Source organism: Lissotriton helveticus, chromosome 3_1 (genome assembly GCF_964261635.1).
Source record: "Lissotriton helveticus chromosome 3_1, aLisHel1.1, whole genome shotgun sequence".
Taxonomy (NCBI): Eukaryota; Metazoa; Chordata; class Amphibia; order Caudata; family Salamandridae; genus Lissotriton; species Lissotriton helveticus.
The window spans coordinates 1,205,896,489-1,206,040,667 of record NC_136061.1 but is presented as its reverse complement, the minus strand read 5'-3'; the positions used below and the strand labels follow the sequence as shown (position 1 = coordinate 1,206,040,667).

The following is a 144,179-nucleotide window of genomic DNA, read 5'->3' as shown; positions in this document are numbered from 1 at the left end:
CAGTATGCGCCAGGGAGCTGCGTTGCAGACAGATGTTCAGAAGCCGCGCCCCTTTTTACACCTCTCTGCAATGCAGGTCTGTGGCGCTTATTGGAGGTAATTAGTGGGCTAGTTTGACCCTAGGGACTCTTAGGATTCAAGGGGACTTAATCTCTCAACATAGAACGGCCACAGGGCGCGTTTACACAGTGGTGAAGGGAGGGGACAGGGCGTGAGGTGACGTGTGTAAACACGCCCTGTGGCGCGTTTTAAGTTGGGAAAAAAATTCCCCTTCAATTCTGAGGGACCCTGGGGGCCAAGTAGCCCACCAGGTGCTTCCAGGAAGCGCCACTGCGCTGCGTTGCAGAGAGGTGGTCCAGGCCGTGGCCCTTTTTACACCTCTTTGCAATGGCACTTACTGAACGTACATAGTGGGCTAATTTGCCCCTAAGGACCCTCCGGATTCAAGGGGACTTAATCTCCCAACTTAAAACGTCCACAGGGCGTGTGGGGAAGGGGCCTGAGGTGACGTGTGCAAACATGCCCTATGGTGCGTTTTAAGTTGGGGAAATCATTCCCCTTCAATCCTGAGGGCCCCTGGGGGCTAACTAGCCCACCAGGTGCTTCCAGTAAGCGCTACTGTGCTGCGTTGCAGAGAGGAGTTCCAGGCCGTGCCACTTTTTACAAGTCTCTGCAACGCAGCTATGTGGCCCTTACTGGAGGTACCTAGTGGCTAGTTGGACCCTAGGGACCCTCAGGATTCATGGGGATGTAATCAGATAACTTAAAATGGCCACAGGGAGCGTTTACACAGTGGTGAAGGGAGAGGACGGGGCCTGAGGTGATGTGCGCAAACACGCCCTATGGCGCGTTTTAAGTTGGGGAAATAATTCCCCTTCAATCCTGAGGAACCCTGGGGGCCAACTAGCCCACCAGGTACTCCCAGTAAGCGCCACATAGGTGCGTTGCAGAGAGGTGGTCTAGGCAGTGCCCTTTTTTACATCTCTCTGCTACGCAGCTCTGTGGCGCTTACTGGATGTACCTACTGGGCTAGTTGGACCCAAGGGACCCTCAGGATTGAAGGGGAATTATTTCCCCAACTTAAAACGCGCCACAGGGTATGTTTGCACAGTGGCGAATGGAGGGGATGGTGTAGGAAAGTGGCTCTACATATACTGGACCGAAGTAAAATCAGAAGAACTACGAATTCCCATTTACTCACCTGTTATCAGGAGAGACCTCAGTGCTGCATCTTTGAGTCCAGTACTGATCCTGAAGAGTAATTCTAACCGTACTTACCAGTTACTTGAATTTCCTTCCATAGGCTAACATTGACTGGTTTCACATGGAAATTCTTCTAAGTGTGGAGTTTTGGAACTTTAAAATATTCCTCTAAAATCAGCCGAAGTATGAATTCCGATTTACTCACCTGTTATCAGGAGAGACCTCAGTGCTGCATCTTTGAGCCCAGTACTGATCCTGAAAAGTAATTCTAACCGTACTTACCAGTAACTTGAATCTCCTTCCATAGGATATCATTGCCTGCTATATAAAATATATATAAATATATTTAAAAAATATAAAATGGAAAAAAACAATATTAGAATTTCAATATATATTTTTTTAATTCGATTTATATTAGAAATATGTAATGTACTTTAAAAATAAAATATCTAAAAATAAATTGTTTAAAAAAATGTAGTAAATCAGTATAAAAAAATAAATATAACAATTAATACATTTAAAAATTGTCATTTACAAACCATTGAAATTCACTGAAAAACCATAGGTTTCAGACATGTTATAGTTAGGAATTAGCATTTAAAAAACGTTTGTAATTCACTGAAAAAACCATAGGTTTCAGACATGTTATATTTAGGAATTAGCATTTAAAAAACCTTAAAAATTCACTGAAAAAACATAGGTTTTAGGGGTGTTATAGTTAGCTGGACATTTCACTCATACAAAAACATTGAAATTCCTCCGTTATAGTTAGTTGTACTAACTATAACTGGTGCGCCCGCAATCCACTGCTGATGATGTCACATATTACATCATTCATGACATGGTCAGTGACATCACTGATTACATCACTGATGAGATCTCAAATGACATCACTGATGACATCATCCACGTGACAATCTGATACATCTCATCATACACTAGTATAACCTTTCAACACTCATTATAAAATATGGAGTACCATATTTGAAACCATTGACACACCAATACAAGTTTCTAAAAACCCACTCAGCGAGGCCATAGATCGATTGAGCTGGTCTGGTCTGTTCGAGCGAGCGACGTGGAGCAGGCGAGGCGAGCAGGAGCAAGCAAGCCGGCAGGCACGGCACAGAGGCAGATTGCGTGGGGACTATTTGGGGCTGCAGGTCGCGGTAACGATTGCGGTAGCGGGAGTGAGTCGCGTATGAGCCAGGAGCCAGCGGCGGCCTCCCATGACCCCCGCGAACACATCCGCGAGTTCAGGCGCTCAAGCGGCGACAGAGGCGGCTGGTGTGCGCGGTCCCTGGCTGCTGGTGGACAGAACTGCAGGATCATTGTGGGACAACCGATCTCCAACAGACTTCCGTGAGTACCTGCGAGACCTGCGAGGCCGCTGGGGCAGGTCTGTGACTCACGCTGGTCTTCACCGGGGGTGGTCATGGTGCCTGCCCACCTTGCGCGTATTTGTTTGTCCCACTGCCTTTGAACCCGTGCTGAGCCTCCGTGCTGCCTCAAAAGCTTCCTAAGAATTTTAAAGGTTTTAAAGGACTCTAAGGAACTCCAAAGGACTCTAAAGGACTCCAAATGTGCCCAATGAGAAACTGCGGAGCATCACAGTTGTAAATCCCACCCCACTGCGTTATTGAGTTACTAAGCCTCCTAAGGCTCCTAAGGCCCCCTCCTAAGGCCCCTTGGGAGCAGCGAATTTGGATTGCGCAGATTCAATTGTAGGGGATTCCTCCAGGCTTTACTGCTCTCTTAGGTCACTCCAGCCCGGGTCTTTCGGACTGTCCATTTGCTCCAGTGGCTGGAAAGGAGAGGACGCAGAGGCAAGCAGGGAGCAGGGAGCCAAAGACAAGTGGGTAAATACTGGGCTCACTGCACTTACTGCATTTATTGCATTTGCTAAAATCTCACTGCCCACTGCTCACTGCACCCTAAAACACCACAAGCGCAGCAAACAGCAGACCAAATCTGCAACAAGCACAGCAAATTAGTCGACGATCCGCCATCACCTCCATCACAACCAGTCGGCAGATTGGAAAACGGCTGCCTGGGCAGCAGCCAGAGGAATACATCGGCAGGACACAAAGAGAATAAAAAAGTCATTTCAACACTACAACTAGATGACAAACCGGGAACCTGGACCACCGAAAGGAACAATGCCAAGCAGGAGCCCGGGGTCGAACCAAGGATAAAAGAAGAGGAGCAAATTAGGGAAATAAAGTTCAGCCCCTCAACAAGCATGCTGACCAGAGCTACAGTACGCTGATCAAGACAACAGATCTAACGACCAAAAGTCTACCATCAATCATAGACCTGCACGGATATGCCCATGGTAGCGGGCCTATCAAAATGGGAGGATCAGGGGTAGGCTCTCAGGACCCAAGCCAGAAAGAAGATGGTAGGGCAATGGTGTCTTATCTAAATACACTTGAATGGAAGACATGCTTGCTACTTACAATCCAGACCAGGAGAAGCACCCTCATCAAACCTCCCTACAGGAGTCTCCCAGGGCCATTAACCAGGCAGTTCACAACGCCAATAAAAGTAAAAATGAGAAAGAACTCAGGAAAGAACAAAATTCTGGCACCTGGATTTTTCTCTTAAACACAATCCAATTAGCCGTCGAAGCTTTACAATACCAATCAGAAAAGATGGAGTTACAACTAACAATTCTGAACACATTGCCAGTTTTTACAGCCGGTATTGACAAAAAGCTGGGCAACCTGAATAGCTTGATAATGAGAGCACAAACAAACACCTATCTCAGTTACAACTGCAACCAGGCAGTTGACAAACTAGCAACTCTGCCCTCAAAGCTAAATGGTCTTATAAGCGATATAAAAAATTAAACAGCAGAAAATGCACCAAAAGATCCGGTCACCACCAAAAGCGAAGATGGTATATCCAGCAGGAAAAAACCCAGCAAAGGCTCAAAGGGCAACTTGGAGGACCATAATGACAAGATGGCACAGATTGGAAACGGGAATCTGCAAAAACGTAATGCTAAACAACGTCGCCAACAAACAAGCATTGAAAATGCAATAGGTCTCGCAATAGAAGAGTTTGACCTTTTTTGTTTTGCAAATGGATGAGTGGCGTTGCGTGGATGAGTGGCGTTGCGTGGATGAGTGGCGTTGCGTGGATGAGTGGCGTTGCGTGGATGAGTGGCGTTGCGTGGATGAGTGGCGTTGCGTGGATGAGTGGCGTGTGTGAGTGGCGTTGCGTGTGTGAGTGGCGTTGCGTGTGTGTGCGCCGTTGCGTGTGTGAGTGGCGTTGCGTGTGTGAGTGGCGTTGCGTGTGTGAGTGGCGTTGCGTGTGTGAGTGGCGTTGCGTCGATGAGTGGCGTTGCGTCGATGAGTGGCGTTGCGTGGATGAGTGGCGTTGCGTGGATGAGTGGCATGTGTGAGTGGCATTGCGTGTGTGAGTGGCGTTGCGTGTGTGAGTGCCGTTGCGTGTGTGAGTGGCGTTGCGTGCGTGAGTGGCGTTGCGTGTGTGAGTGGCGTTGCGTGTGTGAGTGGCGTTGCGTCGATGAGTGGCGTTGCGTGTGTGAGTGGCGTTGCGTGTGTGAGTGGCGTTGCGTGTGTGAGTGGCGTTGCGTGTGTGAGTGGCGTTGCATGTGTGAGTGGCGTTGCGTGTGTGAGTGGCGTTGCATGTGTGAGTGGGGTTGCGTGGATGAGTTTCGTGTGTGAGTGGCGTTGCGTGTGTGAGTGGCGTTGCGTGTGTGAGTGGCATTGGGTGTGTGACTGTGCTGCCTGTGGCGAGTGCAAACTACAATCAATTGGCACAGATTAAAATAATATTTTTAAAACATGAGTTTATTATGCCAGTTTCAAAACAACTAGTAGTTTCACTTAACCTGCATTAACAGTAGCACTTGGAATATAGGTATTTAAACTCTTTGATGTCGCACATACGGCATTGAGTTGGGAGATCAACAGCTGAGCTGTACATTTTCAGTTTTGCGTGTAATTGTGTTATATCTAGGGAGACGGACGGACGTGAAAGTGATCGGGGGAGGAGGGGGGTGGGGAGCACGTGAGTGGTGTATGTATGTGCCTAAGCGAGGTGCTTGGGAGAGCGAGGCTGTCCAGGAGGGAGGGGGAAAAGGGAGGGGTTATGGCAAGCAGGGGGCCTGATTATGGCCACAGCTTGAAGTCTTTGAAGTCTCTGCATGCTGGCAAATGGTGATGAGGCAGAGAGTCTTTGATTCAGAGTTGTACTTCTGGATTGCTTTACTTAGGGAGGATCCAGACAAGCATGAGGGCCTTTGAAAGTCGGTAGTATAGACGGTATGTGAATGGCGACTTTGGGTGATGTTATCATACATGGTTCATGGCCCTGCACTGCAGAGCCGGCATAGCGGAAACGCTTTATTATTTACTGTCAACGAGAACTGAAGGCGAGGGTGCTAGGCAAAATGCAAATCTGGCGGGCGAGACAGTGCAGTGGCCCGAAGATGGGGGGTTGGGTAGTGTGGGGTAAACAAGAGCCACCCAGCAGCACGTGAGCGGGAGGCACCACTTGTAGGGGGTGGATGTGAAGAGGACTCGTCCCTGTGCACGCGAAAGTGAAAGCAGCGGCCGCATCAAAAGTGTGCAAATTTAAAATACAAACTGCAACGAAGTAGAGCATCAAAAAGAACCCGCTGTAGACTTACTGCAATTTGAGAGATGCTGTCGCGTGAAGGGACAAACTGAGTGTGTTACTGCAGTAGAAAGTGAAGAAAGGCAAACCAAGATGAAAAAAAAGTTAAAACAAGAATAAGACCAAAAGAGACAAGACGGAGGGAAGGCAGAGAAGGGGAGGGGGGAGGAGAAATGCGACACGGCGGGCAGGGGAGGGGGCGGAGTGGGGAGAGGGTGTGAAAGCAGCAGGGGCCTGGAGTGCGGCTGAGGGAACTGAAGAAATGCGACACGGCAGGCAGGGGAGGGGGCGGAGCGGGGGTGTGGGAGGAGTGCGCCTGAGGGAAAATACATGCAAGGCAGGCGGCTGGGGGCATGTGCACGCGCTTTTAAGCTCAATGCGCATGCGCATTGAGCTTGAATTTCACGGGCACTGCAAGGAATCGCCACGATTCCTTGCAAGTTGGTTAAAGACTGTTTAAGCCCCCATAGTCTCGCAAGCTCGATGCGCATGCGCATCGACAGGCGAGACCTAAAAAGGAAAGGGCGCAATCAAAAACTACAAACAAACGCAATAAAATATTTTTCCATTTTCTCAGGCACTCAGAAATAACACGTAACAAACGCTAGTGATGCAGAGTCAACACATCAGGTAAACCTGGTACTAAACACTCCCGAACAACAGCAAAAACCAAACAGAAGAAGCACGGACCATGGTGAAATAAAGGTACAAACTTTGTCAATAAGAGACAAAACTAAACAAAATGAAGAACAAAATCTACAAACACCGAAAATCCGTCCGTCTTCAAAAGCTGACAGTGGAAAGATCAGCCAGGGGAAACATAGTCAAGTTTTAAGGAGAGAACCAAGATCCCCAACTAACGAATTTGTACCTCTAGGGCAAGCATGCGCTCAGACGTGCAACTTAGAGGCAACAAGCCCACTTGAAACCAAGCAAACAACCCCTACTTCAAATCCCTACATAAGGGACAGAAGAAGAAGCAATGGACCAACAATAAGGCCAAATCATGAAGTATCGGTAAGGGACATCGAAACAAGGAGCAAACACACTACGACCAGACCAACGGGGAACCCACTGGTTAAATGGTCACACGACAAGGGGATAGAACTAAAGCAAACTCCTCTAAAACACACAATAACAATATCAAATACAAAGACCCCCTTAGCATCTGGAGCAAGTAAGCGCCTGGAAATCCAGGAAGAAAAATCATACAATGATCCAACGGCTACAATACACTCATTACCAATAAAACAACAAATACCAGAAAACAGTTCTCAGTCAACAGAGGTCCTGGTTTTTCACCCCGAATACACAAATCAAAGGGACAACAGGACCTGCTAAATCGCGGCAATATCCTTAGACTAATGAAATCCATCCCAAAGCTGGAGGGATTAAGTTCAAAGGATTTAGTCTCCGTGGAATTCTTATCTGCAGTTAATCCCCAAAGCTCGGAGGCAACTAAGACACCTTGGACTTCAAGCAACAGAGCAGACTCAATCTTAGCTGAACAGGAGCTTTTCAATATCTGGGGCATCAAGATTGCCCCCTTTCAAAAACCAGCCTACCCTCTACCATTCCTGAGCATGACGAGCTCAGCATCAAAGACACATCAGGCACACTCTATCAGTGTACTTAGAGGCGCCCGGGGAAGCTCACCAAAAAGGAGCATAAGCAGCCCATGGGATCGACCAGACTTACGGTCGGTGGCAGCAGCTGAGTCATATCAAGGCCCAATACGGGAAGCACTGTCCCGAACAATCACCATACACTCCGAAGAGGACTGACGCTACCTTCAAGATACAGTTTGTAGTGGGGGAAGGGAACCAACCCTAGGCTTATGCTCTTGGAACATTAATGGGTTAACTACAAAAATAGACGACCCAGATTTTCTGTACTACGTCTCCCTCCTCGATATAATAACGCTCCAAGAAACTTGGCTCAAGGACCCACAGGACATCAAGGGCTACACATGTTTTACCACACCAGCCTCAAGGACCAGCAGATTTGGCCATCACTCAGGTGGATTGGCTACCTATGTCTCCACCACAACAATAGCGTCAGCAACCCTTATGGACTCAACTTCAAACACAACACTAGCAGTCAAAATAAGAATTGTCCTTGAGGAAAAAGAAGAGGAGGTATGCATAATCAACTCATATGTACATCCAAAAAATAAAGCAAAAGATTCAATTAAAATCCTTAATCAACTGGCTGAGTATGTCACCCAGATGAAAAATCCACTCTTCCTTCTGACAGGGGACCTAAATCAAGATCTAATTGGCTCGGCAGAAGGGGAGGAGGTACTGGCTCTAAACAGAATTAATAAATATACCATCGCAAAGCGTCTTTATGGACAGGAAAAAATTTCGCAATAGCCGCTTTCTTAACAACTTAGAACACCAAAATCTTCGGGCACTGAATGGGAGATTTTCGGCAGACTCTCCTCCAGTCAATTCCTTTTACTCGACCACAACAAGCTCCATTCTGGACTACACCTTCGCAAACCTTGCGCTGTTCCCTTACATCTCGGGGTCCAGAATGGGCAACAAGGGTGACAGCGACCATCGCCCCCAGGAATGTCACATAATATCAAACACGCCTACCTTAATTAGGCCAGACACAACTACGGAGCCAATTCACTCCTTGAATCAAAAAAGGATTAAAGGCACGATTGACAATACGAACCTTCAAGCCGAAGCTGCACTTCAACTCTTATATATCCAAGCATGGACTACAGCCGGGCACATCACTTATTGGGTTCACTTTACTGCAATTCTGCTAAAAAAGCTTGCAGCTACTTTCCTCTCAAAAGCCAACCTTCGTAAAGAGGGTAGCAAAAACAATCTACAGAAAGAACAGAGAGTACAACTAAGGAAACTCAAAAGATAATTAAACTCGACTCTACGCAAGCTGAGAAAAGCTCCTAAAAACATCAGTTTACGAGCAGTGTTGAAACATCAAAGGGCAGTGCTTAAACAACTAAAATGGAGCATCAAGAGAGATGGTGAAAATGAAGCATGGGCCAAACTCCTATACAACATTAACAGTAACAACAGTGCCTGGTTCTGGGAAACAGTAAATGGGTTCATGCATCCGCAGCATAAAGAAATAGGATCTCATATCACTGAAGAGACCTAGATAAAATACCTCTCCAGGAACTTCAACGACCACACAGAGCATCTAGGAGCCCAAATGGGAACTAGCAAGATTCCAGGGAGAAATTGGAAAACGTGTACGCTAGAGACACGGGGACAGGCCTTCTCAGGCATAAACATCAACCTCTCAGAGATATCGAGGTGCCAGCAGTCAGACTTAATTAAAAAGCAGATAGCAAAAGGCAGGAAAGAAGACGCCCCGGGCCCAAATGGCATTCCACCTGCCCTCTATAAAACAAAGAATAAAGAGTGGTCTGACATCATGCAACTTCTATTCTTGGAAATCAGGTTACTAAACAGAATTCCAGAATCCTGGAAGGGTTCGACGATTGTCCCAATCTACAAAAAAGGAGACAAGACTGACCCAAACATCTACTCCTTAGTAGCCCTTATTGATAATGAGGCGAAATATTTTGCCGGAACTATATCAGAGGAGCTTACACTTTGGGCTGAGTCAAACCTGATAATACCGCTGAATCAGACAGGCTTTCGAAAAATGACTGGAACATCAACAAACATCCTTGCCATGTCATTAATAATCGATGCAGCAAAATCATCTAAGATTCCCTTACATTTGTGTTATATTGATTTCAGCGCCGCATTCGATAACATCGAGAGAGGCAGACTATAGGGGAAACTAGCGCAATGGGGCCTACCACAGTCGACCCTCAATATGCTGATGCCTGATGCTACTCCACATGGACACCTGGGTGCAGGTGAAACTAGGAAGTGGCACCCACCTGTCCTGAGAAGTACCAACTACTAAAGGTTTGAAACAAGGGTGCGTGCTTGCGCCAACCTTGTTCAATCTTTTTATGGCGGACCTACCGAAAGCGTTCGATGCCTGCAATTCTCACTCACCGAGGATAGGAGGGAAAACCTTGAGCAACCTTTTGTATGCAGACAACGTAGTGCTACTCAGTCACACTTACATTGGCCTTCAACGACTTCTGACTGAAATGCAGAAATACGCCATGGAAAACAACTTAAAAATAAATCTCAGCAAGTCACGTACAATGTCAATTAACACCAACAAAAAACAAAAGAAGAGCTGGTCTCTTGGTGGCATGAAAATTGAGCCAGCTTGTGAGTACAAATACCTGGGAGTCACATTTGACAAGGAAGGCACTTTCGCGCACCAGAAGCAGGAAATAAGAAGGAGAGGCTTATTGATTGCCCTCACGATGAAAAATCTGGCAACCCAACTGATGGGTCCGACTATGACCCCGTTTCTGAAGGTAATCCAGGCGAAACTGCTTCCCTCGATCACCTACGGTAGCGAGGCAATGCGGGGAAGAGATTCTAAAGACCTGGATACCATACAGGTCAAAGCCTATAGAACAATGTTCTCGCTCCCGCCTTACACATCTCCGGCTCAAATAAGACTGGAGTCCGGCCTGCAAAAACAAGATCTAGCCAGGCACGGAGCATACATCATCTGTTGGCATAAACTAAGAAGTGCTACCACAAATACACTAAACTCTCTGCTATGGAGTGATATACAAAGCAGGGACGCTTTTGAGGCAAGAAATTACCTTCAGTTAGCCTTGGAAGTCACTAAACTCTCAGAGCTCTGGGACAAACAACTTGGGCATAGCAATTTCAAAAAGATAGTCTGGAAAGATGTTAAATCACTCTCCTTATTAGAGGACAAGGCACTATTCTCAAAAAGATCGCATGCATGGATGACCTTAAATTTCTACAAATCATTAACTCCACAAACATATTTCAAAAAGGGTTACCCTAAAGCCACAAAAATGAACTTTCTAAAGTACAGACTAGGGATTCTACCATGCACAGGGCACCTACCAAGATGGTTGAGGAAAGACGGTAATGAGACCTGCAGGCTATGTAACTCCAACAATGGTGACATCCTTCACGTATCTGTCTATGTGAAGAACTGCAACAAGCATGCCAACTGCTTCTTAAAGACCAATTTAAGCAAAAAGGGATTGGCTCCAGACGGCAAGCGGTCCTCGCCTGCCTGAATCCGTCAAACACCAAATTAAACTGCAGATTTGTGAAATTTCTGACAGTGGCCGAACAGAGAATGCCAAAACTGGAGGAAAATGCTAAAGACTCAGGCCAATCAGCAGATGGACAATAGGATCTAACGACATCTTATTGAACATGTCCGCCTAGCACCAGTGAGACATCGTTGTGCAAGCAGAGTCCATGTGGCAAACACAGTATATGGCACGAGAGCTATTTAACACAGAGATCAGCATTGTTCAGCAGTTAGTGTAAAAAAGTGAGCTTCACCCAGTTTTACTGAGTTATCTTTTTAATTCTAAGGAATTTCCTATTTCATGACCTATTTTAAGAGTTTTAAATAATTATGTTTTAAGAATTTTGTAATATGCGTTGCAATGGTTTTAATTAACTATGCAAATAAAATAATCTTCAAACTTCACTCAGTGATTCCTACATCAACACACACATCTAAACACTTACCTATAGATTCACTCATACATGCTAACAAAGATCAATAGAACCCCATTAAATATACTTATACACCTACATCGACATTACACACCAGCACACATCCTATTCACTTATCGAGTCATCTTACTCACATATGCAAACAATTGATCATACTTACATTTAGTAAGCTACACAATTATACAAACACCACTTTATTTGTTCATATAGATAGTAACTCACACTAAGGGGTCGATTATGATGGCGGACGGAAGGGCGACAGCCAGCCTGGAGTAGGCGGAAAATACCTTTTTTCTGTCCGCCTGCCGCGGTCAATCCGTCCGCCATATTAGGATGGGAAACACTGCCAAAAGCCTGTGCGCGACGGAAGAGCACGCACCGCCGTGGAACTACACCTGACCCCGCGGCAGATGTAACCAATCGAGAGACACCGCCGTACGGAATGACGTCTCCGACCGTCCCCTAAATCACGATGGCGGAAAACACACATCAAATCGCTGCTGAAAAACAACCTGCCTGAACACGGCGGATTCCCCACAGCGAAGATACAACACATTGCAGAGATACCCACCACAAGCAGATCGCCGTCATGGACCCAGCGCTACACGCATTTCCGATACTCTTCGTGCTCCACCACCAGCAAGTCATGGACCATCATCGACGACGACGCAGGTACGCCAACCCACCAATTGCTGTCGGAAGGGGAGTACCTACCAGGGCAGTGACGTCGGAAGGGGGAGTGTCATGTTTGAGAAACTACATTGACGATCGCACCAACATATCCACTATTGAAGTACACAACCAGGAATGACAACGACAAACCACTACACATGATTGACTTACTTTATTAAAGATAATAGGGGTATAATCTCAGAGTATTCAAGAACATGGGCACTGGGTACAACAGAGCAGGTACATCATTGGCAGCACATGAGAGGGCAGAATGCAGTATCAGAACAGCAACAGGGCATTGTGGCCAACAGAGCAGGTACATCACTGGCAGCACATGAGAGGGGCTAGGTGGATCAACAGTCCATTGCACAGAACAGGTACATCACTAGCAGCACATGAGAGGGGCTAAGTGCATCAACAGTCCATTGCACAGAACAGGTACATCAGAGGCAGCACATGAGTGGGGCTAAGTGCATCAACATTCCATTGCACAGAACAGGTACATCACTGGCAGCACATGAGAGGGGCTAAGTGCATCAACAGTCCATTGCACAGAACAGGTACATCATTGGCAGCACATGAGAGGGCAGAATGCAGTATCAGAACAGCAACAGGGCATTGTGGCCAACAGAGCAGGTACATCAGAGGCAGCACATGAGAGGGGCTAAGTGCATCAACAGTCCATTGCACAGAACAGGTACATCACTGGCAGCACAGGAGAGGGGCTAAGTGCACCAACAGTCCATTGCACAGAACAGGTACATCACTGGCAGCACATGAGAGGGGCTAAGTGCATCAACAGTCCATTGCACAGACCAGGTACATCAGAGGCAGCACATGAGAGGGGCTAAGTGCATCAACAGTCCATTGCACAGAACAGGTACATCACTGGCAGCACATGGGAGGGGCTAAGTGCATCAACAGTCCATTGCACAGAACAGGTACATCACTGGCAGCACACGAGAGGGGCTAAGTGCACCAACATTCCATTGCACAGAACAGGTACATCACTGGCAGCACATGAGAGGTGCTAAGTGCATCAACAGTCCATTGCACAGAACAGGTACATCACTGGCAGCACATGAGAGGGCAGAATGCAGTATCAGAACAGCAACAGGGCATTGTGGCCAACAGAGAAGGTACATCCGAGGCAGCACATGAGAGGGGCTAAGTGCATCAGCAGTCCATTGCACAGAACAGGTACATCAGAGGCAGCACATGAGAGGGGCTAAGTGCATCAACAGTCCATTGCACAGAACAGGTACATCACTGGCAGCACATGAGAGGGGCTAAGTGCATCAACAGTCCATTGCACAGAACAGGTACATCAGAGGCAGCACATGAGAGGGCAGAATGCAGTATCAGAACAGCAACAGGGAATTGTGGCCAACAGAACAGGTACATCAGAGGCAGCACATGAGAGGGCAGAATGCAGTATCAGAACAGCAACAGGGCATTGTGGCCAACAGAGCAGGTACATCAGAGGCAGCACGTGAGAGGGCAGAATGCAATATCAGAACAGCAACAGGGCATTGTGGCCAACAGAGCAGGTACATCAGAGGCAGCACATGAGAGGGGATAAGTGCATCAGCAGTCCATTGCACAGAACAGGTACATCACTGGTAGCACATGAGAGGGGCTAAGTGCATCAACAGTCCATTGCACAGAACAGGTACATCACTGGCAGCACATGAGGGGGGCTAACTGCATCAACAGTCCATTGCACAGAACAGGTACATCAGAGGCAGCACATGAGAGGGCAGAATGCAGTATCAGAACAGCAGCAGGGCATTGTGGCCAACAGAGCAGGTACATCAGAGGCAGCACATGAGAGGGCAGAATGCAGTATCAGAACAGCAACAGGGCATTGTGGCCAACAGAGCAGGTACATCAGAGGCAGCACATGAGAGGGGCTAACTGCATCAACAGTCCATTGCACAGAACAGGTACATCACTGGCAGCACATGAGAGGGGCTAAGTGCATCAACAGTCCATTGCACAGCACAGGTACATCACTGGCAGCACATGAGAGGGGCTAAGTGCATCAACAGTCCATTGCACAGAATAGGTACATCATTGGCAGTACAAGTACGTGGGTCAAGCGACCCGTCCCAAGGACATTAATAATGCAAGGGTGGTTACATTCGTCAATCTATACAAAAAGTAAAATGTCTTGTGAGTGATGGTAACTAAACCTCACAGCACAGAATCTTGTGGACTGCTTGAAATACTCGCCTCGGACACACTCCCAGCACCAGAACCAGGAGTGTGAGACACAGCCACAGATCTACTGACTGACACATGAGCCATAGACCCAGACACACTGCCAGCACCAGAAACAGGAGTGTGCGACACAGCCACAGATCTACTGACTGACACATGAGCCATAGACCCAGACACACTGCCAGCACCAGAACCAGGAGTGTGAGACACAGCCACAGATCTACTGACTGACACATGAGCCATAGACCCAGACACACTGCCAGCACCAGAAACAGGAGTGTGAGACACAGCCACAGCTGTAGTGACTGACACATGAGCCATAGACCCAGACACACTGCCAGCACCAGAACCAGGAGTGTGAGACACAGCCACAGATCTACTGACTGACACATGAGCCATTGACCCAGACACACTGCCAGGATATGTCCCTCTACAGTGACCAACAAATACCATGCCTGCATCTGACACATGAGAGTGGCCGACACACACAGTGCCAGTACCTGAAACAGGAGAGGGCACAACTGACACAGTGCTACTACATGATGCACGACAGCGAACAATAGACACAGTGCCACTATCTGACACATGAGAGTGAACTGCAGCTTACCCACGAGGACCACTGAAATGATGAGCCACAGGGCTGTATGGGCCAGGAGGCAGGGTGGCTCTGGGAGCTGGGGAAAGCTGTACTGGAGCGACATTGGGGTGGTCAGGTCTCACTGGTGTATGTCTCAGTTTCTTTGTGAAATGTAGGGGCACCCCGGACATGACTGGACTGGTAAGTGGAGTGGCATCATCAGACATCAAAGGTGGATCATGTGCTTGTGGTGGTCTGCTCTCTGGGGACGTGCTGGACCCTGCCTGTCGTTTGCTGTGGGCCTGCCTTCTGCCCTCTGCATCATGTGTAATGGGGGATGCAACAACAGTGTACTCCTTCCTCTGCTTCTGCGGGGCGTGGATAGGAGTAGAGGTATGGGGGGACTCCACCGATGACACATGTGTTTTACGTTCCTTCAACAACATCAGCCTCAGTGCAGCCAGGGGTGATGTATGCCTGTCCTTGATGGAGCTTGTGTCTATGGGAGAACCCGTGGACCTGGGATGTGCCTTGGCCGTAAGAGGTGTCCTGTCTCTGGAATGTCCCTGATCCCTGTGCGGTGCCCTGTCCCTGGGTGCAGACTTGTCCATTGTAGTGTCCCTCTCCTTTGAAGCGACCTTGCCCTTGGGAGTGTCCCTGCTCTTGGGAGGTGCCCTTTCCTTTGTAGTGTCCTTGTCATTGGGAGTGTCCCTGCTCTTGGGAGGTGCCCTTTCCTTTGTAGTGTCCTTGGGAGTGTCCCTGCTCTTGGGAGGTGCCCTTTCCTTTGTAGTGTCCTTGTCCTTGGGAGTGTCCCTGCTCCTGGGATGTGCCCTTTCCTGTGTAGTGTCCTTGTCCTTGGGAGTGTCCCTGCTCCTGGGATGTGCCCTTTCCTGTGTAGTGTCCTTGTCCTTGGGAGTGTCCCTGCTCTTGGGAGGTACCCTTTCCTTTCTAGTGTCTTTGTCCTTGGGAGTGTCCCTGGTCTTGGGAGGTGCCCTTTCCTTTGTAGTGTCTTTGTCCTTGGGAGTGTCCCTGGACTTGGGAGGTGCCCTTGCCTTTGGAGTACCTTTTGTGGGGGATGCCTGTGTAGCATATGAAGCCATTTCCCCCAACACCCCTTGAGGATCCTGTGTGTCAACTCCAGTGCAGCTCACGTTGTCTGCGGTGAAAGATTTCCCAGTCCTAGGGGATGGTGTCTGTGCCCTCCGTGCCCTGCCTTGCTGCCTGTGGCTGCTTCTAGTGAAATAACCTGAAAATGAGGCCTGGTCTGAAAATTCACTCTCCCCTGAGACATCAAGTGGTGTGGATGGTGGAACAGAAGTAGCACCCTGTCTATGCGACTGTACAATGGCTGAAGACACAGTGTTTGCTAATGACTGAACTGTTCTGTGGAGACCAGCAACATCGCCATGCATCACCTCCATGAATGCCACCACCTGCCCCAACTTCCTATCGTGGTCCTGGAATGCATTGATCATGTTGGTCTGCCCTACACACAGCTGTCGCAGCAGATCTACTGCCTCAGCACAAAGTGCACTTTGTGTCACAGGGGCAGGCTCTGCGGTTCCTGCACTGAAGGCAACTCTGCTCCCCCTACTCTGGCGAGCACGAGCAGTACATGTTGCAGTGGGTGGCAGTGTGGGCCCTGTGTGCTGTGTCCCGACTGAAGGTGTCGATTGCCCACTCCCTGTCTGTGACAACAGTGCTGACTCACCAACACTGTCTGAAGATGAGGACGATGGCGTTTCCACTTGTGAGTCCTCTGGTACGGTTCTGTCCCCCTCTCTGTGGCTGCCCTCTTCAGTGCCAGTCTGCGTGTGTGTGATTTCGGATCCCGATGCATTGCCACCACTCATCTCTGTAGGCTGTGGGTCCGTGCCCTCTGCCAAAGCTGAAAGAGAGAGAAAAGAGTTTTACCTCATTGCCACACTCACGTATTGAAGGTTACAAAATTACAACTTTCCTTACAGTAGATTAACATGTATCACCCATCCTGCCCACGACCCACCCCTAACAGACATCCTCATATCAAAGAACCGGTGTTAGCTGTGAAACATGTACATAATACAAACAGGGCAACTGCATGCAGACCAGCACGTCATGCCATGGGACGACAGACCTCAAGGGCATGTCCTGGAACCCTCAAATACAAATCAAGTGGTATGTCCACCTGGCGGACATGGAGGCTACCGGTCACTCCGCTAATGGCACCTACATGCAATTGCAGCAAAACATACGCACCACGGTTGTCACTACTGTGTATGAGCACCAATACATGCATGCACTCACAAGTCTCACACACATACAGTCTGCTTACCGCTAGTTTGCTGTTGATCCCCTCCCAGCCAGGCAGACAGGTCAGGATGCGTCACAGCAATGATACGGTGCATTATAGGAGTCATGGTGCGTCGGGCCAGACGGGTTGATCTTGGAATCATCCCCAGTGTCATCTCGGCAACATTCTTGCTCAGCCTGGATATGTCGTCCCAGCGCTTGTGGCAGTGTGTGTGTCGTCTCTTGCAAACCCCACTGCCCGTACATCACGTGCTATGGTCCTCCACACAGCCTTGCGAAGGTGCAGCTTGACCTACCATGATGGGAGACAAGAGGGAAACATCAGTGGACCGTTTGACAATCACAAACATCATAGAAACACGTATCTACATGCAGCCATGCTCAGTACAACACATGTGAAGGTCCCTTAGCACACTGCCAAGCTTGCAGAGTCAGTGACCACCTCATGCCCACCGACATGTTCCCCACTGCACTTACCACCTGTCCGGGTGCACCGTAGAGCCGGTCATAGTGGCTGAGCACACCGTCCACAAGGACTTCCAGCTCCGCGGCGGTGAAGGGACGAGACCGGGTCTCTCGCACTCCCTGCATGGCAATGTTCACGACTGTGGCAGTACAGAAGCAGTTTTGGATATCTCAGCAGCAGCAGGTCGAGGTGATGGTCGCAGGCAGCAGTTGTTGGATATCTCAGCAGGAGCAGGTCGAGGTGATGGTCGCAGGCAGCAGTTGTTGGATATCTCAGCAGCAGCAGGTCGAGGTGATGGTTGCAGGCAGCAGTTCTTGGATAGCTCAGCAGCAGCAGGTCGAGGTGATGGTAGCAGGCAGCAGTTGTTGGATAGCTCAGCAGCAGCAGGTCGAGGTGATGGTCCCAGGCAGCAGTGGCTGAAAGCTGTGAATGTGTGCTCCCGAAATTCACACATATATAGGGCCCAGAGCACATATCAGTGGCACACGTCTGCAGCTATTGGTTTTCCCGGGATGCCTCATTCAAAAAGAGCCAATGAGTGGCCCTGGTGTGGCGGTGCACGGCTTCCGCTATATTTGAATGCGCATAAGCGCCCCGCGTTACCTATTTCAATTGGCTACATGTGCACGGACCGTCACGGTCACAGATCTGCAACCGCATGTGCGCGCTTCCGCCGCGGTGCATCATTTGAACATAATCAAAGCCTGGCGTCGCCATGGCGGTGCACGCATTCCGCGTGGGCGGTGCAGGCTAACACATACTTTTGAATATGCAATTTGAAATGTCAGTTGATACCCCCCCTTACAGTCACCTTGCAGCACCCACCGCAGACCGCCGGTCCAGGCCAGTCACCCACCACCGGGTGGTGGCCGGTCACCCACCGCCGGTCCAGGCCGGTCACCCACCACCGGTCCAGGCCGGTCACCCACCACCGGTCCAGGCCGATCACCCACCGCCGGGTGGTGGCCGGTCTCCCACCGCCGGTCCAGGCCGGTTACACACCGCCGGTCCAGTCCGGTCACCCACCGCCGGTCCAGGCCGATCACCCACCGTCGGGTGGTGGTGGTCGCCCACCACCGGTCCAGGCCGGTCACACACCGCCAGTCCAGGCCGATCACCCACCGCCGGGTGGTGGCTGGTCACCCACCACCGGTCCAGGCCGGTCACACACCGCCGGTCCAGGCCGGTCACACACCGCCAGTCCAGGCCGTTTACCCACCGCCGTTCCAGGCCAGTCACCCACCGCCGGGCCAGGCCGGTCACCCACCGCCAGTCCAGGCCGGTCACACACCGCCGGGTGGTGGCCGGTCACCCACCGCCGGTCCAGGCCAGTCACCCACCGCCTGGTGGTGGCCGGTCACCCACTGCCGGTCCAGGCCGGTCACACACTGCCGGTCCAGGCCAGTCACCCACCGCCGGGTGGTGGCCGGTCACCCACCACCGGTCCAGGCCGGTCACACACCGCCGGTCCAGGCCGGTCACACACCGCCGGTCCAGGCCGTTCACCCACCGCCGGTCCAGGCCAGTCACCCACCGCCGGGTGGTGGCCGGTCACCCACCGCCGGTCCAGGCCGGTCACACACCGCCGGTCCAGGCTGGTCACACACCACCGGTCCAGGCCGATCACCCACCGCCGGTCCAGGCCGGTCACACACCGCCGGTCCAGGCCGATCACCCACCACCGGGTGGTGGCCGGTCACCCACCACGGTCCAGGCCGGTCACACACCGCCGGTCCAGGCCGGTCACACACCGCCGGTCCAGGCCGTTCACCCACCGCCGGTCCAGGCCAGTCACCCACCGCCGGGTGGTGGCCGGTCACCCATCGCCGGTCCAGGCTGGTCACACACCGCCGGTCCAGGCCGTTCACACACCGCCGGTCCAGGCCGGTCACACACTGCCGGTCCACCAATAAGCTTTGAGGTTTTCCGGCAGTCGCGTCACATGGCATTAAGCCGTATGTGCAGCGGAATCTATAATTGTTCTGGTCCGGCTCACACATGAAATAAGTTTCATGGAAATTTATCCTGTAATGACTCATTAGGCGATCATAATAATATGAGTTTGAATATATACACATTATATAATGGTATACCAGACGCTATATGATTGCACACTGGGAAACTATGGCACACGTGTTAATAAGCTGACAACATTTGCCCACAATGTGTTAATGAAATCACTGCTTGTATGAGGTACAGTTTGTTATACTGTGGCATTACGACATGAAATCTTTGTTGTGTAACAGTACAATTTACTGTGTTAAGATGGCCTATTGCTTTTCGACATTTTTGACTGTTCCCTTACCGTCATTGAGTTTGGTGCTCCGGTGGCGGCAAAATAAGGTTAAATGGCGTCCTCGCAGTGCAGACTACTGACACTGATGAAGGAAACGAAACGCGTCTGTCTTGAAGTGTTGCTGGCGAATTAAAAAACCTGCTACGCTACCAGATTGGAGTGCTTTTTGACTTCTTTTGAGCAAAGAGGGAAGTTATTTGGAGCGTTCATTTATATTGTGGGGGACCGCCACAAAGAGCACCCGCCTACGAGTGCACCGGCTTTTGGTGCAAGCGGAGCTGGAATATATATTTACAGCAAAGAGCCCCTCAAAGGAGAACAAACTGAAACAGGCACTGAAGAGCAGGAGCTGGCTTTGGTGACCGCCCTCTCGTTCTGGTGCTACGCGATCTTCCTGCAAAAACTTGGGATTCTGTTGCAAAACAGCAAAACGCGTCGCCCCCCCAGGTGCTGTTCTCAGTGCATGGGGAGAGAGGAGGCAGAACTTTCTGCCTGAGAAGGGGGACAGAGGAGTTTCTTTGTTACCTGCCCTTCGACTGCTGCGGGCTGTGGAGCGCTGACCGACTGCTCGTTGGAGGCATCACTTGGTGTTTGGTGGGTCCCTGCACTACATGGGTCCCTGCGGCGAACTACAGTATCCAGCATGCAACAGAGGAGTAGGCACAGCGCAAGGAGATTCACACACCTGTGAGGCACAGAAGGGGCGTAACCACGTGACTGGGAGTGGTCACAGCAAGATAAAACTTTACAGCAAAGAGCCCCTCAAAGGAGAACAAACTGAAACAGGCACTGAAGAGTCCATTCTAAGGACGAAACGCGTCTGCCAAGCGTTTCAGGAATTTCCTTTCAATGCTTGCGCAATTTTATTCAAATAAAGCGGCTTTTCCAGTCCCCCGGAGCATGGTCACATTCTTTTCCAAGGCTTGGGAGAGAAATTGGTGTGTATATATATATATATATATCTTTTTAAACCTCCTACCCACCAAACACCCCTAAAAACTCATAAACATGAAAAAGAATGCACTTTCAATTTCACATCATTATTAGAAAACTCCCATAAATCCATAAAATCAATATTAAAATGACAATAATTAAGTAATAAATATTTAAATCGTGGATATTACAATATTATGGTACCCATGATATTATAAATTCGATATTAACTACCATCAATAGTCTACCATTGATGTTTAAAATTTACATTGAGTTGAAGATTCTAGTATAAGATTTTGCTTCATATAATGATGTATTATTTGGGAAATTGTCATTCACAGTGCCCGAAGTTCAAAAAGAGGAAATATGTCTCAGCATTTAAAAGTAAATAAATGCAGATCAAGTTATTTATAGTAGACTAGAAAAAATAGGGAAATTAGATATTACATGTGCTCTAAAACAAAGGAGCTTGCAAGCCGAAGGAAAGAGGCTAGCATGACAGGAAGAGACCCTTTAACCGAACAATGACTTACTCATACTGAGGAATGAATACAGTGGTCAGTTCATCCTAAGGCAGTCACAGCAGTGGGCACTATAGACACTTCTGTTCCACAACCAGCGTCCATGATTAAGGAGTCCCCAGTCCAAAAACACTTGTCTATCTCCTTGCCACTGGCCCACTAAACTAATATTACATGGAAAAGTACGTTTAAAATGCAGCTGTTAATCTATGCTGAAACACGAGAAAATCCATACCTACATTAGTCTTTGAACAAGAAATGCAGAATAGTATTTAAAAAAAATAATGCAAAGTTTAACCAACATATAACTTAAACTATTTCCAAAATCAGACCTGTGTGTTGAAAAAACATTCAAGTGCATGAATTTCACTACAAATACTCTCTAACGAAGGTAACTTGTAAACAAGTGCTGCATTAGGCATGTTGCTGAAACAATCCTGTAAGCCAACATTTTCCTACACACATATCATCACTCCAGGAGGAACAAGCAGGAGAGAGCTTCATTCATACCAATCACCCAACTACAGCCAGTGGTGAGGACAAAAGTACTTAAAGAACTTCTTTATAGGTACAGTGCAGAATTTAGAGCGCAAAGCTAAATGACCAGGAGGGAGAGGGTGCTGTACCAACATCTGTGCATTTAGGCAACTAAAAAACTCAAATCTTGGGGGCTCATTAGTATGGCGGGCGGACTTTGTCTGAAGATTGACAATCTGTCTTGTAAGGACTGCTCTGACATTACCCTACCAGTTCATTTGTAAATGTAAATGTAAATGTAAATGTGTGTATATTTGTAAAGCACACTGTCGCCCCATCTCGGGGCATCCTGGCGCTGTATCCCGCTGTGGAACCCTTCCTGGCTTTCCCTGTGAGATGTCCCCTCCTGGGCACCCCCAAGGTGAAGCCAGGCATCCCAGCGCTGTTGGGACCGTTGTGGAGATTAAGCAAGCTATTGCCCAGAGTTGCAGAGTGGGACCCATGATTAGAGTAGGCACCGAGGCGAGAATTATCGAGTCCGCAGACATTGAGCCCAAGACCCTGCCGTGTCGGGAATTGAACCCTGGTTCCGGGCCTGACCTCTGCATCCTCTGCATCATTTACTTTGGAAAAAACGCTCGAATATGAAAGGGCTTGTCTGTGACTCCTCATGCAATGTTGTACATAAAACAGTGATTGGGTCTGTCAAGGCCTCCATTTTATTACCTTAGCACACCTGCATTTATTGTGCTGCCCACAATCTTGGATTCAGCTTTGATTCTGTGCTAAGGCTAAGGAGGAAATATGTACACTTAAGTGCGCATGACTCCATATATCCCTCTTCAATCTACCCAGCTCCAATCTACCCCACTCCATTCAATCAAGCCTACTCTAATCCACTCTACCCTAATCTATCCCACTACACCCCACTCCATTCTACCCATTCCACTCCACTCTTCCCCAATTTATCTCACTTCACTCCATTCTCGACTCAACTCCAATGTGTCCAAATCCACACCACCCCCTCCACTCCAATCTACCCTGCTCCACGCTGTCCCAATCTACCCCACTCCAATCTGCCCACTCCACTCCACCCAATTTACCCCACTCCACTCTATTCCAATCTACCGTACTCTATTCCACTCTACACAATATACCCCACTCCCCTTCACTCAAATCTACCACATGCCACTCATATCTACCCCACTCCAGTCCAAGCTAACACACTCCGTCCCAATCCAAACCACTCCACCCCACTCCAATCTACCTCACCCCACTCTACCCCAAATTACCCTATGCCAATCTACCCCACTCCAAACTACCCCAATCTACCCTCACTCAATTGTATTCTACCCTACTACAACGCAACCAATATACCCCACTCCACTCCAATCTACCCCACTCCAATCTTTCCCTCCACTCTGCCCCAATATATCCCACTCCACATCCCATTCTACTCTACCAGAATCTATCACAATCTATCCTACCCAACTCAAATCTACCCCACTCTAATCTTCCCCAATCTGATCCACTCGAGTCTTCCTCACTCCATCCCATTTACCCAATTCAATCTACCCACTCCAACCTACCATGCTAATCTACACAACTCCCCCACACTAATCTACCCACTCCAATCTACCTCACTCCAACCTACCAAAATATACCCCACTCTACCCCACTCCAATCCACCCCACTCCTTTCTACCCCACACTGCCCCCACTGTATGCCAATCTACCCCATTGTAATCTACCCTAATCTACCCCACTCCACGCCATATCACTAACTTTTAGCCATGCTGAATAGCAGCCACAAAGGTGTAAAACATGGCTAAAACACCTTGCAAAATTCAGTAGCTCTCCATAGGTGAGAGCTATTTGCTTTGCCAGCCTTTGTTTAGGTCTCACCTAAAAGAGAGATTTTTGCTGTCCAAAGGTGAAAGGTCTTGTAAACCATACCAAAAACTTACTGTGGATAGAGCCCGTTCTTTGCTTACCATTGGTTGGAGTTATTGTCACTCTAATTTGTTTGCTTCATATTCGATAGTTTGTCTTCCTTTTCTTGTGTGAGTATATCGTCTTTACCATTCTTTTAATTGATAACTTGTATTCATCCACTGCTCACATTCACAGAATAATTTTTCTTTTGGTACTCAATGAGAGTGCATCTCTTTATTAGCTCTCACCCTCAAGTGCTGATTTCCTGCAAACACCCACTCGCCCCTCTCAGGTGCACTCAATGTAGCACCTTCATCCCTCCTCCAAGCTCTCCACTTTTTTCCCGACTCCTCCCTGTATTTTCATTTTTTTTGCCTCCGCAGACTCAGCATCAAGTTACTCCATTGCCCCTGGCCCACTCCCTGTTGCTGTCCACCCCAGGCGATGCCCCCAACCCCTCTCGTTTGTCCTCAAAACCCTTGTAGCCCGGTCCGTACCTTACTTTTTTGTACTTTTTTTTACTTGGAGGGTCCAGTAGCATAAAAGGTGCTTTTGTGCATTTTTTTTTTAATATACCAATCCAAATGACTAATGGCATTTGCCATCGTGGATCAGTAAATACATTTTAAAAACGCCTCCCTAAACGTGTGCATGTGTGGTGACACATTCAAGTGCATGCAACATCACACATGCTCTGGTCTATGAAATGGTACAAAAGGGGGTGGTGATGGACGGAGCATCTGAACCAATCAAACACTCACACCCAGTCAACAGATCTGGGTTTAATCCATCGCCGTTCTTTGGCCCACTCTGCCACCCCAGTTCAGACATGGCCATATGCAAATCAGTCTGACCCTGTGCCTCATGGGAACAGTCCAGCCCAAACTGCGAAGCCATGCCTTCCCTGGACCGGAAACAAGCTTCCTAGGACCGGTTTCTGGCATTTCAGCCGTCTTCAGCCAGGCTTGCTTGAATCCAGTGGCAAAGTGAGCAAGGGAATGGTCTATGGAATGGCATGACTGCTTGCAAAATGCTAACGCAGTGGCCAGAATAAAGACTACAAGTAACAGGTAAGTCGAATTAAATGGACCACATCATTTATTGAACGCCGCAGGAATAACAGCCAGAGCAACTGCCAAACCTTATAACCATCCACAAATGGTTCGAATATAGAACTTGATAATTCAAGAACCGTAAGAGATACACCACACTTCTCACTCCTTAACAAAGTTCGAACCCAAAAAACATCATTAGACCCATTTAAGATATGAAGACACAAATAAATCTGTAAGAATACATTATATAAAAGATATGAAGACACAAATAAATCTGTAAAAATACATTATATAAAAGATAAACAATGTATAGGAAAGCATAAGTGGAATAAGTACCTGCTGAGAACATTATATAAACAAAGTTTGAAATGCAAAAACATCTTTAGAAATATGTAAGATATGAAGACAGAAATTACCTGTCAAAATACATTACATTTAAACATGTATAAGAAAGCATAAGTGGAATAATTACCTACTGAATACATTAATTAAAACTTAAATGAGGAATAGGAAGAACATAAGTAAAATAACAACATGCTGACGGTTGATTGACGTTACAACGTATGCTTTTACCCCGCATGCCGGTACAACGCAATTTTGGATGTTGGAATAGTACTATTTACTATTCCAACTCCAGTCTGTGCAACAGTAGGGAAGGTGTGTGAGTTAACTCCAACACCTTATACCCCCTACAGCAAGCCATTTTCATTGTAATGGCATGCAGGGTAAAAGCATGCGTTGTAACGCATGCGGTGTAACAGTTGTTTCCCCCTGCTGACATATTCATCAAGATATGCAGGTCTTCTATGCAGTCTTCCACTTCATCAGTCTGGCATAACCCTGTGGTTCATAAATCTGAGTTACTAGTAGAGGTATCATGATTTAACTTTGGATTGCCACACAATTGCTTTATATTCAATCAGATTTGAGCACCACAACATGATTCTTATTCCAGATCCTGCCATCATCTGTATTTACAGCAGTTGTATATCTTTATCACTTTTCTCTCATTTAGGCCATTGGTCACATCCAACATGAGGCTTTGACTAATCCTCTACAGATATTTTACATCGCTTCCCTTATTGACCAAGTCAACATATCTTTTCTCTTGTGATATTAAATCAGCTCATATTATCTCCAGTTACCTACACAATTAAACGTAACAATGTTTTCCTAACGCAGTCACCCTGGAGAGCACAGCCTTGCATGCCCACCCTTTGACCAGGAGTTTTTCCGTTGTGGAATAAACAGTCATGCCATAGGCAGTAATTCTCTGTTGTAATTCTTTCTTCCAAACTAAAGCATTAACTCCACCTAACTGTAACATTCCGTTGAGCGGTGTCCCAGCGGCCATTTTGAGAGGTTGGGAAAGGCCCTACCAGCATGTTCAGGAAGCCTGTTGTTCAGTGCGACAAGCACCACTGCCTAAAGAAATTGGATGTGAAGAGGTGTCCGGAGGTTATTTTAAGAGGTTGTGAAGGCCCCACCTTCAGGTATAGGAAGCCTGATGTTCGCGTGAGTACTGACCTGCACAGAATTGCATTTGGAACTTCATGTCATCTGGTGTAAAGTTGTTGTGGGCTACGCTACTGATTAATGTGTTCTGCTGATCAGTCTGTACAGTAGAGTGACAATCACACCATTTACTGCCTACTGGTGTTGTAATGATGAGTTATATTAATTCTCGACCAGTCTGGCCTGTTCATCAGCTTGTTCTGTACTGTGACAGGCACATTTGACACAATCATCCAACAGATGTTTTCTGCCTTTAATTGTTGACAAGGGTTTTTGATTTTGTTGTTCATTCTGTTGAAAGGCAGATATTCAGTGGGCATGTTATTTTACTGTTTTTTTATTTCTCCAGAAATTCAGCTATGTTTTATTTTTATTTTGCTCTCTCTCTGCATTAAGCATGAAGAATGTCACACCTCCACCGTTCCTTTTGAGTAGTCCTGGAGAACTGCCTTTAGAGTGGGGAAAAAGTAAAAAGATGTTTGGTCACTATGCTAGAGGTTGTGGTACCAACCGAAGTGTGAAACAAAGATATTCATTACTAATGCACTGTTTAGGGGGTGAAGGTCAGGAGGTACTGGAGAACCTTCTGAAATTAAATGCTGAGGTACAAAGGACTGTCAAGAAATATGAAATACGTATACTTCAACTTGGCAGACATTATCTTCCAAGAGAGAGTACGATTATGGAATGGTATCACTTTGGTTTGAGGGAACGAGGAGCAAATGGAACAGTGGAAGATTATGTTACCAGTCGAGAAAAACTGGCTTCCACTTATACGTTTGGTGTTGCAACTGATGAGAGAATAAGAGATCAGTTTGCACGCTAATGTAAAAGAAATAAGATGAGAGGATCTGTGGCTTAAAGCCGAGCTACCATTGGGGAACGTGATTACTGTAGCAAAAAGAGTGCAACATATTTCCAAGTGAGTTAGTGAGCTGAGGAATGACAAGAATAAACATCACACACAAACTGAGAAGGCTGGTGAAGTGCTATGTGAGGTGAAGTGTAAAGATGAAAACAAAGAAGGCGGTTTTAAAGTTGGGGTGAACGTTTCAAGTGTGGAAGGAGTGGGCACAGAGCTACCCTAAACAAACGATCAGAAGAGCCAAGAAAAGGGCCAGAAATAACAATAGGGAAGCATTGCTGGACACTACACCAAAAGAAAAATGTGAACAGATGGTATGCATAACCATGTATACTCCTGTGTCAAATAAGGTCCAAAACATTGTAAAGAAAAAATGGGCAATTCTGAATAGCGGACAACGACAGTGGGCTCCTCCCTTGTTTGCTTTTAGGAGAAGCAGGAACCTCAGTGATGATCTGGTACACTCTAAGATCAAGCACGATGAGGCCGAATGTCAAAACACACTCTGGAGCCAGCCAAGACCTACAGGCCACCTTCGCTGCGACAATTGCGTATCCTGCCCTTTGACCATCACCACAAAAGAAGTGGATATCGGTACCAACAACCCATGGAAGCTGAAAGACTTCAGCAACTGCAATACCGAGATTATAGTCTACCTCCTGAAATGCTCGTGCAAACTGAGGTACGTGGGAATGACCACAAGGAAAGTGAAAACATGGATCAATGAACACCGAAGTACCATCTGGTGCAAAAAATCGAATACCAGACTCATGAAACACTTCCTAGACCTAAGCCATAAGGAATCAGATCTACAATGGGTAGTGCTGGAAGTGATGAAAAAACAAAAAACGGACATCACCAGAAACCTGCACGTTAGGGAACAACGCTGGGTGTACCGCTTGCGCACATGGGACACAGGCCTTAACGATTAAATCCCATGGCTACAGGTGGCACGGTAACTCAACCCACCTGACACAATCGTTCCTTAATAAGGTGACATCAAGAACAATCATGGCTATGATACCCATCACTGATAGAATGGTGAACTAAGACAGGCATAAACATCTAAAACACAGTGAATGTTTATACACTGTATACCTACACATACACCTTCTCTTATGATATCTGTCACTAAACTATACAACATGTTCAGACTAGGAACGTGCGCTGATTACATATGGCATGTGACCAGACAATCACACCCCTGAGAAAAGGGCCGCAGGAAGGAGAGGAGTTCATCCATATTAAAAATAATAATAAACACCAGAGGCGGCATAACACCATCAGGGTGCTACTCATTGGGTTTGACCCCAAGGAGGAGATCCATAATGTACCCCTACTTCGGATTAGATTTATAATTCCATAAAATGAGAGTGTTGGTGGGCTCATTTTTTAATTAATTATTTTAATTGTATTGCCCAAACACAGAAAATCCTCTCCACCCATGACTTTCATTGAGGAAAACAGGCCACTCACTATCTTATATAGCTTTTTATCCCTGGGAGACTGTGAATGAGGGCGTTCATCCGTTCCTGAACTACGTGAGTCCAGGCAATTGCCTGACCGTGTGCAGTGTATCTGATGCACGTGCGCGTCAGACGCAAGGTACGTAGCTCCGCAACCATCCATGCCCATTGCGGGGAGGAGAGCTGGAAGAGAAAATAAACTCTGCCCTTTCGGGATGCGAGCAACGTGTCTCTACTCTCGACCACGCCTACCAAACCGGGGGGAGTTTTTACCAAGGGCACACACAGTTGAGATAGGAAGCAGCAATCTCACTTCCTTGACCAAAACGCCCATAACCAGGCAACAAGGAACCACCATACGGGGACGCCGGATATCATCTAGGTGTTACTAGTATATTACTAATTAACACCAATTACATGCTCTAGAGCACTATATAAGACCACGCCCTTCCTGCTACCATTCATCGACGGGGAGGCGAAGTGGACACCTGTAGGCTACACGGCGGAAGGCGCACCTGAGACAGTAAGAGTGTGTATGATGTATGGATGGATGCTAGAACGTGCACAATGCCCCGGTGCAGGTAAAATAGCTCTATCATTTATGTAGAATACCTGTCTTCCGCCACGATTTTTAAGGTTTAGCTGCATTTTTAAACTTTATACCATGTCACTGACCATGTCATGAGTGATGTAATATGTGACGTCATCAGCAGTGCATTGCACGCGCAAGTTATAGTGAGTCCAACTAACTATAACGTGGGAATTTCAATGGTTTTATGCGAGTAAAATTTCCAGCTAACTATAACTGGTGTGAAACCTATGGTTTTTTCAGTGAATTTAATAGGTTTTTTAAATGCTAATTCCTAACTATAACTGGTGTGAAACCTATGGTTTTTTCAGTGAATTTCATAGGTTTTTTAATAGCAAATCTCTATAGGTATGAAATGTAATATTTTTTATAATGAATTTTATATTGTATAATTATGTAATACAATTTTTTTTATGTTTATTTATTTATTTATTTATTTATTTGCCCCGGAGCGCAGTGCTACAGCGCGCCCCGGTGCGCGTACCAGGGAGCGTCCCGTTAGCGCTATTGCCGCGAACGAAAACATCATCGTGACATATCGCGTAGCCGCGTGATGCGTCTTATGACGCACGGCGTAAACGCACCCGGAAGCGCCCGAACGTATACGATCGCGCAACGTAAGCGCCGCCGGGCGCGTCCCGACACGCTTACGCTACGCGCCCCGGGGCGAGCCCCGGGGCGCGTAGAGTAAGCGAGTCAGGTCAAGTGACCTGAAAATAACACTTATTATTGGTTCAGATCAGTTTTGGTTTCCAAATGATGAAGGCCCGAGTCATGTGACCTGAAAGTAACACTTTTCATTGGTTCAGGACAGTTTTGTTTTCCAAATGATGAAGCCCCCACCTATTTTCCTCATTCTCACTTTGTACTTTGAGTGAGGAAGACCTGTTGAAAGACCTCTCTGTACCTATTTGTCTGAAAAATGGCTTCAGTAGCAGCAGCTGCAGGAGCATCTGCACCACCATCACCACCACCACCACAAGGACCACCACAACACCACAGTCGTGGAGAACAAGAAGAGGAGGAGGAGGAGGAGGAGGAGGGGAGGTTCCTACCAGAAGATACTACCCCATATAAGCCAAAGGAGCACTTTATCTGGCAGTTTTTTTCCATCCCAAAGGACAAGAAGAAAGTTAATGCGCCAAAGGCGACTTGTTTAATCTGTGGCTTTCAACTTTCAAGGGGGAACCCTAACAAAAAATACTCTTTTGGCAACAACACCATGATTCGGCACTTGCAACGCCGCCCCCCTAATAACTATGCTAGGGCAGAGGTCAGGGAACTGGCCAGAAACCCTGCCCAATCTTCTGCCAGCACCTCCCAAAGTAAACAACCCACCCCATCGGGTCCAGAGGCAAGGGAGATGATCCCTTGCATTCAATCCAAGTTTTCCAATTTTAAAATTGTTTGTATATTTTGTGGAGTGACAATATGCTATGGTGAGCAAAGCATTACACTTATCACCCGTGCTTGGGATCACCACAAGTGCCCGAAGAAACATTAATTTTTTCCTGTTTTTTTTTTTGCTCTAGTTGAGCCATTTACAATTCCCTGTTTTTTGTTTCTCCCCATAAAAAATACAAAAAAAATATAAAACTGTTCAGAAAAGCCAAAAAAAGTAAAAAATGTTCAAAAAAACAATAAAAAAATATAAAACAACAAAAAGAATAAAAAAACAGTTCTTTTTAGAACTACCTCTAATTTATAAAAAAATGCTACATTTTTTGGAAACTGTCATTCTTTTTTCTCCATGGTACGCTCCCTAGTACGCTCCCCGGTGCGCGTACCAGGCGCTCCCCACGCAAAAATCAAAAAAATTAAATTAAATTAATTTTGACCCGCAAAGCACTTTTATGGCCCCCACATCAAACCTATGGGGTCAGGGGGGGTCTACCCTGCCCCCTTTTGGTCATTTCCCCCTTTGATTTTGCAACCTCTTGTGTCTCGATCCTACCGACATACAAGATGGCGGCCGCTCCAGACTGTTTGGAATGTTGACAGACACCCGAGAGCCAATCAGCTTTCCGCTCGCGTACTCACGTAGCGCGCCTGGTGCGCTCCCCGGTGCGCATACTGGGGCGCCCTCATAGATATATATATTTTTTTGAACCTAAATTACTCAAAATCCTCTGGAGCACATATCTTGAGACATAGCAAAGGCACATCGGGCTACCAGTCCCTACAATTTTGCCAAGTTTGGTGGGAATCCATTCAGCCGTTCGGGCTAAAAGTGAGTCCAACCACCCCATGGAAATTAACATGGAGAAAACACGTTTTGGGACCCCCCTTTTATCTCGGCCCCCGCTTGACGAATCCCCCCCAAACTTTCAGGGAAGGAGCGGGCCATCTAATTTGAGAAATTCGCGAAAATTCGTCCACCGGCGCCAAAGTTATTCCCAATAGAATGTTGCGTATTTCCTATGGAAACTAGGTCCTAACTATAACTACCTACTGGCGACCGCCAGTAGGTAATAGATATATATATACATATATATATATATATATATACATATATATATATATATATATATATATATATATATATATATAAAACACACATTTACTGGCTGATGTCATCAGTTATGTCATCAGTGATGTCATTTCAGATGTCATCAGTGATGTCATGAGTGATGTAATATGTGACATCATCAGCAGTGCATTGCAGGGGCGCGGGTTATAGTTAGCTCAACTAACTATAACAGGTGAATTTCTCTGGTTTTATATGAGTCAAATGTTCAACTAACTATAACGTTCCTGAAACCTATGTTTTTTTGTGTGAATTTCTAAGGTTTTTTAAATCCTAAAACCTAACTATAATGTACCTGAAACCTATGGTTTTTTCAGTGAATATATATATACATATATATATATATACATACATATATGTATATACATGCAACGCTGTCTTCATCAGGTGATCAAGACAGCGTTGCTGTCGAAACGCATAACCTTTTTGACTAATAAACCAGCACTTTGTGGCAATCCCTGAGCGTGCGCTTCATTGGAAATTTCGTTGTGGTATCTACATCTGGCCGGCTCTGCCGACATCGCACACCACCTCACAACAGACCGTGTTTTCCAGTAAGAGCTTTGCTTTGGGTGATATATATATATACATAGATGATTTATTTCTAATATGGCAGGGCACCAAACTGGAAGTGGAAATATTTTTAGAAAGGCTCAACGTTAACAATCCTAATTTGCACTTCACAGCTTCCATCAGTTCACAGTCTGTAAATTTCTTAGATGTTCAGGTACTAATCAGGGATGGAAATATGGAGACTAGACTGCACAGGAAATGCACAGAAAGTCAACCGCTGGCAACTCAATGTTGCATGCTTGGGGCTCTCATCCACACCCTTTAATACAAAGTATAACGTGTGGAGAGATGCTCCGGCACAAGCAAATTTTCAGTTGTGATGGCGACTTAAGGGCTGGTAACACAGATTTTTAGCAAGGGGGTATTCTAGGAAATGCATTGACAATGCTATCAAAAAGAGCAGCGTGGTCAAAAGAGATACCCTGCTAAACAAACTCCCAGAGATGAAGGAAAACAAGGCAGAAGAAGATGAAACTTTCAGGTTCATCCTGAGTTACAATTGACAGAAAAAGGCAATAAAGAACATCATCAGGAAAAATTGGCCTCTGACCCTAGGTGACCCAGTTGTGGGCCCCTTGCTTCCTAGTAGAGCCACCATTACCTACAGCCGGCACCTTCTTTGAAGGATGCTCTGGTTCAAAATGATCCAGGTAGTCAGCCCACAGGTACATGGCTCTCTCAAAGTAAGGGATTCTTCAGATGCAAGATATGTAAGGCATGTCAATTTAGTGTAAACAAAACCTTTTACAAGACACCATTTTGCGATCAAGACAAGCAAATCCATAAAGCTTTGACATGCAAATCAGACTATGTAGTCTAGGTGCTGGGGTGCCCTTGCGGCCTTTGTTATATTGGCAGTACTCTACTGCAGGGGCACAAAAGGTTGCTCCAGCACATTAGAGCCATCAGGAATCAAGATCTGGCCTACCCAGTGGCCCGTCATTTTGAAGAGGTCCACAATGCAGACCCAAAGGGGTTAAAATGCTACCTGGTGGATGCCGTCACACCCAAAATAAGAGGAGGGAATAGGGAGAAAGCCCTCCGATGTTTGGAGACCAGCTATATTCTAAATTTTGATTCCAAACAGCCACGTGGCAGCTACTTAACATCCAACGCCAAACATGAAACTACTAAAGGGAACCATGGATCACCTTATCGCCCCCAATAATTTAAAATTTCTACACGGTTTATATAGGTTTTAATATAGTTACACTTGAGGTCCAATTTTGCACTTAGCACTTTCTATAACTTAATATGCACTAAGCACTTTCTTTTATCATAGTCATTTACAACTAGGATGTTTACACCAACAGTACTGTATTTGCACTAGCCCTTTAGATCAGCCATTGACAAGTTGTTATTTAAACCAAGATAATTTTGTCAAATAGTCAATATCGAGGAACATGTAAAATGTTATATTTTGGATGTATTATGTAAATCTTTTATTGCTTTTCATACAGTACAGTGAAACCTATATGGTTTTTAAGGTTTTATGGTTTCAACGATTGATGATTTTTTGATTCTCATTTAATGTATCACTTTTGGCATTTATACCTGAATGTATGTTTAACCCCTTCAGTGCTGGCCACGTTCAGCGGACGTCGCGTGCACTACCTCGGTAGTTCTGCGCACGTTCGTTGAACGTTCCGGCCCCGCCCACGCAATAGAACGTTCCGCACCAGCGGAGTGTTAAACCAGGAACCAGAAACACAGACTACATTATTACTCTGTTGTTTGTCTATGATTGCACTTGTCACTTTAAGAGATAAAAACACGTACACATTGAAAATGGTATAAAAACTAATCTATCACCGTGATGCGCGTCATGTGATCAAGACCCTCAGGGGTCGAAACACGTCATGGCTGTTCATGGAAAGAGCAAATAAACTCTGATGCTGCACCAAACTGTGGTCCGTGCTCCAGTGTGTCACGATTCGCTCCCTGTGCTCTCGTGCCCACCACCAGGGGGCCGAATTGAGGGGCTTTCCAGTGTTCTAATATGCCTCCAGACACTCCCCTGTATGCATATCCTGACTTCCAGGCATTTGGACATCATTTAGGAATTGACATCCATTCCCAATACATGCCGGGTTTTGTGAAAGCCAGCCTGCTTAGACTTAAAGCCAGCCTACTCATGCCTGAAACTCCATTACCCAGAATTCCCTGCTCACTGCTTTGTCTGCACCCCTGCAGGCCAAGGATGGGTGGAGGAATTCAGCTCACCTGTGGTTGGCTGCTGCTAGCCTGCTCACACCAGCTGCATGTGATTACTGTGAGCTCTTTTAAGCCCCAGCTCCCTTCAGGCAAAGGCTGGTCATTGTAGCTGTTTACCAGTGAGACCAATCCTTGTTTCCAGAGTTCCCTGAGCTTTTGCTATTCTTGTTTCCAGTGTTTCCTGAGCGTTAATTATGCCTTGTTCCTGACCTGCTGCTGTTTTCCCTATTCCTGAATTAGCACTGTCTGCAGTGCTACCCTAATCCCAGAGCCTTAGTATTCCTTGTTCCTGAACTGCAGCAGTTTCCCTTCTCCTGAATTAGCACTGCTTGCAGTGCTACCTTGTTTCCTGAGTTCCTGAGCTATAGCTATTCCCTGTACCTGAATTAGCACTGCCTGCAGTGCTACCTTGTTTCCTGAGTTCTTGAGCTATAGTTATTCTTTGTTCCTGGGCTTAGCTATTTCTTGTTCCTGATTTGCACTGCTTGCAGTGCTCTCTTGAGTCCTTGTTTCCTGAGCTGTAGCTATGTCCTGTTTCCTTGAACCACCTCTGTCTGCAGTGCTGCCTTGACTCCTGAGCCTTAGCTCACTTCTTGTTCCTGCCCCAGCACTGCCTTCTATGCTACTTTGTTTTCTTGATTCCTTAACCTGCACTATTCTAGTATACACTTGTAGCCTCCCCTTCTGTATATCCGTTTCCAGTCTCTGCCTTGCTTCCCATTTCCTTGGTTCCAGTTCTAGTTTGCTGCCTTTCTATTCTGCTGTCTTACTTCTGTTACCTTGTATGTTTGTTACCTGCTTTCTGCCAAGTATGCCCTGTCCTTTCCTTCCTTTTCTGTTAAGCACTCCTCCTTGCTAACTCCTTGTCTATTGTGCTTGTGTTTAGTTCTACCCCTTCGCTGTTACTGCCTTGTGCATTCCTGTTTGATCGCCAGGATCCGTGGGTTCAGCTGACTACCTAGGTGGTGTTTCTTGTTCACTGTGAGTTTTGTCTTTGAGTTACATTTATAACATCACTATAGGTATAAGCTCCACAGACCCTGCCTTTGCATGCATATCCTACATGTGGGTATTTGCAGTCAGTATCTGTAACAGCAATTGCGGGTAAGAAACTTACTGAGCTTCAGTCTTACCATGTGGAGCTCCTGAGTACTTTACCCCACACCCCCCTTTATTGTTAATGTTGTATTATATATATATATGTCTTGCACGTCCGTCCTGGGTGTAGTTAGTCTGAATGCTAAATTGCCTTGTGAGTGCCCTTCCTTTCTGAGTCTTACCCATCTTGTTCACTTGTACAGGCTTCCCCTTTGGATCCCCTTTTCTCCTCTGACTCCCTGTATGATCCTGGGCATCACTGTACTCCTCCTTTCTGTGTACGTCTTCTACCCAGTTCCCAGTCCTTGTCCAAGTCCCTGACTGTGTTCCCCATATAGTCCCGGACAGTCCCTGACACAGTGTTTCTGAGGCGATTGCCAAAGGAATTGAGGAGTACTTCTTGATATATATATATATATATATATATATATATATATATATATATATATATATATATATATATATATATATATATATATATATATATATATATTCACGCTCCAAGGTTGTCCACCTTATGAGTAGCACGCGAGCAGGTATATATATATTACCTACTGGCGATAGCCAGTAGGTATATATATTTAGGATTGTTTTCCATAGGGAAATCGCGACATCCTATTGGGAATAACTTTGGCGCCGGTTGAGGAATCTTCCTGAAATTTTCCTTAACTTTGCCTCGCGGCGCTCCGTTCCTTCCCTGAAAGGTTGGGGGGGATTCGCCAAGCGGGGGCCGAGATAAAAGGGGGGTTCCAAAACGTGTTTTCCCCATGTTAATTTCCATAGGGCGGTTGGACTCACTTTTAGCCCGAACGGCTGAATGGTTTTCCACCAAATTTGGCAAAATTGTAGGGACTGGTAGCCCGATGTGCCTTTGCTATGTCTCAAGATATGTGCTCCAGTGGTTTTTATGAAAATTAACTTTGAAAAAATATATATTGGGCTACATTGGGCTATATATATGTTAGAGCCCAAATGTAGCCCAATGTAGCCCAATGTAGCCCAATGTAGCCCAATGTAGCCCAAAGATGGCCACCAGAGACAAAAAAAACAAATGTAGCCCAAATATCAGCCAGATGTAGCCCAACTATAGCACAATGACAGAATGTCCCAGAGTGTTCTAAAGAACAACTACAGCGCTAACAGTCTTACTTATGACAAAAGTATGGCACACCTGAAGTCATCTTGATTGGAATAAAGTGTTAACACTTAAAACATTTAATTTGCAAAGGAACAAAATGAGGGGCTTCATTTTACCATAGAAATTATGATTAGTGCTGAAGAAAGAAAAATTAGGGCACATTTTGAGTGACTTCTCAAATCCTCTTATATTTCATTAAAAAAATTCTGATATGCAGTCTCCCAAGATGGCCACCAGAGACAAAAGAGCCTGTGCTTAAAAACTCTGTTAGCAAAGCAGGCATTTGAGATTTAAAAAATGTTTTAATATATAAAAACGTTACCCGCTAATAGAATTAGCATTTAAAAAACCTTGCGAATTCAATGAAAAAACCATAGGTTTCAGGCCTTATATAGTTAGGAATTAGCATTTAAAAAACCTTGCGAATTCACTGAAAAAACCATAGGTTTCAGGCCTTATATAGTTAGGAATTAGCATTTAAAAAACCTTTGAAATTCACTGAAAAAAACATAGGTTTCAGGCCTTATATAGTTAGGAATTAGCATTTAAAAAAACCTTGCAAATTCACTGAAAAAACCATAGGTTTCAGGCCTTATATAGTTAGGAATTAGCATTTAAAAAACCTTGCAAATTCACTGAAAACACCATAGGTTTCAGGCCTTATATAGTTAGGAATTAGCATTTAAAAAACCTTTGAAATTCACTGAAAAAACCATAGGTTTCAGGAGTTATATAGTTAGGAATTAGCTTTTAAAAAACCTTTGAAATTCACTCAAAAAACTATAAGCTTTAGTGGTGTTATAGTTAGCTGGACATTTTACTCATACAAAACCATTGAAATTGCTCCTATATAGTTAGTTGTACTAACTATATTTCGCGCACCCGCAATCCACTGCTGATGATGTCACATATTAGATCATTCATGACATGGTCAGTGACATCACTGATGACATCTCAAATGACATCACTGATGACATCACTGAAGACATCATCCACGTGACAATCACATACACCTTTTCATACACTATTACAATTTTTCATCACTCTTTGTAAAATACAGAGTATCATATTTAAATCCATTGTCACAGCAATACAAGTATCTAAAAATCCACTCAGTGATTCATAGATGTATACACACATCTAATCACTTACCTATGGATTCACTCATACATGCTGTCAATGAACAATAGAACACTATCAAAAATACTTATACATCTATATCGACATTAAACAACAGCACGCATCCTATTCACATATGAAGTCATCCTACTCACTTATGCAAACAATGGATCATACTTACATATTTACTTAGCAAAACACTTATACAAACACCACTTCTTCTATTCATTTAGATAGTAAGTCATACTTAGTGAATTATAAAATCATTATTACAAGTATACAGTCATCCATACAGTCACTCACACAATCATTGTGTCTTATGTATACTTATTTATATACAACAACTGACACATACACTGCCTTTTATTTTTCTAGTTTGTTGGACCTGTACCATTGAGAAATATATTTGCTCATCACCACACCCATAAAGATATTCACTCACCCAAACATCTGTTAGAACATGTAGTTTTAACTTCATATATCTACTGAATCAACTATTCACACATCTTTGGACAGTCACACCCCCCCACCGAACCACACACACTTTCACACTCCCATACAAATACTCAGTTAACTAATCAATAACTAATATAGACTTTCACATAGCTAGTAACCAACTGTAGAATCAGTTTACACAACAACTGACAAAGTGATACAGATATTCACACAGTTTAGTCACTATCCACTATATTTAGTGAGACATTATAAAGTGGTCAAGTAAACAGTCAATTACACTGCTACTAAATCCTCCATCCAAATATATATTTATATATATCCACTTATTCTTCAATGCAAATTGCTATATATATAATGCATATTTAAATAACGAAGCAGACCGCATTCACTGGATGATGTCATCAGTGATGTCATCAGTGATGTCATTTGAGATGTCATCAGTGATGTCACTGACCATGTCATGAATGATCTAATATGTGACATCATCAGCAGTGGATTGCGGGTGCGCGAAATATAGTTAGTACAACTAACTATATAGGAGCAATTTCAATGGTTTTGTATGAGTAAAATGACCAGCTAACTATAACACCACTAAAACTTATAGTTTTTTGAGTAAATTTCAAAGGTTTTTTAAATGCTAATTCCTAACTATATAAGGCCTGAAACCTGTGTTTTTTTCAGTGAATATATATGTTAGACCTGTCTGCCTTTGGGTAGTCCCTCCTAATTATTTATTTATTTTGTCCCCTTTTTGCCCCTCAAAACCCTTGATTTTTATGTCCACTGAATTTTTGCGGTGTTGTCCTAGGGGTTAGGTGTTCTTTGCCCTCATGGTCTTTTATCTCTGGGCCTAGGTGTCCTTCCTGACTAAAAATTATCCAGACTCACAAAATGGTGGTCATCAACTGCCATAACTGCCACTGCTGAGACTTGACCCATAGAATAGAATAGGAGCATTCCAGAACCTTCTGGTCCCTTCTGGACCTTCTAGGGTCAGTCTATATAAGGCGGAATGTTGGGCAGCCATTTTAGAAGGTGCTAGGTAGTGAGGCATCACTGAGGGCTGACTGGAGCGCAGACTACTGTGGATAAGAGAAGGAAGGTCCTGTCAGGGTTGATAGTCCTTTAAGGTCTGCTGCCCGAGCTGAGAATCTGCCTCTCTTACAGCCGATCTGGCCCAGCTGAGTTAGACTTTCCTGTGGCAGTTTTCCTAGTTTGAGCACAAGGGAAAACAACAGCGGTGAGCGCATTCTGAGGACTTGGCCTGGTGGTGTAGGAGGAAGAAGGGGGCTGAGGTGTTCCCTCTCTCTTGCTAAGCCACAACGTCTGGATTGCTAGGGGTGCTGTACGGGGACAACCCCATCCACTTACCAACGTTTCTGGGTTCCGACGAATGCAGGGAGCTCACCCCGTTGCTGAGCGTGGGAGCATTTGTCCCCCCCTGAGGAACTGTGGCTCCGGCTGGTGATCGGAGAGTTCTGGCGCTCCGCTGAGGCTTGTTGGAGTGGAGAGTGTTGCCGGGAGTAGTGTCCCGCCGAGTGCGCAAGCCAGGAAGCTGGTGAGGACTCTGCCTCCGGTGGTGGGCGGTGCAGTACCGTAGCAGTCCTACTTCCGCGCACGCTCCGTGAGGCGACGCTGAACGGTAGCGTCTCTTCAGCGGCACAGGACTGGTGAGAGAGAAGGCTGGTCTTCACTCGTCGGGTGCCACGCTGGGGCCCAAGGTTATCTGACGAGCGAAGCGAGGCTCCGTCCCCCCTGGTACACCGGAACTTCAGCGGAGGTGGCGCTGTGGCGGAGAGCGGGTAAATGGCCTGCATTTCCCCCCGGGAGGCTGTGAAGCGACCGAAGACTCCCGGCGGCAGGGAGAGGCCATTAACGCTTGTGCTCAACCTCGAGTAAGCCGGGGGAGTGGGGGCTCTGGAGGGATAGCCCGGCAGGGTGCCTACTAACGAACCATCTGACAACTCCAGGGGAAGAAGTGTTGGGGGTTCAGGGGAAATCACAGGACTTCCACCTAGCGGCAGGGGACGGTCCGAGTAGAAAACGGATCTGGAAACCAGAAATCAGAGAACTGGGTGAAACCTGTTTATGAGACCTGGCAGTGTCCAACTCCTTTTTGGGTCCCATTGGGAGTACCTGGAACTCACTCTGACTAGATCTCTACTTGTACCTGATCTGAAGACAAGGGCTTGTGAGGGTATTGTTCTATTCAGTTAAGGCATTAACCCTGATTCACAAAACAGGAGGAGGATAGAGAATGGTGTAGAGTATTACAGGATGACTGTCTAGGAATCTTAGCACTGTATGAGATTACTGGGAATCAGTCATTGGAGGGAGAACCTCTGGTATCAACTACAAGTCAATGAAATGTTAAATCTTCTTGTTATGTATGTAACTAAAACCAATGAAAAGAACTTGTGATTCAAGGCAATGAATTGACCAAAGTAAGGTGATAAAGTGAAAAGGAAAACAAAGTATTTTTATAAAGAGACACGTATTTTCCTACAAAATTTTGGTGTAGTGTCCTTTTTGAGTGGATGGAGGTGATGTTACTGATGGGTGTGACGCAAACTTAGCACATGTTCCTTGGAGTTAGGCCTTCCCACTTAGTGCCAAGCTACCCTATGTGACTTGGGGTTCCCTAGGTTCAACATAATTGGTGGCAGCGGTGGGATCTAAACTGTGTTTGCGTCTACTCTGAAGTAACAAAGCCTTCCCCACAGGCCTACACCTGGAGTTTTCTCCTGGCGGACTTCCCAATTACTACTTTTGTTTTTTCTAAATTCATTCCTGGTGGTGGGTGGAGGTAGCTTCAAATTGCCCCTTGTGAATCTATTCTTTTTGTGTGATTGTCCCTACATTGCTCTTCAGCAAAATGGAATTTGCTCTGGAAGAACTGGAAACTTATTCTGCAGCCCAGCTTAGAGACTTCTGCCAAAAGATGGGAGTGTTTTTTAAGCGTGGTGTTAAGAAGGGGGAACTCCAGACCAGTTTGAGGGCTTGGGTGGCAGCACATGGAGAAGAGAAGGAGGAGGAAGAGGGGACGGACCGGGACACAGTCATAGGGGTAGAGGGATTGTTCCATCCTGAGGTGGGAAACCTACTTCCAGGACCGATGACATACTCAGGAAGGGCAGTAGTGTCTCCGGAGGAAGCTTGACCGAAGCTGAACTAATGGACAGGAGGGAGAAAAGACAATTAAAGTTAGAATTGGCCAGGTTAGAGCAGAGGAGGGAGAAACAGAGGATGGCTCATGAGATAAAACTGAGAGCTAGAACTCAAGGCCCTACAGTTAGGGCACTCCAATTCTCCGAATGGTGGCAGCGAAACCAAAGAATTAACCAGGGACTCCAGACCCTACCTACCTAAAGACATAGTTGCTAGCTACAGCCAAGGGGATGACATCGCCAAGTGGCTGGCTGCCTATGCGGTCTCCTTAAGAGCCCATGGGATCCAGGAGAAACACTGGGGGGGTGGTTTATACAAGTACATGCCTCCTACTGGACGGGATACACTATTGGCCCTAGAGCAGGATGAGCAGACCCACTACCCCACCATGAAAGTGGCGTTAATTACAAAGTTTGGGCTAACCCCAGAGAAGTATCGCCAAATGTTCAGGGGGAGCAACAAATTAAGCACCCAAAACTGGGTGGATTTCCTAGACTATGCGAGGAAGGCATTGGAGGGCTGGATACAGGGCAGCGAGGTGAAGGACTATGAGGGGTTATATGACCTTTTTCTTAAAGAGCATCTACTCGAGAAATGTTTTCCCGAGCTGCGCCAACACCTGGTGGACAGCAAGCTGACCAACCCCCGGAAGCTTGCAGAGGAGGCGGACATCTGGGCAAGTATCCGGGTGTCCTCAAAGGGGACTGGAGGGGATTCCCAAAGGGCCGGACAGGGCACCCCCCAGAAGAAGGAGGGGGGAGATAAAAAGCGGGAGTTCTCTAAAGGTCCCCAAAATAGTTTCCAGAGTAACGGAACAGGAATCACCCCAAAGGCTAACCCACCCAGAAACCCTCATCCTGGCCAAAGCCAGCAGCCAAGGGTTGTCCACTGCTTTGAGTGTGGTGGTGTTGGACATTACAAGGGAGATGTTAAATGCTCAAAGAGACCACCCCCTCCCACCGGAGGAAAAGCCCCAGGAGTAGCTAGTGTAGCGCTCGGGGAGGAGTTGCCCTTAGATAAGGGGGGTGAGTGGGCGGGTGTCACCTTAGTGTCCCTGGGAGATCGGGAGATGGTTCCTAAGATCCAGGCACCCCCAAATACTACCAAGTATGGGCAATGGATCACCATTAATGGCCAGAGAGGGGAGGCTCTGAGGGATACAGGAGCCAGTATGACTATGGTGAGGAGTCAACTGGTGTCTCCAGAGCAGGTGATTCCCAATGTACTCCACCCTGCCGCGATGGCTGACGGCAGAATGGGCCACTACCCTGTGGCTGAGGTTCCCTTTGAGTGGGAAGGGGTTGCAGGTTCACTTCGAGTTGCCGTAAGCCCTGCCGTGCCAGTCGATTGTCTGCTGGGGAATGACATGGAGCACAATGCTTGGAAAGAGGTGGAATACCGGACTCATTCAGAGATGCTGGGTACACCTGACTGGGCCTGTGTAAGCACAAGGTCTGCGACTGCCCAGAGAGGGAGTTCGCCTGGGTTGGAGCCTGGAACAATGGCCCAGCCCGCTGCCAAAAAGGGACAGATCCGGAGACAGGAGAAGCCTGCTTCTGCTTCCACGCCCATGAGACAGATCGGCCACCTGCGGTGGTGGGCCAGGAGTCCGTGGAGGGGGAAGTAGTCTCCTTAGAGGACCTACCCATCCCGGCTGAGTGGCATGTGGAGGGAGGGCCTACCAGGGAGGAGTTCTGTAAGGGCCAGAAGGAGTGCCCTACCCTTGAGGGACTGAGGCGACAGGCCAAAGCCCAGGCAGCAGGTAACGTTGCAGGGCACTACCACATTTACTGGGAGGACGGACTCCTCTACAGTGAACCCAAGGTACCTTTACCCGGTTTATCAAGGGCCTTGGTAGTCCCGCAACGATACCGAGCCTTTCTGTTAGAATTGGCTCACGAAATACCCTTGGCAGGACACTTAGGTCAGGACAAGACCTTTGCCCGGCTTGTCCCCCACTTTTACTGGCCTCAGATGAAAGTGGCGTCTGACACCTACTGTCGGACATGTGTATCCTGTGAAGCCAGTGGGAAAACAGGGGTGAAGCTGAAAGCTCCCCTGGAACCACTACCTGTCATTAGCACCCCCTTTGAAAGGGTGGGCATCGACATTCTGGGGCCATTGGATCCACCAACAACAGCTGGTCACAGGTTTATCCTGGTTCTGGTGGATCACGCCACACGGTACCCAGAGGCAATTCCTCTGAGGACTGTCACTGCACCTGTAGTGGCTAGGGCCCTGATGGGGATCTTCACCCGGGTGGGTTTCCCCAAGGAAGTTGTGTCCGACAGGGGGACCAACTTCATGTCAGCATATATGCGGGCAATGTGGAAGGAGTGTGGAGTGACCTACCGGTTCACCACTCCCTATCACCCCCAGTCAAATGGACTGGTAGAAAGGTTCAACAAGACCTTGAATGGCATGATCAGAAGTCTGCCTGAAAGCCTGCGGAGGAAATGGGACGTCCTCCTACCCTGTTTGCTATTCTCCTACAGGGAAGTGCCACAGAAGGGAGTGGGCTTCAGCCCCTTTGAGCTTCTGTATGGGCACCCTGTACGCGGACCTCTCAGCCTAGTGAAGGATGGATGGGAAAAGTCTCCCAGGAAGCCCCCCCAGGATGTGGTGAGCTACATGCTGGCCTTCAGGAGCCAAATGGCGAAGTTGTGGAAGCAAGCTTCTGACAACTTGGAGGCCAGTCAAGCTGTAATGAAGGAGTGGTATGACCACAACGCTCACCCGGTGGAGTTGGAGCCTGGCCAGAAAGTGTGGGTGATGGAGCCTGGAGAGCTAAATGCCCTCCAGGATCGCTGGACAGGCCCCTTTGAGGTGTTAGAGAAGAAGGGTAAGGCCACATACCTGGTGGACCTTAAGACCCCTCGACAGCCCCTACGGGTGCTGCATGCTTACCACCTCAAACCCCACCATGAGAGGCCCGAGGTCATCTTAATGATGGTGACTGATGGAGGAGAGGAAGCGGAAAGCGAGCCTCTCCCGGACTTGTTTTCGTCTCAGGAAAAGGATGGGTCGGTGGAGGGAGTGATTCTATCCCCATCCCTAACTCCTGAGCAGCGAGAGGACTGCCGCCAGATACTGGAGCAGTACTCTACGTTGTTCTCCCTTGTCCCGGGAAGGACCCACCTGTGTACTCATGACGTGGACACAGGAGACAGCCCACCAGTGAAGTCAAAGACCTACCGGCTGTCAGACAAGGTGAAGGCCAGCATCCACGGAGAGGTTACCAAGATGCTGGAGCTAGGAGTTATTGAACCTTCCAGTAGCCCCTGGTCTAGTCCGGTGGTTCTAGGGCCAAAAGCAACTCCACCAGGCACCACTCCAGAACTGAGGTTCTGTGTGGATTACCGGGGACTGAACTCAGTTACCAAAACTGATGCTCATCTGATCCCTAGGGCGGATGAATTGATTGACTGGCTGGGAGCTGACCAATATCTGAGTACCTTTGACCTTACTTCAGGGTACTGGCAGATCTCCCTTACAGATGGAGCGAAGGAAAGGTCAGCTTTCTCCACGCCTGAGGGACACTTCCAGTTCTGTGTGATGCCCTTTGGGCTCAAGAACGCCCCTGCCACTTTTCAGCAGCTGGTGAATCAGGTCCTCTCCGGAATGGAGGATTTCTCCGCTGCTTACCTGGATGACATTGCCGTCTTCAGTAGCAGTTGGGAGGACCATTTGCATCACTTGCAAGCAGTTCTCCAGGCCTTGAAACAAGCTGGCCTGACAATCAAAGCCAGAAAATGTCAGATTGGGCAGGGGTCGGTTGTGTACCTAGGTCACTTGGTGGGTAGGGGAACAGTGCAGCCCCTCCAGGCAAAGATTGAGGCAATCATGGCCTGGGAACCCCCCAAGACCCAGACTGAGGTCCGAGCTTTCCTGGGCCTCACAGGTTACTACCGTCGCTTTGTGAAGGGGTATGGCACTATTGTAGCGCCCCTCACAGAGGGCCCCAGACTTCTCCAAGGCGTTCATTGTCCAGACAGACGCATCAGAACATGGCATTGGGGCAGTGTTATCGCAACTCAATGAAAAGGGTCTGGATCAGCCTGTAGTTTTCCTATCCAGGAGACTGCTTCCCCGGGAACAGAAGTGGAGTGCAATTGAGCGGGAGGCTTTTGCGGTGGTGTGGGCTCTGAAGAAGTTGCGGCCATACCTGTTTGGCTCGCACTTCCTGGTTCAGACTGACCACCGACCCCTTCGTTGGCTGATGCAAATGAAGGGGGAAAATCCCAAGTTGTTGAGATGGTCCATTTCCCTACAGGGAATGGACTTCCGGGTGGAACATCGGCCTGGAGTGGACCACGCCAATGCAGATGGTCTCTCTAGGTATTTCCGCCTTAGTGATGAGGACTCCCAAGGGGTTGGGTAGCTCTGCCCACTTTCAGCTGGGGGGGACGCGTGTTAGACCTGTCTGCCTTTGGGTAGTCCCTCCTAATTATTTATTTATTTTGTCCCTTTTTTGCCCCTCAAAACCCTTGATTTTTATGTCCACTGAATTTTTGCGGTGTTGTCCTAGGGGTTAGGTGTTCTTTGCCCTCATGGTCTTTTATCTCTGGGCCTAGGTGTCCTTCCTGACTAAAAATTATCCAGACTCACAAAATGGTGGTCATCAACTGCCATAACTGCCACTGCTGAGACTTGACCCATAGAATAGAACAGGAGCATTCCAGAACCTTCTGGTCCCTTCTGGACCTTCTAGGGTCAGCCTATATAAGGCGGAATGTTGGGCAGCCATTTTAGAAGGTGCTAGGTAGTGAGGCATCACTGAGGGCTGACTGGAGCGCAGACTACTGTGGATAAGAGAAGGAAGGTCCTGTCAGGGTTGATAGTCCTTTAAGGTCTGCTGCCCGAGCTGAGAATCTGCCTCTCTTACAGCCGATCTGGCCCAGCTGAGTTAGACTTTCCTGTGGCAGTTTTCCTAGTTTGAGCACAAGGGAAATCAACAGCGGTGAGCGCATTCTGAGGACTTGGCCTGGTGGTGTAGGAGGAAGAAGGGGGCTGAGGTGTTCCCTCTCTCTTGCTAACCCACAACGTCTGGATTGCTAGGGGTGCTGTACGGGGACAACCCCATCCACTTACCAACGTTTCTGGGTTCCGACGAATGCAGGGAGCTCACCCCGTTGCTGAGCGTGGGAGCATTTGCCCCCCTTGAGGAACTGTGGCTCCGGCTGGTGATCGGAGAGTTCTGGCGCTCCGCTGAGGCTTGTTGGAGTGGAGAGTGTTGCCCGGAGTAGTGTCCCGCCGAGTGCGCAAGCCAGGAAGCTGGTGAGGACTCTGCCTCCGGTGGTGGGTGGTGCAGTACCGTAGCAGTCCTACTTCCGCGCACGCTCCGTGAGGCGACGCTGAACGGTAGCGTCTCTTCAGCGGCACAGGACTGGTGAGAGAGAAGGCTGGTCTTCACTCGTCGGGCGCCACGCTGGGGCCCAAGGTTATCTGACGAGCGAAGCGAGGCTCTGTCGTCCCTGGTACACCGGAACTTCAGCGGAGGTGGCGCTGCGGCGGAGAGCGGGTAAACGGCCTGCATTTCCCCCCGGGAGGCTGTGAAGCGACCGAAGACTCCCAGCGGCAGGGAGAGGCCATTAATGCTTGTGCTCAACCTCAAGTAAGCCGGGGGAGTCGGGGCTCTGGAGGGATAGCCCGGCAGGGTGCCTACTAACGAACCATCTGACAACTCCAGGGGAAGAAGTGTTGGGGGTTCAGGGGAAATCACAGGACTTCCACCTAGCGGCAGGGACGGTCCGAGTAGAAAATGGATCTGGAAACCAGAAATCAGAGAACTGGGTGAAACCTGTTTATGACACCTGGCAGTGTCCAACTCCTTTTTGGGTCCCATTGGGAGTACCTGGAACTCACTCTGACTAGATCTCTACTTGTACCTGATCTGAAGACAAGGGCTTGTGAGGGTATTGTTCTATTCAGTTAAGGCAGTAACCCTGATTCACAAAACAGGAGGAGGATAGAGAATGGTGTAGAGTATTACAGGATGACTGTCTAGGAATCTTAGCACTGTATGAGATTACTGGGAATCAGTCATTGGAGGGAGAACCTCTGGTATCAACTACAAGTCAATGAAATGTTAAATCTTCTTGTTATGTATGTAACTAAAACCAATGAAAAGAACGTGTGATTCAAGGCAATGAATTGACCAAAGTAAGGTGATAAAGTGAAAAGGAAAACAAAGTATTTTTATAAAGAGACACGTATTTTCCTACAAAATTTTGGTGTAGTGTCCTTTTTGAGTGGATGGAGGTGATGTTACTGAAGGGTGTGACGCAAACTTAGCACATGTTCCTTGGAGTTAGGCCTTCCCACTTAGTGCCAAGCTACCCTATGTGACTTGGGGTTCCCTAGGTCCAACAATATATATATATATTATTATTTTTTTTCACTGAAAAAAACATAGGTTTCATGAGTGTTATAGTTAGCTGGACATTTCACTTGTACAAAACCATAGAAATTCCTCCTTTATAGTTAGTTGTGCTAACTATAACTCACGTGCCCGCAATGCATTGCTGAAGATGTCACATATTACATCATTCATGACAGGGTCAGTGACATCACTGATGACATCACTGATGACATCTCAAATGACATCACTGATGACATCGTCCAGTGAATGTGGTTTTGTTTGAAATTTAAATATCTATTATCTATACTAATATAATAAAGAGAGAGCCCAAACCTTTGAGGCGGGTAATCTCAGGAACCACAGCACCAATCACAACACCCAATACAGCGTTGAAAAGGGCAGTTGCAGCAGAAGGACATAGGCTATGCAGATGCCCACCATATACATTTAAAAGGTAAAAGAACCGTGCCAGCAAAGTAGTCCCTTGTGGGCGTGTCTGCGTTGTGCTGTGGGCGTGTGCTGGGGGTGTGACAAATGCTGGGGGCATGTGGTACGTTCCGCCCTTCATGACATGTCTCATATCGTGTGCTAATCCCTCCCTGCTCCCTTTAAATACCCCTTCACCTCATAATCATAACCCACCCGTACTCCTTAAAATACCCCAACACCCTTAAACACTAACCCATCTTAACCCTATAAATATACCCGGTACCCCAAAACCCAAACCTATCCCTAAACCCTAAAAATACCGCTATACCCCAAAACCCAAACCTAGCCCTGAACCCTAAAAATACCACTGTACCCCAAAACCACCCCTGAACCCTAAAATACCCCAGCACCCCAAAACCCAAACCTAGCCCTGAACCCTTAAAATACCCCTGTACCCCAAAACCCAAACCTACCCCTGATCCCTAAAAATACCCCTGTACCCCAAAACCCAAACCTAGCCCTGAACCCTAAAAATAACCCTGTACCCCAAAACCCAAACCTACCCCTGAACCCTAAAAATACCCCTATACCCCAAACCCAAACCTAGCCCTGAACCCTAAAAATACCCCTGTACCCCAAAACCCATACCTATCCCTAAACCCTAAAATTACCCCTGTACCCCATAACCCAAAACTATATCTGAACCCTTAAAATACCCAAACACCCCAAAATATATACCTCAGTACCCCAAAACATATACCCCTATACCCATACTTACCTTATCCAAACATTTAAAAAAACATGCTTTTACCATTCATGCATTTACAACGAATTTCGTTGTAAACGTATGTGTGGTAAAAGCATATAAAATGTAATGCCATGCGTTATAATGGCATTGCGGAGTCATGGTACTTTCATAATGAAAGTATGCGGAGTGATGGTATGCGGAGAGAAAGTTGCGGAATAATGGGTGTTTACCCTCCCCCGTAAGTACATTGCTGGCACGGCGGCCCACATCACCAGCAACATACTCATATTTTTTCACCAACCATTTGAAAAATGCACAGGTCTCTCTCATTGATGGCCAGCACCGACATACACTTTTAGACACACCTCCCGCCACAAGTTCTAGAATTGTGAACTTTAGAGCTGGGGAGCTACGTTCGAATCTCGGCATCAGCTCAACATCCTGTGATTCCAGGCAAATCGCTTTGTCTCCCCGTGCCTACCACAAATGAATGTGTTCTTCTGTAATGTAAATTGTGCTCATGCCATGTTGTCGAGTTTGCGCTATATAATATTGCAAGGAAAAATAAAGTAGGGAAACTCGAGTTCACACACTACTGAACGCGCACTCTTAAGTGCATCAGCAGTGCACTGTGAATCGGAGCGTTTCACAGGCCTGTCACAGATAAGAAATGCTATCAAAACGAAATCCTACAAAACAATATACTACTGGCCGGCAGCAATTCATACCCGGACAAGGTCGGGACGGGCTGCTAATATATATATATATATATATATATATATATATATATATGCATATATATATATATATATATATATATATATATATATATATATATATATATATATATATATATATATATATATATATATATATATATATATATATATATATATATACCAATCTGTATTGAAGATTGAGTGGATATATTACTGTCTGGATGGAGGATTTAGTAGCTGTCTGCCTGTTTGTTTAAGTGAGTAATTAAATGTGTCTCACTAAATATATGGGTTAGTAACCAAACTATGTCAGAAGTTTCACCCTACTGCACCTCTAAAGATAGATGGGTAATCAAACTATGTGAATGTGTGTATCACTGTCTCTGTTGTTGTATAACCTGCTGCATCAATTGGTCACTAACTACATGAGTGTCTATATTAGTTATTGATTAGTTGGCTGAATATTTGTAAGGGATACTGAGTGTATCTATGGTTGGGTGGGGGAGTTGTAACTCTATGCATAGATGTGTGAGTGGTTGATTGTCTAGGCATATGGGTTTAGGAGTGTTTATGGAAACAGTTGTTTGGGTGTCTGAGTGTGTTTATTTTTGTGTTGGTAAGTGAATATATGTATCTGTGGTACATCTCTAATAAAGTAGAAAAATAAAAGGCATTGTATATGAGAGTTGGTGTATATAAATAAGTATACATAAGAGTCAGTGATTGTGAGGGTAACTGTATGAATGAGTGTACAATTGTGTCGCGGGGAGAGAGAGGGCTTGGGGACAGGGCTAGCTGCTTCTACTCTAGTTGAGTCCCTGAGGGACGGTTCACTGGAAGAAGAGGCAGAGTACTTGAATAGGCTTTTCAAAGAGGGCTTTATTTGAGTGTAAGTCTTTCTCTGTCTACTGGTGATGCGTTCTCGGGCAAACGCGGCAGGATCGTAGGTCGTTGACCTGGGAGGATCCAGGATGCCTCGTGTCGGGTCCGGTCTTCTCAGGAAGCAGTTCGCACCGTGTGGAAGAAGAGAAAGGAAGTATTAGGACCATTCAGGCACTATACTCTTAGGGACCGGGAGTGAGGGAAACCAGTGCTCAGGTGTATTTTACAAAGAGCGACTCGTGAGGGATTGGTGCTCGTGATGGCGGGGATGCAGGGCAGCTGTACACGGGTCTGTACACTTAGTCTACGGGAGGCAGGTTTCGTTGTCCCATCCAACCCGCCATACGACCCCGTACCTGTTGGAGCCACACTCCTCCCGTGGGAGAGTGGCGGGGCGGCTCGTTTTTCCGATGGCCTCCTTGCTTCCCCCACTCCTCTCCTGGGCTCGATATGTTCTCCTCAGCTTCGGTGTAATGGCTCACTCGCTCCTCGGCTCCACTCCTCTCCAGGGAAACGCTGTCCGTCGCTTCCTGCTTCCGGGGCTCTTTTGACGCCGGCGCGTCCGTCGATAGGGGCGGGGCTGTCAGTGAGGGCTCCCATTCCTTAAAGGCGTAGGGCTTGTTTCCTTCCTTCGTCGGCCACCAGTACTCCGGGTCTCTGGCGTTCCAGTCCTCTCCCTCGGGGCTGTCAGGGCGCTGCATGGAGGGAACGGAGGTACGTGAAACAGCGGTGGCCGACCACCAGTCCATAGTCTGATCCCCCCTCTACAGGTGCCAGTGACCCCACCCCGTCACAAATTGTAATAGTGATTTTTTAACATAGTATCAATGATTTACTATGTGTATGTATAAATCAAGTGGTGTGTGCATAACTGTGTAGGTGAGTAAATGTAGGTGTGATTGATTCTTTTCATGAGTGAGTAGCATCACTGCATAACCGACTAGGATGACTGCTGATGTGCCAATGTCTATATAGGTGTATGAGTACATTTGATATTATTACCATTGATCAGTGACTGCATGTATAAGTGATTCTGTGGGTGAATGGACAGTTGTGTGTGTAGACTTAGGAATCATTGAGTGCATTTGTAGTAACTGGTATGTGTGTGTCAATGCTTTCAAATATGGTACTCTATATTTTACAGTGAATGATCAAAGGTTATACTAGTGTGTGATGAGGTGTATCAGATTGTCACGTAGATGATGTCAACAGTGATGTCATCAGTGATGTCATTTGAAATGTCATCAGTGATGTCATCAGTGATGTCACTGACCATGTCATGAATGATGTAATGCGTAACATCATCAGCAGTGCATTGGGGCGGGCGAGTTATAGTTAGCACAACTAACTATAATGTAGGAACTTCTATGGTTTTGTACGAGTGAAATGTCCAGCTAACTATAACACTCATGAAACCTATGGTTTTTTCAGTGAATTTCAAAGGTTTTTTAAATGCTAATTCCTAACTATAACGTCTATGAAACCTATGGTTTTTTCAGTGAATTTCTAAGGTTTTTTAAATGCTAATTTCTAACTATAACGCCTCTGAAACATATGGTTTTTTCAGTGAATTTCAAAGGTTTTTTAAAATGCTAATTTTTAAGTGGAATAGTAGTTATACCTATTTGTACTGAATTTCTACAGTTTTTTAACTGTTTATTTATAAATATTTTATGTATTAAACAACATTATATATTTTTCTGAAAATTGCAACAAAAAAATAATAATACATTTAAAATTGAAATATTTTAATTATTTTGGCTTTTTTGTACTTTAATATATTTATATAATTTTCTTTTTTAATTTTTATTTCAAATTTTTGGGGGGAGTTGCGCACCCAAAGCGTACCTACCGCAGTGGGTCCGCGTATTCTAGCTGCCATTTTGGAAAAGTCGTGAAGGATCCGCGTATGGTAAGCGAGGGAGGGGGTGGTTTTTTTTGTTACATCATATACCTACAATGTTATGTGGTGTGCGCAACCGGTATGCGACCGGTCCGCGACTCCTGCTCCCGGGCATTCGCGACACATGCATATTATGGTACGCGATGCTTGCGCGGTAGCGGGCCCCACGTGACGTCATATATGTGCTGGGGCACGCTGGGTGCGCGACTCCCGTGGAATTTTTTATGTTATAAAATGATATGTACGTGTCTTTAATGTACATATTAGGGCAAAAGATTATCTAAGGTATTCATAAAAATAATATATTTCTACTTGTAATAAACGTATATTATTTTTAAATATATTTTTGCAAAGTTGCGTCGGGTGCGTGCTTCGTGAGTGCACGGTGCGCGGATCACATGTGACCTTAAAAAAAAAGATTTGATTGGTTCATAACATTTCCCACTGTAACTATTGAAGGACCTCACCCATTTTCATTATTCTGTTTGGAGCAGTTGATGAGAGACATTTCTTCTTCTTCCAGAGCTGGTTTTGGGATTTTTTGGGTGTTTTTAAAAAATTGGATTGGAGAAATGGCATCTGGTTCGCAAGCTCCTCATCATTCTTCAGATGAAGATATCTTGGAGTAAGATCCACCCAGGCAGAGGCCTGAATCAGTGGTATGGAAATTTTTCCCCTTTCCTGTCGGGGAAAAAAAGGTAAACGCGAGAAAAGTCACATGCTTGTTGTGTGACAGGGTCCTGTTGCGAGGCAGTGACAAGAAATACTCCTGTGGAACAGTGAGTACGTATAAACATCTAAGGACCATTCACCCGAAGAATCTTACACTAGAAGAAATTGGGCCTGCAGCACAAAATCCACCACCAGGCATTGCTAGCACCTCCTGACTGTCTACTTCAGCACCACCAGTAGACATTTGCCCAGAATTTGCTTTTCTGCAGCATCACTGCAATAGGTGCAAAACCATCATCTGTTATGGTGAACAGTCATTGGACGCTATTTGTGCAGCTCAACGGAACCACAAATGCAATTTATTTTGTTTTTTTTGTTTTTGGAATGATGTTGAATCCCAAAAGCTAACTGTTTACCTAGTTCCTTTTTTGTTCAATTTTTAAAAAAACACCAAAAAAGTACAAAATTGTTAAAAAAAAAACGACAGAAATAAATAGAAAACAAAAAACAGAAGAAAAAAACAGTTCAGAACTACCTTATCTGGTTTAAAAAAAGAACTATAATTGCATGGTAAAGTCTGAAGGTTTGGTTGAATGTATGTGTAGAGCATGATTGACTCAAGAATGCATTAGTACTGTATGGTGAATTTATAGGGGCAGGTCTATGAGGAAGTGCTGCAGCGTGACACTGCAAGCCCTTTAGCTGCACCGCGCTGCAGCACTTCTGAAGCACAGGGATGAGACATATTTACATGAATATGTCGCAATTCTGTGCTCCCTCTGCACTAGCACACAAACTGCAGCCATGCAGTGACGCAGGCACCCTTGCACCATGGTGCAAGGATAACTGTGTCGTGGGGATATTGTTTTTGTGCAGGAAGGGACTACTTCCTGCACAAAAACAATCACTAAAGGCATTTTCCTCCTTGAATGTGTGCTGTGGAATGCAGCATGCATTGAAAGAGGAAAAAATGAGGAGAAATGAAAACATTTCTCCTTGTTGTGCGTCGCTACACCACCTCTAGGGTGGCGTACCATTCACACGTATCTACAGATTTACACTTTCTCGTAAGTCTTGAGATGTGTTATTCCATGGGTGTTGTGTGGGAACAGACATAGAAATACCCATGGAGTGCCCCTTAAACACAAAGTGCTGTGTTTGAATGGATCGTATTTTTAAGGAGAGGAAAAGCCACACAGGGTGGCTTTTCCTCTCCTTGTAAATATGGAGGAGTCCCCAGCGCCATCACTACGTTACAAAAAGTGACGTACTGGTGGCGCAGGGAGCTTGTAAATCTGCCCCATAAGTGCTTAGGTATTGGCAGAGTGATACAATAAGAACATAGTGCTGGATGGCTGATTGACGTACAGCATGAGACTGACAGGAGGTATCCTAGACTGCATGAGTACTACTTCAGTATTTAGTGGAGTGTAACAATAGTATGTATCTGCTTAGAGGTTTGTAGGGATTGTGCACAGAATATTGTATGTGTACTTGTGTTGGTGCCTAGGTCATTCTATAAGAACATCACTAGTAACTAGAATGATGACAGCGGTGCAAACAGAGGGCTCAGTTAATTTATAAGATTTGATTTTATTTTGAGATTTATAAAGCGCGCGATTGCCCATGGGCGTCTTGGCGCTATGTGACATAGTAGACCAGTTAGCTTCTATTTCGGGTTAAAAACTTGCAAAGAACAAACACGTTTTTATCTCTTTTCTAAAAGAGAGCAAGAAGGGGCTGTTTTTGATTGACATTGGGAGCAAGTTCCAAATCCTGGCTGCATGCAGTCTGAAACTTCTCCCACCCCACCACACCTGATTTAATCTAGGCATCTGAATCATTTTTTGATGGCTGGATCTCAAGGATCTGGAGGGCTCGTACCATTTCAAATGTCTTTTCAGGAACTGACAACCAGTTCCATGAAGGGCCTTATATGTCAGACACAGGTATTTTAATTTAACTCTTTAACCAATTGGCAGCCAGAGAAGACTTCTCAATCTGTGCGCTACTGGTTCAAACTTTTGAATCTCTAGCACCCGCCTGGCTGCTGCATTTTGTAGACATTGTAATGATGCTAGCTGCTTGGCCTGAATCCCCGCATAAAGCGCGTTTCCAACCTAGACCACTGTTTTGCGCGAATCTTGGGGAATGAATGGTAAGAGTTTTCTGATCGTTTTAAGAATGTACCAGATGGAGGAGGCTAACTTGTTCGTTTGTGCCTCATATGTGAGCTTATCGTCCAGGAGGACTCCCAGGTTTCTGACTTTGTTAACTGGGGAGGGATGTTAGCCCAAGCTATCCGGCCACCTTTCCTGAGACCAGGCTTGCATGTCTGTCCCCATCAGCAAGTGCTGAGGTATTGTCTCAATGCCTGTGTCATTCTGCAAGTGCATAGACAGTGACTGGGTTCCTAGAGTGCTAGTAGAGGACAGCAGGATGAGTTTATAAGCGCTTATGTTTCAGCAGAGTGATTACATAAGGACGTGCTTCTGTCAGGATGATTGTAGGAGTGGACACAGACTCACAGTGTGATTCCAGACAAGCATGACTATTACGTGGACATTTGCAGGACTGACTCAGTAGTCTGCAAGGGGTTAAGGACCGCATACATTGTGCACATTTGACTGTAACACTACTTGTCTCAATGCCTGAGTCATTCTGCAAGGGTATAGACAGTGACTGGGTTCCTAGAGTGCAAGTAGTTGACAGCAGGATAAGTTTAACAGCGCTAATGTTTTAGCAGAGTGATTAGATAAGGACATGCTTCTGTCAGGATGATTGTAGGAGTTGACACAGACTCACAGAGTGATTGCAGACAAGCATGACTATTACCTGGACTTTTGCAGGACTGACTCAGTAGTCTGCAAGGGGTTAAGGGACAGCATATATTGTGCACATTTGACTGTACCACTGCTTGTCTCAATGCCTGTGTCATTCTGCAAGTACATAGACAGTAACTGGATTCCTAGAGTGCTAGTAGGTGACAGCAGGATACGTTTATAAGCACTTATGTTTGAGCAGTGTGATTAGATAAGGACATGCGTCTGTCAGGATGATTGCAGGAGTAGACAGGGCTGCTTTAGAGCCATAGAACAGATCAGCAGAGCTGCTTTAGAGCTAGAGAACCAGGTCAGAAGAGCCGTTGTAGAGCCAGAGAACCAGGTCAGCAGAGCTGCTTCAGAGCCATAGAACCAGGTCAGCAGAGCTGCTGTAAAGCCAGAGATACCAGGCCAGCAGAGTTGCTCTAGAGGCAAAGAACCAGGTGGGCAGAGCTGATTTAGAGGGAGAGAACCAGGTCATCAGAGCTGCTTTAGAGCCAGAGAACCAGGTCAGCAGAGCTGCTCTAGAGCCAGAGACCCAGGTCAGCAGAGCTGCTCTGGAGCCAGAGACCCAGGTCAGCAGAGCTGCTCCAGAGGCTGAGACGCAGGTCAGCAAATCTGCTCTAGAGCTTAAGAACCAGGTCAGCAGAGCTGCTCTAGAGGCAGAGAACCAGGTCAGCAGGGCTGCTTTAGAGGGAGAGAACCAGGTCAGCAGAGCTGCCTTAGAGCCAGAGAACCAGGTCAGCAGAGCTTCTCTAGAGCCAGACAAACCAGGTCAGCAGAGGTGCTTTAGAGGGAGAGAACCAGGTCAGCAGAGCTGCTCCAGAGCCAGAGAACCACGTCAGCAGATCTGCTTTGGAGCCATAGAACCAGGTCAGCAGAGCTGTTTTTCTGTGGGAAAAGCATGAGAAAATAGTTTTCTCTCAAATATGATTCATGATATCCCAGCAGAAGGCTTTTTCACATGGTAAAATCACCTTAGAACACACCACAATTCCTAAAATGAGTATGTTGCCATCAACAAATTGTTTATAATGTAACTAAAGTCTTAAACCTTCTATTAACTGCAATGCTTTTTAATGAGGTGCTATCATGTATATTGGTCCCAAGATGGCTGTCAACACTTCTTGGATGAAGTGCTGACAGCCAATCAGATCTCACTGTGAGATGTGTCGTTAGGCTCTGTCCAGATATATATGTATTTTTTCCTTTAATATCTAAAAACTACTGAACAGATTTACACCATTTAACCAAAAGGCACAAGTGTGACTCAAGGACTACCTCTTTGCCAAATTTGGTGTCATTCCGTTCAGCAGTGCGGGCTGTAGCTGCGATTAAAGGTTCCTATGGAGAATTGCATGGGGAAAACACGCTCTGGGACCCCCCTTTTTTATCGGCCACCCCGAGACTTTTCAGGATAGGAGTGGACCAGAGCGGGTCATAAGTTTTGAAAATTTTGCCAAGATTCGTCGACCGGCGCCGAAGTTATTCCAAATAGAATGTTGCGGATTTCCTTTAGATAATAGGTCCTAACTATAACTACCTACTGGCGACCGCCAGTAGGTAATATATGTGTGTGTGTTAGAAGGGGCTGTCTCTAGTTGGCAGAGGTATACACTTCTGACAAATAGGGACACACCTTTTCTAGTCAGGGCAAGGGGATCACACACTTAGATAACCCCTGCTCACCCCCTTGGTAGCTTGGCAAAGCAGACAGGCTTATCTCAGAGGCAGCGCGTTAAGCATTTATGACCACATACAGTAATAAAGTGAATATACTACAAATGGACACGACACAGTAGTATTATAAAAATAAGGATGTTTATATAAGGCTTAGCACAAGACCAAATAATGACAAAAATATACCACAATCTTAATAAATACTCTTGGAAGGAAAAATAATAGTTCAAGTGTAGTTTTCTTCTTAGCACAAAGTCTTTAGTAACAAAAGCAACTCTTCTTCTTTAAATCACAGTTCTTGGCAACAATGTAACCCCCACGAGAGTCACACGACGTCGAGGCAAAGTTAATCCAAAGGTTTGGCGTCGACCGCGAGGAGCGCTACGTCGAGCCTAGAGTCGCAACAGACCCCCACAACACAGTACCTTGGAAAAGTGAAGCACACGATGATCAGCGGCGTCGAGATGTCCGGCGTGGCGTCGATCGGGCCTCGGAGTCGGGGAGATCTGCAGCGGCATCGACAGATGTAAAGGCAGGAGCAGCGCTCATGAGGCGAAGCAGGATACGGCGTCGTCGTCGATGTCGATGATGATGCTGCAAGAGTGAGCAGCGCTCACGGCGTCGAGAGGGCTCGGTGTTGAGGCGTCGGCAGCGGCTTCGCTACTAGCGTTGATCGGGCCCGGCGGCCTGCGTTGAAGAGGCGGGACACGGGAGCTGCACTCAAGATGTCGAGCTGGATTCGGCGGCGTCCGTCGGCGTCGAGATTGCTGGATTCTTCAGAGATGCTGGACTTTCAGGTTCCAGCAAAAAGCACTTTTAGCAAATGATGAAGTCCTTTAACCCTGTGACTTCAACAGGAGGCTGGCACTCTTCCAACCCTTGGAGATTTCCTTGGCAAAGCTTGAGAGTACACACTCAGTTCCTCTCTTCTGGTTCCTTGGCAAAAATAAAGAAGTAACTGCAGGATTCCCCCAACAAACAGCACACTGGCAGAAGGGGTAGGCAAGTCCTTGGATCAGCAGGCTTCTTGTCCTTGGTTCAGGTTTCCTTGTCAGAAGTGATCTAAATCTTTGGTTCAGGGGTCCTTCTCTTAAACCCCTTTTCTGCTTTGATTTCTTTGTCCATGCAGGGGAATTTCCCCCCATCCTGGGTTTGTTGTGGGTGTTGCCAGGCCGAGGCACCTAGGGCAGCATTGTCACTGGCAGGGGCAGGTATATATGTAAACAAAAAATCCCAGGCATGCACAAACGTTACTAGCAAGTACACATGCAGATAAAGTTATCTACAAGAACATAAGGCAACTGCTTTCTCCAATAAAATTGGTTTTAATTTCTTTCAGGTATTCATAAAAATTCTTACGGTAAAAATGTATTACAATGTTCAGTGAAAATGCAAACTTCATTGTAAATATACATGATTTGTCATGGTTAAAATTTCAATAAACACTATAAAAATTGATGGGTTCCTGTCGACGCGTTTCGACACGTGAGTTGTGTCTTCTTCAGGACTGTACCATCGATATTCTGTAAAAATAATAATTATAAACATTTTTTACACTTCTTTTCTTCACGAAGCAGTTTTCAATCGTTTTTAACATGTTAGTTGTACCGCTAGTCAGTCTTTCATATATATTGATGTACCGCATGGATGCTCTAAGAATCTATGGTGAACCCATTAAATGTATCTATTGTATCTGTGAACAGAGGCATCTTTAAGATAGAACATAAACATGCTTCTAAAGCTAATTACAATGTCATCATTTGTGGTATAACATCATTGCGATAGAGCATCAACATGCTTCATAGTTCTTCACATTTTCAACATTTGTCATCTATAATCCAGATACTCAAGTTACTCTAGTTATTTAATGGAAACTAAAGGACAAGCTTGTATCCGGACACACTGGCATGAGTATATACTGTGCTGTACATATATTCCACGTAAAATAGAGAAAGGAAATTATCCCCGGATGGATGGCATATAGATCTGCACAGTCGTAGAGGGAGTTATGCCGACTGTACAGAGTACAACGTTCACACCACCCAAGTATGTAATCGGTGCACTACCCTATGTGAAAGGCTATCCAGTATAGCACTGCAAGGAATGCGCAGTAGTCTACTGATGGGTCTATATTAGAGCGAGTGGATCAGCCACGTATGTCTGGGCCTGAATATGTAGATTGGTTCAAACATTTTGATCTAAGCCTATCCCTATTCTTATTTAGGAGACAAAATACTACAGAAACAGGTCGGGATAACTCATCTATCACCTACGTGCACTAGTCGCTTTTTATTTTACTGTTCATACTCACACATTCGAGTGTCTCACCTTCTAGTGTGTCAGAACATGACGTGGATATATTAAGGTTTAATTTCCTAACAGCGGTAAGACCATCCGAGTACACCAGTCACAGAGATAGTTAATATCTGAAATGGTATGCAAACAAACAGTGTCACATCACGGGCAGGGGCAGGGCCATCAGTCGCCCGGTAGGAGGTGGGGCTAGGATCGTCCCTGGCAGGCACAGAGCCATCAGTCGCCTGGCAGGAGGTGGAGCCAGCATTGTGTCAGGCAAGGCAGGCTATCAAGAGCTACTCTTCCCCTACTCTCAATGCAAATGCCTCACTCACCCCATACTGACTCATTCAGACCTCTGGAGCCACCCAGCTCCTGTCACACGCACACCAAACCAGCAGAGACCAGTAGACAGTCAGACAAGAAAATAGGCACTTTCTAAAAGTGCTATTTTCAAACACAGAGTCCAAAAACCATCCACCCAAATGGATGCGTTATTAAACTCTGAGTTCAGGGATACCAAACTCGACATTGCACCATGCTCCCCGAGCCCGCTAGGATTATACCATTAATAATCCTGGCAGCCCATTCTAACTTATGGAGAGCAGGTGACCTTACAATAGTGAAAAACGAATATGGCTGTAATTCAATATTAGGACATGCCAACCTCATCAGGCTTGTCCTACCTTATGCTTACAATGCACCCTGCCCTTGGGCCTACCATAGGGGTGACTAACATGAGTTAAGGGAAGGTTTAGGGACTGGCAAGTAGGTGTACTTGCGCAGCCCGCGTGACAGTCAGACTGCACGTAGGTCTAGCAATGGTAAACCTTGAGACATACTTTTACTAGGCTGCTTCTGTGGGTGGCACAACACGTGCTGCAAGCCCACTAGCAGCATTTGTATTTACAAGCCCTGGCACTCCTGGTGCACTCTACTAGAGACTGACAGTAAACCAAATAAGCCAAACATGGAATCCAATCAATACATCAATTTCACATAGGGAGCACTTGCATTGTGGCACTGATCAGCAGTGGCACAGTGCCCAAAGCTATATACCAGCAAAAACATCGTAAACAGAGGAGGCAAACTGAAAAAATGGAGGAGAGACTCATGCCAATGATGCCAGGCCTAACACGTGTCCCCTCCAGCTGAAATGTGGGGAGAACTACCCTTACCCTAGGGAGTCCTCATCACTAAGGCGGAAAAATCTGGACAGACCATCAGCATTGGCGTGATCTGTACCAGGGCGGTGTTCCACCGTAAAGTCCATCCCCTGTAGGGAAATGGACCACCTCAACAGCTTTGGATTCTCACCCCTCATCTGCATCAACCATCTGAGGGGCCTGTGGTCTGTCTGAACCCGGAAGTGAGTCCCAAACAGGTAGGGTCTTAGCTTCTTCAGCGCCCAGACCACAGCAAATGCTTCTCGCTCTATCGCACTCCACCTCTGTTCCCTGGGAAGAAACCTCCTACTGATGAAGGCTACAGGTAAGTTTCGGCCCTCTTCATTCACCTGAGCTAGAACAGCCCCCACGCCATGTTCTGAAGCGTCCGTCTGGACAACAACTTCTTTAGAAAAGTCGGGTGCCTGGAGTATGGGTGCTGTGCACATTGCAGTTTTCAGGGTGTCAAAGGCCGTCTGACAGGCGTCAGTCCAGATCACCAGTCTTGGCTGCTTCCTGGAAGTCAGCGAAGTCAAGGGGTGCACAATGTTGCCATAATCCTTGACAAGCCTCCTGTAGTAACCCGTGAGACCCAAGAAGGCTCTCACCTGAGTCTGGGTTTTGGGCGGTGCCCAAGCCAGGATGGTATCAATCTTGGGTTGCAGGGGGGCCACCTTGCCGCTCCCTACTTGGTGCCCCAAGTACACCACTGAACCCTGCCCAATCTGGCACTTACTGGCTTTGATTGTGAGGCCTGCTCTGCGCAGGGCCAACAACACTTCCTGGAGGTGGCGCAAGTGTTCCTCCCAGCTGGCGCTGAACACTGCTATGTCGTCCAGGTAGGCGGCACTAAAATCCTCCAGTCCAGCCAACACCTGGTTGACCAACCTCTGGAAGGTGGCAGGGGCATTCTTTATCCCAAAGGGTATAACCCGGAACTGGTAGTGCCCATCTGGTGTGGAGAATGCTGACCTCTCCTTTGCCCCATAAGTCAAGGCGATCTGCCAGTACCCAGTCGTTAGATCAAACCGATCTATGAGCTCATCAGCTCTGGGGATGGGGTGCGTGTCAGTCTTGGAGACTGAGTTGAGTCCTCGGTAATCCACACAGAACCGAAGTTCTGGTGAAGCACCAGGCGTTGCAGCCTTCGGGACCAAGACCACTGGGCTGGCCCAAGGACTGCTAGAGGACTCAACCACCCCTAATGCAAACATTTTGGAGACCTCCTCCTTGATGTATGCTCTGACCTTGTCAGTCACTCTGTAGGCCTTGTGCTTTACAGGAGTGCTGTCCCCGGTGTCCACATCATGGACACACCACTGAGTGACACCAGGAATCAAGGAGAACAGATCAGGGAATTGTCCCAACAGTTGGCGACAATCTTGCTGCTGCTCAGGGGTCAGTGTGTCAGAGAGCACAACACCATCCACTGACCCATCTTGCTCTTTTGCATACAGGAGGTCAGGAAGAGGCTCACTCTCCTCCTCCATTCCAGCATCTGTATCTAGGAGTATGCCCACTTCGGACCTTTCTAAGTGGGGCTTTAAACGGTTGACATGCAGGACCCGCAAGGGGTTCCTAGGAGACTTCAAGTCCACCATGTAGGTGACATCGCTCTTTTTCTCCACAACCTCAAACGGTCCAGTCCACCTGTCCTTGAGCGCACAAGGTTCCACAGGGGACATGACCCAAACTTTCTGACCAGGCTGAAGCTCCACCAGAGTAGCATTCCGGTCATACCACCGCTTCATCTCTTCCTGGCTGGCCTCCAGATTTGCCTGAGCAAGATCTCTGAAGCGCCTAGTCTGGTTCCTAAAGGCCAGCATGTAACTGTATACATCCTGGGGAGGTTTCCTGGGAGATTGCTCCCAGCCTTCTTTGACCAGACTCACAGGTCCTCTTACCGGGTGTCCATACAAAAGCTCAAAGGGGCTGAACCCTAGAGACTTCTGTGGCACCTCACGGTAAGCAAACAGCAGGCATGGCAAGAGGACGTCCCATTTACGCCTCATTGGTTCTTCAAGACCCATAATCATGCCTTTAAGGGTACGGTTGAATCTCTCAACCAACCCATTACCTTGAGGGTGGTAAGGAGTGGTGAACTTGTAGGTTACCCCACACTCCTTCCACAGAGACTTCATATAATTGGAAATGAAGTTGGTGCCCCGGTCTGACACCACCTCTCTGGGGAACCCCATTCGGGAGAAAACACCCATCAGTGCCCGTCCCACCACGGGGGCTGTCACTGTTCTGAGAGGGATGGCTTCTGGGTACCGTGTGGCATGGTCCACCAAGACCAGGATGAACCTGTTGCCCATGGCTGTCTTAGGGTCCAGGGGCCCAACAATGTCAGTTCCCACTGGGTCAAAGGGGGTACTGACCACGGGAAAAGGTTGGAGGGGAGCCTTCTGCTTCCACCCACTTTTCCCACTTGCCTGGCAAGTTTGACAGGTTTTGCAATGGATATCTGTATCCCTTCTCATCTGAGGCCAATAAAAATGGGTGACAAGCCGGTCATAGGTCTTGACCTGCCCCAGATGTCCAGCTAACGGAACGTCATGAGCCAAACCCAGTAGGAAGGCTCTGAAGCGCTGGGGTACCACCAGCACAAAGGCTGACCCAGGCTCAGCAGCCTTAGGCTCGCTATACAGGAGGTTGTTCTCCCAGTAGATCAAATGTGACACTGACTGATCACCTGCTGTCTGGGCTGAGGCCTGCTGCCTCATACCCACAAGAGAAGGGCACACTTTTTGTTCAGCACAAAATTCTTCCCTGGAGGGACCACCATCCTGCTGCCAGTGGGTCAGCTCGGGCAGGTCTCCCAGTTCAGCAACTTGTTCCCCTGTGGGTTCCAGGGCATCCCCCTCAAGGTCTGCCTCCTCCTGGACCACGGGAACTATGGGGGGTGGTTTCCCACGCCTCCTGCCTCTTCTCTTCACAGCTGGGTCTTGGGCCATACTTTCAGGCTCCGGGACCCCATCAACACCCTTACTTGCTGTCATCGATCGAGTGGTTGCACACACCCACTCTGGCATGCCCAACATTTTCAAATGGGTCTCCCTCTCCACCCTAGTCCAGGGGGAGTTCTCTAAATCATTGCCCAGGAGACAATCAACAGTCATGGCGGGCCTCTCAGCAACTTGAAGAGTACCTGAAACACCCCCCCCCCATTCAAAGGTAACCTGAGCTACCTCACACTCTCTCTGGGAGTTGTCAGCAGCTATAACGGGGTAGAATGCATGAGGGACCACCTGCTCCCTGGACACCAAGTGACACTTGACAGCTGTCACACTTACTCCGGTGTCTCTGAGAGCTTCCACCCTATGGCCATTAATGGTCACCCACTGCCTATATTTCATAGTGTTACTAGGCAGAGGGGGTGGAGGGACCATTTCCATGTCTCCTAAAGAGACCAGGGACATCTCTACGGGGCCCTCCCCACCAGGGGCAACCATCTCCCCCCTCCCAGGGCTACACTCGCCAACTGATGGGGGTGCACGTGGTGGTGCATTAGAGTTCTTCAGGGGACACTGAGGATCATAAAAACGGTGTCCCACCTGCTTACAAGCGTAGCAGGTCATTGGGCCCCTATGAACAGGTTTACCTGTTGGGGCCTCTAACTTCTTCACTGGGGGAGGCTGGGAACCCTTCCCTTGGTTCCCTTGGGGATTACTTTGGGGCCCTTTCTGAAACTCCCTCTGTTTACCCTTGTCCCCCCACTCTTCTGCTGGGGACCCTGCCCACCTTTGGCTGAGTCTCCCACTGGACCCTTGTGGACCCTGGTACTGACCCAGCGGTCCGCCTCCTCAGCAAGTTTTCTAGGGCTAGATATGTAAATGTAAATGTAAATGTAAATGTAGTATACTTGTAAAGCGCACAGCTGCCCCAGCAACGGGGCGTCCCGGCGCTGTATAACTCTGGGGAACCCGTCCTGGCTTTCCCTGTGGGATGGTCCCTTGCTGGGAGTCCCCAAGGTGGAGCCAGGCATCCCCGGAATTGGTGGGGCCGTTGTGGAGATTAGGCAAGCTAATGCCCAGAGTTGCCGAGTGGAACCCATGATTAGAGTAAGCACCGAAGCGAGAATTATCGAGTCCGCTGACCAAGGTCCACGACCCTGCTATCAATATTGCTATCAATAAGGTGCTGGCGCAGCTCTGGAAAACAGTTATTAGACAAGTGCTCTCAAGCAAACAAATCATAAAGAGCATCATAACTTTCCACTTTGCTGCCCTTTACCCAACCATCCATGGCTATGCAAAAAAATGACACATATTCAACCCACGTAGTACCAGGCAATTTCTTACATTCTCTAAAGGCTTGTCTGTACTTTTCTGGGGTTAGGCCATACCTTAAAATTAAATCATTTTTCATATGAGCATAAGACATCCTATCCTCAACAGGCATGTCCAACAGGGTATCTCTTCCCTCATTCACAAAGCGACCCCACAACCCCGCTCCCCAATCCTTCTCAGGGACCCGGTGGGCCAACAATGCTAACTCATATGCTTTAAACCATTGGCCAATATCTTCATTCTTATGAAAATCTTTTATCACATCTTTGGGAAAATAAAACCTACTTTCTGCAGGCACAGATGGGATGCTGCCACCAGAGGGATTCAATTCTAAATTCTTAGCTTTGAGCTCCATTTCCCTCACCATTTTCTCATGCTCAAAAGCTAACTTTTCTCTTTCAAAATCTAACCTTTTGGTCTCCATTTCAGCTTCTCTCCTGCTTCTTGCATTCTCTAACTCCAACTGCCCTCCTAATTTAAGTTTTGCCATTTCTAGCTGGTGCTCTCGTTCCTTTGCCCTGTCTTCCAATTCTTCAGGAGAAAGACCCTTGGAGGAAACACTGCTGCCGGGAGAGGCCCCAGGCCCATTCACGGGCACCTCCTCTTCCCCTTCCCCTGGCGGTACCACCACCGGATCAGAGGGATTTCGGGCTTCCATCCAGGCCTCCAATGTTTTGAGGAAGTCCTCCTTCCTTGTGAGGCCGGGGATGGGAACCTTAAACTGCTTGCAAAAGTGTTTCAGCTGACTTGACTTGTATTCCTTTATCTTACTCCTATCAAATTCCTCCACAACAACAGGGGTAGTGACTCCAGCATCACTCATGGTCAAAACTGGCAGTGTTCAAAAATCAAGTTCCAGGAAAGCGGAGAACAAAAATAGAATATCCTACCAAAATAGATTGTGGCTGCGCTATGGTCTGCTTTCACTATGTAGCGCACACTAATCACTGCACATGGGTCATAAATGCAAAGTTCAAATCCTCACCGCTGACCCACCAATGTTAGAAGCGGCTGTCTCTAGTTGGCAGAGGTATACACTTCTGACAAATAGGGACACACCTTTTCTAGTCAGGGCAAGGGGATCACACACTTAGATAACCCCTGCTCACCCCCTTGGTAGCTTGGCAAAGCAGACAGGCTTATCTCAGAGGCAGTGCGTTAAGCATTTATGACCACATACAGTAATAAAGTGAATACACTAAAAATGGACACGACACAGTAGTATTATAAAAATAAGGATGTTTATATAAGGCTTAGCACAAGACCAAATAACGACAAAAATATACCACAATCTTAATAAATACTCTTGGAAGGAAAAATAATAGTTCAAGAGTAGTTTTCTTCTTAGCACAAAGTCTTTAGTAACAAAAGCAACTCTTCTTCTTTAAATAACAGTTCTTGGCAACAATGTAACCCCCCACGGGAGTCACACGACGTCGAGGCAAAGTTAATCCAAAGGTTTGGCGTTGACCGCGAGGAGCGCTACGTCGAGCCCGGAGTTGCAACAGACCCCCACAACACAGTACCTTGGAAAAGTGAAGCACGCGATGATCAGCGGCGTCGAGATGTCCGGCGTCGCGTCTTCGGCGTCGATCGGGCCTCGGAGTCGGGGCGATCTGCTGCGGCGTCGACAGATGTCAGGCAGGAGCAGCGCTCACGAAGCGAAGCAGGATACGGCGTAGTCGTCGATGTCAATGATGATGTTGCAAGAGTGAGCAGCGCTCACGGCGTCGAGAGGGCTCGGTGTCGAGGCGTCGGCAGCGGCTTTGCTACTAGCGTCGATCGGGGCCGGCGTCAGAGAGGCGGGACACGGGAGCTACACTCACGATGTCGAGCTGGATTCGGCGGCGTCCGTCGGCGTCGAGATTGCTGGATTCTTCAGAGGTACTGGACTTTCAGGTTCCAGCAACAAGCACTTTTAGCAAATGATGAAGTCCTTTAACCCTGTGACTTCAACAGGAGGCTGGCACTCTTCCAACCCTTGGAGATTTCCTTGGCAAAGCTTGAGAGTACACACTCAGTTCCTCTCTCCTGGTTCCTTGGCAAAAATAAAGAAGTAACTGCAGGATTCCCCCAACAAACAGCACACTGGCAGAAGGGGTAGGCAAGTCCTTGGATCAGCAGGCTTCTTGTCCTTGGTTCAGGTTTCCTTGTCAGAAGTGATCTAAATCTTTGGTTCAGGGGTCCTTCTCTTATACCCCTTTTCTGCTTTGATCCCTTTGTCCATGCAGGGGAATTTCCCCCCATCCTGGGTTTGTTGTGGGTGTTGCCAGGCCGAGGCACCTGGCCTATTCACTGTGCAGGGCAGAGTCTTCAGCCGCCCAGCAGGAAGTGGAGCCAGCATTGTCACTGGCAGGGGGCAGGACCATCAGTCGCCCGGTAGGAGGTGGGGCCAGGATCGTCCCTGGCAGGCACAGAGCCATCAGTCGCCTGGCAGGAGGTGGAGCCAGCATTGTGTTAGGCAGGGCAGGTTATCAAGAGCTACTCTTCCCCTACTCTCAATGCAAATGCCTCACTCACCCCACACTGACTCATTCAGACCTCTGGAGCCACCCAGCTCCTGTCACACGCACACCAAACCAGCAGAGACCAGTAGACAGTCAGACAAGAAAATAGCCACTTTCTAAAAGTGCTATTTTCAAACACAGAGTCCAAAAACCATCCACCCAAACGGATGCGTTATTAAACTCTGAGTTCAGGGATACCAAACTCGACATTGCACTATGCTCCCCGAGCCCGCTAGGATTATACCATTAATAATCCTGGCAGCCCATTCTAACTTATGGAGAGCAGGTGACCTTACAATAGTGAAAAACGAATATGGCTGTAATTCAATATTAGGACATGCCAACCTCATCAGGCTTGTCCTACCTTATGCTTACAATGCACCCTGCCCTTGGGCCTACCATAGGGGTGACTAACATGAGTTAAGGGAAGGTTTAGGGACTGGCAAGTAGGTGTACTTGCGCAGCCCGCGTGACAGTCAGACTGCTCGTAGGTCTAGCAATGGCAGACCTTGAGACATACTTTTACTAGGCTGCTTCTGTGGGTGGCACAACACGTGCTGCAAGCCCACTAGCAGCATTTGTATTTACAAGCCCTGGCACTCCTGGTGCACTCTACTAGGGGCTGACAGTAAACCAAATAAGCCAAACATGGAATCCAATCAATACATCGATTTCACATAGGGAGCACTTGCACTGTGGCACTGATCAGCAGTGGCACAGTGCCCAAAGCAATATACCAGCAAAAACATCGTAAACAGAGGAGGAAAATGGAAAAAATGGAGGAGAGACTCATGCCAAAATATGCCAGGTCTAACAGTGTGTATATATATATATATATATATATATAAATATAGTAAGACCATGCTTGAGATCCCTGAGCTTCAAAGCACTACTAGAAAACCGTGGTTTTTGACATTTGAAATCTGGCTAGAGGGGAATAAATCTGGAGAACTTTGGTCTGACCCCACCACAGCAAAATAGTATTCTACCGAATTGCTGAAGGAGAAAAATTGGCACAGTAAGGATAGGAAGGTTCTAAATGGAATAGAGCATGGGGCCATGATGTCTCTTTTTCAATAAGTATAAAGTAAAACAGTATAGAATTTTAGAATTAATGTACAGGACCTTGGGTTTGAGCTAAGAATGTGTATGTCAATCATGATGCAGGGAGTAAGGATTAATAGAATATTTAATTGTATTAATGCCTGTATTGTTAAGTGGTGGCTATATTTCATGCTTATTATGTGCATATGTCAATGTTGCTGCTGCTTTTTAGTTGGGAACAATACAGTTGTTGTACTTGTACTCTGATATGTACAGCATTTTGTTTGGGGAAAGTTATAAGATTCTCAAGCGTGGATTCCAACACCATGCTTCAAAGTGTAGATTCCAAACAATCTCTTGACAACAGAAAAAGCCTTGAAATTTGCCGGTTCACTTTTCATTCGTGTATTTCAGCAAATTCATGAGATGTCCTCATATTGCTGAAAACTTTGCCTGTTAGACACTGGCAAATAGACTGTGAGCTTTCAGGGAAAATACCGTGAAATCTGTTTTAACTTAAACCCGGGTGCGGCAAATGTAAGCCCTGGAAGGCTGGTTCGACTTGCCTCACCTGTGCAGTAATGACATAGCGACAGGTGAGTGTTTGCTGAGCACCGGGTTGCTGTGTACACAGTGCCCAGTGCCAAGGGCGCCCCGCAGGCTGGCCCTGTTATTAGCGCGTGCCTGGGGCCCCGTCCAATGCCAGCTGCCTAGCACAGGGCTGGGGTTGTTAGGCTGTCACTGGGGGGAGGGGAGTGGGGAGGGGTGCAGCCTTTCGCATTCCAATACTTCAACTTGCTCCCCTTGGGGAGGGCCGAGCCCAAGTAGGCGCAGAGCCATGGCAACTCTACACACTGCGACAGGGCTGGCAGAGGCCGGTCTGGGTCCGTGCGGAGCCAGGGGACGCAGGGGCTGAGGCAGGGGTAGAGCGCAGGGACGGGTCCCCAAACAGAGAAAAGAGAAGTGTCCGAGAGAGGAGAAGAGGCACAGGTAGAAGGGGGACTGAGGGGAGAGAGGTGCATGGGGGGAGGAACAAGTGAAGTGCGCGGGCATAGAGAGGGGCAAGGGGCATGTGGAATTGGGCGGGGCTTAAAGACGGGCGAGGGGGCAGATAGGTGCACAGAGGGAAGGGTGCACAGAGGCAGTGAATGGGCATAGGGGGTGGTGAGAGAGCATAAAGAGGGAAGAAAGGTGCATAGAAAGGGGTGATAGTTTATCGGAGGCATACCAAGAGGCGATGAGTAGGTAGACAGCGATGTGCATGGAGGGAGGGCAGGTGTGCAGATAGGCGCGGGAGTGGGTGTGGAAGGAGAAGGGAGTGGTGCACAGATAGGGGACCACAGAGAGAGAGAGAGAGAAGAGGAGAGAAAGAAGGGAGGGGAGTACCAAAGGCATTTCTAGGGGTGTCCTAAAAAAGCGGTGTATAGAGAGGGGGTAAAGACAGTTTGGGGGAGACAAGCATGCCCGGCCGCACAGGCCTAGCTACACTTTCTGAGTCCATCTCTCACAAGAATTACTAGGTTTTTGCTTGAAATTTGAAGAGAGAGCAGTGCCTGGCAGTCAGCCTCGGGGCAAACCCCTCTCTCTTCGAGCTCGACTCTGGCTGGGGCTAACATGGCGGTAACAGGGGAGATGCCCGAGTTCACCTGCATCTGTGAACTTTGCGACTGCGGGTGAGTACTCACCACTTGCATGTTTATCTTTCGTACCTGAAATTGCGCACTTCCTTCTTGCTGAAGTCTGCGCACTTCCTGCCTGTGCGGCCTGTGCACTGTCACCCCCTCACTCTTGTGTGCGCTCTCCCATCCTTTCTTGCTAAGACTCAATTCCTCACTCAAACGTAAACATATTAATCCTTCATAAGCTGTTTAATGTGGTAGGAAACGAGAGTTTGGGAGCTGGAGTATGCGAACTGCGGTATTTAGGTAGTGGGGATGGGAGGGGCCGTACCCTCCCCGGCTCTTTTTTTTCCTCTCTCCTAAGAAGTACCAAGTCCATCCGTGTCTCTCTCCATCTCCTTCCTTTACTTTATGTCTCCCTCGCTCTCTCTTGTGTTATAACTCTCCTTCCTTCCGTCTCTTTCTATTTTCTTCGTTTTCGCAGCGCTCTCCTCAGCCGTCCCTCCTCAGCCCCTCCTCACCGTGTTCCAGGCTTGCCGCTTCTCTGCCTAGCCTCTTTGGCTGCAGCAGTCATTGTTCAGCAATTGGACGAAGAGTAACCATGGAGAAAGGGGGGTTGAAACACCCTAAAGTAGCTCGTGCCGCCAATGTGGTGCACGCAGAAGCATAGAGGAGGCCGCAGAAGCGCTGGACGCCAGAACAGAGAAAATACGATGTACAGGAACGACCGATCAGAAATGACTTAGTAGGGGAAGCAGGGGGTGCAGAAGAAGCTGATCAGTGGCATACGTGGAGAGAGGAGTCTATAGAGCATGGAGGGGGCGAAGGAGGTAGGAAGGAGGCACAGGGGAACGCAGAAAATACAGAGGAGGAAGAAGGAGTGCACGATTTGGTGAGAAGAATGACTTACTAAAAGTGCAGGAACCTCAGACCAGAAATACATGGTCACCATGGAGTGAAGGAACTGCCAGGTACAGACAAGTGGATGATGAGCAATGCAGCCTGCAGGGCAGGAACTGCGGACTAGAAAGAAGAGGATAATGGAGAACAGGTGAATGCAAGGACTGGCAGGTGGACATGATACTACACGAGAAAGCAGAGAGTGCAGGAACTGCAGACAATAAAGGGGGTTATTGAGAGAGCAAAAAGTGCACGAACTAGTAAGGGGAAAGAATACATTTACACAGAAAGCTGGAAGGGCAGGCACTACCGAAGAGAAAGAAATGGGTAATGTAGAATGCATTGAACTACTGCAATCTGAAACAAATATTGCCAGCTAAGGGGCCTATAGCCGCACCACCTGAAATAAACATCTATTATTAAGCCAAGTTGCCCACCTCCAAACGAACAGCTACCAATTGGCCATACATTAGACACTTTAATTCATATATCGAAAAGCAACAGAAACAAAAATGTAGTAGACAACAATTTGGACACAAGATAAGAGCAAACAAGACGAGTCAGTCACTGCTCGTGGTTTTCTCCTTTATTCTAGTTCTTTTCAGTAAGCGCAGCCAACACGTTTCGCCTAAACACAGGCTTCCTCGGGGCACAATTATGCGAAAAAGTGTTGTATTCCTTGTCTGTGTCACATCATCGCAAAAGCATCCCCCTCTGTGTGTTGCTGTTTCACTGTCCCAAACATTAAACTCAAAGGGACTTCAGTCCTGATGGAGGGTAAGTACGGTAGCATGAAATCATAGAACAGAGAGTATCCTACTTAATGCTGTGTTCAACAATGAGAGGTCTACGACCACAGTGTCCCTAAACTTTAAAAAGAAAAAGGTCAGGCATTTAAATTTACCTCAATCTCCCACTACTAACATATTTTACAACCCTGAGGGATTGAAATGCTGTATTCATATGTCTCACCTGATATCAAAGTGGCCAGTATTTAATTTTTGGGCTTGTGCTGTTGTTTGAAACTCTCTAATGAAAATTCGCCTACTGCCAGCTTTTTTAAAATTGGATTTTGAGCTGCAACCTATGGTATCTGGCTTTTCTTATACAACCCACTGCCTGTCAGCAGCTAGGGCAGGAAGCTGTCAGATGGTTGCAAGGGACTTGGATACAGAGTGTATGGGCACTGTCATGCTGTGTGAAATTAAGGAAGAGTGAGGTATGTGTCTTTTGTGCTCTACTGTATAGTGACCAGACTCCATTTGGTATCTTCTGTGTGTGGTACACAAGATGGTGGACAAAGAGAGAGTTTCAGATAGAGATGTACATTGTAGCAACAATCCTGAGGCCATTTAAAGTGGAACAATCTCATATGAAGGGAATAAGGGAGCCTGAGGCATATTTGAAGTGTAAAAACAGTTTCTGCCCCCTTTCTGCTTCAATCTTCCCCAGAGGGGGTCACTGTAGACACTTTTACCTAATAGCGAAGTGAGGATGCCTATCAGTATTGTGTGCCTTTGCCTCAGATTTCCCTATCAAGGTCCGTCTAGCCTCTCTTTCTGCCAAGATTCAGAGACAAAGACCAGTCTAATAAACAAAATGTTAAGAACGGCCTGGAACCATCTGAAACCATCTTCAAAGATGCATTTCCGGAATCTGCTTCTTTGTCTGCTCGTGTAGGATGACCTCTGGGTAGAAGCTCATGTCAGTGTGCCAAGATTCCGATTCACCAGAGCCAAGACCCACACATCTCAGCATGGACAAGAAATTCTCGAGTTCCAGAGCCAAAATTCCTGATTGCTAACTTCCTTACCAGGTGGGGAAATCCTACCACACCAAAGCAAGGAGAGCGGTGTCCTGGTTAGACAAAGAGGAACAACCTGCTGGAGAAAAGGGAGCTGCTTGTCTGGCTTCCGCAGAGGAGAGCCTGCATTGTGGCGCCATCACCTCAGCTGCCTATTAATCAAGGAGCTGAGCAAGGAACTTGTGTTCTCACTCTTCTGGAGAAACTGCATCTAGCTTGAAGTTAGGGCCCGCTCACTATTAGAGGGGTGCTGGAAGTGCCCCCATGCAGGAGGACAAAAGCTCGAAAAGAAAAAAACAACTGCGCAAGTAGGGCAAAGAACTCAGACCGAACACGTTTGAGGGACAGGAAGTTGGTGCTGGTGGCTGGAGCTCACCACCAGGAGGAGAATGGAGCAAATCCAATGAAAATCACACTAACTGGGGCAGGATTATGGCCGTCTGGAACTGCTGAATGAATCTTTGTGTACGAGCTGGAGGAGCAGGAAACAGCCGGTCATGAAAGGCGGAGCAGAAAAAAAGGGCCTCTGAAGTGGGCGATTTGGGAAAATGTGAACTATGTTTTCTAAATAATTCCCTTTTTCACTTGAGGGACCGGGGCACTCACTGGAAACTGCTGTGGTGGTCACAAAGATACATAGACGCATCTCACATTGCCCACAAAGCAGGTAGACATTTTCAAATGTTAAGTCTCCCAGAATGGACAACACAGGTGCCCTGAAGAAGGAGGGCACCTGATTTGAATCACTTGCTAGGCCTTGGATTCAGTGAAGTCCCTGGAAGCATCTGATCTTATGTGTTTGCAGGACAAGGGAGCTGCTAGGCAACAAGTCAACAAAATTGTGAACAAGTACTGTTTGGTTCGTCTGTCATGTGAGGGACTCATTGTTAACATTTAAATGCATTAAGGCTGGGTCTGAACTGGGGTGGCGAAGTGAGCTAAAGAACGATGATGAATTCAATCCAGATCTGTGACTGGGGGTGGGTGTCTGAAAAGTTTCAACGCTCCGCCCATCATCTCCTTGTAAATGCATTAAGTCTACCTGGAGCTTGTTGAAGGTCTTTGTTGGCAGAGGCCTCAGGTTAAAGTTGTGTCTGGTTTAACGCATGTGAGTGCACATGTCTTTCATACTGATTTTCATTACGTTCGATGTCTGTATGCCTAACTATGTTGAACACTTCATGGTATTGCTCTAGTACTAGTTAGGGGCATTGCTAGTTGTAAATGTCAGGGACAGTAGGTAAGGAAACTGTCACATGGTACCCATTAAATTGTCAGAACAGATAGGACTTAGGGGGGTTAGCTCCCTACTGGGTCATATCTTGAGGATACATAATTTACACTCTGCACGTTCCAAAAGGATCCACCTCAAAGAGGTTCAGAGGAAAGTGTTCCCAAACTTGGTAGGGCATACACAGTGTTTGTTTAAATACCCCTCAAACACCAAAAGGGCCCTTGGTGTCATGCTTCATCATAGGGGTCTTCCCTGGCCCCGCTGCAGGACGGAGCGTGCTACGACTAGCGACTACGCTGGAGCACCGTTATTGTAGTGCTATGTGTGGTGTATGGGTAGTGAGAGGAAGGGCCAGGGGTGGATGAAGTGAGTGGGTTAAAAGGTACCTGGCCTTATAGACTTAAAGAATTTAATAGGTCATAGGCTGGTACTGTTAAAATGGTAGTTCGGAGATATCCTGCGTTTTGTAATGTGCGGATACTCCTGGGCAAGTCAACATGTTTCGAAGCATCAAGGCTTCTTCATCAGGACTAAAGAGGATCCCTTCAGTGCTCACTTTGATGCTATCAATTGGTGCAGAATAAAAAGGTGCTATGTACAGTAAGTGATATTAAATACAGTATCCAGTCGGTATTGTTAACATGTAAGCTCAGTCAGTATTTCTGAAAATAAGCCTGAAAAAGAGAACACAGTTATTTCATATGTGCGCCTCCCAATGCTCAAACGCAGATCACCTGTTTGAAATAAAGGTGATAAATCGTGACTGTAGTGTCTTTTAAAGTTTAAAGACAGGTGCTGTGAGCTGTTCAAGAAAAAATGGGGTAGGGAAACAAACACAGTACATACATACTTAAAACAGAAAACACACTCTCTATGTTGTCGATCAGCATTAGCTGTGGAGCAAAAGGTAAAAGAAAGGTTGGGTACATACTAGAAGTGGTAGGAGTCAGTGCTCCATGAGCCTTCTTTAACCCCTTCGACGCTCATGACGAGCCCAGCTCGTCATGGAGTTTCCATTGACTTCAATGGAAATTACATGGGAAGCCATAAAACACCTTAGCATCCAAGTGGTTAACGGGGGCGGAGCAATTGGCCACTGATCTGTTGTTGAAAGAAATGCGGGAGATATGACACTTCTCCAATGCAGCCAACAAAGGAAAAGAGCATGGGTCTTAGAAGATTGGTGTTTCTAAGAGAAACAGTGCTGTAAAGCGAATGCCTAGCTCCCCCTTCCGCTATGCCGTACTCACTTAGTGGTTGGGAAGTCCTCACCTCGACTCGTGCCATCCCGCGGCTCCGTGGTTAAAAGGAGAGCGCGGTCGAAGGCGTATTTATGCAGCCGCTAATTGGTCAATTGGTTGCTAAGTTGTTACACCTGTTTCTTAGGGCTAGGACCGGAAGAGTGATCCCTGTATGAGTATTGGGAACACTAGAGCGCCAATGCGCGCCTATGGAATAAAGCGGAAGTTGCTTTTAGCATGGAGCGCTAACCTACTCTTAGGCTGGTGCTTTCCTATGGAATGAAGTGGAAGTTGCTTTTAGCATCAAGCGCTAACCTACTCTTTGGCCGGAAGTGGTAGTTTTGCTCATAATGTGTTTGCTGCTTGTAATTCTGAGTGCGTTTTTGATGAGAGCCCTCTGAATTATGGAGCTCGCTGTTGTCACGCTATGCACCACACAGTTGGTTTTAACTGTGGAGCCTTGCATGTGAAAAAGAAAAGGCATACACATTGTATTTGTTGCGGTCAAAAATCCCATAGGTTGTAGATAAAAAGATTTCGTAATAGGGATTGCATACAGCCTTATAAAATTGTGGACTGATCATAAAGGGCTTGCTGTCGTCACGCTATGCACCGCACAGTTGGATGTAACCGCGGTGTCTTGCGTGCGAAAGAGAAAGTACATATGCACTAGATTTGTGGCGGTAGAGGCGAAACCATCCTATAGGTTTTAGACCACACAGGGCTTATTATTAAAAGGAGGTTTATGCACAATCGAGATGGTAAAATTAGGTCGCCCTATAGATTAATTGGGCAGGTGATACCATTCTATGTGAACCAGTGCATCTATATTCAATATGTCCTCAAAGTGTCCTGGATTTTGTTCAGTTGGGCCCAAGGAATTTCATCGTTTAACCTAGTTAGGTGGGTGCCCAGGCGTTACACCCAACGTTGTTCCTTTTCCAGTAGACCCCTGTCATTCTGGATTTGCTCAATCACAGTCCATTTCAAATCACCCACGCTGTGTCCCATGGTTAGATAATGGCCTGCCATCTTCGTGGTGCTTTTCTTACACCGCACATTACTCTTGTGTTCAGCAATTTGTATCTTAACTGGTCTTGACGTCATACCAATGTTCTCTTGTCTGCATGGGCAGGTGATCTTGTAAATCACGTTTCTGCTGTTGCCGTTCGTGAAACCCCTTTGTTCCCAGACTGAGCCGTTAGTGAAGGTGATGTTCTTGCTCCTCTGTGTCAGTTCACACGTACTGCAGGTGCCACATGGGTAGTGGCCGTGTATCGGTTGTAGGGTATTGCTTGGTAGATTCCGTTCCTGTGTAGCTCTTGGTCTGGTGTGGACCAAAATATCCTTCAGGTTCCTTCCTCTATTGTGAAAGAACATTGGTTTGGGGAAATCAAGACCACCACAGTTGAGGATTCTCCAGTGCTTGTTTACTATTTTCGATACTTGATTCAAATTAGTGTTGTAGGTTGTAACACATATAGGGCGTGTCTCCTGTTCCCTAGCAGTGCAATTTTCTAATAGCGCATCCCTGTTGTTGTTTCTTGCCCTTTTTAACCCCTTCTGTACAATTTTCTATGGGTAGTTACGTTTCAGTAGTTTCATTTCCAAACTGGATGCTTGTTTTCTTAATTCTGTGATGTCTGAACAGTTCCTCCGAAGACGGAGGAACTGTCCATATGGGAGATTGTCTCGGAGATGCCTAGGGTGAAAGCCATTTTTATAGGAGGAGGCAATTTTTTGCCATTGGTGTGAAATGGGTGGTAGTTTTTAGTCTGCCGCCTTCAGGGTAGATGTTTAGATCAAGGAACACCAGTTTTTTTTGGAGAAGGTGTGGGTGAATTTCAAAAAAATATCCTGTTGGTTGAGCCATATCATAAAGGTTCCAATGGATTCTGCGTCACCCTTCCATACTACAAGTAAATCATCGATGTAACGTTTCCAGACTACGATGTTATGTTGGAACGGGTTCTGATGGGTTAGTATTTTGGTTGTCTCTAGATGGTGTACATAGAGACCAGCCTGGCTAGGAGCGAAGGTGCTCCTCATGCTGGTCCCATGCTTCTGGAAGTAGTGTACCCCCTCATAAAGAAAGAAATTGTTCTTCAGGGCTAAAGAGATGCACTCCATCACTACATTCCTTGGTGTTTGGTGATCCCATGGTGTTGTAAATAGAACCTCCTCCATAATGTCTAGTGTCTCATTATGTGGTAGGCTCGTGTAAAGGCTTTCGACATCGAGTTCCAGTAGTAGGTGTTGTTCAGGCTCGAAGGGGAGGTCCTCGATGAGTTGTAGTACAGCCGTGGTATCTTTCAGGTAGGTGTCTGTCTGTTGGACTAAGGGTCTGAGAAAAGCGTCCGCGACCTTGGAAAGCAGTTCTAATATGGAACCAACGCCGGACACAATCGGACGGCCGGGAGGAACCTCAGCGAAGGTCAAACAAGTTAAATGAAATTTTCGTCATCTGCTTAATACGGAGGTCACCAAATGTGTGTGTGTGTGTGTATATATATGTATATATATATACACACACACACATATATATATATAGTTGTTCTCTATCCTTTTATGCACTACATGCGGCCCACTATGGCCTGATACTGATGTAATGTAAAGCGCAGCTAGGAAACTGTCAAAGCAATATTTTATTGTTTATTAACCGCATGCCCGCCTTATGTATAAACTCTTCCCACGCTTATGACGGAACCGCTCCGTCATGGCCCTTGGGTGGGCTGTGCTGATGTCGGAGCGGTTCCGTCATGGCCCGCGCGTTAGCTGCGCCTGCGCAGTGCTGATTTCGCGCCTGCGCAGCGCTGATTTTGTGCCTGCGCTGACGTTCTAAAGAATGGGCGGGGCCATTACGGAACCGCTTCGTCACAAGCACAGCCCACCCGAGGGCCATGACGGAGCGGTTCCGTCATAAGCGTCGGAGCGCTGCGCGGCCGCCCCACCCCCTTAGCGCTGCGGCGGAATTGCCGCCACAGCAAAAGGGTTAAACTAGCACTAGTTTCTCAGGAGAATGTATGAGGTCAACATACAAAATATACAAGTATGTGTAAAAATTGGTAACTTAACCAACATTTTGCTCAAATGCAACACACACGCTAGAAGACTGATGTGAAGTCTTTCTTTCTTTCTCAGTTTTCCTTTACATTGTATTGTTATTTCATTTTAATTAACTCATGACTGCACATACAGAAAAAAATATCATGTTTATGATATCAAACTTTTTTATTTCTCACTCTCATGTGGTTAAACCTTTATGTCTATTCTAACTTGCAGTTGCTGTTACAACCACTGTGGTGACTGCATTTAATGATGTTTTCAAATGGCGCCTGCCATTGTGAGCAAGGCAGTCTACCATTGAAACGTGTGAAAATAAACTACAGTCCCAGATTTCCACTGTGTCAGCGCCTGTCATTTGGAGTGTTTGAACAGGATTGGTCATATATATATATATAGATATATAGATATATATATAGATATATATATATGTTGGAAACTTGGTAAAAAAGGAAAACATCTTGCAGAAGGAAAGTGGTCTGTTCCCCTTCTTCGCCGGTTTTGCCGAACTGGAGGTGGTCTGGAGAGTTATTGGCTGAATATGTGTGTATATATATACACATACACATATGGTACACGTGATCAAGGCGTCAGCCGAAACACGTTGTGTTTGTTTGGACGATTAAATTATCAACCTGCATTGAACATCCGTGTGTCTGGGCGTTCTTCACTATTACGACGAATTGTGGAAAGCATATATCAGTTGTTGATTCCGTAAGCACTGCCTCAGAGTGCCAAGTTGATGCAATTTGTAGGGCTTAGTCTAAAGTTAACATTAGCCAACCAGTTACAGCTACACAACATCAATAGTAGAATGTACTGTTTAAAAACAAAACATGAGAACAGAGGAGTAGCTTAGGAGAGTAGAAAGTGGCTTATTTAAAGCTAGATGGGTGGTATGCTATTCCACCAGGGTGGTAGAGGTCATAACCTCCCCCACCCTGGCAGATGACCACCCTCTATATTTAGAAATCTCTGCTTCCCATGCAGAGGTCTCTGTACCTTCAGAGGAGCTGCTTCATGGTATCTCTCCTGGAGGCACTGTAGCTTTGTTGAGTGGCTACCATGTTTCATGTAGTCTCCCTACAAACTTTGTTTTACAAAAACAAACTCCCAAGTCAGGAGTTTGTTTTTGAAAAAAGACAAAAGTAAAGACCTTGGGAGTTTTTCAAAGGTGAAAAGGGAACAAAAGTAAGTCAGGACGTCTCCCCTAAATAAGGTTGATGGTCTGAGGTACTTAAAATGAAGACCAATGTCAGTGTTGGCACTGATTTATGGTTTCCACTGATGTACCAAGCAGGAGTTCCGCAAGCAGACACATGATGGTTCGCCTAACTCTAAATGGAGTGGGTAAACCAGTAATTTGGCAGACAGACTACTCCCAGAGGCGTAGCTAGAGCTTGTGGCGCCCGGGGCTATCCCTCAGATTGCCGCCCATGTCATCCGCAGTCCTGTGATTGTGTGAGGTAAGTCTCGACTCGAATTTTGAATCTCATCTCACTGTCAAATTTCGGGCTTATTCGGGGGTGGGGGGATAAGAAACAGGAACTAGTAGAGACTAAAGGCCAGACCAAGATAGGGGGTTGTGTAGTTTATTGTCTGCACAATTGCTGCAGTTGCAGATTTTGTATATGAATTATATTAAATATCCATAGTGCAACAAAATACCCAACAGTGCCATGAAGAAATACTGGGAGGAGTCAAAAGAGAAAACAAACCACATAAGCCAAGCGGCCTGTTCGATATATTCAACCCTTTAGTTTCATACAGAAGGCGAAGTAGTTGGATGTGATCTTGGAGGGAGGGGCAGGCAGCTCTACAGCTTGGGGGGATAACAGCTTAGAACGAATTGTGAGCCTATTTACATGTACTGCAAAGGTGGCAGACTGAAGAGCTTTAGTAGGTGTATGGCGACAAACCCTTAGGTCAGGAGTTCCAGGACCAGTTTTACAATGGACTCTGTGACAGATGCGTAGAGATTTGAACAATATTATGTTAGAACTGTCACTGTGTCGCTATTGTCTTTTGGCTACAATATCGGAAACCTAATCAGATTTGAGGAGGTCATGTATCGACCCACCATCAGTTGGACCCTATACAAATTGTGTTTAGGAATGGCAGATGTAAAGAGCTAACATAATTGGTGCAAGTAAATACAACAGAGAGGAGCACCATCCTACGATTTTCTTGGGGAAGAAAAGGTGGTATGATTCTCAAAGATTTAGATAGAAGAAAACATGAAAGTAACACAATGGATCCAGGAGAGCATCAATAGTCGATTTTCAGCAAAAATCAAGATTGCTTACTCTGGCCACATGCATGGGCATATTATGCCAAGAAGAGGGCCAGCAGTCCTCAGTCTAGATTTTAGAAGGGCCTCCTGAAATAATAATCTCCAGACTTCAGTTGAAAGTGATGAAGGTTTTCAGAGGGTCAATAAGTGCCTATGCCACAGCGTGGCATAGCTATGAAAAAGATAAACGTTTACCGGTGACATGTATTTTTTGGGTGTCCACTGATTTAGAAAAAAACAGTACCTTCTGAATTTGAAGTGCCAGCGACTCTCCAGTTATACGCAAAGCGTAGGTGATTTGATCTGCGCAATACATCGTTCCACCCTGCTTAAGCGCAAATAGATAGCTATTCTGAAGTGTGACATAGTTGCACATTTTCACAAGGCAGGGCAATGATTTCCGCTCCTCTAGGAAGTTATATTTTGCTGCTTCCTTCATAGTTGGCCCTGTATGGGCAGTGGTGCGCACCCTGTGTTCTGATCAGTCACTCATGTAGCCTGGACTCATTCTGCCTTTTTAGGTCTCGCGATCTATCGATGCGCGCATGCGCATCGAGCGGAGCGAGAATTCAAGTCGGCAAAATTCTCGTGAAACCACCAGCTTTTTGCTGGCGTTTTCATCAAGTTCACGTGAACCACGTGTTCAAACATGAACGCGCATCAGCCTCCCTCCATTTGCCGCACAGCACATCAAAGGGCTTCGCCCAGGGTGCGCTCTGCGGCTTCTCGGCTTCTCCTCCCCTAATTACACCGCACACAGCCTTCCTTGCATTTCTCCTCCCCCTCCCCAGCCAGCTTCCCCCAGGCCGTGTTCCCTCATCCCTCGCACCCCCTCGGCTCCCTTTCTCCGATTCCTCTCCATTTGTTTCTTCCTTCCTCTACCTTTTCACATCCTCTCTCTTTGCCTGTCCTACTTCCTCTTCCTTGTTCTAAGATCCTCTTACTGGCCCACACTCGATCAAAGTCCCTGTGCCAGCAGCCGGCACACATTCCTAAGCAGCACTGCACCGGTCGCTTAAGCTGCGTTCTCTGGAGACGGAGTATTCGTGCAGCATTATGTGCCCACACTCGATCAAAGTCCTTGTGCCAGCAGCCGGCACACATTCCTAAGCAGCGCTGCACCGGTCGCTTAAGCTGCGTTCTCTGGAGACGGAGTATTCGTGCAGCATTATGTGGCAACTCGGCAGGCTGCACTTTTCACAAGCGTGTCATCGGCCTTTTCCACGGAGTCACTTGCAGCACCACCGGTCGGCCACTTAACACGAGCGCAGTGTCCTGATTCCTAGACATTGTTATTATGGCGATTGTATCCTTTTAACATATTTATGAGGAACTTTTTGTGGCAGAAATATCTCTTTTTAAGGAAGCAGGACATTCATCTACATTATGTGGCACATGTCATCAATAAACCCGCTTCTAACTGTGGTCCACAGCAAGGTTTTTCCATTTAAACAGATAAACCTCTTTTCCCTGATATAAATATTTCCCATTATGTGGTAACTCGGCAGGCTGCACTTTTCACAAGCGTGTCATCGGCCTTTTCCACGGAGTCACTTGCAGCACCACCGGTCGGCCACTTAACACGAGCGCAGTGTCCTGATTCCTAGACATTGTTATTATGGCGATTGTATCCTTTTAACATATTTATGAGGAACTTTTTGTGGCAGAAATATCTCTTTTTAAGGAAGCAGGACATTCATCTACATTATGTGGCACATGTCACCAATAAACCCGCTTCTAACTGTGGTCCACAGCAAGCTTTTTCCATTTAAACAGATAAACCTCTTATCCCTGATAAAAATATTTCCCGCCAACGGAATAGATGAAGAAGCTTATTTTTCTTCTCCTTAGCACAAAATTAAACACTATAAGATAACGTCTGTGAGTGCATTAGGACCCTATGCTGTTGTAAAAAAAAAGTTGACGTGTCAGCCTGTAAATATGACTTATTATTGGTCAGGGGCATTTATCACGACAATAAAAGACAGCTATGTCATTCTACTGCGTCATTAATTAGACAAAACCTGAGTTATGATGATCCTTAAAAGAATAAAATGTAATAAAATACTTCTTGAAAGCTGTTAAAATAATTGTCATTGAAATCACATTTATTTAACTGATTTCTTATCTTTTAGCCATAGCCCCTCACACATCAAAGGTTTTAATGCGCATTAGACCAAAAACAGCACACCTCCTCGAGGCTCTCTACCTATTTGTCGCATGGGCCTGAAGATAGCAATTGGGAAGTGGACTTAAACAAGCATTGGCATTGCCAATAGGTCTCGCTTGTGGGACCTTATAAGTATTTAGTTTTGCAGCACAATATCCTTGTTGCATAATCGGATATTGTGCTGCAAAACTAAATACTTATAAGGTCCCACAAGCGAGACCTATTGGCAATGCCAATGCTTGTTTTTTTTTGTCTCCTTTTTTTTCCAGAGTTTTATATAGCGCGAACTTGACCTGAACCGAATCGGGTATCAGAGCGCTTTACATAGCACCAGTTATATTAATTTGTGTGAGGTAAGGGGAGATTAAGTGATTTGCCCAGGATCACAGGATGTTTGGCATCGTTACCGAGACTCGAACCCAGATAAAGGGGGATGGCAGAGCGGTGCGTAATGTGCCCACAGACTTATATAATGCCAGCCATACAGACATACTTTGCAAATGTGTACTTTTTTTACATGTGCATGGTGCGATTGTGGGCAAATTGCCTCTTCTCCCTATACCACAGATTGTAAATGGGGGAAGTAAGAATGTCTAACAAAAAAACGAAACTGTACAGATGTAATTAATAGTATAAAACATAACTGTGGAGACGGGGGGCCTAGTAATTCTACAATTGCATTGTTCTAGAGTTGGCCCTGCTTGTCGCCACCCTCCGTTTTTAAATCTGTTTCTCCATAAATTAAGAAGTTAGATGAATGTTTGTAATGGCCATTTCATCCGCAAGTAAAAAACAGTTAGAGTCAGGCCGGAGGCGGTATTACTTTAAGAGTGAAGACACTGTACTGAGCAGTAAAATAAATAATTACAATCAATTAGTACACCGACCCCGGTGTCGTCCAGCATGGGATGCCGCCCGCTATTAACAAGGAGCGTGCAGGGCTCGACTCAAAGCAATGAACATATAGTTTATCATGAGGTAACGGGTTTTTAGGAACCCGTTGGTGCCAGGGGATAACACCCGAAGACCTCTGAGTTCTCCCTTGTTACGGACCACAGAAACACGGAGTCTTCTAGTCGCAGTCAAAGATCAAGTTTTATTGGTAGCTACCAAGTAACACGTGTCCCAGAAGTACACCACACGGATAGTAGGTTCTCGGGAGACTGTTCGTTTTTACAGAACCAGCCTTCTCCTTATATACAAAAATAATAGCTTCGAGCAAGAATTCTTGAGTTTATGATATGGCTATACACATATTTCTACAATAATACAAAGAGCGAAGTCATGTAAGCAAGCCCACATTTTAGATGTCCAGTTCGTTGATAGATTACCCAGTTAGGCCCGGAACTCCCATCAGATATCGATGAAACCTCAATAAAGAAGGGCACCTCCTAGTCATAAAACTGGGCATAAACAAGGAACGTGGACAGGTGCATGTTTGCAGAAAGCATGGTCTGTATGTAGTGAATGGTTTGTGGAATGTTATGCATTGATGCTATCGTATTCGGCCACTGGGCGAGGAGCTGCCCAAACAGGTCTGGCTGAAGGCAGTGGAGTCAGTTGGGACAGGTCAGGGGGAAGTCAGGGAAGGTGGACGTGTCCTTTTGGATCAAGCTCGACCTTTAATTGACTTATCATGAGGGCAAGACGTAAGATGGATGTCGTTTACAAAATGGAGTCTAAAGGGTCGGGACGGAAACTATGATTTAGGGGTGTTAGCAACCTTCGATTATGATGCAAATGCATAGAAATGATGTCCTAATCATTATCGGTCTGTTGACACCAAATTTGTCATGGTACGTTGATATTTTGTGACACGGGTATTGGACCTCGATATCGGGATAACAACAGGGTCCAGATTTCCAGAACCACAGACCCTCCTTTTGCCCTTATGTAAGGCAATAACTCACGTTAATCTGAGTCCAAATCGGTATGGAGAAATTCGTGGAGATGCTGCTGTAGCATCATTCTGTTACTCCGTTTGTCCCTTGACACAGGCTTCCGTACACACGAAGTAGCACAGAGGCCACATAGTGCAGGAGCGCACTGTACACATAGGCAGAACATAAACAGAAGTGCTAAGATCATCCCAATGAAGATCAGTGTTTTACATCCCCAGCCGGTGATCAGTTCCCAGAACCACCCCAGCAAGGACCAATCCCCTTTCTCAACGTGAAGGGAACCAGATATTTCATGTAGTTTAGAGATGGCCTGGTACACTGTCGGTGCGTTATCAGGGATGAAAATGCAACAACTGGATTGGATCACTCTACACACACCACCACGATCGGCGAGTATGATATCTAGGGCAACTCGGTTCTGAAGGGTCATAAGTCGATCCGACTGAAGCTCGGTTTTCAAATTGCCAAGGGCTTCGGCCATTTCAATCACGGCGGATTCAACTATCCTTGCTAATTGACGAATATTCCTGCTGTTCACCATAGGCCCCCAAAATGGCAGAAAACCCTTTGCAAAGTCAGCGAATTCCTGACTTGCGGTGTCGTCTTTACTCACGACACCCCTAGCTGTCCTTGTCCGATGGTAATCTGCTCTGGCCGTGTAGGTGGGAGGCAGCAGAAATGAGATGAAACATGTACCTGAGAAGTCAGGGGGCAACCATGTGTAGGCTTGGTCGTGGCAGACGAAATACGTGCCTTTGGCTGCTAAGAGTATAGGGGAAGTTCGGGAAGCGAACACGTATGTTTCTGTGCAAATGCTCTTTCCTAACTGTGCTGTGGGATCCCTACCAATACCCTGTAAACATAAATGACCTCGGTGGGGCACTACCCAAACTGGGCGGGATTTCTTTGCTGCCTGGCTCTTGATCAGGTAAACCCCATGTTTGGTCACGTTCCAATGGGTGTAGGGACTGAGTTCATCTTTGGGGATTGTCAGATATGTGTCGATATCCCTACTCATATTTCTTATCCCTGCAATTAGTGCCTTGTTACTGGAATCGCTCTCAGTGGAACGGGTCGGGTATGGTTCTAGGGCGAATAGGAACATGGTCTGGAAAGCCCACAGAGAACCATAATAACTGAATGGCAGAATGAAGTAGGGGATCCCCTTATCGGTTGTGTGTGGCATGAGTCCGCATATCCAACAGTTTGATGTGTTCATTATGGATTGGTGTTGGTGTAGGAGTTGAATGAAAGAGTTATTTACAAATTCGAGTCTTCGGGCAGACTCATGTTCAGGTAGAGGGTGAAAGTAGTGTGGAGAAATAGTAGGAGGAGGTGGTGGCTGGGTGTCATTCGAAAAGGTAACTTTAAATACGAATAGAGTATAACCAGTCAAAAACACAACTATGCTACATAACATTAAAACACATATTATCAGGAATCTTCTTTTGGACAGTATCGTGCATAACTGTTTTTCAAAGTTCGTGAGTCTGATAGGTCTCTCTACCCTAGGAAACTCCATCCTCTAGTTGCTGCCCGCGGCCAGGGAGCGCACTCTGTTCAGTCCGGGGTAACTCCCGTGGACCAACCAGAACCGTGGACCTAAAACTTCCCCAGTTGCACTCCCCAGACTTCAACCGCTACCCTAGCAGCAGAACCGGATGGCGGTTCGAAAATCAAAAATGAGCAAGTTCCCTGGGACGAGAGAGCTGAAAAATCAAAAATAGTTCTTAGGGGAAAAGAAATTCACATTAGTTTGCATTTTTATTAGTCTCTTTGTCTAGACCTTAGGTTGTACCGTCGTTTCCCAGGTACGGTGTGGTCTTCAAACAAAGTCTCGGGTTCGGTAGTGTCCAATTGCATAGACGGTGACACAAGTCCTTGTAAAATATGATCACTCTCCTTTTCGGTACTAGTTTCTTTCAAACGTGCATCGCTGAAAGGGATGAAGCGAGGTACGGATTCTGTCTCGGAGTCGGCAAGTCCTTTATTGACCCACCGGTTGTATGGAAGGGGCAGAGGGACCCGTTTACAATGGGTCCCATGTACCCAGTTCTTTTTGCCTTCCACCCGAACAGCAGATCTCGTGGAAAGAAGTACCAGGTGCAGTCCGGTCCACCTCGGTTGTTCATTGTTGGTGCGCTGGAAGTTCCGCACCAAAACCCACGTGCCGGGTACGATGGTGTGACCTGGATCGTCAGAGGCTGGCGGAGAGGAACTGTGAACCTGTTGGTGTAAAACACGCAATTTAGTTGTCAATTCGCACAAGTAGTCAAGCAGTACGGGGTGTTCTATTTCACTGAGTTTCTTTGGCCTTGGCACGCCCCAGACGTTGGCTGGGCGGCCAAACACTATCTCGTGGGGGCTAAGTCCTAATCTGGAATGGACAGTCATTCTGGTTGACAAGAGTGCTAGAGGCAAGGCGTCGGGCCATTTAAGACCTGTACTGGCTTGGATCTTGGCTAGTTTGAGTTTTAAAGTGCCATTGTAGCACTCTACTAATCCAGCTGATTGGGGGTGATTTGCAGCGTGGAATTTTTGGTGTATGCCTAGACACTCACACACTCTCTTCATCACGCATCCTACGAATTCACTTCCGTTATCACTCCAGACAATTCTAGGCATACCAAACCTCGGGAAGAACTCTTTGACAAGGGCTTTGGCAGTTGACAAGGCGGTATTGTCCTTAAGGGGGTACGCTTCCACCCACCTTGAAAAGGCGCAAACAACAACGAGCACATATTTCAGATTGTTGCACCTCTCCATGTGGATGAAATCGAGCTGCAGAACCTCGAACGGGTACGTTGGAGGCGCAAAATGACCAGCTGGAGTTGGGGTTCCCCTACCGGGATTGTACTTTAAACATACCATACAGTTTCTGACCACATTCTCTGCATATTTTGGGATATTACTATTCTGCCATACTGGGGCCAATAGTTTACATATTCCTCTCGAACTGATGTGTGCAATTCCATGAGCCATTGTTACTACTGCAAGTACGTATGCATTAGGTAATAGCCACCGCTGGTGTTCTGATAGTTCGACCCAACAACCATTCGCATCTAATCTACCTGTGCTTTCTCTCCATTCATTCACCTCGTTCTCAGTGGCCTCGGCTTGTATAGATTTCACGCTTTCAATGGTGTCCTCACACATTCCCACATCAGTAACCCATCTAGCGGGACCTACAACATACATCCAACTCATCGTGTTCCTTGCAGTCTCTTTCTCAACCTCGTCTGCAAATGCATTCCCGCGGCCAACATCATCCTGAATCCTTTTGTGTGCACTGCATTTCATGATGGCAACTTGTAGTGGCAAGGTCAGCAGGGGCGGCTGGTGACATTTGAAAGTGGTGGGGCGTAAACTAATTTGCAAATTGCACGGCAGCGAGCGCAGCGAGCGAGTGCAGCGAGCGAGCCCGAACCACCTTGAATCCATCCATACATCATTCATGCATCCACCCATCCATCCATCCACCCACCCACCCATCCATCCACCAATTCTGCATCCATCCTGCATCCATCATTCATTCATGCATCCACCCATCCATCCAGCATCCATCATTCATTCATGCATTCACCCATCCATCCATCCTGCATCCATCATTCATTCATGCATCCACCCATCCATCCACCCATCCATCCTGCATCCATCATTCATTCATGCATCCACCCATCCATCCATCCATCCTGCATCCATCCATCCATCATTCATTCATGCATCCATCCATTCACCCATCCATCCACCCATCCATCCATTCACCCATCCATCCATCCATCCATCCACCCATCCACCAATCCATCATCCATCCTGCATCCATTCCTGCATCCATTCATGTGTCCACCCATCCATCCACCCATCCTGCATCCATCATTCATTCATGCACCCATCCATCCATCCACCCATCCTGCATCCATCATTCATTCATCCACCCATCCATCCATCCACCCATCCAGCATCCATCCATCATTCATTCATGCATCCATCCATCCACCCACCCATCCATCCACCCATCCTGCATCCATTCATGCACCCATCCATCCACCCATCCTGCATCCATCATTCATCCACCCATCCATCCATCCACCCATCCACCCATCCAGCATCCATCCATCATTCATTCATGCATCCATCCATCCACCCACCCATCCACCCATCCATCATCCATTCCTGCATCCATTCCTGCATCCATTCCTGCATCCATTCATGCATCCACCCATCCATCCATCCATCCTGCATCCATCATTCATTCATGCACCCATCCATCCACCCTGCATCCATCCTGCATCCATCATTCATTCATCCACCCATCCTGCAGCCATCATTCATTCATGCATCCACCCATCCATCCATCATTCATCCTGCATCCATTCATGTGTCCACCCATCCATCCACCCATCCTGCATCCATCATTCATTCATGCACCCATCCATCCATCCATCCACCCATCCATCCTGCATCCATCATTCATTCATGCACCCATCCATCCATCCACCCATCCATCCTGCATCCATCATTCATTCATCCACCCATCCATCCACCCATCCAGCATCCATCATTCATTCATTCATGCATCCATCCATCCACCCATCCATCCACCCATCCATCATCCATCCTGCATCTATTCCTGCATCCACCCATCCATCCATCATTCATTCATGCACCCATCCATCCACCCTGCATCCATCCTGCATCCATCATTCATTCATCCACCCATCCTGCATCCATCATTCATTCATGCATCCACCCATCCATTCATCCACCCATCATTCATCCATCATCCATCCATCCACCCTGCATCCATCATTCATTCATGCACCCATCCATCCACCCTGCATCCATCCTGCATCCATCATTCATTCATCTACCCATCCACCCATCCTGCATCCATCCTGCATCCATCATTCATTCATGCATCCACCCATCCATTCATCCACCCATCATTCATCCTGCATCCATTCATGCATCCACCCATCCTGCATCCATCATTCATGTATTTTTATGACCATATAACTTGCACACAGCTTGTCAGTGTTTAATACCAGTCTCGAACCTTGTACTCCAGCACCAATGATACATGATTAATATTAATTGTTTTTAAAAACATGTATTTATTCGACACCAATTTCACACCTTAGTCGGAACATCATTTTTATTTGTTTTTTTTTAAATATCTATTTATTTAACACCAAAGTAAGTCATGTATACATTTTTATGGTTCGATAAGAGGCTCGAACCTGGTTTCCCAGCACCAAAGTCGGCCGTGCTATCCGTCAGGGGTTATGTAACCGGGCTATGTAGTGACCAGCCAATCCTGCGCCAGGATTGGCTGGGGGGCACCATGACTCCTCGCCCAGTCGCCCTGTGTAACCCCGGGGGCTGCAGCCCGCCCCCTGGTCCTCTCTCTAAGGGGGAATTCACAAGAAAACGATCTGCGCATGCGCGGGCATGTTTGTGCCCAAAAATACACTTGCGCAGCTGCAGAAGCCCGATCCTTCCCCCCCCCCCCTGCGCACTCCGGGAAGGTCGGGTGTCTCCCGGTTTCCCGGCCGGCAGATAGCGCGATTTTTTTAAATAATTGTGTTTGGCTTCTAGTGACGACGTGGTGGGTCCATGGGGCTTAGTGGGGCTTCGCCCCTACGCCCCAATGGACGCACCGCGCCTGAAGGTCAGTGACTCAAGGAGTTTATTAACTAGCTGACCATGTTGTATCTTTGCACCATGTGACGTAAGGAACCCACGTTCACGCCACAATCTCCCAAAACTGTGAGCCACACCAAAGGCGTATTGGCTGTCAGTGTACACATTCACTCGCTTTCCTTTCGCCAACACACATGCTCTAGTAAGGGCAATAAGTTCTGCGGCTTGTGCAGAATTGTGGGAAATACGCGCGGTCTCTACAATGGTGTGTAATGTCGTTACGGCATATGCTGTAGTCGTATCACCATTCGGCAATTTGAAACATGAACCATCAACCCATAAAGTATCATTGCATTCGGGAAGGGGAGTGTCCTGTAAGTCTACTCTCCCTTTTGTCTCTTCTTCTGTCCTAAAGCAGCAGTCATGGTTATCAATCTTGTCTGTGTCTGTTTCTGTCGGGATGGGAAGTAGCGTAGCGGGGTTGAGTGTATCACACCTCTTTATGTGGATGTGACTTGCTAGCAGTGTAAGTTCGTAACTGGATAGTCGAGCGCTAGTGAGGTGTTGTGTCTTTGTCCTATTTAGCAAAATGTCTACTGCATGCGGAACCATAACGATCAGAGTATTATTCATGACTAATCCAGCAGACTGTCGAATGCAGACAGCTGCTGCGGCGGTTGCTCTCAGACAACTTGGAAGGGCTTTAGCCACAGGATCTAGAGTTGCCGAAAAATACGCGCATGGGCGCTGTTTGTCCCCAAAGTATTGCGTTAAGACTGATAATGCACAACCTTCCTTTTCGTGGACATATAATGTAAAAGGCTTACTGTAGTTGGGGTTTCCCAACACAGGAGCCGAACATAATGCATCACGCAACTCGTGGAAACTCGTCTGACAATCTTCAGACCAGGGCATAGGATTGGGTGTGTCTTTGCAGAGTAGTGCCAGCAAGGGTTTAGCTAGTAGTGAGAAATTCGGTATCCATTGTCTACAGTACGATGTAATGCCCAAGAAGGCTCGAACCTCTCTCTGTGTCCTTGGGGCACTTAGTTCTGCGATTGCCTGTATTCTTTCTGGTGTCAGTCTCCTTCCCTCCTTCGATAAGATGTGACCTAAGTAGGTTACGTCTTGTCGACAAAATTGTAGTTTGGAAAGAGAGACTTTGTGCTTCATGTCACATAAGTGATGCAATAAGGACAACGTGGCTTGCTTGCAAATTTCTTCAGTGTCTGCAGCGATCAGCAGATCGTCTACGTACTGAATCAAAGTTGACCCATCTGGCAGCACAATTGTGTCTAATTGTGTTTTCAGAGCCTGACTGAATATTGATGGGCTTTCGCAGTAGCCTTGAGGAGCGCACTTGAAGCGGAAGCTTCGTCCTCCTAAATTGAAGCCGAAAAGGTCTCTACTCTCTTCAGCAATCGGGATGCTGAAGAAAGCGTTCTTCAGGTCAATCACCGAGAACCAAGCTGCTGAAGCTGGAACCATTGTCAAAAAAGCAGTAATGTCGGGGACAACGGGAAACTGTGGGATAACTACCTTATTTACTTCTCTGACGTCAATCACAAACCTATACACAGGGGACTGTGAAGGATCAGTATGTTTTAAGACTGGCAAAACTGGACTGTTACAAACGTTACCTGTTGTTTCTTCGATAACATCTTTATCGATCAGATCATAAACGATCGTCAACAACGCCTTTTCGCATTCGCTAGATATTTTGTATTGAGGAATACGTGGCAACCTAACGTTGGCTTTCAAAGTTATGACATACGGTGCTATCTCCAAACGACCGACATCATTAGAACCATTAGCCCAAAGTATATCAGGGAGTGATGACAATTCAGCTGGAATATTTTCCTTTAACAAATATATTGGAGAAATGACTTTCTTACCTAAAGTAAGTTGTACTCCCAAGGGGGAACAGTATAGAGTCGCATATAACCTTTTTAGCAAATCCAAACCTAACAAATTTTCACCGCAACCTGTCGTAAGAATGAGGGGTGCTTCCAACTCGCATGGGCCAACAGAAAGTAATATAGGACTAGAGATCGGATTTCTAACAGGGGCGCCAGAGAAACCTACTGAGACATTCATTTCGCCAGACAAAGGTGCGCCAGGAAGTTTCGAGTGCATAATAGAACTTTTTGTAGCACCAGTATCCAGCAGAAATGGCTCTGACACTCCTGAGGCAATTACCTCGACATAAGGTCCATTCTGATCTACTGGAACTGAAACAACTCCCTCTCTTTGTCCATGGCTGTCCTAGCAATCGTTACCCTCATTTTCGTGTTCGGTTTAATAGTCGTCAGCATAGTACTGAGCTGACTTAGACGATGCATTATTCTGTTGGTCAAAGCTATTCATGGAATTCTGAGGCGGAAAAGAAGCTGTGTTCTGGGAGAAATTTCCACGGCCCCTACCTCTAGGGGCATGTTGAACACCTCTTCCCCTTACACCTGAAACACCGTTCAAGCGTCGCGCAAGAGCCGGACAATTACTTTTGAAGTGACCCTCTTCCTTGCAATACGCACATTGATTCGGGCCATACGGAACACGCTGATGGGGAAACTCGTTTCCTTGCGCGTTTCTCGAATACTGCTGTTGTTGCTGATAATTGGGCTGACTAGCCATACGAGGCGGATAGGCCTGCTGGAGAAGAACTTTAGTTTTTAAATCTTTTGTCTTTTTGTCTGCCTTATCTAGCTCGTCTTTGCGCCTATTTTCATAGTACTGGGCTGTGGCTAAAATCTGCGCTGACGTAGAGACAGCCCAAGCACTCTCTGAATCTTTTAGTTTATTACATAGTTCAGGAAGTAAGTTATGTACGAATTTGTCTACAAACAATCTTTGACCACCCTCGGTAGCCATATCTTGACCACTATGGTCGGTGAAAGTTTACTCAAATCTCATGAAAAAGTCAGACACATTCTCATCTTTCTTTTGCTTGCACGCAGAGAGTTTATCCCAGTTTACGCGTACTTCAGGCATTATTGTTTTCATGTACGCGATAATCCTACCGGGAAGTTCAGCTATTAACGGCTCAGGTTTAAAACCACCAATTTGTCTAGCATCTGTAGTTGTAATGTTCGCCCACGAGTCACCTAATTCTTGGTCATGATCCGTATGACGGATTTTACTCCATAAAGGATGGGGAACAACGTTCCCAAACAACATGTCTATATCCGCTAAATTCATTATACATGAGCTTGCAGTTTGCGACAACTCCTTATAATACCCAGTCGGGTTTTTACGAGGATCAGGTAGTGTCTGCTTGAGTGCTAAAACTTCGGATCTTTTCCAGGGGACATGTACCCATACACGCTGGAAATGAGGCAGAATTGGTGGATTTGCATTCGCATCACCTTCCCTCAAAACCGGAGGAACCTCTCTCATGGGGTACTGTCTCGCTCTTTTCCTACTAGATGTACCACATTCAGATGATGACCCAGAGTTACCACCCGTACTTCGATGTGATAATAATATCTCAACTGCTTTTTCGACATCGGGACCTACGATCATACCTTCCCCAAATTTAAATCGTACGTTACACAATTCTCGAGTGTTGCTTTCTTGACCATTATCTTCCAAATCCTCACACAGAAAAACACACATCTGTTCAAAAACGTATCTTTGCGTTGGTTCATACCATTGACGGAAGACGTTCATGACAGACTCTACATCATATCTCACTGTATCCATTGCCCAATTCCGTGCTAACTTATTCAATGACTCCCTTTCCTGATAATCAGGCATTTGGCTTCGTAATTGTCTTCGTTCCGTATTAGGGGTCGTTTTAGGTGACCGAAACAGTGGTGAAGGAATGTTAGTAACAATGCTGGCCATTTTATGCCAGACAGAAGGTGAAAGTGGAGGAATAACTGGTGGCAGAACAGAGTCACGCAAAGCAGAAACAGAAACATTCGTAGAACGAGTATCAGAAGTAATAGAAGGTGCGCTAGGCGAAGTTGTAGGAGAAACAGGAGGACAAGTAGATGTGATCGGTGAGCCTTGAGGAGGCTGCACCAGAGAAGTAGAAGCCAGCTGAAGAACAGCTGGTGGGTGCTGTGAAGGAGCCGGTATAACAGCTACCAGAGGTGCAACTAAAGGTTGCGGAGGTGCTGTGGCATTTTGCACATAGGGTGGTGGCGAACTTAGCAAATGCGCCATTAATGGATCTTTTTCGCGCTCCTTTACTGTCTCTTGCTGAAGAGATGGTAAAACAGGATAGCATTTATCTATTGCCATTTTACGTTGCCTGTGCAACTGCTCACTCATTTGATCTTCTTCGTTGTCTTTCAATTTTATCGCGGCTTGCATTACCGAAATACCTCTTTCTCTCTAATTTTTCTTTTCTAATTTAATTTCCTTTTGTTTGGCCTCTTTACGCCATAAACGGAAAGAGTCAAACATCGCCGGCCGGGCTTTCTTCTTGAACAATTTGACCTCTAAATTATCTAAAATTTCTGAGTCAAAACTACCATATTGGGGCCATTTTAAAACACCATCCTTGCGGGTGTATTTTATCCATACTTCATTATATGCGATAGGACCTACGCCGTGCTTTACATAGAGCTCATACGTTGGAGTTCCAATTGGAGGAACCGGACAAGAATCCTCTAATCGGGAGTCCTTACTACAACCAAGACAAAACAAGTTTCCAAGTCTGCTAAAACCAGGCATCTTTGCTCACTAGTCTAGCTTCAAACTTCAAAGGATTATCTGTTACGATATTTTCTCGTGAAAACACGAGTCCTTCGGCTTTGGGGCTTGCAAGTACCAAATCAAAGCGTATCTCAAGGATACCAAAAACTAAGGACAAACTAAGGACTGGGAGACGCTCCACTTATACTTAACTGAAGTATTTGAAGATCTGTGACGTCGCTAGAAGACTCGTCTATCGTTTCGCTCTACCAAGGATCACTGGGTCCAAAACAAGGCGATAGTCAGGGCAGCAGTCCTTCGTAGCCGTCGGGACGCGGGGAACCTCGCAGCAAAGACCTTCGGAACCACGTCGACATACAGGGGTCGCTGAAGTGGCTGGCCGTCCTCCGGAATTTTCACACGAAGCTCCTCACGAACATCTGGCTTGGACCGTCGCCGCTTGATATCGCCCCGAGTTGGGCGCCAACTGAGGTAACGGGTTTTTAGGAACCCGTTGGTGCCAGGGGATAACACCCGAAGACCTCTGAGTTCTCCCTTGTTCCGGACCACAGAAACACGGAGTCTTCTAGTCGCAGTCAAAGATCAAGTTTTATTGGTAGCTACCAAGTAACACGTGTCCCAGAAGTACACCACACGGATAGTAGGTTCTCGGGAGACTGTTCGTTTTTACAGAACCAGCCTTCTCCTTATATACAAAAATAATAGCTTCGAGCAAGAATTCTTGAGTTTATGATATGGCTATACACATATTTCTACAATAATACAAAGAGCGAAGTCATGTAAGCAAGCCCACATTTTAGATGTCCAGTTCGTTGATAGATTACCCAGTTAGGCCTGGAACTCCCATCAGATATCGATGAAACCTCAATAAAGAAGGGCACCTCCTAGTCATAAAACTGGCCATAAACAAGGAACGTGGACAGGTGCATGTTTGCAGAAAGCATGGTCTGTATGTAGTGAATGGTTTGTGGAATGTTATGCATTGATGCTATCGTATTCGGCCACTGGGCGAGGAGCTGCCCAAACAGGTCTGGCTGAAGGCAGTGGAGTCAGTTGGGACAGGTCAGGGGGAAGTCAGGGAAGGTGGACGTGTCCTTTTGGATCAAGCACGACCTTTAATTGACTTATCATGAGGGCAAGACGTAAGATGGATGTCGTTTAAAAAATGGAGTCTAAAGGGTCGGGACGGAAACTATGATTTAGGGGTGTTAGCAACCTTCGATTATGATGCAAATGCATAGAAATGATGTCCTAATCATTATCGGTCTGTTGACACCAAATTTGTCATGGTACGTTGATATTTTGTGACACGGGTATTGGACCTCGATATCGGTATAACAACAGGGTCCAGATTTCCAGAACCACAATCATGCCAGAAGTGCTTTATTGAAAATAACTTACTTTGTAGGGAGGCGTCGCGGCCCTGTGGGCTGGGGAGAGGGCGGTGAGGTGGGAGCTGCGGGTGGGTTTGTTACCTCTTCAGCTCTCACCTCGGTAGTACAATTACCGGTAGTAACACACGCACCGCTGGCAGGTGGGGGCAGAATGACGCCCTTGTCACTGCAAATTCAACGCGAGGGTCTGGCCAAACATTCCCTGGGCCATCATTGGTAGCGCTTTCGCGCGCTACAAGATTGACGGCCCTGGGAGGGGACCGACGGCCACAAATGAGGTACGTCGCGCTGCGCACCACCACCAGTATGCTAGGTGGTGGTGCGTGCACACTGCAGGCAGCCTTTAAAAGTTGGTGCGCTTGCACGTCACACGGGGCCGCACAGCAGAGTGGCGGCCTGTTGTGGTGGCCTTTATAATTTATTTGGGGCACTCCTCCGTAATGACTGACAGTAGGAGTGCCCCAAATAAATGATAAAGGCCACCACAACAGGCCGCCCCCAAAATAGTGCCGCCTGGGGCGGACCGCCCCCTCGCCCCCACCCTAGCTACGCTGGTGACTACTCCTCCACGTTTGTGGCAGTGTACCCTGTCCTCCATACTCTAAATAAGGCCAAAGTCTTGACAGAAAACTTGCACCAGTATTCCTTGTTTAAAGTATCCCTTTTTTAGGAAACAAAATGGCTAACAGCATGATTGTGGTATTCTCTCAACGCTCCCTGGACGGGCAGCAGCCATCCTTTATGGCGAGTAACCCACAAGAAACGCTGAGCATATTTGTGTCTCAGACTAGACATTCAGGGGGTTGTGTTGTGGGAATGTGGTGAGTGAGATTTATATATTTGTAATTAGTATGATTTTGCTTTGTCTTTTGTTTCTTTCAGGCGTCATAAGCACCACAAGAACTGCACAAAGCAAACAACGGTGCAGAGGTGCACCGGGCCAGAGGAGTGCCGGATCTCTCACTACAAGTCTACTTTCATTAACCCGCCAAGTGAGTAAATCACAGCGTGGGGGTTGGGGTGGGTTTTCCACCAATGCAGTCAGTTTCACTATTGTTAGGGTATATCTCCTGCATTAATAAACTGTTTTGTGCCCATTAGTATACATATTTGTTATTTATGGTCGAAATACCACATCATTTGCCAAGTTTTGAAAATCTACATGACATTTCTACACATATCACTGTGGTACCTATAACTGTGACCTTGCTATGTGGTCAAGAATTATCAGCTGAAGAAACATTTATTACTTCTTAGAGACATTTTGGAGCCTATTCGCTGGGGCCAAGGCCAAACCTTGCCAGGTGTTACACGATGCCTCTGCTGCACAGAGCAAATTGTAGCTGCTTGGATAAAGAGTTAGGGCCTGATTACGAGTTTGGGGAATGCGCTAATACGTCACGTTTTATTTGGAGTTCTATTATGTTCCATTGAATATAATGGAACTTGTAATACAGCGGGCAGGCTATCCGTCACATTTGTGATGGAGTAAACCGTCCACAAAACTCGTAATCAGGTCCTTAGTGTTAAAGAGGACTCTACATTGATGTTAGAGTTGAGGGAAAACTATCCCACCCCCTATATTTATTTTTATCCCTCTTTACAATGTAGGCAAATTGGTACCTCAGGCACATAACAATTTGAAGAGCCCCAGTTGGGTCTCACTAAGCTCATCCCTTCCAATGGGTACTACCTTTTCAACTTGACTTCTCTTTTCACAGATGCTCAACCCAGAAGCAGTAAGAGGCCTCTTCGTACCCCTCCTCATCCTAAGCGCCCAGAGATGATGTTCAGCACCACTCAGCGGGCAGAGTTTGTCCCCAGGGAACTAGGGGAGAGGACTCAGCCATATGTTCCGGTAAGGTGGAGATGTTGGAATACGCAGACAAGCTATAGAATACATCTACCATCTAAGACTTTCTTTTCTGAAAATAGCCTGAGATTCTGGGCAGGAGTGCAAGGAACCTCGACCCCCCACTTACCCAACCTTTTACTGTTTTATTTGATTTAATTGAAAAACACGTTGGAAGAAAACCTCTTCTATATACTGTTCCACTTAAACTGTTCAATTGATGTTTTTAAGACAAATATCATCACAGATTTATTTTTTCAAAATTGGTCTTGACATGCTTTGAAAAAATATCTAACACCTTAAGTGCTGGGGGTGTCTCCTAAATGTTGATTCTTTTTGATATTTGATCAGTTTGTGCTTATGTCTTCATAACCTCTTTGCCGCATACGATATCCAGGCTAAATTTGCATCCTTTTTTCTACATATTGAGGCTTCACACACTCAGCGTCAATGTAAAGCTCCACATAGTCTACATGTTGAGCTCCCACACTGCACTTTTCTTCTCTTATGGTCATCCCACATTTTTCAAATTATCTTTAAACGTTTTCCAGAACTTCATAGTGATCTTTCCAGTTCTAACCATACACCAATATATCATCTGGAAAATATTCTATACTTTTAATCCCCTTAACAGGCTGATGCATTGCACTGTAGAATACTGATGCCAGTGCTGACACTACTCTAAAGGACAAGTAACAGAATATAAATGTGCCATGCAAGGTTATGAATTATTTTCAACAGCTCCCTTCAGCGTGGCTAGAATCACATTAAGCAGTGGGTGCATCTCAACCTAAATGCAGCCATTCAGGGGCCGTATTACAATAAGTGCCCAGGGGGCTCAATAGGCATTTGGGCCCACATTCCGCGCCCCTGTGGCACTTTGGTATTACTGAAGGTGGTGCAGACGCTTGTGTGTCTCCTTCAGTAATACCGAAAGCACTAGCACACTTAAAGCACTGGCGCTACCTTCAGGGGGCAGCCGCGGCCGGTAGTGGGAGTACCGGCCGGGCGGTGACATGGGGAGGGGGAGGGGCAGGGTGGGGAGTAGTTATGTATGGATTACGGACTCTAACAGGTAAGTAAACATATAAATAAATAAAACGAATTTCGTTGCGCGCACTGCATCGCATTTGGTGATGCAGTGCAGGCAACGAAATTCGTTTAAGTCCGTAATCCATACATTACTACCCCCCACCCTGCCCCTCCCCTTCCCCATGTTACCGCCCGGCCGGTACTCCCACTACCAGACCCGGCTGTCAGGGGGGATTTCCCTCTTTTGCATAGCGGCGTTCCCTATGGAAATGATGGGATTCCTTTGCCTCTGTGCCCGTGCCATATTCCAGACGTGGGCGCAGAGGCAAGAAGCTCTCAGGGGGTGTACTCGCAGTGCACCATCTTATAGGTGGCGCAGTGTGAGAGTGCCCCTGAGAGCAGCACGCTGGAGAGGAGAAAGGGGGTCCTGTGGCCACCCCAGACATCCCCTTGCAAGCAGGTACAGTCACTGACTGCACCCGCCTGCAAGGGGGTCTCTAATCCCCTTTAAATGTGCGCACATGCATTTTCCCATTGGCCTTCTGGGCTAAACCTCTGATGCTTTTGTTCTTTTATTTAACACCTCATCATACGTTCTGCTTAATTCAAGTATCAGTTCTTCCTTGAACACCGTTGGCACTAACTGCACTTTGTACACCTTCGGCGTGGCCACTTACTTCGAAATTACACTACGTTTAAACCCTGATTTTAAACACTTATCTCCAAAGACATTGGAAAACCTTTCTTTTCACTTAGGAAAGATAATATTGTTTTTCCTTTTGCCTTCTTTACCCAACCCTTTTTCAATTTTTCCTAACTTGTTGATTCTTCTCGCTCCTGCATAACACATGGGGGGTCATTATGATGGCGGATTTTCCACATACTCCGGGCCGGCGGAAGCCACCGCCGGCCCGGAGTATGCGGGAAATCCGCCGAGGAGGCCTGAAAGACCCACCGCCAAATTAGGATGGCTGGTGGGTCTCACAATCTGTCGGCCGCTTTTCCGCCGCGGTCGGAAGGCGACCACGGCGGAAAAGCACTAACATGGCTGGCGGTGTCTATCAGACACCGCCAGCCATATTAGGATGTAGGGAAAGTAATGCTTTTCCGCGGCGGCTTTGCCGCCGTGGAAAAGCATACGGACATTCACTTTGGGGGCCCGTTGCGGGCCCCCTGGGTGAAGGTTGCGTGGGGGGTGCACATGGGGGGTACCTATGGTACCCCCCTGCCTTTGCGTGCACGAAGCTGCAGGCACCGTGCGGTGCCTGCCGCTTTGTGCATGCAAATGCACTGCTTTCGTTTTTTACATTGCGGCGGGTGCTGCTTGAAGCAGCACCCGCCGCAATGTAAAACATACAGGATGTGACCGCCAGGGTGGCGGTCACATCCTAATTGCCATGGAGGGACCGCCGCTGCCCATGCGGACGGTCCCTCCTACTCAGGGGTGGCGGACGGACGCAAGTCCGTCCGCCATCCTAATCGGCCCCATAATCTGGACAGTTGGGAACGCATGTGATGTTCAGTGCTCTTTGTTGTGGCTATCCCTAGAGGCAACCTCCATCCTTAAATCCATACACACTTGCTTACACAGATCTTCCATTAAAAACCAAGGATAGCAATATAACAACCCGCAACTTCAATATATTTCTTTCAGTATGCCAGTAGACTAATGTCAGGTTTTTGTAACTCCTTATCTTTTAATATGTTTCATATTTTCACCTTTTACCTTTTAGTGTGTCTTGCACCAGAATACACCATCATTCCTATGTTTTTGCTCCCACCAACATGTCACAAAATAGAGCATCTGTTTCTTCGTCTACTCCACACACTTGTACCAGGGACACATCTTTTTCATTATTAACTCCCTTTGATTCCTCTGATGTTTGCTTTCACATTCTTCTCCTTGCACATCCTTGCAATGGCCACACGTTTGACATATTCCTGGACCGTTCCGTTCCATAGTGATATGTCCTCTAAGACCACAACTAAAACATGTGATATCTTTGACACTATACTCACTAATTTTTTATTGTACCCTCTCTGATGGGTACATTTACTTTCTTTTTAACTGTGGGGATTCCAGTGCCACCATCCCCTCCAACTGACAATTCCTCAATGCCCACTAATGTTTCTACTATTTGTCGCATAATCTTCACAGCTTTGGCTAATGCTAAGTTCTTCATCAAAAACAGCCTTTCCTGTATCTTCCTATTCCAACCCAATTATTGGGGAGTAACTGGGAATTAGTCTTCTAAACTGGAGTCGGAGGTCTTGTACATTCTAGTGTCCGTTTGGCTTTTAAATAGGGCCATGCCACTTTGACGAAATGCTTATGCCCAGCTACTAACCACTTGGCACACGTTTTTTCTTCGAAGAAAGAATACTATGAGTCTCCACAAGAACCACTGCAGAGCAAGACTGTCTACAATATCCACTTCCCGCCCAAGGAGCCGGTGGTGACCACTGTCCGACGCCCACCCAGTAATCTGCACCCCAGTCAAGACCGATTTGATGACCACACAACCAGCAAGGACTTCTACAAGGACTGGAAGGGGGGACGCCAGGCCCGGTATGGAGAGCTGCCAACCGTTGCGGGTATGCTTTAGTTCTCATGCCATGCATGTGACAGTGTGAGACCTAGACAAAGTGGTAGAACCTAAGGAAGGCATTGCTTGTGATCCTTTGCATGCAGGAATGATGTCTCCACTGGACAGTAATATTCTCCTATGGCAGTAATAGCCACATACTTTTATGTCTTTTCCCAACAGGGTCTATTCTGTTCCCAGGCCAAGGTCGTGAGATGAAAACAATTACACAAGAGCACTTTGTGGAGAAAAGCCTGTCCAAACCGGAACTGATAAAGAACGTCCATTCAAATATCACCATTGAAGGTACTGGAGGGAATGTGTGTTTTTGCTCCTAGTCACTTCAAACCTCAATCCCATCCGAATTCATTCTCTCTCTTGTCTTGGAATACTTTTTTTCTTCAATTATTTATCTCTTTTTCTTACACTATTAAAAAAATTATATAATGAAGAGTACACCCAGTTTTGAAAAGAACAAATATGTAATGTGAAATTAGAAATTTCAACAACCAATATTTCAGTGCTACGATCACAGTGCAACATAAATCTTTTACCTAGATCCAGCATCATGGGCAGATTTCCTGTAATGCAGTGCAACAACTAAATTTGCTGCAATTTATTACTCAAGGGTGAAAACCAGTGCTTAGTTTGAGACGCTGGTTTCCAGTGCCCAGCACTAGCACTTAATCATAAACATGCCCGCTTTTCATGAGCACCAGTTAAGGACACGTTCATTTGCCCGGAATCACAGGATGTTGAGCTGATGCTGAGACTCAAGCCTGGTTCCCCAGCTCTGAAATATGCAGCTCTGGCCATTATGCCACATCCTCTCCCCACTTTCATGGTTAGTAGTTGGTTCTGTTTTAGGCGGCGCTAACAGGAGAAATGGTCTGGGGCAAGCTCCCTTCTGACGAGAGCCCCAGCACTTATGTTTTTTACAAGTTAACCACTGGTGAAAACACAGCCGAGCCATAAATACCAAGACTGGCCTACAGCTGCTGTCATCCCTGCCAAGGCCTTCCAACTAGCCTGCCTTGTGCACCATGGTTCAGAGGCGAGTTTGTGCTGTCTAGCATAGGATTTGTATTGGAAGCATATACTTCCAGTACAGGTCCCTTTGCCTAGACACATTTCAGAACAATCCCACGCACTGGGTGTGTGCTGTGCACTTCAGCACACTTTCAATCCATGACTTTTTGTGAGATATGAAAAATGTACTCTAGTTAACACCTGCTTCAAGGATGGATTTCTTTTGACACAAAGTCTGAACTGCCTGCTTGATAGATTGGGCTCTGCAACAAAATCTACAGGTGTTACCGTTGATGTACCCAAATAACGCCCTCTTTACATCTCCATTGATGCACAGGAACCCTTCCAGGACAAAAAACCTTTTGCTCTGAAAGTAAATACCATGAGTCCTTCTGCATCACTTTGCATAACCTAGTAAATGTGGGCCCAAACATTTTTAAAACGTGCAATGCATTAGAAAAAAGATGAAAAAACACAGACAAAATTCAGTGGTGTGACAAAGATGTTGTCAAATTAGATGTGTTCCCAAGCCAGATCCATCTAAAATCCTGACAGCAACCCTCAGCATCCCCACCTTGCTTTTACAGAAATTGGCATTTAGCTCAACATCATTTATTTGCTGCGATCTAAGTCATATCCTAATAAGGGGGAAGACGTAGACAAATACTCCATGTGTCAGAGCAAAGATAGAGCTTGATATCAAGTATAAAGAAAAGCATTACAAAAGGCACAGATGCATCCAATGGGGCTGTTGTAGCATGTGCTGGCGGAGCAAAGCTCTAGTTGCATTAAGACAGGCCTGTCACACAAGAAAGCATGCGCATAGCCAGCCTTACAAAGTTGTCTTTTTCTTGCCAGGTCACCATGACATGACAACAACCAATCAGAGCACATACCATCTTCTGCCACTGGGAAAACCACCAGGCCGCCGACCAGCACAACTCCAACCAGAAAATGCCGCTCTAAAGCGTCCTCATGTGGAGATTATGACCAAGTACCAGAGTGACTTCCCAGGATACAGGTCACTGCCCATGCGGACTCATCCTGCCTACCCACCGTTGGACAACCTAGCTATAGATCAGAGTTTCAGGTGAGTAGCTGGTAGGGATGTTAACAGAGCAGCGAATTAAGTGCATCTCACAAAGTAAGACCCTCTGGATTATCCCACTTCCCACTAACATTTTCTGAGTGATTTATTCACTTTCCTCCAACCCCCTGGCATCTCAGTATTTTGCTTTATGCTACACTCGATGCTGGCACTAAACTGAATTCTTCATTCTAAGACTGAGAGAACTTAAAACAACCTTAAATCAGCTAAACAATGTAGCTATTGTATCCTGTGGTCTTCATTATCTGCAAATGGTGTAGCTAAAATGAGTAGCAGTGTACAGAAAAGATCTATGTAGGGGTCACATTTCCAGTATTTAGTATACAACTGGAAGTGTTGGTTTGTCAGAGTTGAAAATGTGAGAGCTTACAGGACAGATGCAGTAATAAATAGGAAGTCCAAAAAAAGGTAATTTCGTATGTTTTATTTCCCTCTAATGCACGCAAAATGTCTGTTGTTCATGCACGGATGTACTATGGATCTCTGTCACAGGGGAGGGGTGGAAACTAACCATCGATTTCTATTAATAATATTTTGGGGCCAGGTTTACAGTTCGGCCGTCAGGTTACTCAGTCACAAATGTGGCATATCCAGTTCGCAGTATTACAAGTGAATTATATCCATTGGCACTTAAGCACCACTGCCTGGGAAGGGATCTAGCGTGATGTTTCTTAATTACAGGGTGTTGGACTCCACCCTCTCCGCAGGGTCCCACCCCAAAACTTTTATTTGCCTTCGCCCCTCCTTTTTTCTGAACCAATTTTTCTTGGCTTTTAGGGCTCTGTGCAAATTACTACTGCTAACCAGTGCTTTAGTGCTTGTGCTCGCTCATTTAAGCATGGTAAAATTGGCTTATACCCAATTGGTAAATTAAATTTATGTATAAGTCCCTAGTAAAGTGGGACTACATGTACCCAGAGCCTGTAAATTAAACGCTAATAGTCGATCTGCAACACTTACTGTGCAATCCATTAAAGTAGCCCTTTAAACATCTTCTCAGGTCAGCCACTGCAGCCTCTAGTGCAGTTTTAAAGTGCCATTTCGACCTAGTAAAATAAACCTTTTAGCCAGGCTTAAACCTTCCTTTTCAATACATATGTCACCCCAAAGGCAGGCCCTAATCAGCCCATAGGACACTGTGAAATGTATTTAAAAAGTAGGTCATATGGTTTTTTAGGCTTTACATGCCCTGGTAGTGAAAAACATTAACATTTGTTTTACCTTATTACATTTAATAAGTGATAACTTTTGATTGATAGCACGTCGGAATGTAATGTTTACTCTCAAATGAATTGCAATGTAAAGCCCTCTTTAATAGTAAAGTTGGATTTTAAGTCACAATTCTGAAATGTCACTTTTAGAAAGTTGCCATTTTCATGTCCTTGCCATTTGGTGCCTGCAGCCTGTATCCTGGGTCACACAACTATGTGTACTTGGTAGTTGACCTTTGTGTATTCTTTCCAGACAGTGTCACAAAGGGGAATGGATGTTGGCAGGATTGGCCACCCTGATAAGATTTATGAGGGCTGAACTGTTACCTATCACACTTGCACTTCAAAAGGGTCTGCCTCTTGCACTCACAAGGAACTTCACTCTAGCGTTTGTCATCTCAGTCATCCTGGGACCAGGGCATTGAGGACTGTCTGTGGGGAATAACTCCATAAGTTTCTTCCAAACACTAGCACCAGATATAAAAATAGAACCTTCAGACCAACTCCTTGGTACATTCCTAGACCGGTGCATACTACAGAAGAAGGACTGCCCTACTGCCATAGTCAGAGGACTGCAATGTTGCTTGAGGCCTGCTCTGCTCTCTGAGAAGGAAGACGGGCCGTGGCCCCTTAATCTCAGACAGAGCGACTCCAAGACACAGGTGGCTGACCTCCTGTTCTGAGCTGCAAGGACACAATAAGATCCAGAGACCTCCTTGCAACTGTCAGCTGACCTGCCTGAGCTCTGCTGGGCTCTGCGGGAGTGAATTCCTGGTCCAGGAGGTGCCTTCCCAGTTCCTGGACCCTTGGCTGGCTTCAAAGAGAACTCCTTCTGGCCTACCTGAAGGTTTCATTGGAAACAACGCAAAGTCCTGCAAAGCCTGGCCATACAGCTTCATCAGAACTGATGCTAAATGACGAGGTGAAGGCTTTCAAACCAATGCTGTGCAGACTGCACATTAAGGATATAAGGTACAACTCTTAGAGGGCCAATTGTGCTCCTGTATGGGGCCTGTGCAGCATCACAGTCATCCTAAATGTGTAACTTTGTCCTGGGGCAGCACGATCAGATTCACTTAGAAAGCGCTTTGTACCTTTAGGAGCTACTTTTGTCTAAATCTTTAACATTCAGTATCTTCAGTTCTACTAATTGTTATTTGGGTCTCAAATTGTTTAATATATCATAAGCTATTTTTCTAAATTGGTTTGGGACTTTTCTTGGTTTTGAGCCAAGCTACCAGACGAATAAGCAGAGGTTAATTTAGTGACTTTTTACTGTGAGAAGTTGGCCTGGTATATGATGCTCACTAGTTCTAGTGATCACCTTGTACCATGCCAAGCAACCCTTATGGTGCAGGTTGTAAAGTCAACCTTATAGACAAGCTATCCTAGGGGTAGCATGGACTAAGCAGTCTTAGGCTAAACTCTGTAAAGGCATGTGAAGCAAGCTGTTTTACCATGCACAATCCCTTGAATACCAAATGAAAGGACACCACACAGATATATATTGAAAATATATATAGATTTATTACTACAAATATCCCTGATACTCTTTATGAGCACAGAAGCAAATGCGTTAAAACAAAACACAGTTTAAATACACAAAAGTTGCACAATTTTGGATGAGCCCTAGGGGCCACCTAAACCATATACTAAAATAGTGGTATAAGAACCACTACCGGGAAAGTGAAGAGGCCTAGGGCCTGGGGAATCGCTGGAGCTGTTCGGGACTAGCAGTGAAGAAGTCGGGAAAGGCCCGCGGGACTCGGGTGCAGTGCGGAAAGTGCACGCTTTACCAATGCAATGTCAATGGTGCGTAAAAGTTACAAAGTTAGTTAAAAAGGAACCTTCCGAGTGACCTAGAAGGATGAAACTTTAGACACAGACCCTAGAGGTGTGTACCAGTGTGGGAACACCGGCGGAGCTGAGTTACCTCACCCACAGGAAGCGGGTGCACAGGGTCGAAGTAGTGTCGGGTTTCGTCACGCAGGTCGATGGTGCTGGGAGCTGAAGATGCTGCAGGCGGCTCGATGTGAAGAGTTCCGGTGGATCCAAGGGTGGATCTGAAGAGGTGAAGACCTGAAAGCAGAGGGGACAATGTTCAAAGTCACTAGCCAGTGACTACCGTGGAACCAGAGTGGAACCAGGCGATGTCGGGTGCAAACAGGCGTCGAGGTGTAGCTTCTCTCTGCAGCCACATGGACACGAGGGGTCGAAGACGTCCAGGAGTCGGTCACGAGCTGTCCCACGCAGGCTTCTCGCTGTTGGTGGTGTCGGCAACTTGGTTGGAGCAAACAGGCCTTGGCTAACGCAAACCACGCAGGAATCAAAAAAGGCTTGTTACTCGGACCAGCAAGGTCAGAGCAGGTACTCCTTTTTACAGGAGCAAGGGCAAATCTGGAGCAACCAGACCCGCAGTGTAGATTGAAGGTTTCGTTGCCAAGATGGCCGCTAGCCACGTGGCAAGTGGCCGGGATGGCGCATCAAGTGGCACAGTGCAAAAGGGCCCCACGCAGATCGTGGAGATGCTGGGGGACTGATCTTCGGTGCAAGGGCTGCTCGAGGTTGGGGCTTCTCAAACCCCAAAGCACAGCGTCGAGGGTGCCTCTGATGCTGCGCAGTCAGCTTCTCGGGGGTCTTTCAAGAGGTCCGGTCCCACCTCTCTCGGTGCCTCCACGGGTCCCTTCTTTGCAGGGACTGTGGATCGGGCGGTGAGAAGTCTGGGAGTCTGGGTCTTGTCAGGCTCTGGGCTCAGGCTCCGGCGGGAGACGGCGGCAAAGCAGATGTCGAGTTGCTGGTTGGTGCCTGTGTTCACAGGGTGGTCACTCCTTGGCCACAAGGGAGATTCTCTTCCGTCTTCTGTGCAGCAGAATGTCGAAGTCCAGTCTTCTTCTGTATTTCAAGTTGATTTAGGATGATCTGAAGTCTCAGGACACAGCTCCCACTCTTATTCGAATCTGGGGGGCCGGATCACCTACTAGGTCCCTCCTCTGGGTGGAACCAGGAAGGGGGGTGGTTACACCCCCTTTCCTTTGTCCAGTTTCGCGCCAGGACTGGGGCTGGAAAGCCCCAGCACCAGTTTGAACTGGCCTATGCACAGGGACACCTTGTGTGCCCCAGGCATGTCTGATTCTATTCAGCCCTGTCCTACCCAATACACAAAATCCTGTCTGGAGTGGTACTAGCACCTCCCCAGGCAGGAAACCCTTTGTCCAAGCTGCCCTCGCTGGAAGGACTCCCAGCAGCAGGAGGTCAGACTTGTGTCTGTGGTGGCAGCATCCATTTTGTGATGCTCAGGCTCTGTTTAACTTTAACCGGGGTTCAGGCTAGGTACATGTCGTGTCCCTCTAGAAGGGTGGAATGCTACCCCCGTCGCCAGAACTGGCGAGGGGGTAGTATTCCAATTCGTATGACACCTTACTCGACATGTTTTGATAAAGCCAAACCTAAGATAGCATTTAACCGCGAGGTTCATAATGCACTTAAGAGTATATGGTATGGCAATATCATGAAACAGCTAAAGGACATGGTTCCGAAAGCTGCAGACAGGCTCAGCTCATGCCAGAGCACCATCTCACATATTTCCAAGCACTCTGCCTCCAGGATTGATGAGGCCTTCCATAGGAGTGACTGATAGGAACATATGTGTCCATTTTAGGTTAGGTATAGGCATACTACATCTAAGTAAGGGGTGGTTACACCGACTTACCCCAGCTGAGTGATCAGCCAGTTGTGTCAAATATGGAGGCCAGGCCAGGGGTGGCACAATACATGCTGCAGCCCCTGGTATTATGGAGAAAGGGGGTCCCAGACTGTCAAACAATCATTCATAAAATGATGAAACAACAGAGTTTGAGAAAGAAATTTTTCATACAGCATATGAATTAAGGGTTACGTTGTATTTATTTCACAGGGTAACCAGGCAGACCGATTAATGGTTCAAGCAAATTGTAAAGGTTCATTTGCAGTTCATAAGCATATTAGTGCCCACATGGTGAGGGGGTGGGAAGTGAAGTGAGGGATTATTATGTGAAAGAAAGTGACAAAATACATTAAATAATCAATTGCACATCATTGATTAAAGATTTTTCTATATATATATACACTGGTCTCCTGAATTCGGAGCCAAATCCAAACGGAATAATTCACAATCAAAAGTCAAAAAGAACAATATCTCCTGTCTATGGCTGTGTAAATCCTGTGTAACCATAGGAGTATATATCAGGAAAAAACGTCTACGTTTCGACCCTATATGGTAGGGTGAATGGCCCTTACAAGGCGGGTCTTCGTCAGGACAATGGAGCAGTGGGCAGACCTCCTAGGGTAAGAAAAGAATGGAAAACTACTTAATAGGGTAGTGATTACCCGATTGCCTCTGCGAATGTAGTCCGCTGGGCAGTACATTAAAAACAACAACTTGAAAGGACTATCATGATCACACATGCTGTTACCTTTGGAGTGGAGGGGCGCTACAGTGGCCTTGGATGTAGGTCGTTACCGCAAACAGGTGTTCTAAATGTAAAAAACGTAAAAAACGGACCCCAAGATTTAATTCCAAGCACTACTAGAACAAATTAATCAGAGCACAGTGTGCCATCAGAGGGAAGAGGGATCGTAGAATTACCTTCAGTCCCATTCAATTCGTCACGAGGGGTATCAACAGATCTAATCTGCATCAAAGGGGAAAAATGAGAAAACATAGCCTCGTCAGTATAGATTAGGTCCCCTGCAGGATGGTGGCATCCAAGTACGTTATCAAGTATCTAACTACAAAGGGTGGGGGTATTTTTTACCTTATCGAACAAAGCGCTGGCGTGGTCTCGAGGCAGTCAATGCAAAGCGACTCGCGTAACCAGGAAGTGGCGGTAGAGGGGCGTGGTTACGTTTATAACGTCGGGTGCAGACATAGTAGAGAGACTCTAACTTAAGCGGTTGCTATGCGATGATAGACGCTTAGGAATGGCTATGTCGCTCCGAAGGTCCAAGGACTTGGGAGTCTAAAAATTTTTAAGCAGTAGAAGGACTCTAAACTAAGCAAATACTTATACAATAAGAAACACTTTAAAAACATGTGCATATTATTCCAAAAATACCAGCGATGATAAACGCTTAGGAATGGCTATGTCGCTCCGAAGGTCCAAAGACTTGGGAGTCTAAAAATCTTTAAGCAGTAGAAGGACTCTAAACTAAGCAATTACTTATACAATAAGAACCACTTTAAAACCATGTACATATTGTTCCAAGAATATCAGCATAATGTTGGGTGCATGTACCTACCCGCAAGGTGGTAAAATGCACCTTGAACTAATGTAGCATAATTATGAACCCATTGCATTGGGCAGGCAAGTGTGGGTGCATGTACCTACCGTACAAGGTGGTAAAATGCACATGCGTTTAGGATTATTGCACTGATCACATTTTAGAGGTAAAGGGCATTGTTCAAGAGGTATCTACAAGATAATTATAGGATCGCAAGTTGAGCAAAGCTACTTTCGGATTCGTTCAAGCCATTCCTTACTGAGTCAAAAATTTGCATCCATTTTACTTCTCTCGTATTAAGGATAGGGGCAATGTTGCCTCCCCTTGCGGGTAGGTACATGCACCCAACATTATGCTGATATTCTTGGAACAATATGTACATGGTTTTAAAGTGGTTCTTATTGTATAAGTAATTGCTTAGTTTAGAGTCCTTCTACTGCTTAAAAATTTTTAGACTCCCAAGTCTTTGGACCTTCGGAGCGACATAGCCATTCCTAAGCGTTTATCATCGCTGGTATTTTTGGAATAATATGCACATGTTTTTAAAGTGTTTCTTATTGTATAAGTATTTGCTTAGTTTAGAGTCCTTCTACTGCTTAAAAAATTTTAGACTCCCAAGTCCTTGGACCTTCGGAGCGACATAGCCATTCCTAAGCGTCTATCATCGCATACCAACCGCTTAAGTTAGAGTCTCTCTACTATGTCTGCACCCAACGTTATAAACATAACCACGCCCCTCTACCGCCACTTCCTGGTTACGCGAGTCGCTTTGCATTGACTGCCTCGAGACCACGCCAGCGCTGTGTTCGATAAGGTAAAAAATACCCCCACCCTTTGTAGTTAGATACTTGATAACGTACTTGGATGCCACCATCCTGCAGGGGACCTAATCTATACTGACGAGGCTATGTTTTCTCATTTTTCCCCTTTGATGCAGATTAGATCTGTTGATACCCCTCGTGACGAATTGAATGGGACTGAAGGTAATTCTACGATCCCTCTTCCCTCTGATGGCACACTGTGCTCTGATTAATTTGTTCTAGTAGTGCTTGGAATTAAATCTTGGGGTCCGTTTTTTACGTTTTTTACATTTAGAACACCTGTTTGCGGTAACGACCTACATCCAAGGCCACTGTAGCGCCTCTCCACTCCAAAGGTAACAGCATGTGTGATCATGATAGTCCTTTCAAGTTGTTGTTTTTAATGTACTGCCCAGCGGACTACATTCGCAGAGGCAATCGGGTAATCACTACCCTATTAAGTAGTTTTCCATTCTTTTCTTACCCTAGGAGGTCTGCCCACTGCTCCATTGTCCTGACGAAGACCCGCCTTGTAAGGGCCATTCACCCTACCATATAGGGTCGAAACGTAGATGTTTTTTCCTGATATATACTCCTATGGTTACACAGGATTTACACAGCCATAGACAGGAGATATTGTTCTTTTTGACTTTTGATTGTGAATTATTCCGTTTGGATTTGGCTCCGAATTCAGGAGACCAGTGTATATATATATATAGAAAAATCTTTAATCAATGATGTGCAATTGATTATTTAATGTATTTTGTCACTTTCTTTCACATAATAATCCCTCACTTCACTTCCCACCCCCTCACCATGTGGGCACTAATATGCTTATGAACTGCAAATGAACCTTTACAATTTGCTTGAACCATTAATCGGTCTGCCTGGTTACCCTGTGAAATAAATACAACGTAACCCTTAATTCATATGCTGTATGAAAAATTTATTTCTCAAACTCTGTTGTTTCATCATTTTATGAATGATTGTTTGACAGTCTGGGACCCCCCTTTCTCCATAATAACTTATCACCCAGGTCCCAATGACTATCTGGGTCTGACCCTGTTACTTGTTAACGCAGCCCCTGGTAGGCCTTGGAAGCACCTATGCCCTGGGTACCTGGGTACACTGTTACAGGGGCCAATAAGGCGAACCAATTCCAATTGTGTATGTACCTAAGGTATATGGAGTCCATTTTAAGGAGAGAACAATTAGCCTGGGGCCCTGAATAGCAGGATCCCAGGCCAACTATGTCAAAAACCAGCTAAACTCCAGGGAAAAAGTTTGGGGGTAACCATAGTCAGATATCCACCTTCCTACATAACCCCCCCCCCCCCAAACGAAAGGAGATAAGGCTATCCTTGACCAGGTAAGCCTATATTGCCTAAGTGGCCATATAAGGAAGTACCAGCTCTGGCTTGGTTACCCCCTGTCTCATGGTCCACTAAGCAATCCCTCACCCTAAGGGTATCTGAGGGTCTCCACCATAGGGAATCTCTACCTGTGGTGTGTCTTTGCAAAGTTAAAGGCTGGTGTTGGGATGGAGTACTGAAGTGAGATTCCTCTGTAGGACTCAGCTTCCTCCAATCACTCTCCACCATGTGTGCCTTTCTTTCTTTGACTGAGTTGCACTGTGCTCTCAGGGTCAACCTCTGGCTACCTAAAGCTGGAGGCTGGGTCCCTCTTGTTGGCTTAGTGGAGGGACAGGTCAGGTTTGGGGCCTTGGGGTCCCAGGTTTGGCTGTGCCCAACAGAATCCATCTGTGGGAGGTCCCTAACTACTTTTAAGGGGGCTCCCTCAGGAGTTTTTAAAGTTTTTACCTCAATAGGGCTCCTAGTTTCGGTGCCCCCAATCTGTTGATGGGGGTGCTTTATTTGACAGGGGGCCCTTTGGGGCTCACTGTCCTTCTTGTCCTCTGCAGCCCTGGGCTGACTAAGGCAAGGTAGAGAGGGGCAGGTTACCTGCTCCAGACTGGGTCCCACCTGAGAAGGGTCCACTGTCATCAGAGGCTCTGTCAGGCCAGGCCTAACAACCTCTGGGACAGTTCCTTCATCAGGGGTAAGATCAGTTCCCTGAGGAGGCTGATCCTTTCCTAAAGTCTGGTGGGAGGGAGATTTCTCTTCCTCCTCAATGCTCTCTGTTTGTGTGGAGTGATCCATCTTTTCAGGCTTCACAACACATGTATCAGTTTGAGTTTGGGCTGTGGCCATCACAGCCCCACCAACCTTTTCAGGAGGAGACTCAGTTTGGGTATGGGCTGTTACCATCACAGCCCTGCTAATCTTTTCAGGAGGGAAGTTAGCTAAAGATGGGGCTGAGGTTTGCTCAGCCCTACCAACCTTTTCAGGAAGGACATCTTGGATTGGGGCTGTAGCCATCACAGCCCCACTAACCTTTCCATGGAGATTTACCATTCTAGAATGGGTTTGTTGTTCAACCTCAGCCCAGGCTGAGATTTCTAAATCATTCCCCAGTAGACAATCTACAGGCAAGTTTGGGGACACTGCCACTCTCTTTGGGCCAGTGACTCCTCCCCAGCTGAGATTTACCACTGCCATGGGATGATTTTTCTGAACTCCATCAATGTTTGTCACCTGATATCTGGCATCAGGTAAAAGTTGCCTTGAGGGGACTAGACATTCAGCCACCATGGTGATGCTAGCCCCTGTGTCTCTAAAGGCCTCAACTTTCAAGCCATTGATGAGGGGCTCCTGTCTATACTTGCTCAAAGTGTTTGGGCAAGCAGTGAAATTGGCAAACCCCATGCCAGTCTCATAGACAAGAGTATCTGAGGTAGGGGACCTGGTTAGCCCAGAATCCACCTGTCCTCCAAAAGTAAACCCACCCAGATTCCTGGGTGTGCTCCCACTTCCTGGGGGATTACTGCTGACAGTAACAGGAGGTGTTGGAGCTGGCTTTGGAGGTATATTCTCTTTATTGCCATTCTTGGGACAACAGCTGTCTGTTTTGTAATGCCCAACCTGTTTACAGACATGACAATAAGGCTTTTTCTGGGTTGAAGAAGTGTCTTGGGACCCACCCCCATCCTTGGAGTTTTGGGGCCCTGGGGAAGTCTTTCCTTACTTTTATCCCCACCCTTCTCTTGAGGCTTGGTAGTCTCTTTCTTTTGGTCACCACCCTGGTTCTTAGGCCTGATCCTGGTTCTGACCCATTTGTCTGCCCTCCTACCCAATTCTTGTGGGGAGGTCAGATCAGAGTCAACCAGGTGCTGATGTAGAAGCTGATTTTGACAATTACTTAAGATTTGCTCTCTCATAATTAAATTATACAATCCTGTATAGTCAGTAACCTTACTTCCCAGCAACCAGCCCTCCAGAGCCTTAGTGGCACATTCAACAAATTCAGACCAGTCCTGAGTCTGTGTCTTCTGGGTGTCTCTGAACATTAACCTGTACTGTTCAGTGGTTAAGCCTAACCCATCAATCAGAGCACTCTTCAGGACCAGGTAGTTTCTAGAATCCCCATCACTAACTGTGAGGAGTCTGTCTCTGCCTCCACCTTCAAAGGAGAGCCACAAGATTGCTGCCCACTGCTCCTGAGGGACCTGTTGTACTTTGCAAGCTCTCTCAAGTGCAGTCATCCACTTGTGGATATCATCCCCAACTTTGTAGGGGGCACAATCTTACTCAGGTTTCTATTGTCATAGGACCTGTCTTTATCCTTAGGGATAGTGCTGCCACCAGTGGAATCTAATCCACTCTCTCTAGGCTGCCTTGCTCTAGCAAGTTTCTCTTTGGCCAGGGCAACTTCTAATTCTTGTCTCTGGATCCTAAGTTCAGCCTCTCTCATTTTGGCCTCATGTTCCCTTCTCTGAGGGCTAGTGAACTCCCTTCTGGAGTTACCATGAGAACCTCTAGAAACATGGGAAGTATTGGACTCACCTGAGTGATTCCTCCTCCTCCTATGCTCCTGGTTAAGTCCATTTGGGGGTCTGAATGGGTTGGACCCACCTTCAGTCCCAAATAAGCTTAGGTTAGCCTGGTTAAGCCTGCTGACTAACACCTGGCTATCTCTATCATCATCAGACTCACTTTCTTCTACCTCCTCCCCCTCTTCTTCTTCCTCAGGCTGAGTATTCCCAGTGGTCTGGTCTTCCTCGTCTATCTGGATGACAGGGGCAGGGGCATCAGGGTTATCATCTTCAGTGGGAGAGCCTCCATCTCCAGTCCCTGAGGTGCCTGGTTTGGAGTTCTTTAGAGCTTCAGACTGGTCTAACAGCTCTCTGAGGTGTCCTGCTGTAGGAGTAGGACCTGATTTGATTCCTCTCATGGAACACAGTTGCCTCAGTTCCTTAAATGGAAAGATAGCAAATTTGGATGGTGCCCTCGGAGGGTCACTCTCAACAGAGGTGGTTCCAGTGGATCCCTCTGCTCCAGACATTGCTCTAGTGTGGTGGATGTGTTGCAATCTACCTACACTTGTGTTTTCCTACAAAACCTATCTAGTAGTTGTAGTCAGGGTGTGCTACTCCCTATCCTCTACAACAACTAAGTTCAGTAGAACTTAAGTATATCTAGTCTTGTTTTAGTGTACCTATCAGGTACCTGTATGATCTTTCAAATGATATTTTCAAAGATTGTAATGGTAAAACAACAGCAAGCTCAAATCCCAATCCGCTGCTCACCAATGTGAGAAGTTGGCCTGGTATATGATGCTCACTAGTTCTAGTGATCACCTTGTACCATGCCAAGCAACCCTTATGGTGCAGGTTGTAAAGTCAACCTTATAGACAAGCTATCCTAGGGGTAGCATGGACTAAGCAGTCTTAGGCTAAACTCTGTAAAGGCATGTGAAGCAAGCTGTTTTACCATACACAATCCCTTGAATACCAAATGAAAGGACACCACACAGATATATATATTGAAAAAATATATAGATTTATTACTACAAATATCCCTGATACTCTTTATGAGCACAGAAGCAAATGCGTTAAAACAAAACACAGTTTAAATACACAAAAGTTGCACAATTTTGGATGAGCCCTAGGGGCCACCTAAACCATATACTAAAATAGTGGTATAAGAACCACTACGGGGAAAGTGAAGAGGCCTAGGGCCTGAGGAATCGCTGGAGCTGTTCGGAACTAGCAGTGAAGAAGTCGGGAAAGGCCCGCGGGACTCGGGTGCAGTGCGGAAAGTGCACGCTTTACCAATGCAATGTCAATGGTGCGTAAAAGTTACAAAGTTAGTTAAAAAGGAACCTTCCGAGTGACCTAGAAGGATGAAACTTTAAACACAGACCCTAGAGGTGTGTACCAGTGTGGGAACACAGGCGGAGCTGAGTTACCTCACCCACAGGAAGCGGGTCGATGGTGCTGGGTGCTAAAGATGCTGCAGGCGGCTTGATGTGAAGAGTTCCGGTGGATCCAAGAGGTGAAGACCTGAAAGCAGAGGGGACAATGTTCAAAGTCACTAGCCAGTGACTACCGTGGAACCAGAGTGGAACCAGGCGATGTCGGGTGCAAACAGGCGTCGAGGTGTAGCTTCTCTCTGCAGCCACGTGGACACGAGGGGTCAAAGACGTCCAGGAGTCAGTCACGAGCTGTCCCACGCAGGCTTCTCGCTGTTGGCGGTGTCGGCAACTTGATTGGAGCAAACAGGCCTTGGCTAACGCAAGCCACGCAGGAATCGAAAAAGGCTTGTTACTCAGACCAGCAAGGTCAGAGCAGGTACTCCTTTTTACAGGAGCAAGGGCAAGTCTGGAGCAACCAGACCCGCAGTGTAGATTGAAGGTTTCGTCGCCAAGATGGCCGCTAGCCACGTGGCAAGTGGCCAGGATGGCGCGTCAAGTGGCACAGTGCAAAAAGGCCCCACGCAGATCGTGGAGATGCTGGGGGGCTGATCTTCGGTGCAAGGGCTGCTCGAGGTTGGGGCTTCTCAAACCCCAAAGCACAGCATCGAGGGTGCCTCTGATGCTGCACAGTCAGCTTCTCGGGGGTCTTTCAAGAGGTCCGTCCCACGTCTCTCGGTGCCTCCACGGGTCCCTTCTTTGCAGGGACTGTGGATCGGGCGGTGAGAAGTCTGGGAGTCTGGGTCTTGTCAGGCTCTGGGCTCGGGCTCCGGCGGGAGGCGGCGGCAAAGCAGACGTCGAGTTGCTGGTTGGTGCCTGTGTTCACAGGGTGGTCACTCCTTGGCCACAAGGGAGATTCTCTTCCGTCTTCTGTGCAGCAGAATGTCGAAGTCCAGTCTTCTTCTGTATTTCAAGTTGAATCAGGATGATCTGAAGTCTCAGGACACAGCTCCCACTCTTATTCGAATCTGGGGGGCCGGATCACCTACTAGGTCCCTCCTCTGGGTGGAACCAGGAAGGGAGGTGGTTACACCCCCTTTCCTTTGTCCAGTTTCGCGCCAGGACTGGGGCTGGAAAGCCCCAGCACCGGTTTGAACTGGCCTATGCACAGGGACACCTTGTGTGTCCCAGGCATGTCTGATTCTATTCAGCCCTGTCCTACCCAATACACAAAATCCTGTCTGGAGTGGTGCTAGCACCTCCCCAGGCAGGAAACCCTTTGTCCAAGCTGCCCTCGCTGGAAGGACTCCCAGCAGCAGGAGGTCAGACTTGTGTCTGTGGTGGCAGCATCCATTTTGTGATGCTCAGGCTCTGTTTAACTTTAACCGGGGTTCAGGCTAGGTACATGTCGTGTCCCTCTAGAAGGGTGGAATGCTACCCCCGTCGCCAGAACTGGCGAGGGGGTAGTATTCCAATTCGTATGACACCTTACTCGACATGTTTTGATAAAGCCAAACCTAAGATAGCATTTAACCGCGAGGTTCATAATGCACTTAAGAGTATATGGTATGGCAATATCATGAAACAGCTACAGGACATGGTTCCGAAAGCTGCAGACAGGCTCAGCTCATGCCAGAGCACCATCTCACATATTTCCAAGCACTCTGCCTCCAGGATTGATGAGGCCTTCCATAGGAGTGACTGATAGGAACATATGTGTCCATTTTAGGTTAGGTATAGGCATACTACACCTAAGTAAGGGGTGGTTTCACCGACTTACCCCAGCTGAGTGATCAGCCAGTTGTGTCAAATATGGAGGCCAGGCCAGGGGTGGCACAATACATGCTGCAGCCCCTGGTAGGCCTTGGAAGCACCTATGCCCTGGGTACCTGGGTACACTGTTACAGGGGCCAATAAGGTGAACCAATTCCAATTGTGTATGTACCTAAGGTACATGGAGTCCATTTTAAGGAGAGAGCAATTAGCCTGGGGCCCTGAATAGCAGGATCCCAGGCCAACTATGTCAAAAACCAGCTAAACACCAGGAAAAAAGTTTGGGGGTAACCATAGTCAGATATCCACCTTCCTACATTTACGGTTCTCCCTGACAAGAATTGTGGTTGTTGCTTGAGGAGGGCGAACACTCCCCTTAACAAATAATGCAATTTATCACACTCGGTATCCCCTGCCCTAATCACACAGATGTCCTGCTCTAACTCTAGTCTCAGTACTTTTTCCTCTACAGCTTCACCAGTTTCAACAATTAGCTTGCCCCTTGCACCACGCCTACTCTGTTCCTGCAACAAAGTTGCTACACCAAACATACACAGCATCATCGTCTCTTAGTAGGCCATGTCAAAGAAGAAGCTGATTTCTGCGTCCACTCCTACCACGCATTGACTTCCTCTTTCACTTCACACCAGGGGCCGTGTAAACATTATCACTGTTTGCGCCCGGCGTACCTTTCAAAAGGTAAACCAGGCGCAAACAGTGATAATGCGCCCCATTATGTTGTATGCGCTGCCCCCAGGGCAGCGCATTCATGTGAAACCACAGAGCAGCTGCTCCGTGTTATCACAGTACAGGCGGCACCCACCTGTACTTTTAAAGAGGTTTAGAGATCCCCTTGCAGGTGGGAGCAGCCACTGACTGCACCCGCCTGCAAGGGGATATCTAGGGGTCCGTGGGACCCTCTTTATCCCCTGCAGAGGTCTGCTGTCAGGAGGCGCACTGACAGTGCGCCACCTTTTAAATGGTGCACTGTCAGTGCGCCTCCTGAGGACTTCTTTGACTCTGCGCCCGCATCTGTAATATGGCCCAGGTGCAGAGTCAAAGAAATTCCCTCATTTGCCTAGGGCATGCCTCGATGCAAATGAAGGAACATCCTCTGTTGATCGCACTGGCGCTTTAAGTGACTTTTATGATTTTAACCTTAAAGCCGAATAAAGTTTTATTGATTTGATGTGAAGTGTACCAGCGCTATCAGTATTATAGAAGGGGGCGCACAAGCGTCTGCGTCCCCTTCTATTATACCTAAGTGCCCCGGGGGCGCACAAAGCAGGCGCAAACGCCTGTTGCGCCCTCGGGGCACTATCTGTAATACGGCCCTTGGTGGTGAAAAGAAAGCTCCAATTCCTATACAAACAATACACCCACAATAGGCAAGCAGAACCACTGCACATAGAGACGGGCTTAACAATACTGTTCTTTACTTCTGCCACGAAAAAGGCAGTTCCTGAAGAGTGTGTGAGCAGGAAAATCACAATAGTTATAGACATGGGACAGTTACTCTGAGTGGCTCAGCTTTCTCTCTAAAGTTTTGCACACCCCTACATAAAACACAGGTTTGCTATCATTTTACGCAAATCACTTTAGGCTTTTTCAGCAAGGACCTGCAGAGCACTTTAAATAAACAACATTACTCTAGTACCCAGTTCACAGGGCACAAAACAAGTAAGACTATTCTTGGAAGGCAAAGATCTGCTCCATTTCTGAGGTCATTGTTCGGAGGGACTTTTTTCCGATGATTTGGAATATGCATTTGTATATATTATTTATCTGTTTTAAACTTGAGGCACATTTCCTTTTCACGAGGCTTTTCTGTTCAAGCTTCACTAAGAAGATGTAGAATTGCTTGAGTTGAGTGGCATAAATGTGGCAAAAAACGTAACTTTTTCATGTGATCTCCCAGAACTGCTCAATTTTATTAGATGTGCTGAATTATTTGGACTTCGGGCACTGGGAGACAACTCATCAGCACCCCGTGCAACTAGTCTGACCGCCTAAACATGTCTAGTAATTGGGTAACCCCAACGGACACTTATTTTACTCTTAGATTAAGCCACAGCGAAAATGAGAAAAAACTGCACAAATGACATAAGTGAAATGTTACATGTGGGCCTTAGTATGGCTTTTCGACACACAAATTATACGTTATAACATGATATCAGGACTTCCAACACAGCTGTAGAAAAATCGGCACCAAGCACATTTCAAAAATAAACTTATTGGACTTGCTCAAAAGCCTACTTCCAACAATAATCAAGTCATCTACAAAGCATACCCTGGAGTCCACAAGGCCAAGGTACATAATATATAAATGTGACACATATCAACATATAGTTCACATGCCTCTGCAGTAACATACCTTAAAAGTGGTCTTTATTGCATAGTCTAAACCAATTTTCTATGAGCAAAAGTGAGCCTTATATGTAAAAATTGCTGAAGAATACACTACAAAATTCCCCTTCATGGCATTTTATAAGTTTTCAAAAATGTCATTAGTTGACAAACTCAGACGTTTAGAATAAATGCTGTTAAGATTACTTTGGAAAGGGTGTGTGTCTCTTTCTGAGCTATGGTGGGCCCAAAAACTGGCTTTGCAGTGGTCATGCAACCTGCAGTGATTCTAGTTTGATTTTCAAAGACCAAGGGGGCCAGGGACCAGGGTGGTGGCTCACTGGAGGATTTCTGGATTAAAAGTTAATTACAGGAAAATCAACTTACACTTATCAAAGAACTGTGCGGTGCGGTGAGAGAAGCTGATGCCAAGTGATCCTAAAAAAAGAACAGCCGGGAACGGGGGAAATAGTTATTTTTATGTGAAAGCAAGATATGCTCTGAATCCTGCATTCGAAGAGGACCATTTCCCTGCCAGGCTGGCTCCTGTTACCCATAGGGTGGCAGGGGAATGGGACTAGTTGGGGTAGTTTTCCACTAGTGGGGAGCAATAGGTATCTCATTTTAATAGACAGGCCAACAGATGAGTATGCACAACTAAGCATTATAACGCTGTACTGGCATCAAGAGGCTACTGTATTGTGCATAGTTCTCTTGCTCAAGAGTCAACGAAGACCCCTAACAATGCTAAGGAAATATACTCCACAGTATGGGACACTTGGAAGAGCCTTCCCTGTGCTAGTTGTGCTCATATGTGATTCTGGAATGTTCTCATCCTCACACGAGGTAAGAAGAGTGAATGCACACTGTTTCTTTGTTTTGTCCAGCAATGATTACCAGACGGTGCAGAATGAGACGTACCATGGATGGGACACTACCAAGTACCCTCGTCCAGATCTTATCCGCATGAAGGAGGAGCTGACAAGCATGAACAACGAAAGGGGAGTAAAGTTTGAAGGGGACACAGTGACCAAGGTGAGGAAGTACCATTCAATGTGTTTCAATCACCTCCAGTGCTGCTGCCACACCAAACATCCTGCAGCTTTCAATAACTATCACCTACTAACTTTATTAAACAATAGCACAAATCCCCAACCACAACAATCTCGACCAATAATGCTGCCTCCCAAATATTGCACTGCTCACCAGTAACACGTTCCATGTTGATGACCACTGCTGCCACCACAGGCACAACAAATAAAAATGCACCTCCTAAATATAGCTAAACTAAGCAATAATAGCATTTCAACCATGCAGCTGCCACCAACAAAACAGACTCTGAGCAAGCACAAGTCTATCAACAGCACTGTACTTCCAGAAACCACCCTCACAATACTCAGCAATAAATCTATCCCACAACCAAAAAAAAAACATGACCAAGTGTGCTACTTGTGCTACTTCGCAATCATAACAAACTCAACAAAGAGCAGTACCACAAATAATGCTAACTCTCAAATAGCTTACACAATAACACCATTTCCCTTAATGTCACTGAAATGAACATAAATAAATAAAAATATGCAAAACATTCAGACACCCAGATGAATATACACAAATGTACAGACATATAGAGAGTAGCAGATGGCAGGGAACAGCTGTGGAGAGGCGGAAGGTAGAACATAAAAATACCACTTACCTTTCGCTGGCAGCTGCCTCTCCTCTGTCTTGTTCAACGTTCTTCTTCCTGCAGTCCCAGCAGCAGGAAGCACCCAGCTCCCGGGCTCCCCTGAGCCAATCACAATGCTGCAATGCAGTGCAGAGTTGTGATTGGTCTGAGCACCGTGGTTCGGCGCTCTGACGGGGACAGGGAGGATTTGCATTTTCCTCACCAGGCTGTGTAATGCAGCCTGGTGGGGAACATGCAAAGTGCGCATGACTGTTTGGTCAGCCCAAAAGGGCTGGCCAAACAGTCATGTGCACTTAGGGAGTGTGCAGACCACTCCTCCCCCTGTGCCATCATCCACCCCAACTCAGCCCTGCAGCTACAAAAAATTTAAAGATAATAACGGCATTATTATCATTTTATTTTTGCTGCTCTCCTTTGAGAGCAGTGGGGCGGCTCTCCTCTGCCTTAGCAGAGGAGCCGCCACTGCATATAGAGCATGCAAACGCATGCAGGCTCTCTTTCTTGTTCTCTCACTCACACCCACACAAACATTGACAAATATGTACATTTACAGACACTAACACTACACATGTGATACAAACACAAAGGCACTCAACTAGCGATACACAGTCAAACACATAGATATGCACATTGTGCTATGGGTTAGGTCCAATCAAACAGACAGTGGGTGGCACGGTTTCTTCTGACCTTGGTGTAAATTAAAATCCTGCACTTTTTCCTGCATTGATGATTCTTGCCTGCCTCTTCCTCTTCAGCTTTCCTATCCCCCTCCACCCCCGAACAAGGTCTTCTTAGAGCCTATCAAGCGCCCACCAACCACCCTCAAGACTCTCAATGCTAGGTTTGATGATGCCACCGCCAGCAAGTTCTTCTTCCAAGACTGGGGGGCTCAGCCCCGGATTCGATATGGGGATGGCCAAGATGGAATATCCCTCCGCCCGCTGGTGAGGATGCTTGCAATGGCAGCTGACAGGGTCCAAAGCAAAGGATAAAGAGAATGAAGCCAACATACTTACCTGGGGGCACTAGTGCTAGTGTGTGGGTGTTGGTGCCTATGTGAACGTATGTGTTATTAGAACTGATTTGTGATTTTACATTTCAACTTCAATATAAAGCTTTCTGGGTGCCTCGATCAATTTACAAGGAAGTGGTTGACATAGAAAGTAGGTTCAGTTGTTGTGTGATGTAATAATGCCCACCTGAGTGATGTGATAATATATTTCCTTCGAGGGTAGACTGCTCAATTCGGTAAAGTCAGAGGACACACTGTTGTGACATTTTGGAACCCACTGGTTCTTGCTCTGATTGGCTTTTTTCATACTTCTCTTGTTCGCTGTGTGAGTGATGTGGGTTGAGTTGTTGCAGGTGACTGGGTGTGAATGTTTGGTGATGTTCAGCATTCTATCCATCATCTTTTTTTGCTGCTATAGTCGCAATACGTGGGAAGGGTATGCCCAGATGTGGATCCCGTGCTCGCTATGCCCCTTTTTTTTTGTTACCCTTTACCACACATACCTTTACTACGTACCTCGTAGTAATGGTATGAGTGGTAAAAGCTTTCGTGGTAACCACGCATGCGTTGTAATGCATGCGTGGTTAACGTTTCCGTGGAAACGGCCGCGTTGTAGTGGCTGTTTCCCCTTTTTGTGCTGCTATTGTGCAGGCTTCCCCTGTTCATGAAGTGGACACTCGGGTTGCCTTGTTTCGCCCCTCTTTACACTTTTACTCTCAGTGGCCTGGTTCAGGTATCTCCCACTTCCCCTCTCTGTTGTGTTTCTGCTCTGACTGAGATTTCTGATGCCTCCCTAGTTCATCCTTATAGTACAGGGGATGCGTTGCTTTACACTTATCTGTTCAAAAAGTGATTGCTGTGGTTGAAGCATCTCTATGGGTATCTCTTGATGATTCTTATGTAATGTCCCAATGAGGATTACCTCGTGATTGTACAAGCAGTTAGTGTAACTTTCATCTTCTTGAATGGTTCCCCTTCAGCCATCACCTGCGGTCATTTCAAGCCTATGCCCCTCGGTGAGATATTAGCATTGCATTGAAGATTCCTCTTGGATTACGCTTGCCATTGAGTGAACTAAGTAGATCTTGCACATTCTTCTTCTGCTACTTTTTGGCACTGTGTAGATCAGTCCTGTTCCTATTAACACTTTCTAATCACCTCTTATAGCCCAAGCTTGAGCAAGAAACCACCACGAAGAGCACCTATCAACCCAAGAAGGGGGAGAGGGTGAGGAACTGCAAGCCGGCACATGATTCTATTGAGCTATTCGGAGACCAGGACTTCTCCACCGTCCACAGGGAGACATACAGGTACAGAGGGTGCTAACCAGGGGCGTAGCTACCATTGGTCCAACCAGTGCAATGCACCGGTGCCCAGCGAAGGGAGGGGGCCCAGTCTGCTCTGCAACAACTGATGTTATTTCAGAGGATACCTGTTCTGATTCTTTTTTTTTTTAGATACAACACATGTCAAGGGCTTGTCTGTGTTCACTTTTCAGGGTAAGGGGTGCAGAGGGAGTAGAGGATAAGGGAACAATAAAGAAGAGAGAGAAAAGGTACGAAAAAAGGAGAGGGTGGGAAAACGGGGAGATGGGTCAGAAAAGGTGACAGAGTGGGACATGGAACTAAGGTTGGAAGAGAAAGAGGAAGGAGGTAAGGATGAGCAAAGTGGGCAAGGGAAAATGAAGAGAAAAATAACAGAAATAAGCAGAGAGGGAGGAAGGAGATGAGGATGAGTGAGAGACAGAAGAGTGTGAAGATAGAGACTGGGGAAGGTAATTGGGAGGAGAGGATTAAATGGATGAAGGAGAGGAGGGAAAAGCGGGGTGAAGATAGGGAAACGCAACATCTTATCTTGCTCAGTGCACAGAAATACGGGTAAATCAAGAGCATTCAAAACACTTTTTGAGAGAGCCAGTCCAATAGATGCAATATTTGTTATAGGAGGCCTTGACCATCACACAAAATCTTCGTCCATCTGCTTATGATGTCACCAACCAAGGCTTCCTAACCAATACGTGAAGTCAGAAACAATACTGTGCAGTAGAACAAGTTAACAACTGGTTCGATTTATAGCCCTATGTTGCTCAATTTTAGGACACCATTATTTCAGGTTGTTATATTCGCAGATGTTACATCAACGGTTAAATGAAATCCCTCACACCAGTTGAATGAGAAATGAATGTATTCTTTTATTCTTCAAACGATCTTGTCAGATACTGCACACTAGGGGACAATATTATGCATCCCCTAAGTGAAACATCTCTGAGTTTTGGGTAAATTAGAAGAACTGAATTTTTCTGGCCTGCAAAAAGAAGAATTGCTGAAACGTAATATCGCCAGATTCAGAATAAAGGATTAGCTCATAACAAGATTCGTGTCGCAAATAAGGAAAACATTAAAATCTGGATATATGTATGTACATAAACATATATATATGTATACATATATATATATATGTATATATATATATATATATATATATATATATATATATATATATATGTGTGTGTGTGTGTGTATATATAAGTGTGCGTATGTGTATATATATATATATATTCCTTGTACTCCGCTCGATGTTGCAGCCGCCACATCACTGTCCTCTTTGCTCGGACAGTTTTCAAAAAAAGCGAACAAGTCAGACCCAAAGTTTCTGGTGCAAATTTAGTGTTTTATTTCAAAAATAAAACCCAGCAAGTCCGCATGACGCGTTTCGTCTCTAGCTCGATGCTAGATCACATGATGCATATATATCCAATGAATTCGGCGAAGAAACGACCAGCGCCTACTGAATCACGGCGGGCCACAGCGGGGTTCGCCAACCCCCGACAAATCCACCAACAGTTGTTTTTTTTAATCAGTAAGCAACACGCTGAGGCCCATGCTTGCTCCGAAGTGAAGTTTTATTTCGGCAAAGTCACCCGACGCGTTTCGCAGCGTCCGCTGCATGTTCACGGGTACGGGTGCCATATAACATCGATAAAGTTATATTCAAAGCTTACACCATGTGACATTCTTTTTTAACAACAAGTGAAAACAGACTTTGATAAATACATTTCGCTATCAGTGTGGTTAAAGTAAATTACAATTTCAATAATTTTCGAGCAAATCAAAGTATTTATAAAGTGCAGTGTAAATATGAACCAGCGCCATCAAGCTTACAATTCATTTAAAGGATCTTTACATCAAGTTCACTCGACTGATGGCCGGACTCCATTTCCCAGTTATATACATGGGGTAGCAATGCCTGTTAAATCACATGCATCGCGTCAAACATCCCGCCATGTGGACACATATTCAATGATATATGTTCTGATCACACCGCCTGTGTGTCATATTACATTGTATGTATGTATTTCAAACATACTTTTAACAAGCTCATTAAGAAACTCAATCTCCCATAATGCTACAGTGGCAGTCACAGAGATCTGGTTTATGACGTGACGGTCAGTCCATTAATGGTTTATAAAAAGCATCCCGCCCTTGTGGGCAATTCAAACAAAAAACATATACTTTCGATATAAGTTACAGTCGGTGTCAGTTAACAACTAAATATACATATATATATAAATAATTGTGTATATATATATATATATATATATATCACACCATTTCTTCCAATGAGCGAAGAAGCAGAGGCCACAGCGGGGAATCTGGTGGAAGCGCTTTATTTGATGTTTAGGCACAATGCATTTCTGCCGCAGTTTGGCCTTCCTCAGATGCCATCAATGTCTCTGGAGACTCCTTCTCCCGTTAAAAATCACTGTGCCACCATTCCATTGGATGGAGAGCGCCACACCCCGTCGTTGAATATCTCCTCACTGCTAGTAGTTCATAGGAACTACATGCCCCAGAGTTCATTTCTCAGGTAAGTGCTGCACGGGGGTGAGTCTGTGTGGAATTGCGATGTGCGGCAAGGTAACGGTATGAATGACAGTCAATATCCAGTAATTAAGATCACTCAGTGCTTCCTTCCGTCACCAAACGTTCCAGCCCCCCAAAACATAAATGTCCGCCGGGCTGGGGTCAGGAGACAATGCATTCTGATCCTCCATGGAGTCATGGACCGCGTTGCAGCCGCCCTGGTTTCCGTTGTGTAGAGAGACGGGCACCTTGGACATGCAGAAAAACCGCCGAAGCAGAGACCAGATAAGCCCGGGCCACTTTGAAGAACAGGGCCCCTGTAGCGTGTTTCTGGAAACCGTGCAAAATATCACACCACCTCATCCAACGACTGAAGAAGCAGAGGCCACAGCGGGGAATCTGGTGAAAGCGCTTTATTTGATGTTGAGGCATAATGCATTTTGGCCACAGTTCGGCCTTCCTCAGATGCCATCAATGTCCCTGGAGACTCCTTCTCTCGTTTAAATATATATATATATATATATATATGTCATGTGATCAAGCGCTCTGGGAAGCGCGAAACGCGTCATGGCGATCTGAAGCACCAACAATAAAAGCTTACTTTTGCACCTACTCTGGGTCCGTATCCGTTTCTGCAGCCTCGCAACTCTGCACAAGATATCGGATAATCCTTGGAATATATGTATATCTCAAGGCTCTCAAGAGCTGAAACGAGTAATGGCTGCAATCGAATAAAAAAAAAACAGTTGCACTTATCTTGTGGCCCATGCCCGTTTGTGAGAGGAATGTAAAGGAAGCAACGGAATTGAGGATATATATATATATATATATATATATATATATATATATATATATCCAACCAACAGGAAGCACCAACGGAGAGAGGACACCGGAGGATCTTGTAATTCGCTTTCTTTATTTATTTCCATCACCTTGCAAGCAGGCAGCCCCTCGGGTAAAAGACATCACACAGTCACTATGCCAGACGCGTTTCAGGATTGCTTCTCCCTTCTTCAGTGGCAGTGCAGGTAAGATGAATTCGCGCCGTCAGCAGACAATTTATGTTCCAACTTCCTGCCTCAGTGGGCGTGGCTGTCAGCACAGCCTTATGGCAGTTGTAGTCCGCTGATATTTCTCCCCAGTGGGTGCGCTCATCTTTCTCCGCTCAAATTAAAATTTAAATGTTCTAACCCATGTGGGTTGATGCTTTGCTCCGACGGGATGCCAGCCCCGCTTTCCAGGGGTGGACGCGAATATCATGTAAGCGCCAGCCCTGTACTGGCGCCAAACACACCTCCTCCCGGTATTTCCCGCTTCAGGTAAGAGCGAGAACGAGCCTGCAGTCACGCAGTGGACCTCTCCCCACGGCTGTGCAAAAGCCGTAATATATCCAACCAACAGGAAGCACCAACGGAGAGAGGACACCGGAGGATCTTGTAATTCGCTTTCTTTATTTATTTCCATCACCTTGCAAGCAGGCAGCCCCTCGGGTAAAAGACATCACACAGTCACTATGCCAGACGCGTTTCAGGATTGCTTCTCCCTTCTTCAGTGGCAGTGCAGGTAAGATGAATTCGCGCCGTCAGCAGACAATTTATGTTCCAACTTCCTGCCTCAGTGGGCGTGGCTGTCAGCACAGCCTTATGGCAGTTGTAGTCCGCTGATATTTCTCCCCAGTGGGTGCGCTCATCTTTCTCCGCTCAAATTAAAATTTAAATGTTCTAACCCATGTGGGTTGATGCTTTGCTCCGACGGGATGCCAGCCCCGCTTTCCAGGGGTGGACGCGAATATCATGTAAGCGCCAGCCCTGTACTGGCGCCAAACACACCTCCTCCCGGTATTTCCCGCTTCAGGTAAGAGCGAGAACGAGCCTGCAGTCACGCAGTGGACCTCTCCCCACGGCTGTGCAAAAGCCGTAATATATCCAACCAACAGGAAGCACCAACGGAGAGAGGACACCGGAGGATCTTGTAATTCGCTTTCTTTATTTATTTCCATCACCTTGCAAGCAGGCAGCCCCTCGGGTAAAAGACATCACACAGTCACTATGCCAGACGCGTTTCAGGATTGCTTCTCCCTTCTTCAGTGGCAGTGCAGGTAAGATGAATTCGCGCCGTCAGCAGACAATTTATGTTCCAACTTCCTGCCTCAGTGGGCGTGGCTGTCAGCACAGCCTTATGGCAGTTGTAGTCCGCTGATATTTCTCCCCAGTGGGTGCGCTCATCTTTCTCCGCTCAAATTAAAATTTAAATGTTCTAACCCATGTGGGTTGATGCTTTGCTCCGACGGGATGCCAGCCCCGCTTTCCAGGGGTGGACGCGAATATCATGTAAGCGCCAGCCCTGTACTGGCGCCAAACACACCTCCTCCCGGTATTTCCCGCTTCAGGTAAGAGCGAGAACGAGCCTGCAGTCACGCAGTGGACCTCTCCCCACGGCTGGCGCTTACATGATATTCGCGTCCACCCCTGGAAAGCGGGGCTGGCATCCCGTCGGAGCAAAGCATCAACCCACATGGGTTAGAACATTTAAATTTTAATTTGAGCGGAGAAAGATGAGCGCACCCACTGGGGAGAAATATCAGCGGACTACAACTGCCATAAGGCTGTGCTGACAGCCACGCCCACTGAGGCAGGAAGTTGGAACATAAATTGTCTGCTGACGGCGCGAATTCATCTTACCTGCACTGCCACTGAAGAAGGGAGAAGCAATCCTGAAACGCGTCTGGCATAGTGACTGTGTGATGTCTTTTACCCGAGGGGCTGCCTGCTTGCAAGGTGATGGAAATAAATAAAGAAAGCGAATTACAAGATCCTCCGGTGTCCTCTCTCCGTTGGTGCTTCCTGTTGGTTGGATATATTACGGCTTTTGCACAGCCGTGGGGAGAGGTCCACTGCGTGACTGCAGGCTCGTTCTCGCTCTTACCTGAAGCGGGAAATACCGGGAGGAGGTGTGTTTGGCGCCAGTACAGGGCTGGCGCTTACATGATATTCGCGTCCACCCCTGGAAAGCGGGGCTGGCATCCCGTCGGAGCAAAGCATCAACCCACATGGGTTAGAACATTTAAATTTTAATTTGAGCGGAGAAAGATGAGCGCACCCACTGGGGAGAAATATCAGCGGACTACAACTGCCATAAGGCTGTGCTGACAGCCACGCCCACTGAGGCAGGAAGTTGGAACATAAATTGTCTGCTGACGGCGCGAATTCATCTTACCTGCACTGCCACTGAAGAAGGGAGAAGCAATCCTGAAACGCGTCTGGCATAGTGACTGTGTGATGTCTTTTACCCGAGGGGCTGCCTGCTTGCAAGGTGATGGAAATAAATAAAGAAAGCGAATTACAAGATCCTCCGGTGTCCTCTCTCCGTTGGTGCTTCCTGTTGGTTGGATATATCACGGCTTTTGCACAGCCGTGGGGAGAGGTCCACTGCGTGACTGCAGGCTCGTTCTCGCTCTTACCTGAAGCGGGAAATACCGGGAGGAGGTGTGTTTGGCGCCAGTACAGGGCTGGCGCTTACATGATATTCGCGTCCACCCCTGGAAAGCGGGGCTGGCATCCCGTCGGAGCAAAGCATCAACCCACATGGGTTAGAACATTTAAATTTTAATTTGAGCGGAGAAAGATGAGCGCACCCACTGGGGAGAAATATCAGCGGACTACAACTGCCATAAGGCTGTGCTGACAGCCACGCCCACTGAGGCAGGAAGTTGGAACATAAATTGTCTGCTGACGGCGCGAATTCATCTTACCTGCACTGCCACTGAAGAAGGGAGAAGCAATCCTGAAACGCGTCTGGCATAGTGACTGTGTGATGTCTTTTACCCGAGGGGCTGCCTGCTTGCAAGGTGATGGAAATAAATAAAGAAAGCGAATTACAAGATCCTCCGGTGTCCTCTCTCCGTTGGTGCTTCCTGTTGGTTGGATATATTACGGCTTTTGCACAGCCGTGGGGAGAGGTCCACTGCGTGACTGCAGGCTCGTTCTCGCTCTTACCTGAAGCGGGAAATACCGGGAGGAGGTGTGTTTGGCGCCAGTACAGGGCTGGCGCTTACATGATATTCGCGTCCACCCCTGGAAAGCGGGGCTGGCATCCCGTCGGAGCAAAGCATCAACCCACATGGGTTAGAACATTTAAATTTTAATTTGAGCGGAGAAAGATGAGCGCACCCACTGGGGAGAAATATCAGCGGACTACAACTGCCATAAGGCTGTGCTGACAGCCACGCCCACTGAGGCAGGAAGTTGGAACATAAATTGTCTGCTGACGGCGCGAATTCATCTTACCTGCACTGCCACTGAAGAAGGGAGAAGCAATCCTGAAACGCGTCTGGCATAGTGACTGTGTGATGTCTTTTACCCGAGGGGCTGCCTGCTTGCAAGGTGATGGAAATAAATAAAGAAAGCGAATTACAAGATCCTCCGGTGTCCTCTCTCCGTTGGTGCTTCCTGTTGGTTGGATATATTACGGCTTTTGCACAGCCGTGGGGAGAGGTCCACTGCGTGACTGCAGGCTCGTTCTCGCTCTTACCTGAAGCGGGAAATACCGGGAGGAGGTGTGTTTGGCGCCAGTACAGGGCTGGCGCTTACATGATATTCGCGTCCACCCCTGGAAAGCGGGGCTGGCATCCCGTCGGAGCAAAGCATCAACCCACATGGGTTAGAACATTTAAATTTTAATTTGAGCGGAGAAAGATGAGCGCACCCACTGGGGAGAAATATCAGCGGACTACAACTGCCATAAGGCTGTGCTGACAGCCACGCCCACTGAGGCAGGAAGTTGGAACATAAATTGTCTGCTGACGGCGCGAATTCATCTTACCTGCACTGCCACTGAAGAAGGGAGAAGCAATCCTGAAACGCGTCTGGCATAGTGACTGTGTGATGTCTTTTACCCGAGGGGCTGCCTGCTTGCAAGGTGATGGAAATAAATAAAGAAAGCGAATTACAAGATCCTCCGGTGTCCTCTCTCCGTTGGTGCTTCCTGTTGGTTGGATATATTACGGCTTTTGCACAGCCGTGGGGAGAGGTCCACTGCGTGACTGCAGGCTCGTTCTCGCTCTTACCTGAAGCGGGAAATACCGGGAGGAGGTGTGTTTGGCGCCAGTACAGGGCTGGCGCTTACATGATATTCGCGTCCACCCCTGGAAAGCGGGGCTGGCATCCCGTCGGAGCAAAGCATCAACCCACATGGGTTAGAACATTTAAATTTTAATTTGAGCGGAGAAAGATGAGCGCACCCACTAGGGAGAAATATCAGCGGACTACAACTGCCATAAGGCTGTGCTGACAGCCACGCCCACTGAGGCAGGAAGTTGGAACATAAATTGTCTGCTGACGGCGCGAATTCATCTTACCTGCACTGCCACTGAAGAAGGGAGAAGCAATCCTGAAACGCGTCTGGCATAGTGACTGTGTGATGTCTTTTACCCGAGGGGCTGCCTGCTTGCAAGGTGATGGAAATAAATAAAGAAAGCGAATTACAAGATCCTCCGGTGTCCTCTCTCCGTTGGTGCTTCCTGTTGGTTGGATATATTACGGCTTTTGCACAGCCGTGGGGAGAGGTCCACTGCGTGACTGCAGGCTCGTTCTCGCTCTTACCTGAAGCGGGAAATACCGGGAGGAGGTGTGTTTGGCGCCAGTACAGGGCTGGCGCTTACATGATATTCGCGTCCACCCCTGGAAAGCGGGGCTGGCATCCCGTCGGAGCAAAGCATCAACCCACATGGGTTAGAACATTTAAATTTTAATTTGAGCGGAGAAAGATGAGCGCACCCACTGGGGAGAAATATCAGCGGACTACAACTGCCATAAGGCTGTGCTGACAGCCACGCCCACTGAGGCAGGAAGTTGGAACATAAATTGTCTGCTGACGGCGCGAATTCATCTTACCTGCACTGCCACTGAAGAAGGGAGAAGCAATCCTGAAACGCGTCTGGCATAGTGACTGTGTGATGTCTTTTACCCGAGGGGCTGCCTGCTTGCAAGGTGATGGAAATAAATAAAGAAAGCGAATTACAAGATCCTCCGGTGTCCTCTCTCCGTTGGTGCTTCCTGTTGGTTGGATATATATATATATATATATATATATATATATATATATATATATATATATATATATATATATATATATATATATATATAAATATATATATATATAAAACAGCAACTCCTCTCGTATTTCAGTTGACAGTGAAGAACAGGAGCCCGGACCACAATTTCGTGAGTAGTTTATTGGCAGCTCAACAAAGCACGGCCATGATGCCTTTCGGGCCCATGGGCCCTTAATCACATGATCACATATATATATCAGACACAAATACTCCTCAAAACCCTGCATATGTCTGTCCATAAACATGTCTCTAGAAGATGATATATATATATATATATATATATATATATATATATATATATATATATATATATATATGTTTATACAAATTGCCTGTGGCATGAGAGGCACACTGCGGGGCTCTCCTCTCCGGGCTGAAATGTCTCAGCGTGCTTCCCCACGTTGCAATAAATAGTTTGCCCGACGCGTTTCTGGGGGACTCCACCCCCGTCATCAGGGGCTGCTTCCAATCAGTTCTCGGTGTGTTTCACTTGATTTGTGGACGTTTTTATAGCAAGCAAATCCCTAGGCACGCATATGGCCAGATGGAGTTATGGGACTTGTGGTCCATGGTGAAGGCCACACCTCGTTCTTCTTGGATGAATAGAGTGTCAATAAAATACCTTAAGTAGGCTTGCTTTTCGTGCTTTGGCGCGCTGTTATGAAATGACGAGTCCCGCGCTTCTTTACTGCCAATAAGTTTGGATGTTTGAAGCTTCATCCTGCCGCTCCTCGTTTCACAGCGGCAGGCGATGGTGCCCTCTCCGCGGCCAGGCTGCCGCGAGAAAATATTTATACAAATTGCCTGTGGCATGAGAGGCACACTGCGGGGCTCTCCTCTCCGGGCTGAAATGTCTCAGCGTGCTTCCCCACGTTGCAATAAATAGTTTGCCCGACGCGTTTCTGGGGGACTCCACCCCCGTCATCAGGGGCTGCTTCCAATCAGTTCTCGGTGTGTTTCACTTGATTTGTGGACGTTTTTCTAGCAAGCAAATCCCTAGGCACGCATATGGCCAGATGGAGTTATGGGACTTGTGGTCCATGGTGAAGGCCACACCTCGTTCTTCTTGGATGAATAGAGTGTCAATAAAATACCTTAAGTAGGCTTGCTTTTCGTGCTTTGGCGCGCTGTTATGAAATGACGAGTCCCGCGCTTCTTTACTGCCAATAAGTTTGGATGTTTGAAGCTTCATCCTGCCGCTCCTCGTTTCACAGCGGCAGGCGATGGTGCCCTCTCCGCGGCCAGGCTGCCGCGAGAAAATGTTTATACAAATTGCCTGTGGCATGAGAGGCACACTGCGGGGCTCTCCTCTCCGGGCTGAAATGTCTCAGCGTGCTTCCCCACGTTGCAATAAATAGTTTGCCCGACGCTTTTCTGGGGGACTCCACCCCCGTCATCAGGGGCTGCTTCCAATCAGTTCTCGGTGTGTTTCACTTGATTTGTGGACGTTTTTCTAGCAAGCAAATCCCCCTAGGCACGCATATGGCCAGATGGAGTTATGGGACTTGTGGTCCATGGTGAAGGCCACACCTCGTTCTTCTTGGATGAATAGAGTGTCAATAAAATACCTTAAGTAGGCTTGCTTTTGTTGGCTAAGCGTGCCATCACGATACGGTGGAAGTCATCGACACCGCCCAACCCTGATCTATGGAGGGCGGAAGTTGTACGTTGGGGTAAGGCTGAGGGCGAGGCATTACAAAGGGAAGAGAGTAGGGGCCTTCGCAAGACACCTATCTCGCTGGAATGGTTTGCCACCTTGGGGGTATTTGAGGCTGGCGATGACAGTGATGATGAGGATATTAGTGAATAGCCAATTGGGGTGCGGTTACGCCCGTACTCATTCTTATATGCACTACCACGAACAATACCTACGGTGCACTATGAGGCAACACGGGTAGATCGAACCCGTCTGTCGCATTCCGTTACCTAACCAATCTGTGTATTACCCCCAACTATGTGTAACTAACTAGAGTGTGACCCAAATAGCGATATGTAGATCATGTGCCTATTTAGAGAGTGAATAGTGGGAACTCGCAGGGTGGAGGGTGGGATCGGGAATGAACGGGGTTTGTTAGTTGTTATGATTCATCGACAAAATGGAAAATCGAATTTACCAAGTTTGTATATTTGCTATGAGCAACCGCATACATGTGCAACGGAGTTTAACATTGGTATTGTATAAACACATCTATATTCTGTTGTTGCTCTTCAACTTTGCTAATAAAGAGATTTTCAAAAAAAAAGAAAAAAAAAAAAAGTAGGCTTGCTTTTCGTGCTTTGGCGCGCTGTTATGAAATGACGAGTCCCGCGCTTCTTTACTGCCAATAAGTTTGGATGTTTGAAGCTTCATCCTGCCGCTCCTCGTTTCACAGCGGCAGGCGATGGTGCCCTCTCCGCGGCCAGGCTGCCGCGAGAAAATGTTTATACAAATTGCCTGTGGCATGAGAGGCACACTGCGGGGCTCTCCTCTCCGGGCTGAAATGTCACAGCGTGCTTCCCCACGTTGCAATAAATAGTTTGCCCGACGCGTTTCTGGGGGACTCCACCCCCGTCATCAGGGGCTGCTTCCAATCAGTTCTCGGTGTGTTTCACTTGATTTGTGGACGTTTTTCTAGCAAGCAAATCCCTAGGCACGCATATGGCCAGATGGAGTTATGGGACTTGTGGTCCATGGTGAAGGCCACACCTCGTTCTTCTTGGATGAATAGAGTGTCAATAAAATACCTTAAGTAGGCTTGCTTTTGTTGGCTAAGCGTGCCATCACGATACGGTGGAAGTCATCGACACCGCCCAACCCTGATCTATGGAGGGCGGAAGTTGTACGTTGGGGTAAGGCTGAGGGCGAGGCATTACAAAGGGAAGAGAGTAGGGGCCTTCGCAAGACACCTATCTCGCTGGAATGGTTTGCCACCTTGGGGGTATTTGAGGCTGGCGATGACAGTGATGATGAGGATATTAGTGAATAGCCAATTGGGGTGCGGTTACGCCCGTACTCATTCTTATATGCACTACCACGAACAATACCTACGGTGCACTATGAGGCAACACGGGTAGATCGAACCCGTCTGTCGCATTCCGTTACCTAACCAATCTGTGTATTACCCCCAACTATGTGTAACTAACTAGAGTGTGACCCAAATAGCGATATGTAGATCATGTGCCTATTTAGAGAGTGAATAGTGGGAACTCGCAGGGTGGAGGGTGGGATCGGGAATGAACGGGGTTTGTTAGTTGTTATGATTCATCGACAAAATGGAAAATCGAATTTACCAAGTTTGTATATTTGCTATGAGCAACCGCATACATGTGCAACGGAGTTTAACATTGGTATTGTATAAACACATCTATATTCTGTTGTTGCTCTTCAACTTTGCTGATAAAGAGATTTTCAAAAAAAAAAAAAAAAAAGGGCTTGAGGGCACCATCGCCTGCCGCTGTGAAACGAGGAGCGGCAGGATGAAGCTTCAAACATCCAAACTTATTGGCAGTAAAGAAGCGCGGGACTCGTCATTTCATAACAGCGCGCCAAAGCACGAAAAGCAAGCCTACTTAAGGTATTTTATTGACACTCTATTCATCCAAGAAGAACGAGGTGTGGCCTTCACCATGGACCACAAGTCCCATAACTCCATCTGGCCATATGCGTGCCTAGGGATTTGCTTGCTAGAAAAACTTCCACAAATCAAGTGAAACACACCGAGAACTGATTGGAAGCAGCCCCTGATGACGGGGGTGGAGTCCCCCAGAAACGCGTCGGGCAAACTATTTATTGCAACGTGGAGAAGCACGCTGAGACACTTCAGCCCGGAGAGGAGAGCCCTGCAGTGTGCCTCTCATGCCACAGGCAATTTGTATAAACATATATATATATATATATATATATATATATATATATATATATATATATATATATATATCTTCTAATCTTCTATTGTCAGAGCAGGAACAAAGGACTGTACGCTGTCCCCTTTCCCTGCTCCACTGGTGGAGAGGGTGTGATTGGGGGAAGAAAGGAACAAATAGGACAGAACTGCTGTTTAATTGTTTCATTTGTTTCCCTAATACCGTTTGTTTAATATGATATTTTATCAACGTTTTTCTCAATTTGTTACGGTTTTGTATCTTATTGGTTTCTGTTTCTTTTATGTAATCATCACAAAGGCGCATCTTCTAAGTGTTATTTTGCCTGGGTATTGCTACTGTCATTACCTATGCAATAAACGACCACAATTGGGGAGTCACTTTAATTTTAAGTCTTGATATTTTTCTCCCCAGGCCACTCCCACTCCACGTGTGCCGCCTGGAAACCTACCTCCAGCAGCAGAAGGAAAACCTGAACCACGCTGGCCCCCAGTGAGGGCCCGAGGTGGGCATCGCCTGTCCAGCCCTTCTCTGGAAATGTCATAGACTAAGGGACCGGAGAATGGGCGAGAGGCGATAGCTACTGAAAGGGAAGCCGCCATTTTTCAGATTGCAGATACCTTGTATTTCATGGGAGACAAGCACTGAAGGGAGAGAAAAAAATAGTTTGTGTGTGGAATACAGTCAAAAAAGGGTGGGCAGGAAATACTTCCATAATTTGCATTAATAAAATTTAAAGTAAACACCTGGAATGTACTCTTATTTAAGTTGAATATTTTCCCACTCAATAATTATTAACAATCTCTGAAAAATCAGTAAAAACATGAAGATCTTGAAGAATCATAGCCTCAAGTTGCCATAACTCACTGTGTCGGCTTGTATGTAACTTACCGGTCCATTATAAATAATGCTTGTGTCAGTTTTGGGCTGCTTGTCTATCAGGTGAGGTGGTGGGCAGAAGAACTTGCCTAGGCTATTTGAGTTCTCACTGGTTATGTAATGTGGGTTGGACACGGCCAACAGAATCAATATTATTGTTATCTGTTATCTGCTGAACAAAGTCAGGCCACAGGGGTACCTCCACATCTCTTCCAGACATGAACAAAATCAGGTCACAGGAGTCTGTCCATGTCTCTTCCAGAAGCGAACAAAGTCAGGCCAGTATTGAAATACGGTGGTCGCACCAAAGGGCAGTCTGTAGGTTGGTCCGACCGACATCATAATCAAGCCCAAAGTCTGATGCCTAGATTGAGAACTTAGATCCTCTTGCATATACATGAGGTTGTCTAAGAAGACCTGCTAAACCCTATTCTAGCTGGGAATAAGGGAACCTCTATCCCACCAAGGAAGCTGAGAAAAGTGTCAGCAAAGCAGAACTTCAGTAGAAGTTCTCAAGGTAAAGTAAATTGTATAGCATAAAGCCACACAACAAATATGTTGCAAAAAGGTCAGTACCTCTTAAGGTCTAAAGTGGAATCTCAACAACCTAAGTGCAATGCCCAATTATACCCACCAAAAGAACCTTCTCAAATTGCATGTCACATGTCTAATTATTTATTATCTGCGAACAAAATCTTGGCAACTGTACTTGAGATTTCTTTCATTTGGTTTACACATTTAAAACCTCCTTGAATGCCTCCTGTCTCCATATTCCACTTGGACAGTAGTCCTCCTTTGCTTCATTAAATCTTCTTACCCTGCCCAAAAGATACTCCTTTCAAATCATGCTATCTCTTTCACATAACGTGCCTTTCTTTAACCATGAGATCATTTAACTGCACCTGCAGAGGAAAGAAAAACATTGCACCCAGAGCAAGCATTCACGTTAAAATTAAGCATTGCAAAATCCAAAAACTAAAGTCCTTTGTTCAATTTTAGTATGGCAAGAATTTCAGTAAACGTTTAAATGAATGCTTACAGTTAAAATATAGATGTATAGCACTATTCAAATGTATACATTTTCTATTATATCATCAAAGACACACAGAACTCGACAAGTGTGAGCAGCATGCACCCAGTTGGGGAGAACTCTGCACTTCGCAGCATTCATGGTAACAAGGATCACTGGAAACGGCCCACACCAACGAGGCTCCAAAATTCTCTTTCGGACATGTTTCTGCACCAGGACCCAGTCTCCAGGGCTGAAGTCATGGCACTGCATCTGGTGAGGCAGGGCTGTGACAGCTTCAACCTGGTGACACACAGAACGCACCACATCAGTCAGTCCTTTGCAGTAATCAAGTATCAGATCATAAGTAATGTTCACAAATGTATTTGCAGGTACTGCTAGCAACCTCATTGCTCTAACCATGATAATCTCATAGTGGGGCAATCCTATCCTTCGATCAGGTATGTGGCATAGACTCACCAACACAAGCGGTAACACATCAGCCCATTTCAAGGACGTGGAAGCACACACTTTTGCAAGCCTGGTTTTCCAAGTCTCATTTACCTGTGCACCAAGACCAAAATCCTGAGGTCTGTATCTACACTGCAGTCTCTGTTCAACTTGTAAAGCAACGTACAATATCCTCAGGATTTCGTTATTAAGGTGCATGCCTCTTTCAGATTCCTAAGAAGTCCGGAAGACAAATTAATGTTGTTTTTTTTTTTATAAATCTTTATTCGGTAAACATTCTCACCATAAAAGAATACATTTTACACAATAAAACATTGGTAAAAACTATCAACGATAAAATTCCCTTGTTAAAAGTTGAAGCCTACACATTATACAGTACATGGGGTGATTATTATGAGACCCCAGCCAAACATCCTCATCAATACATTATTACATAATGGTTAGAATGACTTCAAATCCATCCAATCATCATCATAGCGTCCTGCCAGTAAGGGCCTGCTAGCAATTTGGCGGGGTGGGGTGGGGTATAGCTTCATCCTCCTAGTACGAGTCAGCCATGCGCTGCTCAGATATTTAGCCACCCCGCATTAATGTTTTAACTCCCTCAACAAAAGATTTGCTACTGTGAGACTATCATTCGTTCATGTGGGATATGCCGGAACCCACTGTGAAAAGATACACACAACCAACACGTACCTCAATCCATTGCACACAGGCATCTCAATGAAATCCAACTGCATCCTATTGAAAGAATCTCTTGACCTTCCTATGTGACTCGGTGTTACTGCAGTTCTTTACCCCTCGTTATTCGGTTGACACACAACACATCTGTGGCACAATGCTTCATCCATCAACCTAAACCTTGCAATGAGCCTAGTCTGCCACAAAAAAATGGACCATTGTATCCCTTCCCACATCAGGAGGTCCATGATACTTTCTGGCCATTCATGGTAAAAGGGTGTTAGACAACACTGATCTCCCGTCTGCTGAAGCTCAAATCTTGTCCTCATCTTTCTTGACACAGCCTGTTTTGAATCAACCTCTTGACTTCCTCCCAAGTATCAGCTGTAGTGTACAAAAGATTACTGTTGGTCTTGTCTGTTCCCTCATTTGTATATTCTCCATTAGAAGTACAAGCATTGTAAGCACAATATCTGGCAACTTCATCACTAATCATCCCCCTTACAATATACCGCACACATCACAACAGCAATTTGTGTGGGCAATTGTAATGAATCAAGAGGTTTTCAGATTTAATCCCCATTCCAAATAGGTGAGCCTGAGAATGTCATAAACCCCATCTGGGAACATAACTGTCCGATATCATTAACATTACCAAAACCGTACTGACTATCAGTGAAACTGGTCACTCTCTGCTGGTCTGAGAAACACCATGTTCTAGTAAGAGCAGTCAATTCTGCCACTTGTGATGACAACACTCCCTGGAGCCACGAAGCTTCTACTACTCCTGAAACTATACACACTGCATAAGCAGCTCATAAATTTCCTTCATGGTCCTGCAAACATGAGCCATCCACAAACAATGCAAAATCAGATTTAGGCAGTGGCTCATCTTGTATATCTGGTCTCGGCTTGGTGCACAGTTCAATAACATCGAGACATTCATGCTCCACTTCATTTTCATCATTCACAGTCCCAGGAAGAGGCAGTTGGGTGACAGGATTTAAAATAGAACACCTCTTCAGAGTAACATTTTTAGCTGCCAGCATGATCTGCTCATACTGGGTCAGGCAGCTGTTTGTCAAGTGCTGTGTGTGAGTACAGGTCATCAGTATTTAAACAGAGTGAGGCATGTACATCGTTAAAGGATGACCCATGATAATGCCTTCACACCTTGCTATGCTTACACGTGTGGCCACCACAGATTTAAGACATCTGGCCAAGCCACCACTACTAAATCTAAAGTAGCTGAGAAATATCCCACAAGTCTACAGACACTTCTATGTCTTTGTGTAAGCACTGAAAGAGTGCAGCCCTCCCTCTCACTGCAAAAGAGCGACCAAAGTTTGTTGTAATCAAGCATTCTGATTTCCAGGGCATGGGAGAGACTTTCTCCCAACACTAGGAAGGCAACCAAACAATTAATTGTCCCAAGGCACCGGATCCGACACATCCTTGTGTGTCAGCCTCTGTAAAGGCTTGGCCACAAGGGAAACGTTGGGTATCCACTGGCGACAGTAGCCCACCATTTCCAAAAACATCCTGACCTCATTCTGGTTTCATTTGCAAAATTGCAGAGAATCTCTCCTGTGACACCTTTCTGACTCCGTTCTCAATGTAATGGCCAAGATACAAGACTTCTTTCAAACAGTAATGGAACTTGCTAGGGGACATTGTATGTCTATTCTCAGCCAAATGGTTCAACAGTGCAATAGTGTCAGTTCTGGAAGCTTCTCGAGTATTTGACGCAACCAGCAGGTTGTCAATATACTGTTCCAGGACAGAGTTACAGAGCCTAACCAAAGACTCGATTTTTTTTTTAAGAATCTGGCTGAAAGAAAAGGACTCTCTATAAACCCTTGTGGTACTCGGCATCATGCTGAAACATGATTGCCAAGACTAAACACAGAGAGGTACTGACTGTCCTCATGCAAGGGTATGGAAGAGAAAACCTGCCACAAATATATAATAGATAACTACTCAGCCTCACATGGAATTTGAAACAATATCACAGTAGGATTCAGGACAACAAGTAATCGCTATATTGTTGATCTTGCGAAGCTCCTTCACTATGCTGTACTTACCTCTAGGCTTCTACAGGCCCATATTGTGTGAGTTACATTGACATCCCATAATCTCTTTCAAAATGCCTTGCAGAATCATTGTCTCGATTACTGGAGTTATTCCAGCTATTGTTTCAGGGGTCAGAATATTTTGTGATGTTCTGGGATGTTCTGCATTTGACTTTATCTGCATACAGACAGGCTCAACTCCTTTATTGAGTCCAATGTTCTTTCCTAAAAAAACACAAACCTCAGACCTCATGGTGTCTCTGAGATCCAGGGGTAATTATTCACTTGTCATCATAGGGTACAATGCAACAACAGGGTTGTGATTAACAATTTTAAAGGCAACAACCTTGTCTTGGGTCTGGAGCTCCACACCTCTTGGTGTGCAGTAAATGGTGCAATTCAGCTTGCACAACAAGTCACGTCCTAGCAAACTCACAGGACCTGAGTCACAGACCACGAATTAGTGACTATCCTTCAAATTTTCAATTTTCACAGGGTCATCCTCAGTAATGGGGCCCCTCATGTGTTGATTAGCAACTCCAACAACTTGGATGCTTCTTCCCAAGAGGGGTAGGTTTGGAACTTCCACTATTGGGACAGTAGAATGGGTAGCACCAGTAGGAACTAAGAATGATACAGTGTGCCCACTTACCTCACCGTCTACATATGGGCCACTCTGCTCTACCTCCCCCAAGTACCGTCAAGCAAACGGATCGAAACCAAAATTCTCAATGGTCTCAAAAATGTCATATTGCTGGTAAGGAATGTTACCCTGGAAAGAATTCTGATTCTCATTTGGAACTTGGTTCAAAAGGAATCTGCGACCAGTGTCAACTTGCTGTGGCATTGGGTGTCATAGAACTTTCTTCACTGGGACTTGCGGCACATAAAAATGTTGTGACCTTGGTCTAGGAACATTCTGCAGCTGAATAGGATGTTGTTTCCGGAACTGTGTAAACCCTGGATTCTGAACTTGATTTACAGGATTAAAATGATATTCCTGTTTCTAATTCCCCAACCTATTACAATAGAGGCATGGGTTAGACTGTTTTGATGTGGCTACATCAACTCCAATACTTGAATCAATAACAATACTGGAATTATTGGATTACCCCATAGTATAGTAAAATTATGCAACGAAGGCAGGGGGTATTTCTTACAAATTTCCTGCCATATCTTTGTTATGTCCCTAATTATCTTGAATCTAAACCTCTTGTAA

At 46.5% G+C, this 144,179-nt stretch overlaps 1 protein-coding gene across 1 annotated transcript; it reads left to right on the top strand.

Annotated features, from left to right (window-relative positions):
* The first annotated feature begins 70,278 nt into the window (after positions 1–70,278).
* Positions 70,279–138,767, top strand: LOC144824909 (uncharacterized). Its single transcript, XM_078683877.1, has 10 exons — positions 70,279–70,814; positions 97,951–98,060; positions 98,790–98,926; positions 102,328–102,547; positions 102,721–102,843; positions 104,425–104,656; positions 122,201–122,348; positions 123,756–123,944; positions 125,180–125,322; positions 138,263–138,767. The coding sequence occupies exons 1-10, from the start codon at positions 70,756–70,758 to the stop codon at positions 138,342–138,344; spliced, it is 1,443 nt and encodes a 480-aa protein (XP_078540003.1). The 5' UTR covers positions 70,279–70,755; the 3' UTR covers positions 138,345–138,767.
* Positions 138,768–144,179: the final 5,412 nt, after the last annotated feature.

Coding starts and splice junctions, on each gene's coding strand:
- LOC144824909 (XM_078683877.1), top strand. CDS start 70,756: ATGGCGGTAACAGGGGAGATGCCCGAGTTCACCTGCATCTGTGAACTT. Junction 104,657..122,200: donor GCTATAGATCAGAGTTTCAG/GTGAGTAGCTGG, acceptor TGTTTTGTCCAG/CAATGATTACCAGACGGTGC. Junction 123,945..125,179: donor GAATATCCCTCCGCCCGCTG/GTGAGGATGCTT, acceptor CACCTCTTATAG/CCCAAGCTTGAGCAAGAAAC.